Source organism: Rosa chinensis, chromosome 3 (assembly GCF_002994745.2).
Source record: "Rosa chinensis cultivar Old Blush chromosome 3, RchiOBHm-V2, whole genome shotgun sequence".
NCBI classification, from domain to species: Eukaryota; Viridiplantae; Streptophyta; class Magnoliopsida; order Rosales; family Rosaceae; genus Rosa; species Rosa chinensis.
Genome location: NC_037090.1, coordinates 1,292,719 through 1,432,537, shown reverse-complemented (window position 1 = coordinate 1,432,537; position 139,819 = coordinate 1,292,719). Strand labels below are relative to the sequence as shown.

General features: G+C 38.5%; 14 protein-coding genes across 29 annotated transcripts in view; 10 read left to right on the top strand and 4 right to left on the bottom strand.

The window, feature by feature from the left end:
• The first annotated feature begins 48,554 nt into the window (after positions 1-48,554).
• On the top strand, positions 48,555-56,136 carry LOC121048787 (anamorsin homolog). Its single transcript, XM_024332198.2, has 8 exons — positions 48,555-48,705; positions 48,990-49,141; positions 49,215-49,304; positions 49,463-49,622; positions 49,716-49,827; positions 55,550-55,571; positions 55,657-55,731; positions 55,824-56,136. Exons 1-8 carry the CDS (start codon positions 48,570-48,572, stop codon positions 55,860-55,862), a joined length of 786 nt encoding a protein of 261 aa, XP_024187966.2. The 5' UTR covers positions 48,555-48,569; the 3' UTR covers positions 55,863-56,136.
• On the top strand, positions 50,761-55,411 carry LOC112192448 (retrovirus-related Pol polyprotein from transposon RE1). 2 transcript variants are annotated; one of them, XM_040516448.1, is made up of 3 exons: positions 50,761-51,125; positions 51,349-51,894; positions 52,245-55,411. In XM_040516448.1, the coding sequence occupies exons 2-3, from the start codon at positions 51,739-51,741 to the stop codon at positions 55,344-55,346; spliced, it is 3,258 nt and encodes a 1,085-aa protein (XP_040372382.1). In that variant the 5' UTR covers positions 50,761-51,125; positions 51,349-51,738; the 3' UTR covers positions 55,347-55,411. The 2 variants fall into 2 exon arrangements, with proteins under 2 accessions (XP_040372382.1, XP_024187552.2); XM_024331784.2 differs by lacking the exon at positions 50,761-51,125 and having other exon boundaries at positions 51,752-51,924.
• Positions 56,137-56,310: 174 nt separating the features above from the next.
• Positions 56,311-56,622, bottom strand: LOC112192447 (protein COFACTOR ASSEMBLY OF COMPLEX C SUBUNIT B CCB3, chloroplastic). The gene has a single exon (XM_024332197.1). The coding sequence runs from the start codon at positions 56,620-56,622 to the stop codon at positions 56,311-56,313; it is 312 nt and encodes a 103-aa protein (XP_024187965.1).
• Positions 56,623-65,153: 8,531 nt separating this feature from the next.
• LOC112192189 (serine/threonine protein phosphatase 2A regulatory subunit B''beta) lies at positions 65,154-70,070 on the bottom strand. The gene is made up of 13 exons (XM_024331782.2): positions 69,637-70,070; positions 69,036-69,278; positions 68,772-68,877; positions 68,599-68,698; positions 67,863-67,968; positions 67,627-67,717; positions 67,311-67,452; positions 67,065-67,212; positions 66,847-66,956; positions 66,379-66,535; positions 65,875-66,000; positions 65,605-65,756; positions 65,154-65,214 (listed from the first exon to the last, which is right to left on the bottom strand). Exons 1-12 carry the CDS (start codon positions 69,784-69,786, stop codon positions 65,616-65,618), a joined length of 1,620 nt encoding a protein of 539 aa, XP_024187550.1. The 5' UTR covers positions 69,787-70,070; the 3' UTR covers positions 65,154-65,214; positions 65,605-65,615.
• A 907-nt stretch (positions 70,071-70,977) lies between these two features.
• LOC112193057 (protein prenyltransferase alpha subunit repeat-containing protein 1-A) lies at positions 70,978-74,764 on the top strand. Of its 2 annotated transcripts, none has more exons than XM_024333077.2 (10): positions 70,978-71,144; positions 71,441-71,803; positions 71,912-72,022; positions 72,349-72,439; positions 72,877-72,945; positions 73,069-73,146; positions 73,258-73,344; positions 73,871-73,921; positions 74,031-74,267; positions 74,357-74,764. In XM_024333077.2, exons 1-10 carry the CDS (start codon positions 70,993-70,995, stop codon positions 74,510-74,512), a joined length of 1,395 nt encoding a protein of 464 aa, XP_024188845.2. In that variant the 5' UTR covers positions 70,978-70,992; the 3' UTR covers positions 74,513-74,764. The 2 variants fall into 2 exon arrangements, with proteins under 2 accessions (XP_024188845.2, XP_024188844.2); XM_024333076.2 differs by having other exon boundaries at positions 73,255-73,344.
• Positions 74,765-75,099: 335 nt separating this feature from the next.
• On the top strand, positions 75,100-77,233 carry LOC112192929 (pentatricopeptide repeat-containing protein At3g04760, chloroplastic). The gene has a single exon (XM_024332872.2). It carries the CDS (start codon positions 75,214-75,216, stop codon positions 76,981-76,983), a length of 1,770 nt encoding a protein of 589 aa, XP_024188640.1. The 5' UTR covers positions 75,100-75,213; the 3' UTR covers positions 76,984-77,233.
• Positions 77,234-77,540: 307 nt separating this feature from the next.
• LOC112191424 (pentatricopeptide repeat-containing protein At1g08610) lies at positions 77,541-80,270 on the bottom strand. The gene is made up of 2 exons (XM_024330769.2): positions 80,114-80,270; positions 77,541-79,717 (listed from the first exon to the last, which is right to left on the bottom strand). The coding sequence occupies exon 2, from the start codon at positions 79,498-79,500 to the stop codon at positions 77,746-77,748; it is 1,755 nt and encodes a 584-aa protein (XP_024186537.1). The 5' UTR covers positions 79,501-79,717; positions 80,114-80,270; the 3' UTR covers positions 77,541-77,745.
• Positions 80,271-81,453: 1,183 nt separating this feature from the next.
• On the top strand, positions 81,454-92,866 carry LOC112193905 (exportin-4). 5 transcript variants are annotated; one of them, XM_024334168.2, is made up of 33 exons: positions 81,454-81,592; positions 81,712-81,820; positions 82,659-82,746; positions 82,937-83,045; positions 83,328-83,426; positions 84,107-84,149; positions 84,358-84,429; positions 84,544-84,639; positions 84,801-85,010; positions 85,309-85,492; positions 85,607-85,712; positions 85,805-85,891; positions 86,024-86,162; positions 86,473-86,569; positions 86,669-86,728; positions 86,854-86,963; positions 87,270-87,374; positions 87,744-87,817; positions 88,003-88,078; positions 88,638-88,823; positions 89,222-89,293; positions 89,498-89,569; positions 89,652-89,716; positions 89,820-89,922; positions 90,005-90,136; positions 90,207-90,350; positions 90,856-90,963; positions 91,048-91,098; positions 91,166-91,243; positions 91,324-91,437; positions 91,708-91,904; positions 91,990-92,059; positions 92,506-92,866. In XM_024334168.2, exons 2-33 carry the CDS (start codon positions 81,728-81,730, stop codon positions 92,692-92,694), a joined length of 3,429 nt encoding a protein of 1,142 aa, XP_024189936.1. In that variant the 5' UTR covers positions 81,454-81,592; positions 81,712-81,727; the 3' UTR covers positions 92,695-92,866. The 5 variants fall into 5 exon arrangements, 1 of the variants encoding a protein (XP_024189936.1); XR_002934072.2 differs by lacking the exons at positions 91,708-91,904; positions 91,990-92,059; positions 92,506-92,866 and having other exon boundaries at positions 91,064-91,098; XR_002934073.2 differs by lacking the exons at positions 91,048-91,098; positions 91,166-91,243; positions 91,324-91,437; ... (1 more) ...; positions 91,990-92,059; positions 92,506-92,866 and having other exon boundaries at positions 90,214-90,350.
• Positions 92,867-93,602: 736 nt separating this feature from the next.
• Positions 93,603-97,633, top strand: LOC112193159 (RNA-binding protein 42). Of its 5 annotated transcripts, none has more exons than XR_002933792.2 (6): positions 93,603-93,907; positions 94,042-94,219; positions 94,655-94,752; positions 94,854-94,900; positions 95,131-95,203; positions 96,403-96,471. XR_002933792.2 is itself a non-coding variant. In XM_024333220.2 (6 exons), exons 1-6 carry the CDS (start codon positions 93,689-93,691, stop codon positions 97,207-97,209), a joined length of 732 nt encoding a protein of 243 aa, XP_024188988.1. In that variant the 5' UTR covers positions 93,604-93,688; the 3' UTR covers positions 97,210-97,633. The 5 variants fall into 5 exon arrangements, 3 of the variants coding, with proteins under 3 accessions (XP_040372518.1, XP_024188989.1, XP_024188988.1); XM_024333220.2 differs by lacking the exons at positions 94,854-94,900; positions 95,131-95,203 and adding exons at positions 96,980-97,065; positions 97,156-97,633 and having other exon boundaries at positions 93,604-93,907; positions 96,403-96,499; XR_002933793.2 differs by lacking the exon at positions 96,403-96,471 and having other exon boundaries at positions 94,854-95,050; positions 95,131-95,179.
• Positions 97,634-98,492: 859 nt separating this feature from the next.
• Positions 98,493-107,681, top strand: LOC112194965 (putative lysine-specific demethylase JMJ16). Of its 3 annotated transcripts, XM_024335234.2 has the most exons (14): positions 98,493-98,757; positions 99,304-99,355; positions 99,787-99,965; positions 100,079-100,595; positions 100,704-100,775; positions 100,939-101,016; positions 101,156-101,674; positions 101,946-102,170; positions 102,537-102,698; positions 103,547-103,915; positions 104,544-105,843; positions 105,937-106,040; positions 106,483-106,680; positions 106,987-107,681. In XM_024335234.2, exons 4-14 carry the CDS (start codon positions 100,287-100,289, stop codon positions 107,320-107,322), a joined length of 3,672 nt encoding a protein of 1,223 aa, XP_024191002.1. In that variant the 5' UTR covers positions 98,493-98,757; positions 99,304-99,355; positions 99,787-99,965; positions 100,079-100,286; the 3' UTR covers positions 107,323-107,681. The 3 variants fall into 3 exon arrangements, with proteins under 3 accessions (XP_024191002.1, XP_024191000.1, XP_040372517.1); XM_024335232.2 differs by lacking the exon at positions 99,787-99,965; XM_040516583.1 differs by lacking the exon at positions 98,493-98,757 and having other exon boundaries at positions 98,775-99,355; positions 99,817-99,965.
• Positions 107,682-108,974: 1,293 nt separating this feature from the next.
• On the bottom strand, positions 108,975-110,506 carry LOC112192446 (F-box/FBD/LRR-repeat protein At5g22700). The gene is made up of 3 exons (XM_024332195.1): positions 109,634-110,506; positions 109,403-109,546; positions 108,975-109,295 (listed from the first exon to the last, which is right to left on the bottom strand). Exons 1-3 carry the CDS (start codon positions 110,504-110,506, stop codon positions 108,975-108,977), a joined length of 1,338 nt encoding a protein of 445 aa, XP_024187963.1.
• A 9,337-nt stretch (positions 110,507-119,843) lies between these two features.
• Positions 119,844-122,576, top strand: LOC112193834 (F-box/FBD/LRR-repeat protein At5g22700). Of its 3 annotated transcripts, none has more exons than XM_040515854.1 (5): positions 119,886-119,930; positions 120,563-120,657; positions 120,776-121,669; positions 121,757-121,900; positions 122,055-122,576. In XM_040515854.1, exons 3-5 carry the CDS (start codon positions 120,824-120,826, stop codon positions 122,373-122,375), a joined length of 1,311 nt encoding a protein of 436 aa, XP_040371788.1. In that variant the 5' UTR covers positions 119,886-119,930; positions 120,563-120,657; positions 120,776-120,823; the 3' UTR covers positions 122,376-122,576. The 3 variants fall into 3 exon arrangements, with proteins under 3 accessions (XP_024189847.1, XP_040371788.1, XP_040371789.1); XM_040515855.1 differs by lacking the exon at positions 119,886-119,930 and adding an exon at positions 120,036-120,069; XM_024334079.2 differs by lacking the exon at positions 120,563-120,657 and having other exon boundaries at positions 119,844-119,930.
• Positions 122,577-130,905: 8,329 nt separating this feature from the next.
• On the top strand, positions 130,906-132,026 carry LOC112193476 (putative lysine-specific demethylase JMJ16). The gene is made up of 2 exons (XM_024333642.2): positions 130,906-131,055; positions 131,637-132,026. Exons 1-2 carry the CDS (start codon positions 130,921-130,923, stop codon positions 131,970-131,972), a joined length of 471 nt encoding a protein of 156 aa, XP_024189410.1. The 5' UTR covers positions 130,906-130,920; the 3' UTR covers positions 131,973-132,026.
• Positions 132,027-138,114: 6,088 nt separating this feature from the next.
• LOC112193042 (putative F-box/FBD/LRR-repeat protein At5g62970) overlaps positions 138,115-139,819 on the top strand; it is a 2,985-nt gene continuing 1,280 nt past the window's right edge. Inside the window, exons 1-3 of one of the 2 annotated variants that reach the window (XM_024333054.2) lie at positions 138,115-138,203; positions 139,138-139,234; positions 139,353-139,819. The exon at positions 139,353-139,819 is cut by the window's right edge and continues 463 nt beyond it. In XM_024333054.2, the coding sequence (XP_024188822.1) occupies positions 139,401-139,819 (419 nt within the window). In that variant the 5' untranslated portion in view covers positions 138,115-138,203; positions 139,138-139,234; positions 139,353-139,400. The remainder of the gene's footprint in view (positions 138,204-139,137; positions 139,235-139,352) is intronic. The other variant, XM_024333053.2, reaches the window with a different exon arrangement.

Genomic DNA, 139,819 nt, shown 5'->3' with positions numbered 1-139,819 from the left:
TGCGTACCCTGCCGAAACTTTCAGATGATGTTACAGGATGAGGCGTGAAGTGTTCCTCCGTATGTTAGAGCATGTCCAGACGGCGGATCCATACTTTAGGCAGTCACAAGATTGTGATGGGCGTCCGGGATTCTCACCTCACTAGAAATTGACTTGCACACTTCGGATGCTAGCCACTGCATGCTCGACTGATTCCTTAGATGAATCCTTCCGTATGCCTGAATCAACAACCATTGAGAATCTTAGTCAATTTTGTGGTACCATTGTCACCATTTATCAAGAACGCTACCTTTGGGCTCCTACAACAGAGGATCTAGATATGCTCCTACAAAAAGTCGAGCGACGAGTGTTTCCTGGAATGATAGGTTCGCTTGACTGCATGCATTGGCAGTGGAAGAATTGTCCAGTGGGATGGCAAGGTAGCTTTAGCGACAAATAAAAAAAGCCAACCATTGTTTTCGAAGCTGTGGTAGGTCCCGACACCTGGATCTGGCATGCTTTCTTTTGAATCCCGGGAGCTCAAAATGACCTCACTAATCTTTGACGCTCCCCTTTGTTTGATGCTGTCACAGCAGGTCAGTCACCAAATCTTAATTACTATATGAACGGGACTCCTTATGAGTATGGGTACTACCTTGCTGATAGTATTTACCCTTAATGGGCGACGCTGGTGCAATCTATTAGACAACCTGAGAATGAACAAGAGGAGTATTTTTTTCACAAAATAGGAGGCGTACCGCAAGGATGTTGAAAGGGCATTTGGAATTCTACAAGCACGATTTGCAATAGTTAGGCAACCTTAAGAGGTTGGGATAATGATTCATTTTCAACAATCATGTTGGCTTGCATAATACTTCATAACATGATTGTGGAGGACGAGTAAGATGACTACTATAATGATGAGTCTGATGATGATGAACCCAAATAGGTCAAGGAGAGCTCAAGCGCGCAAGAATATATGATGACCCAAACTTACCTCTTAATCCAAGAACCGGGCAAATTACAATGGCCAAATACATGTCTCGTTACCGAAGGGTACGCTCTCATATTGGAAATAATAATCTGCAAAAAGATCTTGTCAAACATGTTTAGTCAAGAAGAGGACAAGGAAGACAAGGCTAGAGGTATGACAATTACATTGTCATCCTAATAATAATTGACAATTCATTGTCGGGTCTTAGTTTTTTTTTTTTTTTAATATTAATGGGTGACTTGTTTTTATTTGCTTTAACTTTTATTGTGTGGCTTGTTTGGTTTCAATTGTAATGAATAAAAGTGTACTTTAATTCTACTTTACTTTCACCATTTATTTCATAAATAAAATATTACATAAACTTCATTAACATGATACAAAATGAATAAATTCAAAAACAATGCACTAGAAAGAAACTAGTTTTTTTTTTTTTTTGAATGAAGGGCTGGTGGAGCTGCCCTCAAGCCTTGATTAATGAAACTGTCGAATACAAGGGGGGACATTGAGCCTAAACCCCTGATTACCATAAGCATCTAGAAAATTTTCCGAAATAATATCAGAAATCTCTACAGGAGACTTGTATTCTAACAAGCACCAACTAGCAAAGAGTGCAATAGCTACTCCATTTGCTTTAACATAGCAGTGACATAGCGGAAAGATAACTCTATATGTACCCCGCGTACAACCTAGCATAAATACCTGCTTTAGCACAACTTCCCTACTATGTTGCCGCCAGATGATAAATCCGACGACACTTAGCTTCATCCTCCCACTAGGCGGTAACGACCATTTGACGAGGCCAAAAACTCGCTGCCAACCTAGAGTAGATAAGGCACATTGAGTGCATACACTGGCACAAGGCCTTACTAGTTCTACACAACAAGTGTAGACTCTTATTTCACGCCAAAGACGCGACCTAGAAACATAACAACAATAAAATAAAACAGAAATAAAATAACTAGCCAAGCCCAAGCCCAAAAACAGGGCCCAAGCCCTAGCAACAATCCAAGAAATGAGAACCCCACAATCTGCCGGCCGGGCCAGGCCCAAATCCCCTATAGCCACCGCCGCCAGACCCTGCAGAGGGCCGCCCAGCCGCCTTCGCCAAACCTCCATCAGCGATCTGCCATCCCAGATCAAAACCAAAACCTGCAGAGAAACAAGCTTCGTCGCACCATGGAGAAGACCCAGATCGGGACCAGAGGATCCTGACCAGATCGGACCGCTCCGAGTAGCCCCCGGCCACGCTGAGCCGAACGTCTCGCCGCCTGATCGCCTCCAAATCTGAGATCGAATCCGTCGAGTTGACCATCGAGGAGAGACCCAGAAGCTAGCAGCTATAGTTTTCCCCTCCCTCACTGACATCCACCGTGATCCCACAGATCGGACCGAGAACACTGATCGATAGACCCGGCCTCACACCCAACTCGCGCGGAGTCGGTATTGGCCCGTCCGACGACGGCGTAGAGGCACGCCGCCGGACAGGGGGGAAGACCTCGTTTCTTTCTCTCTAGCGCGTACAGCGCGTTCGTTTTTATGAAAAAAAATTTATTCTGAAAGAAACTAGTTTATATTAACTAAAATTCGTCTTCATCGAATGACATTTGTGGATGATAGTCATTCAATGTTAAGCCGGTATTCGGAAACAATTCCCGTGCGCTTAGCTTTTTAAGTGCTTCTCTCTTTTTCCCATCAAAATAAGTCTTGCTCTTTGGAGTAAAATTAACGGTTTGAATAATTAAAATAGCTTTTTCTATGTATCATCTCTCTCGTCGATCTTCCTTCATTTTCTCCCTTATTGCTTTTGCCTCTTCCGCCAATCGATCCATTCGAGCTAATAACTTATCTTCAAAGACTTTCTTCTCATTTTCTTGGTCCTTAATTTGCTTTCTTCTTGCAGCATTTCTTCCCGTCGGCCTAGGAATCGAATCCCTAGATGAAGTTGGTGTTGAATTACTATCGACAGGATCATCATCATCTTCTAAGGACACCGGGAGGTTTCTTTGCATTGGGGGTGGACCAAAATGTTCTTGTGAGGGTGTGTCAAATGTCACCCAATCTTTGCACAAATCGTACGTAGCAGCTATGAAAATTGAACGATTTTCCTTTCATGTCTTCCCTAAACATATCCTCGGTGAGGTGTTGCTATAACAATATTTTCAACAACAATAAATAAGAATAATAATTCATGAAATGATATTAAAGTACAATACATAAAAAATATATATGATAGGAATCTTACTTGATCTAGGTGATTTGCTCCACTATGAAGCCTTCTTTCGGAACGTGTGATGCAAGAATGCCACTTATTCATGTATGGAAAGAGAAATTTTTGCCATTGAGACTTACAACTTTCATCCCATCTTGCATTTGGAGGATTGTCATTGAAGCCATCAATTAATTTTCGCTCCACTTGTTTCCAAATGACGTCTCCCTTTTGGCATTACCTTTCGTAGAATTTTCGGATACTTTCATATATGCAACACAAAGAACTTCATCTTCTTTTCTTGTCTAATTCACACATTTGAGAGAAGGAGTGGACATGCTTCAAATAAGTAGAAGTGGTGTTGGAGAGGGTAGAAAGTGTGAGAAATTATGAAAATAGAATATATGTATATATAGGTAAAGTGGGAAAAAAGTTACCTTTTTTTTTTTGGTAACACAAATGTTACCTTTTTTTTCTTGGTAACACAAATGTTATCGTTTTTTTTAGGAATACATATATATTAAAAAAAAAAATATTATGAAGCCAATGGCTAGTTGCTCATGTGTATAATTATACTCCTTAATCATGAGCCATTGGATTCAATTGTTTGCATGATTATGAGCCATTGGATTAATGTATTACATCACAAAGAGCAAGATTGGGCTTATTTGCTGTGGGTCCCATCAAGGGCTAGCCATAGGGCTAAATTTAGCTCTCTCCACCCACCTCTAGCCCTTCCCTTGTTGGAGTCCATTTTTGAGCAAAAAGGGCTTAAAGTCACATGTAACCCTCCTTATTAGAGATGACCTTAGCTAGTTTCACTTGCAGCATTGAGAACCAGAAACAGAGGCAGCATTGAATTCACTGGCCGCCAAAGCCCTTTTTCAGGGTCTTTTCCATGGCCGCCAATGCACTATCAATCTCTCATTTCTTCCTCTTATACTTTTTTGAATGGCCAAGCAAATAGTGATTCTCAATTTCGTTCCGGCTCTTGAAGTGATGCTCGCCCTCACAGCTGAAACATGCAAACTTGCCTTCATGAGACAGGCCCCTATGCCTCGTCATAGCCTCCACGTCTTTAAACACAAGTGGACTGCTCATGCACGAACTCATCCTATAAAGATCAATCAACAACCCAAGCGTACATTTTCAGGAAAACCCAGTATACTATAACCCAGACAAGATCCAATGCTATGAAACGAAATCAAATTATGACAAGCAACAAGTATATCACTGAACCAAATCAATCAATTTCATGACCTAAAATCGACTAAGCAAATCAAGAGCAAGCAATTTCAATGTGCGTGAAATTTTCAAGTGATAACTTACAAACTTTAGTAAAAATACATAGCAAAAAATAGAAAAATAAATAGAGGCCGGGGTGTTCCTGATTTCGAGCAGACATCTACTTAACTGGTGCTTTCCCATTGTGACCATGACTTGTTCTATTGCATATGCAAGCCACATTTGAAATTTCCTAGTCTATTCCTGCAAAGACAAATAAATACTATTTAAAATATCCAAAGGTACTTTGGGACATGAAAACTTATGAAACAACAATTCATAAAAAAATTTGCACTTAAAAGGAAGCCTCAAATGATTTGTCCCAAACTTCTACACTTAAATTGGAAGCATCTTCAACATCTTCTTCCATTGAACGCCTAATATATTCTCTATATGCAAACCGATGCCATTATGTCCAAGTCTCACGTTTCTGTACACATTAATACCAACAAAGCTGTCACGAATTACGAATTGTTAAACAGTGACAAGCGTGGCCCGTGACTTACCATTGTAGCAAATATATGCCACTCTGTCCAAGTCTCACGTTTCTGTACACATTAATATTGATGCCACTCTGTCCAAGTCTTACATTTTTGTACACATTAGCTGTCACGAATTGTTAAACAACGACAAGCGTGGCCCGTGACCTACCATTGTACCAATACTGTCCCAACTTAACTACCCGTTAGGTGTTGGGTTTTAATCACAAAAGGCCTCGGTACAATTGGGTAAGAGCCACCCACTTATAAGTCATATTTTCTTTTGTCACTTTTCCAATGTGGGATATTTCCTCTCCAATACGCCCCCCCTTATAAGTCATATTTTCTTTTGTCACTTTTTCAATGTTGGTATGTTTCCTCTCCAACACGTTTCTATACACATTAATACCGATGCCACTTTGTCCAAGTCTCACGTTTCTTACACATTAATACCAACAAAGCTATCACTCTGTCCAAGTCTCACGTTTCTGTACACATTAATACCAACAAAGCTGTCACGAATTACGAATTGTTAAACAGCGACAAGCGTGGCCCGTGACTTACCATTGTACCGATATTGTCCCAACTTAACCATTCGTTAGGTGTTGGGTTTTAATCACAAAAGGTCTCGGTACAATTGGGTAAGAGTCACCCACTTATAAGTCATATTTTCTTTTGTCACTTTTTCAATGTGAGATCTTTCCTCTCCAACACGCCCCCTCAAGTGCAACCTAGCTCTAGGTCTGCACGTGAAAATTAATTAACAATCTAATTCCGACGTTGAAAATTGGGACACAACTCTCATATCGGAGACTTGGCCAATATAACAATTCAAGCCCCACATCGAACACTTGGTAACAATCCAATTCCCACATTGGAAATTGGGACACAAGTCTTAGGAGACTTGGCCAATATAACAATTTAAGGCCCATATCGAACACTTGTGGGATCTTTCCTCTCCAACACGCCCCCCTTATAAGTTATATTTTCGGGCCCATGACAATTGGAGAGGCAATTGGAGAGAGACCCGCTCTGATATCATGTTAAACAGCGACAAACGTGGCCCGTGACCCACCATTGTACCGATACTGTCCTAACTTAAACACCCGTGAAGTGTTGGGTTTTAATACAAAAGGCCTTGGTATAATTGGGTAAGAGCCACCCACTTACAAGTCCTTTTGTCATTTTTCCAATGTGAGATGTTTCCTCTCCAACACGAATAATAGCAATGCAGTCCACTTCTATAACATGCACCAAATAGAAATCTAGAAATTTTAAATCATAAAATACTTCACTTGCTTTACATGCCTGACGAATGAGAAATGGATCACGAGTTTCAAAGGCCATTGCTGAACTTGTTAAGGTTGAAAAGAATATTGAAAACGCTTCCTGAAAGCTTACAACCTTTCAGGTCACGAAGTGTAATATAATTCTCATTCTGCAAGAACAAACTGAAGTCAACCCCCATTGACCATATCTAACTAGTGTCAGGAGAAAAATACATGAGAGATTAACCACGTGCATTTTCCTATGCAACTTTCATGAAGCAGAAATTCCCTATAGAACTTTCATAAAGCAGAAAACCTCAGAGGACTCTTGTTTCCTTGATGTTGTGTGGCAGCAATGCACCAACACAATCACCAACTAAGAAGGAAAGGAGTCGCTACTATAGAAAACAGGAAGTGAACAGGCACAAATGAAGAACATATTGGTGCTCGGGCGAGAACCAAGAAGTAACTTGTACATCTACACATCAAATACAGAAGGAAAAAGACCAACTTTTAGAAAAGCAGAACAGAGGAAAAGTCAAACCTCTGGGCAAATCATGTCAATAATCTGGCACAATATATCTTCAAAGAGAACAAGTTCTTGGGCCATGCACTCCATTCTATCATTCTATGCAATTGTTCTTCATGAAAGAATTGCAATTCATTCCGCGTCACTTGAACCTAACCAGGAAAATAGTGTCAGAGACTCTCAGTTACTGCACTGCCAATAACATTAACTCCATAAAGAAATCAAGATACTTCTAAGTGAATTCATAAAGAAGAGATGAAAACAATGATTAGTTGACTACAGAACACCCCAACCCCACGGAAGAAAAAAAAAAAAAACTCAGCACCCATGATACACTTGGATATAAATTGCTGCATCGCCCATGAATTAGGTTAACTGCAACGCCCGTTGTAAACAGGCTCTATGGCTTCATCAACGCTTCCTATCCTTATTTTGGATAAAAACAAGTTTTAACTGGTCATTCCAGTCTGCCTGGGATTGGAAGCACAAAACCAGCATGAATAATGACTTTGGTATCTTTGTGGATAATGAGTTACATCTCTTGCAGTCCTGCTCCGTCATTCCAGATGATAATTTTGATGATTACCAAGAACAGGCTACATGCTCTACTACTTGCATTTTTTTTTTTTGATACGAAAAGACCAACAAAACAAGCTAAAGGGAGGCTCCTCTACATGTTCCACTACTTGCATGTTATGGTTAATTAAGGTAGTAATTTTTCAATATATAATAACTTCGAACCAATTCTCGTTGTCGTTGATTGATCATCTCTAATAATGTCATCACATGCTTGAAGTAAGACTAGCTTTGAAATGCTCTTCTTTTCCATGTCCTACACACCAAAATCATTTAGCATATCGTGGGGGTACGATTTTATGTAATCATGGTTGTAGGATATGCAGTTCTGTTTACATCCCGGAAAATTTGAAGCCACCAAGCATATTAAGAGATGGAAATTAATCTCTCGAGAATAGAGATTCTCTCCTATAAAATTAAAAGAGCAACATTATCGTCCCCTCAGATTTCCTTCTCAATCCCCAAGCACTTATCGAAATTAAATTTGTAAACTTTGAACCCCGTTCCAAAACGTGGGCCATCTAGACCCGTCGGATATTCAGATGTGCTGCGTTGACTGCTCCGTACGAGTCAATAACGAGTCGTGGAGATTTGAGAAGAGTAAGAGTTTAGTCTTTACCATATTTGGATGTGAACTTCGGTTTCCTACCCGATCATGCCTAGTTATGGAACTCTTTCTCACGTGATTCACCTGTGGGGACCAATTTCTTCTTCCTCTACTTCTTTTTCCTCCTTCTGCGCTTGATCATCCAATCGGGTTCTGCAACTTTAGTCGTGTGGAGGAATGGGAATGGTTGTCTTAGAACTTTGAGATGTGGCAATATAAAAATGGTTGCTCCGTTGCTTGTGTCGTCTCCATGAGACTTTGAGCTTTTGGGTGTACGAGGACAAAGCTTTAGGCCTTTAATTATCATTTTCAAATTCTCTTGCTTAAAGATTATCTTTTGCCATTCACCAAATCTAGCTAGATACACACTCGCTCGTAAGTCCTAAACCTAGACGTACTACTTGAATTGATAGCAGGAAAGTATTATGTTCGGCTATAGGGAATTAGGGATATAATTAAAAGTCTGAAGTTCTACTAGCTAGGGTTTCTAGTAGAAAGCATGTGGTGGCAAATCCATTGGGATTTTTCTGTTGATGGAGCATCAAGGCTTGTCGGGTTAGCTGCCATCGTTCCTACGCAGAGCCTAGCTAGCTCCCAACCTGTCTGTGGCTGTTATTTCTTTTTCATGTGGTGGTGACCAGTTAGGAGATGTATGCGCTGTTCTCTAACGAGGTTGGAGAAGGATCATGAGTATTGATGGTTAGCCGGGTGAAGGTCGGAAGGATAGCACCCGCCATCAAAATTGAGCCAAGTCTTTGCAGTCGCCTGGAACGTTGCATGCCAAGACCTTCATGCAAGCGATTGCCAAAAAAAGGTGCCGTTTTTTTAACGCTTAATATGTTGCATTTGCAAAAATAAACGTTAAGTTCACTTTTCAATTGTAACTATTCTTAAAAAAGTCGAAACGTCAACCATCAATTTGGACTCACATTGCAAGGGTTTGAAGAGTAAGTAGAGTACGCTTATTTCTTATCTTACTGTAAGCGATTTATAGAGAAGAATCTGGCTTGGATGCGTTCTTTTTATTGTGTTTTAAATGATTACTCGCAAGCGCACGAATCGATTGTAGTATAGTTAGTGCAAGCACGAGGTCGTTCCAACAAGGATTGAAACTCAAATTGATTCTAACTCAAATAACCAATTGAACACAAAAATAAACAAACATTTGGGAGATTGTGATGATTGAAATTATAACTAAACAACTAAGAATAGAAACAAAAGAATTGAGAGAAGGGTGGGGTTTTTTAGAAGGTTGAAAAATATGAGAGTTGAATGCTAAGACTTTGAATCCACCACCTAGTACTTCTACTCTATTGCTTGTTGACAACCATTGAATTCCCTAGATTTTATGCTAATGATTCCCATACATAAGCCTTATTGATCCCAGACATATGCCAAAGTTCTTCTAACTTATGAATTCTAACTTATTGATCCTGCATAGAACTCAAGTAGCCAAACTATAATTAACTCCACTTAATGATCAGGTTCAAGCAAACATGTTCAACTCCATTAAGCACAAAAGAACTAGGAAATCATGCAAACAAGAATATCGACTATGATCAAGCACTTGTATTCTCAATTCACAACTCTTTAATCACAAGATTGAATTATCTTTTGGCACCCTAGAAAATATCTACTCTTTGATCAAGTCTCATGTTCTCCAACCAAATAACTAATAAACAAAACCTAGGTCTTATTGATCCCGAGCAAAGATTTTGAATAAAGTTCTATTGAAACGGTGATTAAGAGTTTAATATAGAAATCAGAAATTCAATAGCAAACCAACTAAACAAATAGAATAGTTATACTAGGGGCTTCATCTCAGCCATAGCTTAGGAATTTAGCAAAAAGAAACGATAAAGATAACTAAGAAAAATATAGTGAAGGAGGAATAAAGATGGAGGTGACTCCTCTTGCTCTTGTTGCCTCTCAATCTGCTCTCCAGGCCGCCTCTCGTCTCTAGACGTCCCCTTTTTCTGCCTTGTATGTCTCTTTTTAATTCCTACGTACTTTACTTGGGCTTCTTAAGTCTTCTAGTTCAACTTGGAATAGATTTCTTCTCTCCAAAGAAACCCAAGGTTATTATAGTCAACGCAAGAAATTACTCCAAATATGTCAGATACGTTCAGTCTTGTTCCATTTGAGTGCTAAGAACAATGAACTTAGGCCTCACAAGTTTGATTCCGAAAAGATATATATGCAGGATCCGTCAGAATCTGCTTTCCCGAACTAGGTTCACTTAAATCATCATAACTTTCTCCAAAAGAATGCGAATCCACTTCCATAAAATTCCTCAGAAAGCTAACATCCGTATCTTTCCAATGGTATATAGCTCGCCTATTAATTCCTTGTGAGAAGGTACAGTTTAATCCTCAAAATTGACGCACAGCAGAGACAATTCTGGACACTTAGGATAATAAGCACCATTTCAATCCTGCGTTTGACTTTAAGCTCCAAACCATTCTTTTCTCCAATTCAACCTACAAAATACAAAGACAAAGTAAATAACTCAAATATGACAAGTTCTAAGTCTAGAATCCTACATTTAAGGGTATAAAAATGTATGAAATTATGAACTTATCACTTTTCTCCTCACTAAAGGTGAAACTACATTAATTGGGGCTAGCCAAGTTGTGGCTACTACATTAATCACAGAGTTGCTTAATGGTTGTTTAGGGCTTTTTAACGTCGCATAGCTTCATAAACATTTGTAAATTAAAGTACATTAAGATTTACTAGATCTAAATACTTACGTGACCGTCCTACCTCTTTCTACATCGTTAAACAAAAGAAGTTGATTATGAGACCATGGTTGTGTTTGGGACTGCAAGAAAACAAAGTCGTGTCTCCTTATGGCTAGGAGAGGCCAGAGAGCCGGTACATATAGGCAACACAAAAATAAGATTTGTGGGATGGTACCTTGCAAAATGCCTTCTCCTCATATGTTTTATTTTTTCTTCTTCTCTCATTTTCTCGTGCACGTACATATTTGCATCTGCTTCATGAAGCAAATGGTGGAGCAAAATGTCTAGTCCATATTGGCTAAGATATACATGTCTTGGCTTGGCATAATCCGTTTATAGCACATCTTGGTTATTTGTCCATTAGAGCTATATAAAGTGTCGTTGCTTCTAAATAGACGAAAAGGGATCTTGAGATGATCGATCGATTTTAGAAACTAATTTGAACCATAAGACTTATAGAACAATGCAATGAGTCGTCTAAAGCAAAGTAATTGAGTAGACTATATTAATTGACCTGATTTATAAATTTTTTCATTCTAAATAAACGTGCTATAAATTACAAATCAAGAAACAAAGTAGTGTTGTAAATATTAATGTGGCTATTCATGTAATAGCAATTTGTGTTGCATGATATACGCCAATTAAGATTGATTGGTGATTAACATAATATAATTAGCGATTGATTGATTGTAATCAGACGAGTGATTGATGTAATCGTTAAATAGTTACCTTTTGTAAACCTGAAGTACTCCTATATAAACCTCATTGTGAGATGAATAGAATCACTCCATTTCTCATACTTCATTCTTGGTGTCTAAACTCTCCCTCTCTCAAATTCTTTTACTATTGTTTTACAACAAGTAGTTCATTATACAAAAGAGACATCAATTACCACACGAGGGGGTTGTAAGTTTAACAAAAAAAAAAACTACAAAGAGATGTCGGAAACATCAAATTGACATAAAAAAAAACTAGAAAAAAAAAAATTACAACCAAATAGAAGAAGTCGTTCACAACTGAAAAGTTGGCGTAAACCAGATTGGACGTTGATTGATATATCATCTCTAATAAAGTCAGCACATGCTTGAAGTAAAATCACCAGGAGCAAAATCTTCTTTTCTAAGATTTCTACAAAGTACAAATAAAAATCACATGAACACTTGGGCCAAATAAAGATAAAAATCATTTTAAAACTGAAATCCAAATCTAAAACTTCACATCAACACATTAGGGCGAATTTGTAGGTAAAGAGAAAAATTAATTTAGAACCACAGAAATTAGATGGTATTCATACCCATTTTTGTTAAATCACTTGGGCCAAATAAAGATAAAAGTCATTTTAAAATTGAAATCCACCAAACTGAAATCATTTTAAAGGTTTTACTATCATGTGTGCATCAAATCCACCAAACAATCCTAAAATTTAGAGAAAACGGAATTCTTGTGATACGATACTTAATTACTTCTCTTGCACACCGTCTTTAAGAAAATTAGGATTCGCCTCCTTGGCACCAGACATGGCATCTCCATACCTGCAATTCCACTTACTTGATCATTGATCTTGGCACAAATAGAAATTACATAAAAATAACAATTGATTTCTAGAAAACATTATATGGTTCTATCTTAACCATAAGTCAATGACAACAATGAATATGTAATTGGTCCTTTTATTTGTTCATTATCTAAACTATTATAATTTATATGCTTCCAAGATCCATTCTCAATAAAAAGAAAAATATCCGAAATCAACCAATTGAAGCAACTTAATAAAAAAAGTTATGAACGAAAAAGATGCTTGAGTTTAAGAGTGACAGGACTTTTGGAACTTGGAAACCCAGTACAATCGGAGCCGAGTCAGCCAACCATTCAAGATTTACTTATCTCTCTCCACCAAGTTCCAGTGTCTGATATGTTTATTCATTCCGCCGCCCTACTTCTGCTATTACCTGGCTGCTCATGTGATACGACATGTGAACAAGATGTTACTGTACATTCCCATGTTGGGGAAGGTACATTCCCCTGTCTCTAGTTACAATGTCGATCTTTTGGAATGCTAACAAGTGCGGGTACCAGAAATTCTTTAACTTATATTAATGCTTAATGTAGGACTTCATGAATGGAGGATAAATTAAACATGATCATAACCTAAGAACATGCACAAATTAAAGTTCACGTTTCAACTAGCTACTTTAAGTTCTAGTTCAATCCTATGAATAAAAACATCAATCAGGAGGTAAGGCTGGCCTTCGATGAATGTCTTATAGAACTATAGAAGTAAAAAGAAGAATTAAAATGCTATGCGGGGAATAAATCTGGTCAAAGGTTTACCCCTTTGCTGAGACGATGGACAATTTACCCTAACTCCAGACCTTAGACCTTACTGACAATACTCCTAAGTGTTGAGAATATATACATCCCACATGAGAAAAATGAGACTTTGCTTATGAGTTTATAAGGGTTTGGGCCACTCCATCCATTGCGAATTGGTTTTGAATGTTACTTTATCATGGTATCAGAGCCAGGTTATCCCACGTGTGCATGCCTCACGGCTACACGGGCTCCACGTCACCCAAGGTTGTCCACGTGTATGGCTTGAAAATTTGCCACACGTGCGGGGGCATGGTGAAAATATATACGTCCCACATGGGAAAAATAGGACCTTGCTTATGAATTTATAAGGGTTTGGGCCACTCCATCTAATGCCAATTGGTTTTGGATGTGAACCCCAAATTACTTTATCACTAAGATTGTGAAATACTGAAATTATTGAGGCAAGTGCAACAGGAGACTTCTCAGAAAGAACTCTCTCAGTCTATGACACTAAGCTTGGCCTCAAAATCCCTGGTAAACCTCCCATTCAGCAAGTGGAACCATCTGAACAGTTAGCATAGAAGAATCTCTTTGCAAATGTGTTTAACAGGAGACTTCTCAGAAAGGACTCTCTCAGTCTATGACACTAAGCTTGGCCTCAAAATCCCTGGTAAACCTCCCATTCAGCAAGTGGAACCATCTGAACAGTTAGCATAGAAGAATCTCTTTGCAAATGTGTTTAATGTCGGATCTTATTCTGATACTATTGTGCTCAATAACTCAAAGAAACATAAACAATGATCTAAAACACAAGACTAATTTTTTTGAACCTAAGGTTAAGTTTTCTAAGAACAAGACTCTGTCAAGTTACACTTCAATGAACATATTATAGAGGAAGCTAACAAAGAATACGTAAAATTTAAGGCTTACTGCTTAGAATCGAACTCTTTTTTTGCAAACTCTTCACGATTTTTGTCCCTATGAAACACAAAAGTGAATTAGTAATGAGTTTGTTTAAATTAGGAGCCAAAACAAAAATGAATTTCCACCAATTCTAACAAAGGATGAAGGCAAGATGATGCATCCGGCAACAAACGGTCCAAAATGTATTAAAAAAAAAAGAAAAAGAAAAAGGAAAATAAATTAGAACGAGTTAAAATTCTTTTATAAAAAAAAAATAATCCTAAACCGAAGCTTCTAACAGATCCGGAAACAGTTAGAATAGAAGAATCTCTTTGCAAATGTGTTTAATGTCGGATCTTATTCTGATACTATTGTGCTCAATAACTCAAAGACACATAAACAGTGATCTAAAACACAAGACTAATTTTTCTAAGAACAAGACTTTGTTAAGTTACACTTCAATGAACATATTATAGAGGAAGCTAACAAAGAATACATAAAATTTAAGGCTTACTGCTTAGCATCGAACTCTTTTTTGGCAGACTCTTCACGATTTTTGTCCCTGTAAAACACAAAAGTGAATTAGTAATGAGTTTGTTTAAATTAGGAGCCAAAACAAAAATGAATTTCTACCAATTCGAACAAAGGATGAAGGCAAGATGATGCATCCGGCAACAAACGGTCCAAAATGTAGTAAAAAAAAGAAAAAGAAAAAGGAAAACAAACTAGAACGAGTTAAAATTCTTTCATCCAAAAAAAAAATCCTAAACCGAAGCTTCTAACAGATCCGGAAACAGTTAGCATAGAAGAATCTCTTTGCAAATGTGTTCAATGTCGGATCTTATTCTGATACTGTTGTGCTCAATAACTCAAAGAAATATAAACAGTGATCTAAAACACAAGACTAATTTTTCTAAACCAAAGGTTAAGTTTTCTAAGAATAAGACTTTGTCAAGTTACACTTCAATGAACATATTATAGAGGAAGCTAACAAAGAATACGTAAAATTTAAGGCTTACTGCTTAGCATCAAACTATTCACAATTTTTGTCCCTGGAAAACACAGAAGTGAATTAGTTATGAGTTTGTTTAAATTAGGAGAAAAAACAAAAATGAATTCCCACCGATTTGAACAAAGGAGGAAGGGAAGATGATGCATCCAACAACAAACAGTCCAAAATGTAGTTAAAAAAAAAACAACAAACAAACTGTGAAATAGACATATGTTGTTTAATTCTGAATAGAAAAATCACATCGAAACTTGTTTATTACTAAAAAAATGAGTTTATTGACTAATCCCTATCATTCCGCACTTATTAATTTAACTAAACGAAAACCGTTTCAACAAACACAATCCTAAACTGAAGCTTCTAACATATTTGAAACATAATCCTAAACCGAATCTTCTAACATATCCGGAACATACAAGTCAAACATAGTTCGGAAAATCTGAACCTAGGTTAAAGCCTCAAATTCGACACAAACAACATATTTGGTGTGAAGCTTACCCAGTGATCAAGAACAGCGGACCGAGATCAGCGTCTGGTTCGAAACTGAAAAAAAAGATAAAGATGAGAAGAAATTTGATATGAGAGAGAGAGAGAGAGAGAGTGAGAGAGAGAGAGAGAGAGAGAGTCTGACGAGTGAAGTTTACACCGTCACCGGAGGTCCATGGAAGTACCGGAAGCCGCGTAGGGGATCTCCTCGTCGGACATTGCAGAAAGTGCTTGGGTTTTGTGAGAGTAACAGTGAAATAAGTTTATATAGTGTTTCCGAAATGAGCTTGGGCTCATCACCAACTAACAACAATCTATTTGGTTTTGAGGGTATGTATACTCTTCCGAAGTTGCCTTTTTTGTTTTACATAATTTAAATAAATCAACAGTAATTTATAAAGGGTGGTTCTATTCACACACTCATTTACTTTATTTTCACACCTTCTCTATTTTTCTAATATTTTAATTCAAATCTTTTTTACAAATTAGCCTAACTATAGCTCCCTTATACTTCTATTTCTTTTTCTTTTTTCTTTTGTGTTTTATCTGTTTGGCAAGTCAATCATGAATCAAACATCATTATGCAATAAATCAATTTTCTTTTACCTCTAAATGAAGTAAAAAATAATACGTTCATTAAGTGGAATGACCTGTATTATTAGACGAGGAATACGTTTCGCAGGTAATTACGTTCATCCAACTAAATCTAAATTGCAAAGTTTGTCCTCATACAAGTAGGACGGGTAAGACGCATGCTTTATTCCCTTGTAGTCTCGGGTTCCAATATTGCACCTAGCTTACTAGAGTTTCTCGTCTCTTATAGATTGGCAATAAGCCATTTTCAAATGCAGTTTGAAATTTGAGAAATTTGTAGGTACAAAAAAGAAAAATAGAGGGGTGTGTGAATAGCACCACCTTTTATAAATACTAAACTTAACTAAATGAAATTCCATTTCCAATATATAAAAAAAATCAGAAATGGAATAAAGCAAAATACTATAACAAGATGCAAAGCCTCATTGAAATTAAAAGGTAACAAGAACCAGACCATATGTGAAAAGATATCGAAGAATGCACTACGAAGGTTATTTGAGCGGTGGACATTGTAAATATAACCGTAACAGGAAAAATGACTATGTAGGAGAGATGAGTCACCTACCAAGAGATCGAAAGCGACCGAAGGTGTTAAAAACTCGAATAACAGCAATTGGACTCGTAAGAACAAATCCCATGAATATGGGTCACAACCAGAACGGAATTGGATAGTCCAATCTTTTTAAAAAATTTGGAGTCGAGTCCGACTAGGAAGGCCTGTTGGGCGTAAGGCAGGAATGAGGAGAAAGTGGCGTAATCACATTAATTTCTTAATGAACATTCCAAATTTTGTTTATTGTATTTTTTCCTTTTCTTTCTTTTTTCATAAAGAAAATTAACACAATTAAATACTAAAACTTCAATTACATAACCGATCCATTTTGGTCGATAACAATTGCACTGCTAACTGCAGGAGGATGTTCACCGTCCGGTTTTGAACGTCCATCAGTAAAAAAAGTATTTTCTTCAAAAAAAATCAACAATCATTTCAAAATTTTATCTTAATGTTATGCATTTTCCATTTTGTTAGAAATTTTAAACATCATAGTTTACACTACTTTGCACTCGAACTCATCCTACAGATCAATCATAGTTTAAACTACAGAGTATTTTACATATCATAGTTTAAACTATCAAAGGTATCTGGCAAATAGAGTAAATGAAAAGTATCAAATGAAGTTCAATTAATATCCAATAAAACATTGTTTCATGAAGAACGTCTTTTTTGATTAAGATTGAAGATAGAAGAGCAACAATGCTCTCCACCTCCCCTTTATTTCAAAAGAAAGAAAAAGAATTACATAAGGGGGGGGGGGGGGATGTAAAGCCTTACCCCACAAAAATAAACGGAAATCGAAGCTAACTCTAACCCCAACTAATGAAAACGAAAATTGAGAAGACCCAAATAATCTCTATTACATAAATATGAAACAAAATCTGGAGGAAAATCCCACCAAACCAAACCTGCCGAAGAAAGGCCAAAATTTGCAAAAGCATCTGCAACTTGGTTTCCTTCCCAAAAATGTGTGAGGAGCGAAAATGCATTTGAGAGATACGGTGCAAACAATTACCCCACTGAACTCGCAATTGCCAAGACACCAGTTGAGGAGATTTGAGTAAATTAAGAATCAAAGAAGAATCTACTTCTAACCACACATGTTTCCAATCACGAACCCAAGCTAACTCAATTGCTTTAATCACCGCCATTACTTCTGCTGCCACAGAACTTGGAATATCAAAACTAGAGGAAAAAGCACCAAGAAAAGTACCTTGATAATCCCGAAATACGCCACCAAACCCAGCTTGACAGGATGCACTTCTCCAAGCTCCATCAGTGTTAATTTTAACCCAGCCAATTAAAGGAGGAAACCAATTTACCTCAACAATTCGTGGAGCACGTCTAGGCTTGCAAGAGACCCGTAAACTCTTCAAAATAGTAAGCTCATGCACACTATTATACATAGTGCCAAAGGCCAACATGCTAGAGTATATAATTTGCCCATTAATCCACTTATGAGCCTTCGCCACATCAATAGCTTCCCCTTAAATTTGACCCTGTTTCTCAAATTCCAAATACACCAAAGGCTTGCAACGAAAGCAGCAACCCAAAGTTCATGCAATTGAGCACTACGACCTTGTGCCAATCCTTGCTGAAACCTACCCAATAAAGAGTCCTGGAGTGCACCCAACTGAAACAACCCCTCCAAACGCTACCATAATAGTGTTGAAAATGAACAACGAAGAAAAATATGGTCAATAGACTCCCTATGAAGACAACAAAGCCCACACCTTGAAGCAAGAGAGATACCACATTTTTTAAGGAAGTCATCAGATATAACACGACCTTTCAAAACTTTCCAATCCAAGAGAGACATGCGTGGAGGAAGAAAGTTAGACCAAATTAGTTTACCCTAATCGACTTTAGGAACTGCAGGTCGCAAAAATAAATAGGCATCTCGAGCAGTAAGAATCTCCAAAGAAGAATGAGTCCAAACCAACTTATCTTTTTCTTGAGAATGAATAGATATTGGAACATTTTCTTGAAGGAAAGCACATAACGCTCGAAAGTGAAGAAGAAACAGATGTGGAAAAACCCAACCACCATCCTCTATGAAATCATAAACAAAACCATCCATATGCACAGCCCTTGGTCCAAAAAGCTCCAATAATGGCTGCCTAGCAAAGTTATCCTGCCAAAAAGAGATTGATGCACCATTCCCAATTAACCACTTGTTGTCCTCTATAATTTGAGGCCAAAAACGCTTAACTCCAGGCCAAATTGATGATATAGCATAGGATCTTCGAACCACTCCATTCCTCCAAAAACGATCTCGGAGAAAGGAACAACCCTCATAACCTAATGAAAAAATATCCCAGGCCTTTTTAAGAAGTAAAGAGCGATTAAGAACCACTAATTGTTTAAGACCCAAACCTCCTTCGTCCATTGGCAAACAACAATTCTTCCAAGCTACTAAAGGAACCCCACGTGAATCTATGGAACCCGACCATAAAAAATTCCTACACCAAACCTCCAATCGCCGAAGTAAAGAAATAGGCCACACATATACCTGAAAGTTGTAGACCAACATGTTGTAAATTACTGCCTTTATTAATTGTAGCCGACCGGCCATTGAAAGAAGAGAACCCATCCAACTAGAGAACCGAACCCGAATCTTGTCCACAATAGACTGAAAGTGAGAAGCTCTAGGTTGACCACAAAAGATTGGAACTCCCAAGTAAGTAAAAGGCGTTGTGCCCATTGGAATACCCAAGAAAGAAACAATGTCATGGTGCTTACGTTGAATGTGCTTGCTGATAAAGACACTAGACTTGACCTTATTAATAACCTGACCCCAATTAGCTCCTAAAAACATCCATAATCCATAATCACCTTTAAGTTCCTCCTATCCCCCCTGCAAAACACAATTACATCATCTGCAAAAAGAACATGAGAGGGAGCCCTAGTACCTCTCGGAGAAGAAATAGGAGATAACTGACCCGCATGCATGAGAGCCGCAATACCCCTACTTAAAACCTCCTCAGCTATGCAAAAAAGAAGAGGGGATAACGGATCACCCTATCGTACTCCTCTACTACTAGAAAAATAACCCGTTGATCTCCCATTCACCAAAATAGATAGCTTTGCTGAATGAAGGAGAGCACGAATCCATTTAACAAAAATATGATTAAAGCCAAAAGCCTGAAGAACTTGGAGCAAAAAGTCCCAAGAAAGAGTGTCAAATGCCTTTGTAATATCAACCTTGATCGCCACATTACCACCATAACACTTATTATCCAATAAATTGAAACATTCAGAAGTTTCTAGGATGCAATCCGTAATATTACGGCCCGGCACAAAAGCATGTTGTTGGGGAGAGATTATTCTTGAAGCAATAGAAGCTAAACGAATAGATAGAATTTTTGGAATAATCTTGAAGACAAAATTAGCAAGAGCAATAGGTCGATACTGTGTAACATAATCAGCATGCTCCACCTTAGGAATTAAAATTATCAAGCTTGAATTAAAAGATGAAGGAAGGTGACCAAACAGAAAAAAGTGACGCACTGCTCCACAAACATCCTCACCCACAATGTCCCAACAAGAGACAAAAAAATAATCATTACAGCCATCTAGACCTGGGGCACTAGCATGATCTATAGCCTTAACTGCCATGTAAATCTCGTCTGAGGAAGGAATAGCAGTAAGGCTAGCATTCTCTTCTTCCGTAACCATGGAAGGAATCACTCTGGAAATAAGGTCTGTAGAGTAACCATCACCTTGAGAAGTAAAGAGATTCATATAATAATCCAGAATGTGAGTTTGAATTGCAATAGGATCCTCCAATACCCATGAACCATCCTTAATAAGATTGATCGATGATTGAGTTTTACGTATACGACACATTGCATGAAAGAATGAAGAGTTTTACGTATCCACTAAACAATTTTACAAATGAAGCATCAAACTTCTGAAAAAATGAAACCACTAAAACAAGTGATAACTTACAAATTTTAGTAAATTACATAGCAAAAAATTGAAAAATAAATAGAGGCCGAGGCGTTCTTGATTCCGAGCAGACAACTATTTAACTGGTGCCTTCCCATTGTGACCGCTACTTGTTGTATTGCATATGCAAGCCACAAAATTTCCTACTTAAAAGATTCGCTTAATGCAAGAGCTCGACCAATGTGCTGATTCCCTTCTATAATGTTGGTAATGCTCTTAGTATGTAGTCACTTTTTTTGGGATTGCTAATGAATTTGAAATTTCCTAGCTAGTCTATTCCTGCAAAGACAAACAAATACTATGTAAAATATCCCAAGGCACTTTGGGACAAGAAGACTTATAAAACAACAATTCATTTGCACAGGGAAGCAGAACTTGCTCTCCATGATCATCAAGTTCACTGTGTATGTCTTGGTAGCACAGGTTAATCAGATGTTTGACAACATTCAAACCACATCTGACAATTTCATCATATGTAATTGTTAGGAAAGTAATCAGTTCGTATCTTCTATAATTGGAATGTTGTAATCTATTTATATTTGTAATCTCGTGTATATTCTGTACTCCTTGATTGTAGCTGACTTGTAGGAACAGTTGCCTTGTAAAGTAGGTCTCTCCTTGTATAACTATTCCAGCCAAACTGTCCTCTTTTCATGGTATCAGAGCAGGACTAAAATCATGTCTCTCTCTCTCTCTCACAGCTGTGCTCTATCCTCTCGTACAGTAGCGCCCTTCTTCAATCTCTGGAAGACAACCACTCATCATGGCAGACGAACAAAAACTCTCTAACCCCTACTTCCTCCACCATTCAGATCATCCAGGTTTGGTTTTAATTTCCAAACCACTGAATGGAGATAATTATCCAACTTGGTTGCGAGCAATGACTATCGCTCTAAATGCCAAGAATAAGTTAGGCTTTGTTAATGGCACTATCAAGCCTCCTTCGGCAGAAACTCATCCAGATAATTATGATACATGGTCTCGATGCAATGACATGGTCCACTCATGGATTATTGATGCGCCTGAAAGCACGCGCACAATTTAACCCTGAAAATATCGTTAGTAGTATAAGCAAATAGGGATCGTTCTATCCGGGGATTGAGGGTACACCTGTAATTGTGTAACAAATAAAGAAAAGTATTATTTATAGAAATAAAATAAAGAATATAAATATATACAATTGTATAAACAAATAAAGAATTAAAATAATAAAGTATTATTTACAAAAATAAAATAAAGAATAAATATATACAAGTGAACAAAAATAAGGGGGGATTTTGTTTTTGGATTTTCGAAAATAAAACTAAGTTAATAAAATAATTAAAATGCAAAAACATAAAAATAAAATAGAGTGAGAGAACAAAGATCAAAAACCGAAACATATGATTAAAATTGATTCAAACCCTAATATTGTTCATCTAAGTCATGAGAGAGGAGTTGATCATGTGAAACATTCGAAAGCAAATGATTTCCCATATTTTACTTTTCAATGCTAATTAACCTAAGCGAAAGCACCTAGATTAATCCTATCAAACATGCAATCAAGCCCTAGAAAGCTAGTCAATCATGACATGTTTAATGCATTAGACATAGAGAAAGGCTATCAACTCAAGTGTACAACTTAGTTATGGAAAAGTCCACCTAATTGCAATCCTCTTCAATTAAATTCGATTCTTGTCCAGAACCTTTACTACTTTTGATTCAAGTTACACAAAACGAAAAGTCGATTTCATGTTCTTAAACCTAGCACCAATTACATGCAAATCCTATAAGTGTCGACCCAAATAAGATAAACATATAAAAGTTTTCTGTAAAGCAAATTTAATCGAACAAACTCACATAAGCAACTTAGAATCACAATTATATGAATCTAAAAATTCTCAATTAATCATAAAATTCCAGAAATTAATATTCATTCAAACACATATGTCAACTAGAACAAAACCAACGAAATCAAAGCAAAGGTTACAAAGGAGAATCGGATTACACCGTGAGATGGAGATGAGATGAACGAATTGAGGATGTGGTCTCTTGAATCTCGAAAGCAAGCTTCAAGGATGGTGATGGAGGATGATGCTCACGGCAATTCTTCTTCTCCCTTGGCCTTGCTTGAAATGTTGAATGCACTAGAGGATGGAGAGAAAATGGAAAGGAAATGGAGAGACAAAGAAGATGGAATGGATGAAGGAATTGGTGTGGGAAAATGGTGACTAAGGAAAATGGAGAGGAAATGGTGAGACAAGGAGATGAAATGGATGAAGGAATATGTTTTAGAATGAGAGGAGAATGTGTTTATATAGGGAAGAGAAAGAAGAGTGAAATTGGAAAAGATGGAGTAAATTAGTGTGAGTAATGATGGAGAAAACATGATGATTACACCCTAAAACATGGAATGTTTTTGGGTGATGATGTTGGTGGATTAGTGTGAGAAATGATGGAGAAAACATGATGATTACACCCTAAAACATGGAATGTTTTTGGGTGATGATGATGATGGATTTCCTACTCATTTACTTCAATTTTATCTCCACCATTTGTAGGTAAGTGTGGACATAATGCTCATTTCACCATCATTTACTCCAATGTACCTAAGAAAATAGAAATTGAGTTAAAAATCGATTCGTTAAGGAATTAACTAAGCAAAATGTGAGGAATTAACTATTAAAATACCGCATTAAAATGCTTCTATCAAATTACCCCACACTTAGCTTTTGCTAGTCCCTTAGCAAAACAAAACAAAAAAAATCCAAAACAGAACAAAGACTTGACAAAAAGCAAGTAAATGACTCTATTGCTCCTAACTGTTGTCTCAGAGACTCCAAACTCATGGCTTTCAAGTTAAACACTTAATCAAAATCACAAAGATAATTCCATGGTTAATAAACCTGTGACATTCATATGACTAAGCAAGATATGGAGAACTTAAGTTATACAGTGAATGATAGCATGTTTCGAACAAGTCCAATCCAAACTTACAGGGCATACACTCGATTTTTCTCTCAGAAATGGCTATGCTTAAAAGCTTCACACTCAAGTATATGCAAGAGAACAAATTGTAAGGCAACAAACAGCTTGCATATTTCATCAATAAAAGCATTTTGTGAAGAATTTTTAAAGACCTCATGAAATGACTAAGTGCACAAATGGACCTAAACCATAAGCTCGACTGCGTAACTGACTCTACTAACCAAAGACTGCCCATCTCAAGGATCAAGTCAGCACTTAAAACAGGTTGTAATGGGGCTAAGCTAGGGTTTTTGAAATGAAGACTAAGGATACAAAATATCCTAAGGACCTAGCAGAGCATATAAGGACCACCTTATGTCATCATTTTTGTAGACCAAATATCATTGTTTTGGGCCAAACCTTCACTCTAACAACATGGGAATGGACAAAGGCATAATTTTCAACTTTGAGCCTTCTACAAATTTGCAAGTCCAAAACCACACTTCAACATTTTCCCAAGAGTTTTCTTTTCAATTTTTCTTCTCTTTTGCCGCTTTTCTTTCTTTTTTTTTTTTTTTTCAAGGCAAAATTTTTTCTTCTTTTTTTTCTTGGATTTTCCCCACCCCACACTTGTCTTTCATCGTCACCCCTACATACTATGTCATGCTCTACTAAGTCCTTAAGACAAGGGTAGAGATATCCTGTACTAAGCTCATGGTAGGGTAGTGAGGGTGATGAAACAAAGGTTTTCAACGTAGGCTCAAAGGGGTTCATTCTAAGGAGTCCCACGACGGGCACAATTGGGGACACATGCTTGTTTGGCTTTGGTGGTTACCCTAATGCCTTCTATCCTATCCAGGATCAGTGCATATTATGGCATACAAGTTTTGACAGTCACAACAGCCGAGTTCTAGTACTCTCTAGTCCATTAAAATCTATGGCACATGATCATTGGATTTTCAAAGAAAGATGAGGTTTTGCAAATACAGCAATGAAATTCTGAAATTATCAATAAGCACTCAAAAAGAAAGTATTTTAGCTCAACAGCTCACTTCGGTCAAATGAATCAGACTTAATCCTAGCATGCTTAATGAACCAAGTTACAATCCTATCTCAAATCTTCATACAAGCATCACAATGTCGATTAACCACAGAATTCAATTAAGTCCTATTTTGATTGTGAAAACCTTCAGCCATGAATTCAGAGACATGTTCATCCTAGACGTTAGGAGCATCCTAAGACTCAAACAAACAAAAACACTCTAAAACCAACATTTTTTTTTTTTTTTTTTACAATTTAATTTAATTTCAACACTTAGGTACGGGAACAGGGAGTCTCGATGTGCAATGGGACTGAAACAGCTACCCTTTTTCAAGACTATGTTTAATCCAATATACCTTAGTGTATCACAACATTTTCTTTTGTTAAACACATTTTTTTTTCTTTTTTTTTTTTCTTTATATACTAACTACTAAAAACACAACAAAGCAATAATCCGTCCCCCATACTTAATTCATGCATTGTCCTCAATGTATAAACAAATATAAATCATGCAAAGCATAAATCAAGCATAGAAGAGAAAATGAACACAACGAAACCTAAAACAACTTAAAATTCATGAAAATAAAATAGAAGGAAGAGTTCAAGAAAGCAAATTTGCGTTTGATGGCTCCTCCACAGATACGGTTGAAATGGGTTGCCTCCCATGCAGCGCTTAATGTTTAAAGTCTTTCAGCCTAGACTTGTACCTCCATTTACTCCTTTGGAGGAGCGGTATGCGGGCGAGTGGCAGCCCTCTTGCTGGTTTCAGCCTTCGGAGGCGGGTCCTCATGTTGTGATGCAGTAGCGTCCTTGCGAGGAAACCCAGGAGGATAACTCTGCAAGTTATTGACTTCCTGAGCAAGCTTGTTTATTGCAGTGTGACAGCGGATCAAAGAGCAGTTCATCTCAGAGATGTAATCGATCATGCAATTGACTCTCCAATCTGTCACCATAATACCATCGCGGAGAGAGGAACGCAAATCATCAATCAAATCCGACAAGCTTTCCAGGGTGGCCATAGGCCGAGGAGCACGAGCAGCTGGTGAGGAAGAAGACTCTCCGGGATGCAGTCTGGGAGAGCGACGAGGCAGAGGAGGGGGACTGCGGGTACGTTCACGGATAGGACGATGGTCCCATGGACGAGTAAGCCCAGCTCTAGTGGCCGCTTGACGACCTTCTTCTTCCAAAGAGAGAACACGGCGTTGATTGACGCCCCTGCGAGGGGTAACCTTGGTTCGAGCCATGAGGAAGTAGAAGGAATTTGAAACTGCACGCTTAGACAAACCTTAGTAAAATCTGGAGGAGACAAAAAAGGATGTATATGTAAAGCACAAAATAGGGTAGAAATCTCAACAGGCACACGGTTTTAACAAAGCTTCTCCGGGAAGGAGAAGAGTTATGACAGTTCACGGCCCAAGAAACACGTATGCACATGAAAAACTCCCCCACGCGTAAATATTCCTTTCTTTTCCTGGATTTATGGCAATTAGACCTGCTTTCGGCTGTAGCTTGTCTGTCACAGCTCCTCGAGATTCGTTTGGTTCCCCCACGTGTCCTTTCTTTTCCTGGATTTATGGCATGCTTTCGGCTATAGTTTGTCTGTCACAGCTCCTCGTGTCCTCCACGCGTCAACAGCTTTTCCGTGTTTTCGGGTGACTTTAATCCAACGCGTAGATTTAATTTCAGAGATCGTCCATCCAACGGTGGAGATATGCTTACTCGTTCTATAAATAGGTGCATTCTGAGGGACTGTTCACTCCAAAAGAAAATTCTTCCGAGTTCCAGTCTTTCTCTCTCAACCCTTCAGCCTTTCTTTCGAAACTCAAATCCTTTCTTCATCAACATGGAACCACAAACTCTGCAACTAATGGAGCAACAGACCCAGCAACAAATCGAGGATGGAGGAAACAACCAAGCAGCCGGGACTAATAACCGGTGGGCTCCCACACCACCTCAACTAAGAATCCTCAAGGGCCTTTACTATGATAAGGGTTTTAAGTACCCAACTCCAGAGCAGATTCAAGAGATCTGCCTCCATCTGAAACAGTATGGGCAGATCGAGGACAAAAACGTCTTCTTTTGGTTCCAGAACCTCAAGGCTCGTGAGAGGCAGAAGTTGAAGGAATTTCGGAACGTTCCGGTTGGTGGATCTCTAGATCTCAATTTTGGATCCACTAGTTCTACTGATGATGGTAGATCCATTGATCTAAACTTTGGGTCACGTGTCGGCTATGGTGTTGACCCATATTCCTCCTCACCCTTCAACACTAATACCAGTACTACCTCCTTTGGCACAACAGGAGGACAATCTTTCATGGAACAACGAGGAGGAGATCACCAGGAGATTGAAACCCTTCCACTATTCCCCATGCATGGTGAGGACATCTTTGGCAACATGAAGACTACTTCCGAGGGAGGTAGCGGCTATGGCGGTGACTCTCGCATTTCCCTTGAGCTCAGCCTCAACTCCTACGGAGATGCAGACATGGTTTAGTATAGAGTATTTTTATTATTATTATTTTTTTTTAATTTTTTTTAATTTTTTTTTTGTAAATAGCTGAATTTAATAAGACTGAATGAATGCAGTTTTTTTTTTTTATATATATATATAAAGGACTCAAAAATTAAAAGACAAATATAAATATATATTGGACTCAAAATGAAAGACAAAAATATAAATCTCTTCCCCCACACTTAAATATTGCATTATCCTCAATGTAATTAATTAAAAGCATGCAATGAAATAAGTAAGCATAGATAGAAGACATTTACGAAAACAAATCCTAAAATAAAAACTAAAGAGAAAAATTGAAAAATAAAAAGAAATAGGGAAAGAGAAAACAAATCTGATTTGCATGGGTTGCCTCCCAAGTAGCGCTTGTATTTTACGTCTTGCAGCCAGACGGTACCTACATTAAATAAAGTTAGTAACTATAATTAACAAAGAAATACAAAATAAAAACAAGTATAACTATTAATTACAAACTACAAGTATAATTAACAAGTATATTGTACATAAGACACAAGTTAAGTATACAAGTGAGTATAAAACGTGAAAAGTATTTTTACAAGTTTAAAGTGTGAAACAACAAAATAATTTACACGTATAGAGTATTCACAAGTATTTCTTTTATTATAAACATTATTGATATCGAATCAAATTCCAAGCGGTAAATCAAGTGGACGTGCGGCCCAAGTATAGTCGCCTAGACACAAACTCCCTTTCAAATCGTTTGGGCAACCTTACTGAAATGGCCAGGTGGGGGAGGACGAACACGAGAGGAAAAATCCATTTTGGCATGAGCTACTCCCACATAGTGGTTTAGGCCCATTTGCAAGCACTTCTGGATTCAAAAACCCGTCATGAACGTTGTCCCCTTCCTAGACACCATTCCACATAGGCTATACTTACTAAGATGAAAAAGTTCATAAGTGTGAAGACAGTTCAACAAGTGTTAATAAAGGCCGCCCTCAACCTTAAGGGACCTGAGCTAGGTACCAATAAGGGGTTTAGGCCAATATTAACAAAAGAGACTTCACCTATTCCTCTCAATTTACAACCTACAATTAAAATTCGTGTTCAATAATATAAATAACATCCTAGTTAATTTAAACTAAGTTTCAAACTATTTTTAAACAACAAATATATACAATAAATGACACAATTTAACAAGTGATTTTTCAATCCCCGGCAACGGCGCCAAAAATTGATGCGCCTGAAAGCACGCGCACAATTTAACCCTGAAAATATCGTTAGTAGTATAAGCAAATAGGGATCGTTCTATCCGGGGATTGAGGGTACACCTGTAATTGTGTAACAAATAAAGAAAAGTATTATTTATAGAAATAAAATAAAGAATATAAATATATACAATTGTATAAACAAATAAAGAATTAAAATAATAAAGTATTATTTACAAAATAAAATAAAGAATAAATATATACAAGTGAACAAAAATAAGGGGGATTTTGTTTTTGGATTTTCGAAAATAAAACTAAGTTAATAAAATAATTAAAATGCAAAAACATAAAAATAAAATAGAGTGAGAGAACAAAGATCAAAAACCGAAACATATGATTAAAATTGATTCAAACCCTAATATTGTTCATCTAAGTCATGAGAGAGGAGTTGATCATGTGAAACATTCGAAAGCAAATGATTTCCCATATTTTACTTTTCAATGCTAATTAACCTAAGCGAAAGCACCTAGATTAATCCTATCAAACATGCAATCAAGCCCTAGAAAGCTAGTCAATCATGACATGTTTAATGCATTAGACATAGAGAAAGGCTATCAACTCAAGTGTACAACTTAGTTATGGAAAAGTCCACCTAATTGCAATCCTCTTCAATTAAATTCGATTCTTGTCCAGAACCTTTACTACTTTTGATTCAAGTTACACAAAACGAAAAGTCGATTTCATGTTCTTAAACCTAGCACCAATTACATGCAAATCCTATAAGTGTCGACCCAAATAAGATAAACATATAAAAGTTTTCTGTAAAGCAAATTTAATCGAACAAACTCACATAAGCAACTTAGAATCACAATTATATGAATCTAAAAATTCTCAATTAATCATAAAATTCCAGAAATTAATATTCATTCAAACACATATGTCAACTAGAACAAAACCAACGAAATCAAAGCAAAGGTTACAAAGGAGAATCGGATTACACCGTGAGATGGAGATGAGATGAACGAATTGAGGATGTGGTCTCTTGAATCTCGAAAGCAAGCTTCAAGGATGGTGATGGAGGATGATGCTCACGGCAATTCTTCTTCTCCCTTGGCCTTGCTTGAAATGTTGAATGCACTAGAGGATGGAGAGAAAATGGAAAGGAAATGGAGAGACAAAGAAGATGGAATGGATGAAGGAATTGGTGTGGGAAAATGGTGACTAAGGAAAATGGAGAGGAAATGGTGAGACAAGGAGATGAAATGGATGAAGGAATATGTTTTAGAATGAGAGGAGAATGTGTTTATATAGGGAAGAGAAAGAAGAGTGAAATTGGAAAAGATGGAGTAAATTAGTGTGAGTAATGATGGAGAAAACATGATGATTACACCCTAAAACATGGAATGTTTTTGGGTGATGATGTTGGTGGATTAGTGTGAGAAATGATGGAGAAAACATGATGATTACACCCTAAAACATGGAATGTTTTTGGGTGATGATGATGATGGATTTCCTACTCATTTACTTCAATTTTATCTCCACCATTTGTAGGTAAGTGTGGACATAATGCTCATTTCACCATCATTTACTCCAATGTACCTAAGAAAATAGAAATTGAGTTAAAAATCGATTCGTTAAGGAATTAACTAAGCAAAATGTGAGGAATTAACTATTAAAATACCGCATTAAAATGCTTCTATCAATTATTAATTCCATTGCTCCAGAGATCTCAGACAGCGTGATTTACTACACCATTGCACGTGAAGTTTGGGAAGATCTTCGTGAGCGGTTTTCTCAAAGTAATGCGCCTCGTATCTTTGAAATTCAACGAGAAATCGCCTATCATCGCCAAGAACAACCTTCAGTTTCTGCTTACTACACCAAGTTGAAGACTTTATGGGATGAATTATCCTCCTACACAGATGCGTCTTCTTGTACCTGTGGAGCATAGCATGACCGACAAAAGCTTATGCAATTTCTAATGGGTTTGAATGAGTCCTACAGTACTGCACGAGGACAGATCCTTCTCATGAATCCTCTTCCTTCAGTTAGACAAGCTTATGGATCTATTTGCCAAGTTGAAAAACAAAGGCATCTCAGTGCGGCACATGCCACAGACTCAAGCACAAGTGCTGCCATGGCTGTCAGGAACAATCGATCAAATCAGTCTGCTCGACCAACACGCTCCTCTACCAATGATGGACGACATATTGATCCAGACCAGCGTCGTTTGGGCTCTTCAAAAGGCCGACCTAAATGCTCTTACTGTGGGGACATGGGACACTTTGTTGAAACTTGCTACAAATTAATTGGATATCCACCTGGTCACCCAAAAGAGAGAACAAATCGTTCTATGACTGATGGGAACCGAGGAAGAAATTCAGCAGCCAATCATGTCTCTGAGGGATTAACTAAAGATGACATCAAGTCTGTGATATCAGGTGTTTCAGAGGCGCAACTTCAACAACTCTTGTCCATCCTCAGTGTCAAAGATAGCGGTGAAAATTCCCAAGCACATGCAGCAGTGGCTAAGCCAAAAACCCCACCAGGTTTGTCTAAAATTTCCTCTTGTCGCTGGATCATTGATAGCGGCGCGACGGACCATATGTCTTCATCCTCAAAATTATTTTTACATGGGGGTAAAAGTTGTTCATTGCCTCCAGTATTGTTACCTAGTGGGGAGAAAGCCCATATTGCTGCCAAAGGATCATTGCCTCTAAATTCTACATATTATTTGCATGATGTGCTATGTGTGCCTACATTCAAAGTCAATTTAATGTCCGTTAGTCGACTAACAAGAGGCTTGAGCTGTTCAGTGACATTTTTCCCTTATTGGTGTGTTTTGCAGGATCTGGTTACGAAGAGGATGATTGGTTTGGGTAGGCAGCGTAATGGCCTATATTACTTGGTGGCACTAGCGACGAAGAAAACCTTGACCAACCCTCATTCTACCTCAAACAACCAGCCCGCTTGTAACCTCACCACCTCATGTACCGATCTCTGGCATAGTCGCTTAGGACATGTTTCTCCTTCTCGTTTAGGTTTCATTGCCAAGAACTTTTTGAATTTTTCTGTTAGTTCTAATAATGCTTGCCCTATATGTCCTTTGGCTAAGCAAAGTCGTTTACCTTTTGGGACTAGTTCAATTTCATCTAATAAACCGTTTGATCTTATTCATTGTAATATTTGGGGTCGTTATAAACACCCTTCCCTTTCTGGTGCCCATTATTTTCTCACCATCGTTGATGATTACACGCGCTTTACTTGGATATTTTTGATGAGACACAAAGATGAAACGCAATCACTTTTGAAACATTTTTTTACTTTTGTGTCTACTCAATTCTCATCTCGCATTAGAACTTTTCGAAGTGATAATGGAGGAGAATTTCTTTCACTCCAATCTTTCTTCAAAGATCATGGTGTAATTTTTCAACATTCCTGTGTTTACACGCCTCAACAGAATGGGGTTGTGGAACGCAAACATCGTCACATTTTACAAGTTGCACGTGCCTTGAAATTTCATGCTCAACTCCCTACTCATTTTTGGGGTGAGTGTGTACTCTCTGCAGTTCATATCATTAATCGTCTCCCAACTCCTCTTCTCTCTTTTCAAACTCCTTTTGAACGTCTTTATAATAAACCTCCTTCTTTTTCTCATCTTCGCACCATCTGTTGCTTAGCTTATGCTACTAATCCTCGTATCACACATAAATTCTCTCCTCACGCCATTAAATGTGTTTTTATTGGTTATCCTGCTGGCCAAAAGGCTTATAAATTGTTTGATCTATCTACCCGCAGAATTTTCACCAGTAGAGATGTCATTTTTCATGAAACATGCTTTCCTTATGCTTCTATCACGTCCAATACCAATTCTTATTCTTTGGGCCCAAATTCTAGCCCCATTCCTTTCCCCCTCACTGACCCATCTCCCTTAGATGACCCTACCCATCAGTCTGACCACATATCTCCCATTGACCCTGAAATTGACTCTCATCTTCCTACTTCTTCGACCGACACAGTCCCCCCACCGTCACCAACTGCGATCCCATCCTCTGACGCCACCGAAAGCCCACCCCTATCTCCCGCATCGCCGGTGCCACCCCCCGCATCGCCTGGCCCCTTCCCAGACCCGCCTCTGCCTGAGCCTGAACCACCCTCACCTGCGCCCATTCGTCACTCCAGCCGTGCCACGGCGCCGCTGGTAAAATTCCGAGATTATGTCTGCTCCCAGGTCATGCTGCCTTCCTCCGACCAGTCATCTTCTTTGTTTCCCGGTCCAACTAAAGGAACTCGTTATCCCCTCTCCAACTATGTCTCCTACCACCGCTACAAGCTCGCCCACCGGTCTTTCATTGCCCAAATCAGTCAAGCAATCGAGCCCAGTTCCTATTCCGAAGCGGTTGTTCATCCTGAGTGGCAGAAGGCGATGAGAGCTGAATTGCAGGCTCTCCAAGCAAATGGTACATGGACCCTCACTTCTCTCCCGGCCAGTAAGAAGCCAATTGATTGTCGTTGGGTTTATAAAATCAAACACCGGTCTGATGGTACCATTGAGCGGTACAAAGCCCGATTAGTGGCCAAAGGATTCACACAAATGGAGGGGGTTGATTATCAGGAAACCTTCTCTCCCACTGCCAAAATTATTTCTGTACGATGTTTACTTGCCTTGGCAGCAGCCTGGGGATGGTCACTTCACCAACTGGATGTCAATAACGCTTTCTTACATGGCGACCTCCATAAGGAAATCTATATGTCTCCTCCACCAGGGCTTCGAAAACAGGGGGAGGAAAGATTGGTCTGCCGACTTCACAATTCATTATATGGTCTGAAGCAGGCATCTCGTCAGTGGTTCGCAAAGTTCTCAGAGGCTATTCGATCTGCTGGTTACATACAATCCAGGGCTGACTACTCTTTATTCACCAAGAGACAAGGCAAGTCTTTTACTGTCCTCTTGATATATGTTGATGATATTTTGATTACGGGAAATGATTCTGCAAGTATTGATGCACTCAAGCAATTTCTTCATCGTAATTTCCGTATTAAAGACCTTGGAGACTTAAAATATTTCCTTGGCATTGAGGTTTCTGCTTCGAAAAATGGGATTTTTATTTCTCAACGAAAATATGCGTTAGAGATTATTAAGGATGCAGGGTTGATGGGCGCTGCTCCTGTTGACACACCTATGGAACGAGGACTGAAGTTATCTGACATGAGTGACTTGCTCAAAGATCCGGCTCGTTACAGAAGATTGGTTGGCAGATTAATATACCTTACCGTTTCGAGACCGGACATCACTTATTCAGTCCATGTATTAAGCAGATTCATGCATCAACCTCGAAAACTTCATATGGAGGCAGCTTTGCGTCTTGTGCGTTATCTCAAAGGTGCACCTGGTCAAGGTTTATTTTTCTCTTCACAGAGTGATCTCAGATTGCGTGCTTATTGTGATTCAGATTGGGCAGGGTGCCCCATTACTAGAAGATCAACCATAGGTTATTGTCTTTTTCTTGGTTCTTCGTTGGTTTCATGGAGATCAAAAAGACAGAAAACAGTCTCGCTTTCTTCAGCTGAAGCGGAGTATCGTGCAATGACAGGTGTCTGCTGTGAATTAACGTGGCTTCGATACCTACTCAGAGACTTAGGAATATTACATCAAGAACCCGCCTTGCTATTTTGTGATAACAAGGCAGCGCTACACATTGCAGCGAATCCAGTTTTTCATGAGCGAAATCGTCATATTGAAATGGACTGCCACTACATCAGGGATAAAATCCAAGATGGTTCTGTTGTTACCAAGTTTGTCATTTCTGCTCATCAATTGGCGGATGTCCTCACTAAGGCCTTGGGAAAGGAAATATTCCTTCCTATGATTCGCAAGTTGGGAGTTCGAGATATCCACTCTCCAACTTGAGGGGGCGTGTTAGGAAAGTAATCAGTTCGTATCTTCTATAATTGGAATGTTGTAATCTGTTTATATTTGTAATCTCGTGTATATTCTGTACTCCTTGATTGTAGCTGACTTGTAGGAACAGTTGCCTTGTAGAGTAGGTCTCTCCTTGTATAACTATTCAATCGTGATTGAATGAAAGATCATTCCAGCCAAACTATCCTCTTTTCGGTAATTATGTTATGGGACCTCATATTTGGTGGTACTTTCGACCAGGCCCGGCCTTGCCCAAGGGCAGTCTTGGCGACAGCCCAGGGCCCAAGGGAAGGTGGGGCACCATTTGGCGTTTAAGTTGTTGCGGGTACCATAGCCATATATAAAGCTCTGTTCAATGTTTACTTCTCTCTTCCTTTTTCTATTCTACCACTTTATACATGTCCCTTTTCACTTTTTAGTTTTTAATATATATATATATATATATATATAAAATTTGCAATAAGATGCTACAGAATGTAAATAAATATATATATATATATATATATTATTTCAAAATTCTAGACGCACTAGTTGGATGTTTTCTTCTTCGACGACTCTGATCTATCCATCGCAAACTGCAAAAAGTCAAGCACCATTATAGTAAAGTCTCTCACTCTCCCAAAAATGTTGATATCAAACAAATTTCTCTTTAAATTTGGGGTTTCAATGTGTACCTACATGTGCCAGAACAAGCATAATTAGCTATAATGAGCCACGCTCATTGTACCGTCAGAGGTACCGACTCTCACCAAAGGAGTGACCTGCAAAGGCACAGCTAGGCGGGCTACCACCCGAGCCCTGGATCGCCCCCAGATCACCGCTGACGCGCCGTGCTAAGATAGCCTCAGAAGCTCCAGACGCTGGGAATCAAAGCACATCAGTCCCACATCGAAAACAAGAAGAAGATCAACCTTCTCCTCACCTACAAAAGGTTTTCTCCTCTCTCCTCATTAATTATGCTATCTATACGCGTTGACTGACTTAGGCATCGGAAAAGTGAAGACCGCCCAACACGGTCTCCCTCTGACGCCCTGTCTCTCGTGTGACAGCTAGCGGAGGCCATCAAATCCTCAGAGTAGCGGTCCGCCCACCGGACCCGTGTTAAACGAAAGATCGGCTACTGCCGGACCTTGAGCATTAACACAATGTTTGTTCATCCCTCAATTCATTTTCATCATATGTCCCTTGAATTTTTCTCCTATCTGTTTTTCATCTACCAATCTTTCTCCTCTCTAATTTTTTGTTCTTCTACGGTGATTAGACAAATTTTTTGACATTCCATGGTGCAAGTTGAGGATTAGGCGTTCTTTAATTTTGAAATTATGAATATTAGAAGTTTTGTTGCTTGTTTGCTGTGGTTCTGTTGATTATTCTAAAAACTTGTTAATTCTTAACTTTTTAAAGCCAAATTAATCTCAGAATCGTCATCGAAAAAATCTTCGAACTAGCCCTGGGCATCAAAAAAAATTTTCGCCCTGGGCATCAAGAACCTCAGGACCGGCCCTGCTTTCGACTGTTAGAAGTCTCAGATCCTTTACTGAGGTAGGATAATATAACCTAGTCAACAGCTAACTTGCACCAGGAATAAAAAGGTAAACGGAAAAAAAAAATGACATCGACGTCATTGACTTTAATGTAAACAAGTAGCTAGGCTACCTTAGCAGAACTTAAAAGGCAGCCTCAAGTGATTCATCCCAAACTTCTGCACTGCCATTGGAAGCATCTTCAACATCTTCTTCCCTTGAAAGCCTGATATCTTCTCTATGTGCAAACCGATCCCACTCTGTCAAGGTTGGATTCTCACGTTCCTGTACACATTGATACCATGGCAGCAAAGCTGTCACGAATAATAGCAATGCAATCCACTTCTATAACACCAAATAGAGATCTGGAAATTTCAAATCATAAAATGCTTCACTAGCTTTACATACCTGACGAATGAGAAACGGATCACGAGTTTCAAAGGCCATGAACTTGTTAAGGTTGCAAAGAATATTGAAAACGCTTCCTGAAAGCTTACAAACTTTCAGGTCACGGAGTGTAATATAGCTCTCATTCTGCAGGAACAAACTGCCACCGAAAGACCATATTTAACTAGTGTTTCAGGAGAAAAGTACATGAGATTGCCCACAAGTGCATTTTCCTATGCAAGTTTCATGAAGCAGAAATTCCCTATACAACCTTCATGAAGCAGAAAACCTCAGAGGACTCTTGTTTCCTTGATGTTGTGTGGCAGCAATGCACCAACAGAATCACCAACTAAGAAGGAAAGGAGCCGCTACTAGAAAACAGGAAGTGAACAGGCACAAATGAAGAACATATTGGTGCTCGGGCGACAACCATGAAGCAACTTGTACATCTACACATCAAATACAGAAGGAAAAAGACCAACTTTTAGTAAAGCAGAACAGAGGAAAAGTCAAACCTCTGGGAAAATCGTGTCAATAATCTGGTACAATATATCTTCAAAGAGAACAGGTTCTTGGGCCATGCGGTCCATTCTATCATTCTATGCAATTGTTCTTCATGAAAGAATTGCAATTCATTCCGCGTCACTTGAACCTAACCAGGAAAATAGTGTCAGAGACTCTCAGTCACTACACTGCCAATAACATTAACTTCATAAAGAGATCTAAGTGAATTCATAAAGAAGAGATGAAAACAATATATGATTAGTTGAATACAGAACACCCCAACCCTACGGAAGAAAAAAAGAAAGAAAAGAACTCAGCACCCATGTTACACTTTGATGTATATTGCGGCATCGCCCATGAATTAGGGTAAACCGCAAAGCCCGTTGTAAACAGGCTCTCTGGCTTCTTCGACGCTTCCTATCCTTATTTTGGATAAAACAAGTTTTAACTGGTCACACCAGTGCGTGGGTTGGAAGCACAAAACCAGCATGAATAATGACTTTGGTATCTTTGTGGATGATGAGTTACAACTCTTGCAGTCCTGCTCCGTCATTCCAGATGATAATTTTGATGATTACCAAGCACAGACTACATGTTCTACTACTTACATGTTATGGTTAATTAAGGTAGTAATTTTGCAATATATAATAACTTCGAACCAATTCTCGTTGATTGATCATCTCTAATAAAGTCATATCACATGCTTGAAGTAAGGCTAGCTTTGAAATGCTCTTCTTTTCCATGTCGTACACACCAAAATCATTTAGCATATCGTGAAAGTACATAAAATCGTAATCATGGTTGTAGTATATGCAGTTCTGTTTACATCTAGGAAAATTTGAAGCCACGAAGCATATTAAGAGATTCTTTCCTATAAAAAGTGCAACATGATGGGCAGTCCTTATGCTAGACTAATTGGCAGCTTGATGTATGCACAAGTGAGCATTAGGCCAGATTTAGCATACGCAATGGGTATATTATCGAGATTTCAGTCAAACCCTGGACATGAGCATTGGATTGCAGCAAAGAAGGTGCATTGCAATATGAGTCCATTACTTTGGACTCATATTGCAAGTATTTAAAGAGTAAGTAGAGTACGTTTATTTCTTATCTAACTGTAAGCGATTTATAGAGAAGAATTTGGCTTGGATGCGTGCTTTTCTCCTCACAAAAAGGTGAAGCTATATTAATTGGGGCTAGCCAAGTTGTGGCTACTACATCACAGAGTTGCTTAATGGTAGTTTAGGGCTTTTTAATGTCGCATAGCTTCATAAACATTTGTAAACTAAAAGTACATTACGATTTACGAGATCTAAATAATGACATGATCGTCCTACCTCTTTCTACATCGTTAAACAAAAAAAGTAGATTATGAGACCATGGTTGTGTTTGAGACTGCAAGAAAACAAAGTCGTGCCTCCTTATGGTTAGGGGAGGCCATAGAGCCGGTACATATAGGCGAGACCAAAATAAAATTTGTGGGATGGTAACTTGCAAAACGCCTTCTCCTCATATGTTTTATTTTTTCTTCCTCTCTCATTTTCTCATGCACGTACGTATGTGCATCTACTTCATGAAGCAAATGTTGGAGCAAAATGTCTTGTTGATATTGGCTAAGATATACAAGTCTAGGCTTGGCATAATGCGTTTATAGCACATCTTGGGTGTTTGTCCATTAGAGCTATATAAAGTGTCGTTGCTTCTAAATAGACGAAACGGGATCTTGAGTTGATCGATCGATTTCAAAAACTAATATGAACTATAAGACTTCTATAACAATGCAATGAGTCGTCTAAAACAAAGTATTGAGTAGACTATATTAATTCATCTTCTTTATCATTCAGGTTCTAAATAAACGTGCTATAAATTACAAATCAAGAAACAAAGTATTTCATTATACAAAAGAGACATCAATTACAAAACGAGAAATTTTAAATACACACCCCTAATCACTTAATACACATCCCTATTATTTTATATTTTAAATTAAATTTTGTAGGTAGGTTAAATGACCAAAACATACATCTATGCATTAGAAGAAGAAAAAAAAATAGTCATATTTTCCTTTTATGTTATTCTATTTATGTATAAATAGTTAGATAAACACAACAAATTTCTATACATGGCCTCCCAATTTAATACAAGAATAAAGTTAGAAACTATCTAATTTAATTTTTCCTTAAATAAATTGTAATTAGATAAGCTTAGAGACCATAATATTTAGAATTTCAAAATCAATGGCATTAAATATTTTTAAAACATATTGCTTTACTCACATTTTTTAGTTAATTTCCTGTTTTGTTCTAAGAGTTATGATTAATCAATTTATTTTCTAATATAAAACATCACAGGTGCAAAAACTTTGTAATTATTAATTTGTTTGGCCCCTCTAATGACAACTATTTAGTTCCGCCACTATGGAGAAACTACTAGTATAGTTTTGGTTGAATGTTCAACTCATAATTTTATACTTGATTAACATGGTGTTTGGTGGATGAGAGCTCAAATAACACAAAGCCCATTTATATGCATGTATTTAAAGGGAACAATAATAAATCTTTATGGATTTCTCAATAACTAACACAAGTAATAAATGTCAATATACTAGAATATACTAATCATATTAAATAGTAACCTTAATATAGTCAAAAAGTAGGATATTTCATTATTTTTGAGATTAAGGGTATTTTAGATACTTTGGGTTGTGTATTTAGTAAATTATTAGAATGAGAAATTAAATGAGTGGTGTATTAAGTAATTAGGGATGTGTATTTAAAACTTATCCGTATTACCAAACGAGGGGATTGTAAGTTTAACAAAATAAAAAAATAAAAACTACAAAGAGATGTCGGAAACATCCAATTGACATAAAAAAAAAAAAAAAAAAAAAAAAAAAAAAAAAACTAGAAATAAATTACAACCAAATAGAAGAAGTCGTTCACAACTGAAAAGTTGGCGTAAACCAGATTGGACGTTGATTGATCATCTCTAATAAAGTCAGTACATGCTTGGAGTAAGGTTTTGAAATGCTCTTCGTTTCCATGTCGTACACACCAAAATTATTTAGCATATCGTTGATTGAGATGATATCAAAGTGATGATTGTAGTATATGCAGTTTTGCTTACATCCAGGAAAATTTGAAGCTACCACGCATATTGATAGATTCTCTCCAAGAAAAATAGCAACATCATCCCCTAGGGTTTCCTTCTCAATCCACAAGCACTTATCAAAATTAAATTCGTAAACTTTGAACACTGTTGCAAACGTGTCTTTACCTTGTCGGGATCTTCCCAATAACAATCCCTATCAACCATCAACAAATCTTTCCCATTTGAGTCCACAAGATATTTCCTGATAAAGGCGTTTGGAGGGATAACCACATTCCAAAGATGTAAAATCCACTCGGACGTAATACTGAACGTTCGAAGAGCTCGTGCCCAAATGGCATAAAACTTATCATCTTCCCGTTGAATAACATCTACAATTCTATCCATTTTTGTAGGTAGATAAGTCCATGTTGTGTCATTACCCGGTCTAATGAACGCCATTTGAGATCGTTCCAAGTATATTAGAACAACAATGCACTCATTTGCATTTAATATCGGGTCCGCCGTAATTATAGCCTTTACGACATAATAGTTACAATCTTTAACCCATTTATCTCTTTTGAGATGTTCTATAGATAGCTCTGGAGGGTTTAGTTGGGGAAGACGAATGACTAAATTTTCTCTTCCTGCCCTATCCTTTGACTTGGGGAATGGATTTATTAATGTTACCGCACTGAATCGTAGATAATCGGATGATGATAATAATCTTTCCGAAATTGAATCCAATAGTTGCTCGGGCAAATTTGCCCAATCTGAGAAGGCAAAAGCATCCATTATGACCGTGATGAAAGAAAAGAACCAGAAGTAATCTCACACTAAACTCTTGCACAGTAACCAAATTGGTCACCTGTATAATTGGCTGCAGTCCTAGCAATCCCTTTGATAAGTTCAAATACAACCTGCTTCCCTCAGCTTCACATTACTGTTTAGGACAAGAATGTGGGATGGCTGGTATCACTTCATCACCAGCAAACATATTGTGATGCACACTTGTTCCCACTGTGGTAAGAAACTTAGTGGTTGTAATATCTAGATGATCAAGCTCGATCCATGAGAGACATAAGTTCTGATCGAGCCTCATGAGAAGTGTATAAATTAGCAGAAGAGTATGACTGTAAACTATTACCATTTAGTTTTAGTGGTAGAACTAGGGTCAGCATGATCAGATCCCCGGCCTGCTTAGAAATTTCTGTTTATATTGCAGGAAGCAAGAGAATCAGGCTGTTGTAGCTGTGGATGGACAAAGTCTAAATGTTCAAGAGTAAGTGGTTGTAATATCTAGATGATTAGGCTCGATGCTTGAGAGACATAAGTTCTAAAACCTCATGAAAAGTGTATAAATTAGCAGAAGAGGATGACTGTAAACTATTATCATTAGCTTTAGTGCATGGTAGAACCTGGTCAGCTTGATCAGATCCCTTGCTTAGTTTTTTTTCTGTTTTATTTTGCAGGAAGCAAGAGATCAATCAGGCTGTTGTAGCTGTGGATGGACAAACTTTCAATGTTCAAGAGTAAGTGTGGAACATTTAGTAGATACTTGTGCAGTAAATTTAGATTGTCTCTAAGGTTGAAAGCTGATAGTATCATTCTAATTCGCCTCTGGGTTATTTGTTTTATTTTGCAGGAAGTAAGAGAATCAGGCTGTTGTAGCTGTTGATGGACAAACTTCCAATGTTCAAGAGTAAGTGTGGAATATTTAGTAGACTTGCAGTAAATTTAGACTGTGTACGTTTAATGTTGAAAGCTGATACTATCCTTCTAATTCGCCGCTCGGTTCTTTGTTTTATTTTGCAGGAAGCAAGAGTATCAGGCCGTTGTAGCTGTGGATGGACAAACTTTGAGTGTTCAAGAGTAAGTATTGGAACCATTAGTAGACTTGCAGTAAATTCAGATTGTCTTTAAGGTACGTTGAAAGTTGATATATCCCTCGCTTAGAAAATTTCTGTTTTATTTTGCAGGAAACAAGAGAATCAGGCCGTTGTAGCTGTGGATGGACAAACTTTCAACGTTCAAGAGTAAGTGTGAAAAATTTAGTAGACTTGCAGTAAATTTTTTTTTTTGGTTAAACCAAGGTATCCCCCACCCGTAGGTAAGGACTAATCCCTCTCGAGCCGGGTCGGACCCCATTTAGGGGGGAAGCTCTCCCAATACTGGCTACTCCATTCACAAGGCTCGAACTCGAGACCTTGCTTAAGGGGAACAAGCTCCTTACCACTTGAACCACCAAGCATTGGTGACTTGCAGTAAATTTAGATTGTCTTTTAAGGTTGAAAGCTAATATTGGGGCCATGACCACTTACCCAATTTCAGCTAAAAAATTGCCCACTTGCTCCACTAAGAGTTTTCTAACCCCATTTACCCAATTCAACATCTACTGACAGTTTTGCCCCTATTAATCAAATTGAAACTCACAGAGTCACAGATCTCTCTCCTCCCGGACTCTCTCTCTCTCTCTCTCTCTCTCTCTCTCTCCAGTCGGCAGTGGCGACCACACCTTCAACACCTTCTTCTTCAACCTCGAGCCCGACGCCGACTAGCACATCCCAAGCCCCATCTTCGTCGACCTCAAGCCCACCATCAATCGCCGAACACCCTCAATCACCTATCTGAAGCTCCCATCTCACTGTGGTGCCGGAACCTTACCAAACCGAGACCGGTCGGAGATGGGCTGCAGGTGAGGACCTGGAGATGGGCTGCGTCGGGGCTGGGATCGGTCGGAGATGGGCTGCAGGTGAGCGACTGGAGAAGACGAAGGTGTCTGGTCGGAATCGGGCTGGAGGAGCATGGGTGTCCACATGGGAAGCGTGGTTGGCCGGAGAAGAATTCTGATGGTTTTTTTTTCTTCTGATTTCGATGGTTTTTTTTTTTTTTTTTTCCTGATTTTGATGGGAAGAGCTCCGAGAATGGGGAAGGAAAAAAAAAGTGAACGTTTAAAATTGAACATATAAATTGATCAATTGTGTCTGTAGTGTATTCATTTTGGTTCACTTGAGGGAAATAATATGATTATTGGAGGGCAGTAATATGATTATTGGAGGGCAGTAATATGATTATTGGAGGGTACTAATATGATTATTGGGGCAATAATATGATTATTAGGAGGTAATAATATGATTATTGGGTGGCAATAATATGATTATTGGGGGACAATAATATGATAATAAATTGATCAATTGTGCCTATAGTGTGTTTATTTTGGTTTTGGGAGTTCATACAATTCACTAGGAGGCAATAATATGATTACTGGGGGGCAATAATATGATTACTGGCCTACTGGGTATTATTGGGGGGTAATAAAATCAGACGTAGGAATCCGGTCACCGGTCCGGTAGCCGGATTCGGGATTCCCGTAACCGATTGCCGAATTCCGGTAATCGATCGCCGGATTTCGATCACCGGTTAGGATTCTGGTCACCGGTCACAGGTCGCCGGAGTCCGCTACCGGCCACTAATCACCGGAGCACAGCATGGTGGAGGATGACTTTTCTCTCTAAGGGAGAAAGAAGGAGAGGACAAAAAAGTCCTAAAAATAAATAAAAAGAATAAAAAAGAATTAATTGGGTAGTAGGGAAATAATCCCTTAGAGTGTTTTGGATAAATGAGGTTAAAAAACTGTTAGTGGAGCAAGTGGGCAATTTTATTGTTAAAATTGAGTAAATGATCATTTCCCTTATTTCCGGAGCAAGGATGCAATGGAGATTAATTATAGCTCAGCGCATAGCAACATTGACAATGACAGCGGATCCAACTAGCCTTCATATAATGCCAACTATATGCTTTCTACTAGAAATACAAGTCAAGTAGCACAGTGTGTATCTGCCTAGTTCTAACTCGTCAAAGCTAATTCTGAGGATCGAACTCGCAATTGAGATTGCCTAACTTGTCATCTTGTATGTAGTGTTAGAATCATATCTGTTTACGTGGGATATTTTGCTTAAATTGCTATAAGGAATCATCTGAACAGTATTGAAGTTTTATTTGCATACTTTCTCTGTTTTTTTTTTTTTAACTCCCTCCCTTTTTAACAAATTATACTATATACGAAAGGCCGGTTGGGTGGGTACTGTTACTACTGTTCATAATGTCTTGAAAAGTCGCTTTTGCCCTTCCTTTTAGATTCATACCCATCTGTCAGTTTCCAAACCGTGTTTCCAGATTCTTTGAAAAAGATCTGGTTTTTGTCTTCTTTATCAAGTTCTAGATTGATCTGAACTTTACCCCAATTTTCAGTTATGCGATTGGCCCTTTCTGGAAGCATCCTTCTACACCGACATCAACTCTTCCAGACTATAAATTGAAATCAACTCTTCTAGATCGATCTGAACTTTACCCCAATTTTCAGTTCTGCTTCTGCCCTTTCTATTCGGTTTACTTACGGTTTTGTGGTTGGAGTCCTGACCTTGATATATCACCTCCACTTGACTTCTTTTTTCTTCTACAGTCCTGTAAACCATCTTTATCAATTATCAAGAACGATCGAGGAGAGAAAGAGAGAGAAATCGGTTGGGTTTCTTTGCTTTGCACGAAGAGATAGAGAGATAGAGAAACGGTGTGTTTCTTTGGTTTGCATGAAGAGAGAGAGAGAGAGAGATCGGAGGCAAATTCTCACGTCATCATCATCTGATATCGGAGGTTAGTTTCTCTTCTTGAAGTATCAACCTTTATTGCTTTGGATCGTTCGTCATATCGTCATTTAATTTCACCATATAATGAACAAATATGTTGGTGAAACTTTTTCTGATGATCGATGTGATATTTGAGACTTACTGACCAATTCGTATAATCCAGGCTGAATGTTGGAGATGGCAAGGAAACAAATCTTGAGCTATGCTCGAGGACAGTTCTACAGAGCCAATGCATCAAGTACCTTGGACCGGTTAGTTCCAAACCTTCTCCTAACTCCATTTACCTTCATCATATTCGCTGCATAATCAAATTTATACATATATCTGATTGTGTTATCTTTGTGTTTGAATGTTTCAGAAAGAAAGAAAAGCCTATGAAGTAGTAGTCAAAGATGGCAACTTAAGTTCATACTAATTGATTTATGAAATTCTGCAATCTATAAAAAAAAAATAAAAAAAATAAAAAAACCTCTTTTCTTTCTTCCTTTTGTTAATTAAACATCATAAGAGTAAAATTCTGGATATTACTCTGGGCTCAGTTTCTCCAGAGTTTGGCAATTAGCACAACTTTTTTGTTTTCTGGAATAGAGGCTGTATCAGTTTTACCTACATTGTTTGTTTTCTTTGTTTTGTGTGTTTTACTGGTTGTTTGTTAAAAATTTGTTGGGCTACTGTCATGTATGCTAGGGACACTTAACCACAGCTTTGTACTGTTATAAGTTCCTTAACCGAATCAAATGAGAGACAGATGGTGGGGCACTTTAAAGCACCCAAAAAATTGATCCGATTAAGGACAGCCTCTATAAGATCTTAAGGCACAGCCTCTATAAAATGAGAGGCAGATTGTAAGGCTGCTATAAGTTCCTTAATTGAATCAATTTTTTTGTACTTTAAACACTCATTCCATGGTTGTGGTTTTTGTTTAGAAGTCATTGACTGGAAAAGTCAAAGGACAAGCCATTTCTATGGAGAGCTCTAAGAGGAGTTTCCACAGTAATATACCCAAATGTATGCAATTTCTACACCTGGAACTTACTGACTTAATTTTTGTCTTCCTATATTATCACGTAAAACATGCTCCATACATTATACATAGATCCCAATTCACCAACTTTATATTGCTCTTACTTTTGATATTCTTATATTATAATTTTGCTGTGAGCATGATATTGTAATCTATATCTACTGTTGCAAAGCCATTTAGTTTCTTAGTTGTCGCACTTTTCTTGACATCATACTTATTTTGAAACTGAAACTTTAAAAATGTCTTTTGAATGTTATTTCTTTTGTCAGGATGGTTTCTCATCTAATGTTGGGACCTTGAAATGGGTAAACCATGTCATTCTCTTATCTCAGGTGCCTCTCTCTCTTCCTCTCAGTGTTAGAAACATCACCACTGTAAGAAAGGAATCGTTTTTTTTACTGTGATTAATAAGACTAGCAGTTAAATGTTTACAAAGTTGCTGGTGGCATTCAAGCTCTCATGAAAAGCAATGAAAAAAAATTAGCCTAAGAAGATGGGTCAATACTGATGGCCTCTGAAATCCCTTACACCATCAGGGCTGGTTTGTTACAAAACTCTCCACGTGAAATTCAAGGCTTTTAACTTTAAAAAGATTAGTTGATACCAAAGTTTTCTCCTTTTTTTTTTTTCCCTTGCAGCCATTAGAGAACTAACCGAATATATGTGGATCAATTATGCATAGTTTCTTCATGTCCTTTGTGAAATTCAAATCAGTTTGCTCTCTTTACATTGCTGTAATCTAATATACATGGGGAAAAAATATGTACTGTTCACATTTTGTAAAGGAGGCCTGAATTTTTTAGCAATTGTAAGCAATCCTAGACGATGTCTGAATAGATCATTATGTAAAGTTCACTCATATGATACAAAAGTGCATTGGTCGTAGGAGATTCTAGGTCTGTTGCAATGGCTCTTTTTTCAAATGAAAGAGAAACAGTCCACAAACAAGTAGCTGCTGAAACATCCCATGCAGAATGCATACTTGGTCATATTCCCAAATTTTTGGATTCTTTATGATATGTTTGATAGATTTGCTTATATTTTCGATGTGATCATTGGTTTCTTATGAATTACTACAGTTTTTTTTTTTTCTATTGGTTTAGGTTGATCTTTATTTCAGCAAGAGTTTATATGTAACTAAGTGAATCACTCTCTTCTGATGCTAGGCATGAATTTCAAATATTTAAATCATGGTGGTTTTGTGGCAGGTTGAAACTGAATTTGAACAACAATGGGAGATGGTAAGGCGGGAGAATGGAAAAATGTGATTTACAATGGTGAAAATGTTTGGGGTTAGCAGACTGTTGTTCATGTTCACTATGTTAGCACAGTAGAAGATAAAAAGCTAAAAGAGGTAATGGTGATATTGGAAACTTAAAGTAAGTTAATAACTACTTTTAAAAGCTTAAAATCAGTAACAGGTCTGAAGGTGATGAGATAATTGATTCCCTTGAACCAGAGATAGCTCATTCTTCACCAATATGTTGGTCCAAATTTGCTTATGGAATTCAAAAGTCTACAGTTTGTTACCAAATCTTTTAATTTTTACAGCTTACTCTTTTTGATGCAAATGTTCCAAACTGATAGCATCCCGCTTATCACAACCTAAAAACTTGCAGCAGTTTTCTTTTCTATTTGATCTTCAGCTTAGAAAAAAAAATTTGTTTACAGGGAACTACAATCAATAAACTTCTAGCAGAAAATGCAACTTCAGAATTCTACAGAGGGATGCTTTTATTCATTCTAAACTCCTTATCTGATGTTTATACTTCTTTACTGCTTTAAACTCACAACAGCATTGTTTTTTCTTTCATGTTCATCTTAAAAAAAAAAAATTGTTGACAGTTCAAAATTTCTTCCATGTGCTAACTTACAATAATTTGATGTGCATTTATGCTTTCTATTTTGTATTTTGTGAATGAGTTAATAGCAATAACGTGTTGTAATTGAAATCATGCTCTGTTTTAACGTGATATGTCATCATGTGTGCTCAAGCTGTTCTAACCATAATGACCTTAAGAGATTGATTGTAGTATCTTGATATCAGGGTTGAGTGAGAAATTGCTTTTAGATAAAGAGAACAGAAGCCAATGCGACAGGAATAACTGGGGGAACCCATTCAAAGTAAGCTTTGTGGTTCGAGTTTTGGTTGCTCTGTATTTTCTTGCTTCTTATATTAAGCTAGCGTTTAATTTGAGTACATGTAGGAAAATCTTTGAATTCTATTGTGATTCATATACCAACCGAGAGCTCAACTTCTATCTTAGCAGTTTTTCTAACCACTTCTTGATGTGCATTGTTATATCAGGCATCTGAAGCATGGATAGAGTGCCTATTGAAAAAATGAAAAGCTTTTCATCAGCAAAGGTGATATGGCAATAACAGCTTGGACTGAGGACCAGCAGCATGAGATGAATATCCATGTAGATCGTGTATCATTATGCAACATCCATCAAACACTTCTCATTATTGTATTTTGTTTATTCCTTCATTAAACTATGCATACCAAGTTTGATTTCTCCATCAGAATCAGTAATAAGTTCAAACCAAACAAAATCTGTAAATTTCAACAAAGATAATTGGTATTTCTATTATGTAATGTAACAAGATCAATCATAATCTCCACCATGTAACAATAAGTCCCGCAGCAAAGCGCGGACACCTTTTCTAGTGACACTCATTTTCAACTTTTGTGAGCTAAACCTCCCGAACTGCCCCTATTTGTTTTGCATCCTTTTGCTGCTCTTTTCTCACGCTGATCATCTTCCTTCCCTCTTCATCTTTTCCGCTCTCTTCTCCTCAATTTCTTTACCTCAACTTCACCTGAATTTTTTTAAATCTTGCAATCTCAATCTCTACTTTGATCCTGCTAAAATGATTCAAGCTAGCAAAGTTCAATTGCTTAAGAATATTCACCTATATGCTAGCGGGGTCTAATACCTATTGCAGCCTTAATGTTGATCCTACTGGACCCAGACCCTGGATGTGATTATTCATACTTTGGGTTTCACAATGATCCCGGCCCCTTTCTAACATTCCAACGTAGTGTAGCAATAGTCCATTAAGCCCATAAGTCCAAACAGAGTCTGCACGCGTCTCTGGCACGTCACGACCGCTTTTGCTCCACCTAGATAATTTAAATTTGTTCCCACGCAGCAGCCTAAACACTTGTCAAAATACCGAACAGAGTCGGCGTCGGCGTCGGCGAGAAGCCATTTACTTGTTTGGCTTGTTTGGCTTTGGAGATGAAAATTTATAATTTTATTGTCTCTCTTCTGCAGTCTAGCAAGTGTAGGGTAGCTTGACTCTGAATGTTTTTATTTCGTTTATGCAGGGATCGGTGCTGGCATTTACGGATGATGTGGTTCTACCCACCAGTCTTGCTTTTGATGCATTAAGGGAGCTTGGGAATGGAGCTTCGGATAAGTGTGAACCTCAAATTATCACTCAAGTGTCTTCCTTGAGTAGGTTCCTTCCTCCTGCTTGTTTTTTGTTTATATTATGTTGCGGCGTCTGTATCAGTTTGGATTTACTGAGACCATTGTTGTGTGGTATCAAAGGCCAATTATTGGATAAGTTGTGCCGGTTTTTATTGTCTATCGACCTGTCTACTATTACATTTATTTTATTTTATTTAACTTCTCACTGGAACCTGTATGATGCATAGGACAGACTACTTTTTTGCATTCTAAATTTGATCAAATTAGCAGTTGTTCACCTGATTTGAATTTGGATTTGGTTATGACAGGTCAGCTGCCACAGGGGACTTCCTCTATCGACATTGTGGTTGCCCTTTGCAGATCAATTGAATTCCTGAGTGAGCAGTTGTTGAAGGAGACCTCAAGAGTCTTGAAGCCTGGTGGAACCATCCTAGTTTACAAGACTTATGAAACAGATAAGGTAATTCATGTTCATATTGTGAGAGACTAAGAACTAATTTGCATTTACAAGTCTCACTTGGGTTTCCTTGCAGACCACCTCTGTTCTTGAGTGCAAGTTACTTTTGTCTGGTTTCCTAGAAGCACAAGCTCTTCAAACAAAATCATCTGAGTTGTGCTCTGGACTCTGGAGTAAGTTTCTATGTTACTAGTTCCGATTGACATGATTTTTCCCTTGTGTTTGGGAATTAGCTACATGGATGCCTATAAGTGGGATCCTGCATGTAAATTTTATTATTCAGATTATATGAGGTACTCTTAATTGTGCTCTTTCCTGTCTTAGGTCAAGGCCAAAAAGCCTTCTTGGAAAATTGGCTCATCCTTTGCCTTAAAAAAGCCTTCAAAAACTCTACCGAAGTTGCAGATCGATGATCATTCAGATCTGATTGATGAGGATAGTCTATTAACGGAAGAGGACTTGAAGAAACCCCAGCCGGTCGTAGGTATGACATTGTTATTCAAAAATAATTGTTTGTTGATCACCTAAAGTGTTTGTCTCCTTCAGTTAAATTCCTTTGGCTCATGTGCTTGTGCAGCTGATGATTGTGAAGTTGGAAGCACAAGGAAAGCTTGTAAAAATTGCACTTGTGGGAGGGCTGAAGCGGAGCAAAAAGTAGAGAAGTTACAATCCACTGTGGATTTGAGCAGTTTCTGTTGGACAGACAAAGGTGGCAGACAACCCCGAAAGGCTGGCAGACAACCCCGAAAGGCTGGCTTAAATCATGCCTTATATTAGGAATATTGCTTTTTGTAATAATAGAGTTTTTTGTAGATATGTATATATATGCTCTGTTAGTAGAGATCTAAATACACAACATTCCCAAAACATTCTCGTTCATTCTGAATATGGTATCAAAGCAGAGATCCAATTTGGAATCTGTTCCGCTGTGTTTTTTTTCTTTTGTTTCTCGGGTTCTTTTGAGTTCTTTTGGGTTCTTTTGTTTAATACAGATTGGTTAATACTGACACTCTAGCCAATTCTTTTCTTCTGATCAAACACACAATCTGAAACCCATAAACCCATAACCTGTTTTTTTCTCAAGAAAAGCACAAAGCATACCTGTTGATCTCCGAGCCTCCAGTCCTGGGCTCGTATCCCAGCAGCCATCCTGGGCTCGTTTTGCACCAGCTAACTCCAGTCCTTGAGTCCTTGGTATCTCATCTGATCACCTCTGATCGCATGATCACCTCTGATCACCTCTGATCGCATCCATCCCAGATCGGCGTCATCCATCAGAGCGGCCCCTGCAAGCCAGCAAAGCACGCCAGCTCCACCGCAGCCTCCAACGCAAGCCAGCAACGCACGCCAGCTCCACCGCAGCCTCCAGCTCCACCACACTCTAGCCTCCAGCTCCACCGCACGCCAGCTCCACCGCAGCCTCCAGTCTCCACCCACTGCCGCTGTTACAACACCCAAGTCGGCAAAACTGCTCCTGCACTCCTGCCCACGAGCGCAGTCCACTCGGCCCCGCCTGCGCAGATCCCGGCCCCGCGCGGCTCCAAGCCTTCTGTCACCCTCCGCCTCACGCCTAGCACCTGCAAGAGAAAAAGGAGGGAGACAGAACGAAAGGGAGATATTTATCACTGGTCTAGTGATTCTGCTTGAATTTATTTATTAAAAAAAAAAAAAAAAAAAAAAGTAAGTAAGTAAGATGGTGGATTTGATCGTAAGTGATCCTCAGGCTACAGGAGCTACATCTACATCTGTGGCTCGTGAAGTTGTGATTGTTCAAAATGTAACAGATAACTCAAGCTTTGGCGTCAAGCTTGATGGCACAAATTATCAGTTATGGCACAGGCTTATGAAGATCCATATTCAAGGGATTGGAAAGTGGAGTTATGTTATTGGTAGCACTGCAAGACCTGCTGCAGGACCAAAAGCTGATGAATGGGACACAGCAAATACTAACGTGATGGGAATTCTTCTAAAAGCAATGACTCCAGAGGTAATGCAGTTATTTGCTAATTTTGATTCTCCCAGAGCAATTTGGGACTCTGTTGCTGCTACTTATTATGATGGAAGTGACTTTGCCCGTGTTCATGAATTAAATGTCAAAGCTTTCAAAATAACTCAAAGTGGACAGCCTGTTGCAACATTTTATGCAAATTTGAAGACAATCTGGCAGGAGCTTGATCAGAGAAATCCTAATCCTATGACTTGTGAAGCAGACATCACTACCTACAGGAGTGAGCAAGATAAGATGCGTGTTCATGTCTTTCTTGCTGGTCTCGATCCTCATTTCGAAGGGGCAAAGAATGAGTTATTGCGTCTTGCAACTCCTCCAACGTTGGAGCAAGCCTTTGCTTATATTCGAAAAGATGAAGCCAACAAAGTTGCTGCCAAGGGACTTCATACTGACATTTCAGTTTTAGCAGTCCAGGCTAGATCACCTCAATCTTCGTCTCCTCAGTATGGGAGTTCATCTCATATCCCATCTCTAAATCACTATCGACCTCGGAGCCAGGTGTACCAACAGAATCAGAATTATAGCCGAGGGCTGGTTCCGGTTAATAACCAAATGACTTGCAACTATTGTAAGGAAGTTGGTCATTTCAAGAATGAATGCCCTAAGCTGCGAAGGTTTAATTCGAACAATTCCGGTTGGAGAGGAGGAAGTAATACTGGAGGAAGTAGAGGTCAGAGAGGCAAAGCAGCAATCCAAATGGTGCCAGAACCTGATTTCTATGGTGTCGAAGGGCGAGACCTCTCTAAGGGTAATGTTTCCTTGACTAAGGAAACTCGAGGTAAAATTGGTATTGCTTTACATATTTCTGACTTTACTGGTAGTGATACATGGATAATTGATTCTGGTGCGTCCGATCATATGACCTACGACAAGTCTTTCTTTGTGTCTATGTCATCTCCTTCTATATCTCATGTCTCTAATGCAAATGGTGTGTCTTTTCCGGTCTTAGGTATTGGGTCTGTTCAAGTTACACCATCCATTATTTTACATGATGTCCTTTATGTGCCCTCGTTGTCTCATCATCTGTTATCTGTATCTCAATTGAATTCACAGAATAAGTGCTCAGTAACCTTTTATCCAATGTATGTTGTTTTTCAGAATCTATGCAATCGGGTGATCATGGGCAAGGGAGACCTGAGGGGGAGACTGTTTCATTTGGATTGCATGTACGCAGGACAAACACAAGAACCAGAACAACCTTTAGCCCTGACATCGAGTTCTGATCGACTGAGTGAGTTATGGTTGTGGCACAGGCGTTTGGGTCACCCATCGTTTGGAGTTATGAAGAAGTCCATGCCTTCGTTATTTTTGGGAATAAGTGATTCTAGCTTGCATTGTGAAACTTGTGCTTTGGCTAAGAGTCATAGGTCTAGTTATCCTTCGAGCTTTCATTCTAGTACTATGCCTTTTGAGTTAATTCATTCAGACTTGTGGGGTCCTTCTAAACATTCTACCCTTTCTGGAATGCGATATTTTGTGTTATTCATCGATGACTTTACCCGATTATCTTGGGTGGTTCTACTTAAGTCCAAAGATTCTGTCTTCTCTGCCTTTACAGCATTTCATAGTCTTGTTCGTACTCAATATGATGCTCATGTTAAGGTTTTTCGTTCCGATAATGGGGGTGTGTTTATTAATCATTCTTTTCATGAATATTTCCAACACCATGGCATAATCCATCAAACTTCCTGTCCACAGACACCAGAGCAAAATGGGGTGTCTGAACGGAAAAATCGTCACCTTTTGGATATGGCTCGATCTCTTTTGCTTAGTGCTAACATGCCTAAGTACCTCTGGGGAGAAGCTGTTTTGTGTGCTTCTCATCTTATCAATCGCCTTCCATCTGCTCCTCTTCAAGGTTGTGTCCCACTTGAGGTCTTGTCTAACTATGTTTCTATCCCATCATCTAATACCCTTCCTGCTCGTGTCTTTGGTTGTGTTGCCTATGTTCATTTGTATAAAAATCAAAGGACAAAATTGGATGCTAGAGCCCTTAAGTGTGTGTTTGTTGGGTATGGGTCTCATCAGAAAGGTTACAAATGTTATCACCCTCAATCCCAGAAGTTTTATGTCACCATGGATGTTACTTTCAGTGAAGATGTTTGTTATTTCTTGCCTCCTGTGACTCCTAGTAAGGGGGAGAAGTCTTGTTATTATGAAGATTTGTCTAATAGGCAAAATGAGTGTCTGGCATATGAGTTCTCAGAGTTGGAGGACCCATCGTCTAATATTGAGAAGGAAAATAGGGAAAACAGGGGTTCATCCAGAGAAGAAGCTTTGAGCAATGTATTACCAACTGGTCAACCGGATCAGTCTGACCAGTCGGCTGGGGAGACAATTTTTGATCAAGTGGAGGATGAGGTTCTACCGTCTTCAGATGGTGTTTTAGACAATGCTTCAGTCTCTCCCTCCTCTTCAACGGTCTCACCTGCTCAATCATCACCCGAGGTATGTCCCAATCCTTCCTTGTCTAAAAGTCCTTTTGTGTCAGGTAGTGTTCCTACCAAAACCTTACCCAGTCGTTCAACCCGTGGTCAACCTCCGAAACACTATGAACCTACTCTAAGTGCTAAGACTAAATACCCTGTTGCTAATTATGTGTCGACCCATAGGTTATCTAAACCATATGTAGCCTTTGTGAATCAATTATCTTCTGTGTCTCTTCCTAGTAAAGTGCAGGATGCCATGAAGGATGAGAAGTGGATGAAAGCAATGACAGTCGAGATGGATGCTCTTGAGAAGAATTGTACGTGGGAGTTGGTGTCATTACCACCAGGGAAGAAGACAGTTGGTTGTCGGTGGGTGTATACAGTGAAACATAATTCGGATGGTTCAGTGGATCGGTACAAGGCGAGATTAGTGGCTAAAGGGTATACTCAGAAGTATGGAGTGGATTATGATGAGACATTTGCACCAGTGGCCAAAATTAACACAATTCGGGTACTTCTCTCATTAGCTGCTAATCTTGATTGGCCTTTGCAACAGTTTGATGTTAAGAATGCATTCTTGCATGGTGATCTGCATGAAGAAGTTTATATGGATTTGCCTCCTGGATATGGTACTTCCACTGGAGAGCAGGTGGTGTGCAAATTGAAGAAGTCGCTTTATGGCTTGAAGCAGTCTCCCAGAGCTTGGTTTGGCCGGTTCACCAAGTTCATGAAGAAAATTGGGTATCGACAGAGCAATTCAGATCATACCTTGTTTCTTAAACATCGGTGTGGTAAAGTGACTGCCTTGATTATCTATGTTGATGACATGGTTGTGACAGGTGATGACATTGAGGAAATTCAAAGGTTACAAGGTCAGTTGTCCTCTGAATTTGAGATGAAAGATTTGGGTAATTTGAAATATTTCTTAGGAATTGAAGTTGCTCGTGGCAAGGATTGTATTGTGTTGAGTCAGAGAAAGTATGTCCTAGACTTGCTGGCAGAAACAGGTATGCTTGATTGTAAACCGGCTGCTACTCCTATCGAGCAGAACCATCGGTTAGCAGAGTATATAGATCAAGTACCTACAAATAAAGGGAGATACCAGAGGTTAGTTGGACGGTTGATTTATTTATCCCACACTAGACCAGATTTAGCTTATGCAGTTAGTGTGGTGAGTCAGTTTATGCATAATCCCAGTGAAGCCCATATGGATGCTGTATTTCGTATTTTGCAGTATTTAAAGTCTGCTCCAGGGAAGGGATTAATTTTTTCAAAATTCAGTCACTTGGATGTTTCCGGATATACAGATGCAGACTGGGCAGGTAATATTACAGATCGCAGGTCTACTTCGGGCTACTTCACATTTGTGGGTGGTAATTTGGTTACTTGGAAGAGCAAGAAACAAAAGGTGGTGGCTCGCTCCAGTGCAGAAGCAGAATATAGAGGAATGGCCCGAGGACTTTGTGAGATGTTGTGGTTGAGAAATTTGTTGAGAGATTTGGGGTTCATGCAAAAAAAGGCTATGCCGCTTTATTGTGATAATAAGGCTGCAATTGAAATTGCTCATAATCCAGTTCAACATGATCGTACGAAACATGTAGAGGTAGATCGACACTTCATTAAAGAGAAGCTGGATGCACAGGTCATTTTGTTTCCCTTCGTTCCTACTGAAGAGCAATTGGCGGATATTCTTACAAAGGCTCTATCGAGTAAAGCTTTTTATGACTCACTTGACAAGTTGGGCATCCGTGATCTGTATGCACCAACTTGAGGGGGAGTGTTGGACAGACAAAGGTGGCAGACAACCCCGAAAGGCTGGCAGACAACCCCGAAAGGCTGGCTTAAATCATGCCTTATATTAGGAATATTACTTTTTGTAATAATAGAGTTTTTTGTAGATATGTATATATATGCTCTGTTAGTAGAGATCTAAATACACAACATTCCCAAAACATTCTCGTTCATTCTGAATAGTTTCCAGTCAGCATGTGGAAGTGTATGTCCTCGTAGTGTTTTATGCAGCTCTGCTTTTTCAATTTTATTTCTCTTTTACTGTCCTCTGAAAGTTGTACTATCTGCAGTGTGGACTAGGGGATGCTTTCCGATGCGCTACATGTCCTTATAAAGGTCTTCCTCCATTCAGACCGGGCGAGAAGGTATTTGTTGGAATGAAATCGGCCTCTATCTATATACCAAAAAGTGATTTTTTTTTTCAAAAGTCATGTGTAACTGGACATCTCTTTTTCAGGTAGCGTTCTCTTCAAACTTCCTTGCAGCAGACATATAAAACTATTGGCGAGGCAGCGGTGCATGGTTGCATGGGGATCTTGGATGTTGGAATACGCGGTGATGGTTGCTCCACATGTTGCCTCCAGACATATGAACTTTTGGGTTGTACTCTGAATTGATACATAACCTGGTTCCAAGTTTGCTATTAACTTTCAAAACCTTTCTGGGTTGTAGTTCAAGGTTCGACAGTATTTTGCTGTACTTGTATGGGTCATTGGAAACAATGTCATACTGTTAAGAATAAAATCGTAGCTTAGATTTAACGGTTCTCAGATTGTGTTCATTTGTTTTCAGCGAAATTGTAATTGCCATATTTCAATCATATTCAGAAAGCATTATACAAAAACGGAACAGCAATGTCATTATGAAGTTTATTATTCACTCTCCCCATAAAAGTATCTCTCAGATATAGCACAGAAAAGAAAATTATTGACTACCATCCTACATCAGTTTACTCTTTGAGATAGAAGCACAAGTAGCCCTTGTGGACCTATTAATATCTCATTCAGGAAACTAATCAATCCAAACCAGACCACAGGGGTTACGTCCACACCCCCTAAAGTTGGGATCAACTTTCTGGTTGGGATGAGAATTGGCTCTGCGGGAGCGTAAGCCAAAACATATGGGAACTTCCCCACAGGAATCTTTGGGTACCAGGACATCACTATTCTTACAACGAAGAGAAACGAAAATAGAGCCAGAAAGGGTCCTAGAAACGCAATGGCCAGCTTTGCTGTAGCAGGGTCCAAATCACCCATGGAAGGAGCGGTGTGAGGAGGCCAACAATGAGAAAACATCGACCATCTGGGCGAGAGTAGTGACCAACGTTGCCTCCATGCTCGGCGGCTCCTAACGCAATAGGGTTCCCCAAGGAAAAGAGTTGAAAGCGAGAGCCATTAGCATTCCTCCCAATAGTTATAACATCATGGTTTAATTATCATACTTTAAATATCATGGTTTAATCTATCAGAGTATCTGGCAAATAGAGTAAAACGATAAGGGGGGTGTATTGTATATGGAATTAGTGGAAGTTTTAAAGAAATCTATGGAATTTAAAAATCTAGGTGTATTCAATATAGACTTTTAACAATCCATGAAAGTCTTGAGGTATTCAATTAGGATTTTTAAAGACTTCATGAATTCCACAAAAATCTAGGCGTATTTAATTAGGACTTTTAAAAATGAATAAAAATACATTTTGAATATCATTCATACTTATGGAATTAGAAAATCATGGATAATCATGGACTTTGTAGTGTTAACTATACATAACAAACTCCAATAATTTTCCAGCCTTCAAACCAAAGATTTCAAAAAGTCTATCAAAGTTTCCTCTTCAAAAAAAAAAAAAGGTCTATCAAAGTTATTCTCTCTACGCACGAAGAAGTTTGTCATTCATCATCTCTCTTTCTTAATTTTTTGTCTTTTCTCTAATTTTTTATGATATCAACTTTTTTTGATACCCAACATGTTCATTGTAGTTGTTGAATGTGATTTTTGTTTTTTTGTTTTCAATTGTGATACTTCGAACCCTAATAGCAATAAAAATGATTTATGAAACCCTAAAAGTCAAATATTGTGGTCTAACCCTAAGACCTTGAACCATACTAAATTTTATCTTATTAATTAATTATTCTAATTAATTTGAATTTATATTATGGTTCAAAAAAAGGTTGAACAATTGAATTTCAATTGATTGATTATAGATCAAGACATTGATCAATATTGCCACAATATATGTTAATCGGCGAAAACAAAATTGATGAGAATAATTAACCATAAACATCAAGTGATCTATATTGTATATTTATGTTGTTGGGAGATTAGGAATGAGAACAAACTTGCTAGACAGATTAACAATCATTTATTTGAGTCAATTTCTATTAGAAGATACTGGAGCATTGAAGAGAATATATTTTGTTTTGTGTTTGGGCTGCATTTGTTTTTTTTTTTTTATATTTTGTACATCCTAGGAAATATGTAGAAGTCATTCATAATAAAGTATATAGATTTTCATGAATCAATAAAAGTCTGTTGCTAAAATCAATGGTTTTAAGAAATCTGTAACAGTCTATCAACTTTTTAAAGAGTCTGTGGACTTTTCAAAAAGTCTGTCATTTAAAAAAAGTCTGCACAAATCCAAATACAATACACCCCCCTAAGTATCAATTGAAGCTTAATCAATATCCAATAAAACAGGAGCCATTAGCTCTCCCCTTTCTTTACACTAGATCTCTCAAATTGATAAACAGGAGCCATGGCAATTTTATGACTATTCCACATAAACATCATCACATAATCTCGACCTTTATAAGTCACATCCACGTCATATTGCCAAGGTCGCCCAAATAAAATATGACGTGGATAGTATATCACACAGAACTTCATCTTTATACTATCACACAGAACTTCAAGATGAAGTTCAAGGTTCGATAGTATATCACACAGAACTTCATCTTTATAATGCTTACCAATGGATACTGGTACTTTGCAGGACTCAGCAACTCGAACTTGTGGACCTTTCTTGACCCAACCCAGAGAATAGGGTGTCTCATGAGGCTGTGTAGGTAACTGCAAATACTCCACCAATTTACTGGCTACAAAATTTTCGCAGGTCCCATTATCCACAATTAGATTGCACACTTTGTTATTAATGGAACAAAGTGATCTGAAAATATTGCGCCACTGCCCCTCTTCCTTAGGAGCTAATAAGATCCTCTGCAACACAATATTAACCTTCTCAGGAGATTCCTCCACCTCAAACTCAACCCCTTCATATTCATCACCTCTTCTAGCTTCTTCATCATCTTCATCATAATCATCTATAAGGGCAGATTGTCTCCTCTTAGGACACACATTAAACCTATGTCTCGGCTTGTTGCATCTATAGCAGAGTTCTGTTGTAGGCCTCGCATAAGGGTTATTTGGCTTCTGATTTGGGACCCTATTTTGAGCACCACTGGAACTGCTAGCCCCTTTAAAAGGAGAATTGGAAACCCTAGGAGCACCCTCTGTATTTTGCTGTATGGCTTTTCTCTTGCCCGCTGATGAGTTCACCAACTCTGTGCTCCTTTGATAGGTATACCTCTGGAAGGAAGAAGTTCGTGAAGGCTTTTCTAATAATTATGCTTTCAATGCTAGGCTTGAAGCTTCTGTCACAGTCCACACAGTTTGCAACCCAATTTTCTCCTGAATGGATTTGTTCAGCCCATTAATATAGCGAGCCACCTTCTGACTTTCAGTTTCTCCTAGTTCATTACACTCTGAATAACGTAAGAACTCAGCAGTATACTCAGCCATGGACCTAGTGCCTTGGACACAATCAATATACAACTTGTACAGAATCTGCTCATAATCATCAGGCAAGAATCTCTCCATCATAAGCTGTTTCATTCTTTGCCATGTTTTAACCCCCTGCTTCCTTTGCTTCTTTCGAGTATTCTGCAATTTATCCCACCAAACTACAGCTGTACTCTTCAACCGCCAGGTAACATGCTTAAGCTGCTTGCCTTCAGGCATCTCCATAATTTCAAAGAATCTATCCACCCGAAGATGCCAATCCAGATAATCTTCCACACCCAAGTTGCCCGAAAAGAAAGGAATTTCAGCCTTGACTTTGTAATCCTGGTAAGCTTGTCCTTGTTGTTCAGGTTGCACAATTTCCTCTTCAGAATCGGATTCTGAATTGGTATCAACAACTTCACCACGTGGAGCCCTAACTCGTTGGCCTCCTTCCCCGCCTCTATTCCGATTATTGTTGTTGTTGCTATCCCTCTCTCCCAACATTCCACGAATTTCTCCAATCTGAGTATTCACGGAGTTGAAGGCAGCAGTAAACACTGCTGTAAGAGCTTCAATATCTGCTTTTGTAACTTCACCCATAGCTGCTAAGGTAAATAAGAGAGACAGGGAAGACCTGCTCTGATACCACCTGATGCAGTCGGAAAGATCACCTAAGGTTTACAAGCAATAAATCTAGAACAAAGGTTCTGGAGTCCACCGAGAGGTAAAAGAGATAAATCTTAATTTGATTGATAATATGATAAAAGATAGGTTCTGCAGTCATTTAAGGTTGCTTATATATAAGAAAAGAAACCCTAGGGCGACTAACAATGAAACCCTAAAGCCCACGGGTAAAAATAAAACAAACCCAAAACAAACTAGGAAACCAAAAATTCTGAAAAATAGTAAATTGTAGTTTTGAGGCTCTAAACGACCCCGAAAGCCCGAAAAAGTCCACACTTCATAGCAAAGCTATGAGTTTTGTTCCTGGCATGATTCCCTTTCCGGAAAGCTATGGCACGATCGAATTGGACACCGAATGCGAAAGTTGCAATAGTAACTTGAGTTTTCCTCCTTTTGCACGATCGAACTGTTCTTCAATTTGGACTGTCATTCGTTCTACATCAATTCTTAAAAAAGTCGAAACGTCAACCATCAATTTGGGCTCATATTGCAAGCATTATTTGAAGAGTAAGTAGAATACGTTTATTTCTTATCTAATTGTAAGCGATTTATAGAGAAGAATTTGGCTTGGATGCATGTTTTTCTCCTCACTAAAGGTGAAGCTAAATTAATTGGGGGTAGCCAAGTTGTGGCTACTCCATCACAGAGTTGCTTGATGGTAGTTTAGGGCTTTTTAACGCCGCATAGCTTCATAAACATTTGTAAACTAAAAGTACATTACGATTTACGAGATCTAAATAATGACGCGATCGTCCTACCTCTTTCTACATCGTTAAAGTAAAAAAGTAGATTATGAGACCATGGTTGTGTTTGGGACTTATGGTTAGGGGCCGGAGGCCAGAGAGCCAGTACATATAGGCGAGACCAAAATAAAATTTGTGGGATGGTAACTTGCAAAACGCCTTCTCCTCATATGTTTTATTTTTTTCTTCCTCTCTCATTTTCTCATGCACGTACGTACGTGCATCTACTTCGGGACGTGTATAGTAAGTGAAAAATACGTACGTGTATTATTTGGACATTTTATCAAATAGTTAGTTGAAAAGTTTGGCAAAATATTTTTAATTAATTAAATAATTAAATAATTAAAAATTTTAATTAAAAATATTAATTTATATCCATTTTTGTTCAATAATATGTGTAAAATACAGAAAAAAACGTAAAAATTGTGTATAGTACGTGTATAATACTTTTGGCTTCAAAAGTACAAGAAATTTAACGAGTTCCTTTAAAAAATATGAAGTACGGAAGTATTTTTGAAAAAAAAAAAACGTAAGTACGTGTTTTATTCGCTTATAATACAAAAAATTACTAACTAGGATATTTATTATCGATTATCACATGAGACCCAAACCAAGAGGTTTAGCTAGTTTCACTTGCAGCATTGAGAACCAGAAACAGAGGCAATGCTAGCATTGAATTCACCAGCAGGCGGCAGCCAGCTGAACCATTTTTTAGGGCCTTTTCCATGGCTGCCAGTGCACTACCAATCTCACCTTTCTTCTTCTTATACTCTTTTGAATGGGCAAGCGAATAGTGACTCTCAATTCCGTTCCGGCTCTGAACGCTCCTTACAGCTGAGACATGCGAACTTGGCTTCTTGAGATAGGCCCCTGTGGATCCTCATTTCCTTCACGTCTTCGAACACAAGTGGACACCTCGTGCACGAACTCATCCTATAAAGATCAATCAACAACCCAAACGTACATTATTTTTAGGAAAACCTAGTAAACCTAGAAAAAGGCAGGCAGTAAACTATATATAAACCCAGACAAAATCCAATACTACGAAATCAAATTATGACGAGCAACAAGTATTTCACTGAACCGAATCAAACAATTTCATGACCTAAAATCGATTAAGCAAATCAGGAGTAAGCAATTTCAACGTCAAATCCAAACAATTTCATACTGCATTACTGCATGCCCAAACAACACAAGCAACAAGCATATCAAAGAAATCCTATCAATGGCATGGGATCGATGAACCAAATAAAACACTTTCATGACCTAAAATCAAGAGCGAGCAAGCAATTTCAACGTGAAACCCATGCCAGCAATTTCGTACGTAGTGCCCAAATGCAAAATTGATAATGGAGGAGGACAAAGACAAACCAAAGCCAGAGAATTTCGTTTGAAGCACAAAGAAAACGGACCTGAGAAATTAGAAAAACCTCTCCTTTTCGGAGCGAGAGCAAGATCTTCAAGAATTCCAGAGAGAGAGAGAGAGAAAGAGTATGAACAACCTAGTTAGTAATTTTTTGTATTATACGCGAATAAAACACGTACTTACGTTGTTTTTAAAAATACTTCCGTACTTCGTATTTTTGAAAGGGACTCGTTAAATTTCCCGTACTTTTGAAGCAAAAAGTATTATACACGTACTGCACACGATTTTTACCTTCTTTTTTTTTTTCATATTTTACACATATTATTGAACAAAAATGGATATAAATTAATATTTTTCATTAAAAATTTTAATTATTTAATTAATTAAAAATATTTTTCCTAACTTTTCAACGAACTATTTGATACAATGTCCAAATAATACACGTACGTATTTTTCGCGTACTATACACGTCCCATTTTTTACTAACTATGATGAACAGTCGTTCTAATTGGAAGATGAAATGACCAGTTTACCCTTGTTTCCAACTACTCTTTCTTGAGGAACAATTTCTATTATTTTGTAATTTTTTCTTATAAAAAAGAAATTAACACCCCCATAAAAAAGAGAAAAGAAAATTTACCCTTAAAATATTCATTAAAAAATTGTCTTTTTTATATTATACAAAAATAGAAAAATCAATAATCATTTTCTATTATGATTTATGTATGAAATTTTAATTTTTAAAGTTTTTTTTTTTTTGAAAGAAGGGCTGGTGCAGCTGCCCTCAAGCCTTGATTAATGAAACTGTTGAATACAAGGGGGGACGTTGAACCTAAACCCCTTATTACAATAAGCAACTAGAGTATGTCTCGAAATAATATCATGAATCTCTACAAAATACTTGTATTCTAACAAGCACCAACTAGCAAAGAGTGCGCTACTGACTACTCCATTTGCTTTGACATAGCAGTGACATAACGGAAAGATATATGTAACCCGATTACAACGTAGCATAAGTACCCACTTTAGCACAGCTTTCCTACTAGGTTGCCGCCAGATGATAAATCCGACGACACTTAGCTTCATCCTGCCACTAGGCAGTAACGACCATTTGACGAAGCAAAATGCTCGCTGCCAACCTAGAGCAGATAAGGCACATTGAGTGCATACACTGGCACAAGGCCCTACTAGTACTACACAACAAGTGTAGACTCTTATTTAACTCCAAAGACGCGACCTAAATGCATACCTGCAGTAAAATAAAACATTAGTAACATAACTAGCTAAGACCGGACCCAAAAAGAGGGCCTAAGCCCTAGCAGCAATCTAGGAAAAGAGAAACCCACAATCTACCAGCCTGGCCAGGCCCAAATCCCCTACAGCCACTACTGGCAGACCATGTAGAGGGCCGCCCCGCAGCCTTCGCCAAACCGCCATCAGCGATCTGTCATCCCAGATTGGAACTAGAACCTACAGAGAAACAAACTTCGTCGCACCACGGAGAAGACGTGTGGAAACACGCCCACCCAGATCGGGATCAGAGGATCCTAACCAGATCGGGCTGCTCCGAGTAGTCCCCGGCCATGCCGGGCAGAACGCCTCACCTCCTGATTGCCTCCCAATCTGAGAACTAAGCCGTCGAGTTGGCCATCGAAAAGAGAACCAGAAGCCAGTAGCTGCAATTTTCCCCTCCCTCACTGACATCCACCGTAATCTCACCGATCAGAATGAGAACGTTGATCGAGAGACCCGGACGTACACCCAACTTAAGCGGAGTCGGTAATTGCCCGTCCGACGACGGCGTAGGGGCACGCTGCCGGACAGGGGGGGGAGCCTAGTTTCTTTCTCTCAGGCGCGTACAATGCGTTCCTCTCCTCTCAAATTAATTTTGCTTCTATATTTTCTTATTATGGACAAAGTATTATTTAAAAGGAAGTGGATGTCAATCCATTAATAGTAAATGTACCCTCGCGGTTTCTGTCAATATTGAGCCATGTTTAAGCAACCTAAATGATGTCACCATGCACACAACCGTCGTTACCCACAACCATATCCATGCTCCGATGGCTTCCATCACAACAGTGGATTGAAATTGACGACCACTACCATCCCAACAAGCAGCAACCTCCTTATCGCTAGCAACAACTCCCTAATCAAGGGCATTCCCCACTCACTAGTCATTACACCCAAGAGGGCAACACCACTGCATTGGTAGCCAATGCTCCCACAAGATCCGAATTGCAAAGCAAGGCAAGAGAGAAATCGATCACAATTGATGACACAAGCTGTACAATCACCCATGGAATGGAAGGAGCGGTGTGAGAAGGCCAACAATGAGAAGGCATCGACCATCTGAGCGAGAGCCTCCATGCTCGGCGGCTCCTAATGGAGACAACGCACTAGGGTTCCCCAAGGAAAAGAGTTGAAAGTAAGAGCCATTAGCATTCCTCCCAATAGTTACTAGCCTCTTGGCAGGCACTCCGTGCTTGCCAATTTGCTTTTATAAAATAAATTTAAAAATTAAAAATGTTAAGGAAATTAAACAAAAAGAAAAAAAATTTGAAGGCAGCAAAATACCACTGACGGTTACAAATTTTTCCCTTATTTTTTGTTTGTAATTTCTTGAAAAGAAAATATTGATTTTGTTTATTTACTATTTTAGCCTTGTAATATAATATTTATTTTTTAAACAATTCAATCAATAAAGGGCATAATAGGAGTTTCAAAAACTTAACCATCATTCCCAACAATTTGCTTTATATAATAGATAACTTCATGGTTTAATTATCATATTTTAAATATCATAGTTTAATCTATCAGATTATCTGGCAAATAGAGTAAAACGATAAGTATCAATTGAAGCTTAATCAATATCCAATAAAACATTGTTTGATGGAAGAAAGTCTAACACCACTAAACAATTTTACAAATGAAGCATCAAACTTCTGTAAAAATGAAACCACTAAAACAAGTGATAACTTACAAACTTTAGTAAAAATACATAGCAAAAAATAGAAAAATAAATAGAGGCCAGGGTGTTCCTGATTCTGAGCAGACAACTATTTAACTGGTGCTTTCCCATTGTGACTGCGACTTGTTGTATTGCAATGCAAGCCACAAAATCTCCTACTTAAAAGGTTCGCTCAATGCAAGAGCTCGCTCAATGTGCTGATTCCCTTCTATAAAGTTGGTAATGCTCTGAGTAGTCTATTCCTTTTTTTTTTTTTTTTTTTTTTTTGGGATTGCTAATGAATTTGAAATGTCCTAGTCTATTCCTGCAAAGACAAACAAATACTATGTAAAATATCCAAAGGTACTTTGGGACAAGAAAACTTATAAAACAACAATTCATGAAAACATTTGCACAGGGAAGCAGAACTTGCTCTCCATAGTCATCAAGTTCAGTCTACGTCATGGTAGCGCAGGTTAATCAGATGTTTGACATCATTCAAACTGCATCTCACAATTTCATAATATGTAATTATGTTATGGAACCTCATATTTGGTGGTACTTTCAACTTTAGAAGTCTCAGATCCTTTACTGAGGTATGTTAATATAATCTAGTCAACAGCTAACTTGCACCATGAAAGAAAAAGGTAAACGGAAAAGGAAAAAAAAAAAAATGACATCAACGACATTAACTTCAATGTAAACAAGTAGCTACCTGAGCAGAACTTAAAAGGGAGCCTCAAGTGATTCGTCCCAAACTTCTGCACTTCCATTGGAAGCATCTTCAACATCTTCTTCCATTGAAAGCCTGATATATTCTCTATGTGCAAACCGATCCCATTCTGTCAAGGTTGGATTCTCACGTTCCTGTACACAATGATACCAGCAAAGCTGTCACGAATAATAGCAATGCAATCCACTTCTATAACACCAAATAGAAACCTAGAAATTTCAAATCATAAAATGCTTCATTTGCTTTACATACCTGACGAATGAGAAATGGATCACGAGTTTCAAAAGCCATGAACTTGTTAAGGTTGAAAAGAATATTGAAAACGCTTCCTGAAAGCTTACAACCTTTCAGGTCACGAAGCGTGATATAGCTCTCATTCTGCAAGAACAAACTGCAAGTCAACCACCGAAAGACCATATCTAACTAGTGTGTCAGGAGAAAAATAAATGAGAGATTGCCCACAAGTGCATTTTCCTATGCAACTTTCATTAAGCAGAAATTCCCTATACAGCTTTCATGAAGCAGAAAACCTCAGAGGACTCTTGTTTCCTTGATGTTGTGTGGCAGCAATGCACCAACACAATCACCAACTAAGAAGGAAGGGAGTCGCTACTATAAAACAGGAAGTGAACAGGCACAAATGAAAAACATATTGGTGCTTGGGCAAGAACCATGAAGCAACTTGTTCACGTACACATCAAATACAGAAGGAAAAAGACCAATTTTCAGATAAGCAGAACAGAGGAAAAGTCAAACCTCTGGGCAAATCATGTCAATAATCTGGCACAATATATCTTCAAAGAGAACAGGTTCTTGGGCCATGCACTCCATTCTATGCAATTGCTCTTCATAAAAGAATTGCAATTCATTCCGCGTCAAAACTCCATTTCCATCCAGGTCTATGCACTTGAACCTAACCAGGAAAATATAGTGTCAAAGACTCTCAGTTACTGCACTGCCAATAACATAGACTCTCAGTTACTGCACTGCCAATAACATTTACTCCATAAAGAGATCAAAAGACTTGTAAATGAATTCATAAAGATCAGATGAAAACAGTGATTACAGAACACCCCCACCCCACAGAAGAAGAAAAAAAAAAAGAACTCAGCACCCATGTTACACTTGAATGTATATTGCAGCATCGCCCATGAATTAGGGTTAACTGCAAAGGCATAGTGAAGCAAACAAACTGATGACCAAAGATAAAAGGTACAAGCTTACCAGAACTCAAGACTAGGTTCAGAAGATTTGTCTTCCTCAGACAGAATGAAGTAGACAAAATCTTGATACCCCATCTTCCCCTCAACCTTACTAGTGAACTTCCTTGCCACCTGAGGAATTAAATCATTAAATAAATAACCTAGACTTGCAGAGCTAGATTAATAAAGAAATTTTAGTCAAAGAGAAATTGTTCTTGTCTAAAACTTTACGACACAAACCTGAGAAAATATTCTATCGACTATCCGATAGGTAAGGGCATGGTTACCATATCTGATCAGGTTCTCTTTGTCGATCAAGAAGTCATGATCTGTATCCAGCTCCCAAAACTTGCAGTATATGACATAAAAATGCTCATAAGAGAAGTACCTGTAACAGTACATACAAGAAAGAAAAGGAGTTTACAGATATTATTATATATAGCCACAAGAAACAGTACATATTATGTCTCTATCTGGAATCTCTACCTCAAAACCTTGTTGATGTCCTCTTCTTCATCTGCATGTTGCATTGCATCAATTAAGTTTCCACGTTTCAGCTCCCTGAGCGTAAGATGACCATTCCCAGATCTATTTATGTAGTAAAAGATTCTGTATATTACAGTTTCAGCTGGTCCACGCAATAATATCTCAAGTTAAAGTGTCTATCATACTGAAGGAATTGAATCAATGACCAGAGTAAAAATGTGTGCATGAGAGAGAGAGAGAGAGAGAGAGAGAGTAGATCCTTTTAAACTGATATGATGCTATGAAATAGAAGTTGGTCAATTGGTTGAGAACAAACCATATCTTTCCTGAAACTCGGGTGTGCTCTGTAAGAACTCCAGTCCTGGATGAGTTGCCAAAAGTTCTCGAAGGACGGGTTTAAAGTCCTCCTGTTACCAAAAAAGAGTACGAATTAGACAGTAGTTCATGCAATGTCAACAACAATAATGATATCATATGAATATAGGTGGCAGACTGCACACAGATTTGTAATGAAAAGATGAAAGGAGAAGAAATATAAAACAAAGAAAATACCTGAGTTAGGTATTTGAGATCTGGTTGTTTTAAGATGGAATATATTTGAGAAGCTACATCCATCATCAACATGTTGCCATTCACCCAATAATCAACAAATAAATCCCTGAAAGCAAATTATTTGAAAGTAAGAGAATGATTTGCAAAGGATACAATACCCAAACTTCAACACCAAGAAAAACCTAAAGTAGATTATGGTCCCACTTTGAATCTTGGGTTAAAATCTTGTCCTCAGTAAAGAATGAATTGCAAAATTGAGAAAATAAATAAATGAGGCACTCTCTTTTATAAATCATCATTGAAAGAAAATAGATGACTAGAGAATGGTCCACAGCCACACAGTTCATTCCCCGACCTAATCATATTAGTTAGAGGTAAAAGAACCAAATGACACTACAATCATCTCAAACAAAATACTAGCTTTAATCATTTTTACAACAACATGGATAAAGCTACTTGAGTCGTTTCTCCCCAATCAACTTTACTGAGGAGACTGTCTATACACTTGAGATATAAAGAAAAATGGGGTTGGTTATCAAGACTTGAGACCTCTCAAGTCTTTCCTAAGTTGAAAAGGTAGTCTATTGAAACAGAGCACTCAAAGTGGCAATCAATAGAGAAATTGGGAAAATGGTTATGGCACGGATGATAAAACCCAGTAAGAACAGATGTTGGGGATGGAGGAGGCACGCATTGAAACTACTGTTCACCTAAAATGAGGAAAAGTGAATAATACCTTGTTACGAATCCAGTGCTATTAACATCAATCTTTCGGAATAATGATGTAGAGAAGAATGAAGGGAGCTTGCAGATGTCCTTAGCAACTGACTTGAAATCTGATATACCAGATAGGCAGTTAAAGTTCAGTTCTAGTAATACTACGCAAAGCATATTGTAAGTATATCTCACCATGCATCTGGAGCCCAGCCGCATGGCCATAGAAAAACTGATCGATTCTCAGTAAACATTGTTCTTTTATTTCACTTGGAGGTGGACGACCATTTAGAAAATAAAACTGCAAGTGGTACAAGAACCATGTCAAAACTAATTACCTACATTCTCCTTTAAAAAAATCTTTTAATCAGGTAAAGCTCAAACGAAGTCCACAATGCTCAGAAAATAAATAGCAAAAAAGGGCCATCACATTGCAGAAAGTTTCAAGACCTGTCATACCTGAGGTATCAACTCTTTAACCGGCTCACTAACTACTTTCAGGGGAGAACCTAAATGAGAAGGGCCAACCCTCTGTTTCATTATGCGTGGGGAGCCAGATGAACTTCTTGGTGACAGTGGAGGTGCACTGCCTGCTGGAAACATGGAAGGTAAAGCATTGTTGGCAGTGCCATGCGGACTAGAAGAGTTTCCTTGGACATTCAAGGGTCCCCCCGCCTTTGCTTCATTGATCAATTGTGTCACCTGGACCCATACAGTCACAAAACATGAAATCAATCAGCAATTCACCATACACCACACGTTATAAGCAAATAAATTATATCGAAAATAAATTATAACTCGACAACTAATTATAAGCATTCTAACTAACAAAATTCCATCTTTTTTTCAGGTAGACACAGTTTCTGAACAAATCCAATACAAGCTAATAATGAATTTCACCAGCATTATTTATTATCCGTCACACTAATCAAAATTGCATGCATTCAAAGCCCGAAATTGCCTAATTCCAATCGCAAAACTCAGCTATCAAACCAATGCTCCCACGGATTAGATGCACAATATTATCCAATACATTAAACATTTTTTGAAATATTACTACCAGGCGATTAGTATCGGGAAGCGAGAGCCACTGCTCGAAGAGCGACTCGACGAAGCTGGGATTGGCTTTCAAGGCGAGCGGGGAGACCTCATTGAGCTGCAGCAACTCGGCGTCGAAAGCCGCCGCATCGGCCACGATTTCCATACTCATCGGAAAAACACATATACAGATCCAAACCGAACCCTAGATTCGCAATTCAACCCCTCCGAAAACAGCTTCGATTTCTCTACGGCAATTATGTAAATTTCAATGCGGTTTGCGCTGGATTTGAAGTGGAAGACGAAACCAGATCTTCGAGGAATTGCAGTGAGAAAAAATGGGATATAGAAAAGAGAAAGAGAGAGAATTTTCTCCAGCGATCGATGCACTTTTAGCTCAAGAAGAAAGAGAGAGAGAGAGAGAAGGTTTGTATTTCAGCTCAATTTTTTTTTTGTTGAAATTATGAAAGTCGGAGAAGAAAGAAAGAAAAAAAAAAAACCGGGTACGTGTTCGTAATTTTAAGGCTGAAAGACGTATTCAGGTGAGGTAGGTCTCATTATATTTCCTTGCAATCTATCTTAGTAATTTACCGTATTATACATGAACAAAAATACGTACTGATTTTTTTTTTCCCCCAAACTTCTGTATTTTATATTTTTAAAAGGGACTTGTTTGATTTTCTGTATTTTTAAAGTAAAAATTATTATACAATTTTTTATATTTCACACATATTATTGTTCAAAGTAAAGGTATTAATAATTTTATTGATTGACAATATTTTACCAAATTTTTTAACTAACTATTTAATGAAATATCAAAGTAATACAAGTACTATATATGTCATTTATTTTACTAACTACGATCTTAGCAGCAAATGAAAGTACACAATCCACTAATGCAAGTTCAGTATGTCTATACTTATAAGATAAGTTGGTTTTATTGTGATATGAAAATAAGTAGCTGTTAAGTAAAACAGTTGTGTTTGGTGATCTAGATTTCTAAAAATGCTTATAGTACTAAAAATAGTGGTAGAGTAGTTTACGCTAATTTGAAACTAAAAGTACCACAATAAAAGATAAGCTGCTTCAATAAATTAGGTTAAGTGAGCTTTAGCTTTTGACTTTAAAATTTTTTTTGGCTTAAAAGAAATGCTGCCTGTTTTCAATTTTGCCAAAATGAAATTATGGAAAGGCTCTAAAGTCAAAGAAGGAAAAAAATAATAATAATAAAGGGATACGTATACGTGTTCGTATTTTTCAGGCTGAAGAAGCTATCAAACGAGGTCGGTATCATTATATTTCCTTGCAACCTATCTTAACACCAAATGATACTGTTCCATTCTAGTTCTATTCACTCAAAATTACTATTTTGTCCCCGATGAGATGGTATAATAAGCCAATTGATTCGCATTCTCTGATTGACTGTGCCTCTTCTACTCCGACGATTTTCCGGCGAAAGATGAACGAAGAAGAAAAGGCCGGCGAGCTTCTGAATCAGTTCGAACAGATTTTGGAGTCCGATCCTGCAATGTATGTGACCCATCTTTTTGTATATCGAAAATAGAATCAAAGATTGAAGCTTTTTGCTTCTCTGTTTTTAGATTAGGGTTTGTTGATTTTGGGTTGATATAGTAAAAAAAGGTTCAAGCTTTGAGCTCATTGTGTACTTAATTACTGTGGGCTACAATGGGTCTATACCAATTGTGCCTCATTGTGGAGGCATTATGATTCTGTGTAGAGTCTAGTTTGGAGGGTTTAGGGTTTTTGATTGATGCTTTTGGAGAATGTGGTTATACTTATGGATTGTGTTTTGCACTTGAACTCAGTGATGAGATTGGATTTGTTCATCCATCCCTGTTTGTCAACTTGAATGAAGAGGCATCCTCATCATCTGATGGTATTAGTAATGTGGTGTGCTCAGCAGATGGGAGTGCAGTGTTTTGGAATAGGGATCATAAGTTGGGAATTTCGACGGATGTTCTTATTCCATTATATAAGGAAGCTAAGCGCGCGCTGATGGCAGCAAATCGACAATATAAGGGAGTTTGTAGCACAGCTGATATAACTGGGGTTGAGAGTTCTGTATGTGACTCATTATCGTTGGGTAACGGTGTTGAAAGTGAAGTCATGAAGCATAGCAGGGCTGTTTTGTTAGTGAGTTCTGATTTTGGCACTGCCTGGAATTCCAGGTATTTCCCCTTTACATTTTTGGTCATAAGTCTTTTTTCTCTGCTATACTTCCCTGCAGATTATGTTTGGACTGTTTGCAAGGGAGTGATGTTGTATATGTGACACAGGAAGATGGTGTTGTTAAAGAAGCAAGAGCTCTCAATATTATTGGATGAACTTCTATTCTCAGCTCTTGTTCTTTCATATGCACCTAAATCTGAGCATGCTTGGAGCCACAGGTAACATGTTTGACAAGGTTTATTTTATATGCTATCAAAACATTCACCAATATAGGTGGTTATGCATTATGGTTACCGGCAATACAATCACATAATTGACTTGACGAAGACATGTAGGACAGATCTTTTGTTCTCAACTAGCTGCATTACTTCGCACATACACATCAACGCACATGTTTACCAGTATGATATTCATAGTTTCTTATTTAAGAGTGTTCAGAATTGGTGTTAAGCAAGTCCCTTATTAGTTATTATGGTTATGCATTTTTTTTTCTTCCATGTGGATATGCTATGGTCAAATTTATGACCATATTAATCATTGGCAGGCGATGGGTCATCAAGTTAATTGCTGGAAAGTGTTCAACTCTGCAAGAGATTGTCACCAAAGAGTCTGAGCTGGTGGAGAAAATAGCTGAGGTTTATATTCAGTTCAGGAATTGCGTACTTTTAATTTGCAAAGGTTTATTTAAACTTCGAAGTCAAATTTCATTTATCATATGTGTTGTTTTTTTTTTGTTGCTTTCTGTGTTGCCCACCTAGAGAAAACAACAGATTTCACACTGATTACTGTAGCAAGTAGCTAATAATAGCTGTGGTTCACTCCTTTGTCTAACATAATGCTCAATTTTTATGATTTTGATGTTTTCAGTTTAAAGTATCAATGAGATCCTTTACATAGAAATATATGTTAAATCTGATACTTCAAATTTTGAACCTTTTAGGATTATTGTATTTAAAGATTCCATATGGCACTCTATGCATATACCATATTTTCCTTAGTTATTTTGGGGGGACAAATGAGAAATTTCCTTGTTGCGGTTGTCTTTGTTATAACTCAGATTTTATCTTTACAGAGGTCAAAAATGAATTACCGCGCATGGTATCATCGTTGCTGGTTGGTGACCTACATGACAACAGAGCTGGTTAGACTTATTTCCTCAATTCTCTTGTATTTAATGGGGAGTTCTCGGGTTACCTTCTAGGACTTTGGATATCCATTTTGAATTCTCTTGTAGTCATTATGCTCCTTGTTGAAATCCTTGCAGTCTCTACATGAATTAAAGAGATCTAAAAACTGGGCGGGCTTGCATGTTGCTGACCATAGTTGCTTCCATTATCGCAGAGTGGGTCTTTGTATCCTCACACCTTGGCAATCGTCCAAAAATAAAGGGTAATCATGGCTCACATGTTTTTCTTTTTCCCTCACAATCTGTGTTTCCATGATTTTGCAGCAGCTAATGCTTAGGATTTTAGAGGACAGATGCTGTAAACAAGAAAATGAATCTTCTAGTTGTAGTGTTAAAATAAATCAATTATGGAAGGTATAGATTTTATTCCATCTGCAATAATAATACTTTCTGACATTGTCACTTTCTGCATGCAAAGCATTTTTTTAATTCCTTGCAAGTGCTCAAGCCAGTATGCATATGTTCTATTGCTACCAAGTACTAGTGACACCATTGGACCTTCAACTTGTCATTACCTGTAAAAGAAATTATGTAACTTTTAAATGTTTCATACTCATTGTCATGAGAACTTCAGTTTTGTTGAACTACCTGTGCAACATTCTATCATCTTTTTATATTGTGGCTCAAATTCAACAATTTTAGCTCTAGCTATTCATTGGCATGTTGGGTTCTATATGACTATATCTACAGCCCTTCACCTTCTTTCTAACAATTTTGAGAAAGATAGGAGATTACATTTTGAGCAGTACTCGGAAATGACATTACAATGAAACCCCTAGTGTAGCATAAAGTAGAAAAGTAGTTTCAGCCAATCTATGTCATTACCTTTTGTCTGAGTTTACTTTGACATTCCTTGCTTAACATGTGGGCATCATGACAGGAGGAGATTGATTGGAATGAAATGTTGATAAAGCGCTACATAGGAAGAGAGGTAAATGCCCTTTATAACTGAGCTCTGTTATTTTTTAAATGAGATCAATGTTTCATTTTCTGTAAGTTGAGCTCGAGTAACTGGCTCTACTGGTTTCTGTTGTAAACAGGCTCTATGGCTTCATCGGCGCTTCCTATCCTTATTTTGGATAAAACATTTTTTAACTGGTCAGACCAGTCTGCCTGGGGATTGGAAGCACAAAACCAGCATGAATAATGACTTTGGTATCTTTGTGGATAATGAGTTACATCTCCTGCAGTCCTGCTCCATCATTCCAGATGATAGTTTTGATGATTACCAAGCACAGGCTACATATTCTGCTACTTACATGTTATGGTTGATTAAGGTAGTAATTTTGCAATATATAATAACTCGTAACCAATTCTCTTTGATCAGATTGTCCTGATGCTTATTTTACTCTTACTGAATCATCAGCAAATCCCTGATTCTGGTGGCGTTGAATTTTTTGAGAAGCTAAGAACCGAACACCTGAATGCCCTGCTGAACAAGGCCTGCCCTGAAAGGTCCTCAACTTGGGATTCTATAATGGCCTATGTCGAAACATCCGACCATTATGTGAAAGAGAGTTAGACCCCCCACCACCCGGCAAATATGAGTTAACGACATTATCTGCAATGTTCTTGTAACATGATTACAGGATTCGTATCTAGCAGGATGTATACTCTGACCAAAATTTGATGTATTATAATGTGATTGATGAAATTTAAGTACCTTAGCAAAAGACTATAAATTTATTTGTTGCTGCTTTTGCATTGCATATCGATGTATCACATTTTCAGCGGACTGAAAAAAGTGTTATATCGATGTATCAACTTTCTTAACATTTATATCTTGCCAAGATTGAAGAATAAATTAGGGTTGAGGTTTGAATTGCTTGGCGCTAACCCTAGTAGTGTCGGATTACTTATTTCGAATCTTGCTATTTTAAATAGACCTACTTAGGTAGCTTTAGGATTACCTAAATCTGTTGTGTGCTTCAAGGGTCGTTATTGTGGTACTAGTACTACTTTTACGTTTAAATGTTTAATGCATTAACTCCAAGTTTCCATTGAAAATAAATAAAAAAATAATATTTTGCCGGGTCAGTGTGTTTAGTTTAAGTGGTCCGACCCGAAACCCGACCTTATCCCCTATCCTAAATACATGTCCTGAAATCCAACTAAAGAACCAATCCAATACTTTCAACTACCAACTTCCACATTTGGTCACTTTCTCCATGCAAATTCACACCCACTCTCTCAATCCTTCTGCACTACAATTGCCATTCACCAATGGCAATACTCTCCACTGAGTTATTGCCTCATAGCTTCCACACTACCTCCCAACTCAAACCCACTTCCCATTCCCACCACCCCACTGCTTTGAGTTGTAGACCTTCTTCTTCTTCCTCCTCTTCAATCTCAAATGGCAGAAACTACACCTCCAGAAACCTAACAAGGGTGTCTGTCTCTGCTGAACCAAAACCAACACACTTGCAAAGCCATGATTACAAAGAGACCCACTTGATCAAAGTCCTCAACAGGTCTTGCAAAGCAGGCCAGTACAATGAAGCCGTCTACTTTCTTGAGCTCATGGTCAACAAGGGCTACAAGCCTGATGTGATTCTCTGCACCAAGCTCATCAAAGGCTTCTTCAACTCGAGAAACATCGAAAAGGCCGTTCGGGTTATGCAAATATTGGAACAGTATGGGGAGCCTGATTTGTTTTCATACAATGCTTTGATCAGTGGGTTCTATAAGGCCAATAGGATTGAATCAGCAAACAAAGTTCTTGATAGAATGAAGAGTCAGGGGTTCAAGCCTGATGTTGTTACATATAATATAATGATTGGGAGTCTCTGTAGTAGAGGGAAGCTTGGGTTAGCTAGGAAGGTCATGGATCGTTTAGTGAAAGACAATTGCAACCCTACTGTGATTACATATACAATATTGATAGAAGCTACTATTCTTGATGGTGGGATTGATGAAGCTATGAAGCTTTTGGATGAGATGTTGTCAAGAGGGCTTAGACCTGATATGTATACTTACAATGCCATTGTTAGGGGAATGTGCAGGGAAGGAATGCTGGATAGAGCTTTCGAGTTTGTTCGGAGCTTCGATGCTAAAGGCTGTGCGCCGAATGTGATCTCATACAACATATTGTTGCGTGCGCTTTTGAACCGTGGGAAATGGGAGGAAGGTGAGAATCTAGTGAGCAATATGTGTGCAAGAGGTTGTGAGCCTAATGTGGTGACTTATAGCATCTTGATTAGCACGCTGTGCCGCGATGGGAAAGTTGAGGATGCAGTGAATGTGTTGAAGATTATGAAGGAAAAGGGGTTAACTCCGGATGCATATAGTTATGATCCATTGATTTCAACTTTCTGCAAAGAAGGGAGGTTAGATTTAGCAATAGAGTTTTTGGATTGTATGATATCTGATGGTTGCTTGCCAGATATTGTGAACTACAATACAATCTTGGCTGCTTTGTGCAAGAATGGGAGTGCTGATCAGGCTTTGCAAATCTTCGAGAACTTGGGTGAAGTCGGTTGTCCTCCAAATGTGAGTTCCTACAACACAATGTTCAGTGCATTGTGGAATTGTGGAGATAGAGTAAGAGCTTTGGGAATGGTATCAGACATGGTAAGCAAAGGAATTGAGCCTGATGAGATCACATACAATTCGCTTATATCGTGTCTGTGCAGAGATGGGATGGTAAATGAGGCAATTGGGTTGTTGGTAGACATGGAAACTGGTGGTTTTCAGCCTACAGTTATCACTTACAATATTGTTCTTCTTGGGTTGAGCAAGGCTCGGAGGATTATCGATGCCATTGAAGTGTTCACAGCAATGGTTGAAAAGGGTTGCCGGCCTAACGAAACTACTTACATTTTGCTGATTGAAGGAATTGGATTTGCAGGATGGCGAGCTGAAGCTATGGAGCTTGCAAAATCTGTTTATAGTTTAAGGGCTATTTCCGAAGATTCTTTCAAACGCTTGAACAGGACCTTTCCCATGCTTGATGTTTACAAAGAGCTTACTCTGTCTGAGATTAAGAACTAGAGTTTGTTGACAAAGCTTCAATGCATTGCAAGTCTTCTTGCCGAGTTTCAGAGATGGACTGCAACTTACATATCCAGCTTGAGAAGAATTTTGGTGGCTGTAAATCATGAGCAAATTGCCTTTGCAGGGGTTTGGCAATACCCAGAGAGAACATTGCAAACTTTGTTTTTCAAGTTCTGTATTTACTGATATGAACATTTGCATATCCTTTCTTAACATCGACTAGAATATGTTCTGTCCTTTCGCTTTTCATGGTACCATTTTCATTCCTTGACAAATACTAGTTACAAGACCAAAAGAACAGCTGGCCTCTAGGTTCAACCGTTCAACAAGTCTCTGAGATTCAGTAACAGTCACTAATGATTATGATAACACCAAAGCAAATAACTAACCAATATCTGAAAGAAAAATACACAAAAGCTCATTACCATCAATATAGTGTTCCGCAGGGCCGAAAGTTATAATCAACTGGAAGAAATAAACTGGAACTGTGCAATAGCTACCATATAAAGTAGCAAATGAACAAAGATGTGATCAAACGATCAGATTGTGGAAGTAGACATAATAATCGCTGCTACTACTGACATCACTTGGATTAACAAGACAAAATAATTGCGATAACGGAAGATGGAAGATAAAGAAATTATCAAGCAGAAATACTTCTCACAATAACATTGCATGTCTATACAACTTCTACCAAGAAATGGCTATCATGTCCAGTAAGAAGTACCAAAGAAAGTCAAAATTTTGCAAAAGCCTCATCTAGATTAACATGGTCTCTTCTCGTACAACATTCCATTCAATCAGCTTCTGACGCAACTGATCAGCCTCTTTTGTCATACCAGCAGCAGTTACACCTTTGAGTATAGTTGAATAAATTCCCTCATCTGGCATGCACCGATTTGATATCATCAATTCTAGAACTTGTATTGCAATATCCACCTTATTGTTTCTACATAATCCATGGATCACATACTTGAAAGAGCTAGTTCGGACCTGGTGGCCTCGTTTATGCATCTCCTTCAGTATAGCAGCAGCTTCCTCAACTAGATTTGCCCGGCAAAAGCCACCAACCAAAGAACGATGGGTAATTTCATCAGGAATGATACCATTTTCTACCATTTGACCATACAATCCCATGGCTTTCTCCATAGACCCCGATTTAGCCAATCCATCAATCACAGTATTGTAAGTGATCAGACCCGGTGAACAACTGGTACCACTTAAAAGTTCAAGTAACTGGATGGCCTGATCAATCATTCCCTCCCTGCAAAGAGCTCCCAGCAGTGTGTTATAGGTTACGATATCCGGCGAACAATTTTGAGAAATCATTTGAGTAAAGAAGTTGATTGCGCGATCTAAAATCCCATATTTACACAAACCATTGATCAAAATATTGTAAGTAACAACTGTAGGGGATACAGACGTCTCATTCATGATTGTGAAGATTTCATCTGCTTCATCCCAAAACCCACGGCCACAAAGCGAATGGAGAATAGTGTTGTAAGTAACAACATTGGGATCAAACCCATGAGAGAGAAGATTATGAATGACCAGAGTAGTATCTTCAAGTTTATTCCGTCTACTAGTAAAATTAACCAGAGAGTTGTAGGTAATAATATCAGGATAACATCCCTCTACTACCATATCATCCAAAACTTCCACAGCCCGCATGATTCCACAGTGTCTGCAGATTAGGTCGATGAGAACAGTATAGGTAACTATATAAGGAGGGCACCCCCTTCTCAGTTCCTCCTTCCAAAATGCAATAGCCTGCTCAAAATTCCCAACAGCAAACATGCCACGGATTATTGTATTGTAAGTAATCACATCTGGAGGGCAACCACTCAAGCTCATGTCTTCCACAAGATCAATTGCAGATCTTAACTGTCCTCTCTTACAGAAAGCACTCACCATCATGTTATATGTGATAATATCTGGAACCCCACCAGACATGACCATGATCTTTAGAATCTTCGCAGCTTTATCTACTTGATCTATTTTAACGAGCCCTCGGATTAAGTTTTTGCAACAATGGAAATCCGGAATTTGGTTTCGACGTGCCATGATATCAATCAGTCTTGATGCAAGAAGTAACTTCCCACGGCTGCAGAAGTTCCGAAGAACATCATTATTTTTATCCTCACCATTTCCAACAAAACGCCCATCTAAATCCACTGTTGAAGACCTATGAGGCCTCTTCTCATACAATTCTTCTCCAGATTTTTTCTCAATACCCATCTTATCAGTATCAATGCTCCATTCATCCAGGTCCACTTCATGGACTCTATCAATACAAACACTTCTCCGCAAACCCCTATGCTGTAAATACTGCACATCACTTTTGGAACCAACACCTCCCCATCGTAAACAACACTGAGATTCACGACTATACTTGCTTAAAAACCTTGATATTGGTAAATGACCAATGCCAGAACAGGGGCTAACTTCTTTTGCACACACATGCAAACATCGGAAATCAACTGTACTATTCTGTTGAGCAATGGTATGAGCCATTTATCTCCTTCCGGTTGAACAAATGAAGTAAAGCTAGACAGAAACACCTGTAGTAAGTAAACTGGTGATCCAACTATCTCAGCTCTTCACTACAATCCATGCGTGAGACCAAGTTCCAGATTCTCAAAAAAACTTCTCGATTTTCAATAAACCCGAAACCAGTAAAACAATCTCTCTACTTTCCCTACTCTCCTACTTCAGACTGAGAACCACAGCTCTGAAAAAGTTCAAACCATAACATCAATACAAATCATCAAATAAAAAGCGGCAAATGAATTAAACCTACAGAATCACTGAAAAAAAAGCAAAAAGATTGAATCTTTCACAGTCCCAACAGAGCACATGACCCGGTGAGAAATGGGTTGTCAATTTCCTGGGTGATTCTACATAAAGTTTTAATCTTTTACCAAAATTCAAACACCCAACTTCCTCTTCTCTTGTTTTCAATTCAATAACCCATTTTGGGCCATTTCACGTAACTCACAAAACAAACCATTTCAGCTTCAACTTTTACTGTTTCATCACCACAACACATACATATATACATACACAAACACTTCTTCAACTTAAAACATAGCCATTTATATATGCATATACAGAGAGAGAAGCTTACTGTGGAGTTGAGTGTTGTTCTGTGTAGCAGTGGAAGACGGAAGAAGGGTTCTGTTTGGTTTTCTGTGTTTTGTAGAGTGAAGAAAGAGAGGTGTGTCGAGCTGCTGATAATGTCGAAGTGTTAAAAAGAGTGTCGAGGGTTCTTATTTTAGTCCAAAAGCGGACGTTTGTAACTAGGAGAAACTCAAACTAGGGTTGTCAAATTGCAATCAGAGGTCAAATTAACATTTGTAACAAATTACATCAACCTCCCCTGAAGTTTATAGCTTTAGACATTCTACCCCACAATGAATTACTTAGGGATTAACGTACCCATAGACAATATTTACTCTCTTAAATCTTGTAAAGTACTGTATAGTGGGTTCTATTTCTCATCTCATTTTTTGATTGCCCGAACTTGATGTCATATTTAATCCAAAGTCAACATCTCAATATTTTTTAAAGCTATTAGATGTTTTCGATCGTCTATTCTTTATTTACTTTTTTAGTAGATAAATACATGATATTAATATATCTATCTAAAACTTTACATGTAGTTACAAATTTTTAATCCATTTCTTTTTTTTAAGGAAACAGTACTGGGTTATATTAATAAGATCATGAAGGGTTACAATCTTGCTGCATAATGTCAAGAATGCAGCTTAGCATATGGTCAAACCACCTCTCTCTTTGTTCAGACTCATAGGCAATATTAGCCAATCTATGTGCTACTCTATTACAAGAACGTGGGGCAAAACTGATTTGGACTCCTTGAATGCCCCACATTGCAAACTGAATGTCATTAAGTATACTGCCCAGCGATGACAAAATGGGAGCTGAGCTTGTAATGTTAGTTACTGCTTGTAGGCAATCTGTTTCAATTATGATATTCTGTAGCTGCACATGTTGGACCAAGTCTAGCCCTGCTTTGATGGCTAGCAACTCAGTATGCTGTGCAAAGCTAACATGGCATACCGGCTGACTAAAGGCAGCCCTGAACTGACCATTTGAGTCACGCAGGACACCACCTCGGCACCTCGTGTTCCCTGTGGCAAGTAAGCACTAAGCACCATCAACATTTAATTTCAATGTATCAACAACATTCAATTTTTAATCGATTGTAAACATGCAAATTTTACTAAAAAGAAATACGCTTTCTCTAATCTCCTTCTCGCCTTTATCATTGCAGTCTATACTTTTTATTCAACCAAAGATGGATAATTATATGTGCGCTCAAAACGAATATATCAACATTCTAAAGAAAAAATCAGACAAAAGAAAAATTTGTGATGAGCATGAGGGTCATAAATCATAAATTTGAAAGTATAGCACCAATTTTGATAAAGTTGAGAACTTGCTAGTATAAAACAAAAACCCCTGTAAAATAAATCACCACATTTGTTTAATCCCTCTCACGGTTACTCTCTGAAACACCTTCCTCTCTTGTAAACCCAAAGCCTCACTCTTTTCCTCCCCATATGATCTAATCTCTGCTTCTCAGGTACTTCCAATCCCCACTATATCAACCCCATCACCTCATTCCCAATCTCATCTCTTTCTGATTGAATTGAAAAACCAATGTTGGAGTGACCCTTTTTCCGTTGTTGTTGATTTTTGCAGAGGTCTGAGGAAAACCATGCAAGGGTTTGCGGAGAGAGGTAATTCAGGGGACTTGGCCCAGCTCCAGTCCACCATGCACGCCATTGAGCTTGCCTGCACTTCTATTCAGGTTAAAGCCTTGTTCTTTTAAGAGTTTCTGTTTTCGAAATTGATGATGGTGAAGAACCCACATTGGTAGTTGATTGGAGAGTTGAAGTGAACTTGTTTGGGATTGGTATTTGTGGGTTTGATGTGGAAATGGGGAAGAAAGATGGGTTTGGTTAAAGTTTTGTTCTTTTAAATGTTTGTGTTTTCAAAATTGGTGATGGTGAAGAACCCACATTTACAGTTGATTGGAGAGTTGAGGTGAACTTGTTTGGGATTAGTATTTGTGGGTTTGATGTGGAAATGGGAAAGAAAGATGGGTTTTGGTTAAAGTTTTGTGCTTCCGGAGTTTCTGTTTTCGAAATTGATGATGTTAAAGAACCCACATGGCTGGAGAGTTGAAGTGAATTTGTTTGGGATTAGTATTCATGGGTTTGATGTGGAAATGGAAAAGAAAGATGGGTTTGGAGGGAATTAGAGGAAATAGTGTAGAAGTTGAAGAACCACAGTCTCTGGTTTGGAGAGTTGACGGTGAAAAGGAGGAGAGTTGAGCTACATTTTCAGTTTTTGGATTTGGGTTTGAGGAATTGGAGTTATAGTGAGACTCCAGAAGTGAGAGTGCTGTTCTTGTTTATGTCTTGGTTTTGCTAGTGACCTTAGGAATGTAGTTTACTTAGAATCAAAATTTGGTTTTTCGGGATGACTCTAGTTATGTGATTATCGGATTCTTGAACTTAACATCTGTGAAATTCTGCTAATAGTGTTTGCAATTCCAATTTAAGCGACTGGAAGTGGAAGTGCATATATCTGTATGATCTTGTAATCATAGAACATCCTCTTACATATGGTTTTCCCTGGAGCAGATGCAGATGAATTTAGGTGCTGCCGAAGCAACTATTTTGTCACTTTCCCAGACTCCTCAACCGTACCAGACATGTAAATTCATTCTTGGTAAGTCAAAAATGTTTTCTGCTTGCCGGACATAAAATTTGATTTTGATTTTCTATCATATATGCTTTCTCCTCATGCCATAGATAATATATTTAGTTAACTAATACATGAGGCAATGGTTTTCTAGGAATCCATGATTATGTGGCTGTCCTATCTAATTGTCATGCTGACAGCGATTTCATAATTTCAGAGAACTCTCAGGTTGCAAATGCAAGGTTTCAGGCAGCTGCTGCAATTCGTGATGCAGCTATTAGAGAATGGAGTTTTCTTAGCTCAGATGAAAAGAGAAGCATGATTAGGTTATCTCACAGTACTCAAACTTATTTCTTGTTGTTTCTAACAGCAATACTAGTAATACCAGTCCATAACTATCATAGTCTGCTTACCTTAAATAAAGACAAGAAAATAAGATTAGTAGTTCACAGCCGCAGATCTTTCTTAAATACTTAAGTTGTTCCTCTATGATCAAATATATCTATTAATGCTTATAATTAGGCATAGTTCTTATCATCAGTAATGATATAATATTCATGATTAGTGATCAATCCTTGTACTTGGAACATTTTTTTTTTTTTTTGCAGTTTTTGTCTTTGTTTTGTTATGCAACATGCTAATTCACCTGAGGGCTATGTCCAAGCAAAGGTGTCCTCTGTGGCTGCTCAATTGTTGAAAAGGGGTTGGTGAGTGGCACTTGATTTAATATGTAAATACCGAACATTTTACATGTATATGTAACAACTCTCTTTCATATGTTGCTACATTGTGTTATAGACATGGGCTTCACATAATCTTTAACAGGAATTTCCAAGCATAATAGATCCATGTTTTTGTGGGAACTAGAGCATTCCAGTTTGAAGGACATGATAATTGCCCTGGCAGAGGAATATTATGTGGCTAGAGAGGCAAAAGTAGAAACTAAGGAATTATTAAAGCTCTGCGATCAATGAGATACTGAATTGTGTTATTTCTGGTCCTCTGTTTCAATTTTGGTTATTGTCAAAATAAAAAAGAAAATAATAATATGATACTGAGCTGTTTAATTGTATTGTAGTTGATCATCAGTTCATTTTGGGATTTAGGACAGTAGTTTGCGCTTTGGGGGACAATGAGCTTATTTCAATTCGTGAGGCTAAAACCAAACTGAGTTAAGAAATTGCAAAGTTCTTATTAGAAAATGCATGTCTTTACCTTTTTTGAGTTGAGCATTTTAAGTTATTATAGGTCCCTTTTGTTAAATTCTACAAGCTCTGGTTGCCCTTTTGTATTTTATTAGATCTTTTTTGGTACCTGAAGTCATGATAGGAGAGAATCTATGAAAAAGATGGGACTGGAAATTTATTTGGCCAATTATTTTTTGTAGGCTTGATTTCTCAGCTGCTGAGAAGGAGGAATTTTTCTATCAGGTGCGGGATTACAATATATAAGAAACCTGACTTCCTTAGTTAAGAATTTACTGTGAAACCCCATTCTTGAGTCTATAATTCTATGAACAAGAAACCATTGGTGTGTTCATTCTTTCATATAATCAAGTTGCTACCCCACTGTTTGATGCATTATCAAAAACCATTGTCGTGATCTTTTTTAATATTCAGGCAATGTCATGTATAACAGGTAAACCAGGCTGTTTATGGCATTCATGGTGTAGATGTGCAGTTTGCTGGAATTAATTTCCTGGAATCTCTGGTATATCTCTTTTTAAACTTACTATATCTTTTATATCTTTTGGTCTCTGACTGGTTTTTGCTCCAGCATTTAGGATGTTATCAGATGTAAGACTAAGCATTTCATTTGTTTTAGGTGTCTGAATTTTCTCCATCTACATCTAGTGCGATGGGTCTACCTAGAGAGTTTCATGAGCATTGCAAAAAGTCGTTGGAGCTAGACCACTTGAAGGTTTAACTACTGCCATTTTCATCCTGCCTACAAATACATTTGATTTTCTTTTTGTTTGAGGGGAGTTTTCCTTTGAGATTATGAAGGTGGCTTTCTTTTTGGTCTTGCCTAATTTATTCTCGTTGCTCTGACATTCATGTCTTGTTAATTTCAATGGATAGACTTTCTATTGCTGGGCACGAGATGCTGCATTAAGTGTTACAAATAGAATAGTTGAGTCAGACTCTGCGGTACCAGAGGTTAAAGTCTGTACTGCTGCATTGCGTCTCATGCTTCAAATCCTGAACTGGGAATTCAGTCCAATTGCAGTCTCTCTTGGAGGCAGAATGGGTACTGATTCACCTAAGAGATCCGAGTGTAACCAAGTCCAGGTAATTGCTTCTTTAAAGGTTTTAAGTTCATAGCATGAACTTGTCTTGTTATGAAGAAATGTTCTGTACATAACATACTGACTGGAAGCAGTCATGAGAATGTGTTGCCATTCTTGTGTTGGTCCATGGTTTCTGAAATAAAACATCAGCTGTCCAAAAGTCCACAATTAATAAAATTTGTGTTGTTAACAACAGTGTTTTTATACGGAAATATAGAATAATGATGATGATGAGGATAATAATAGTCAGATTAATTTAAGTCACTGACAAGATTTCTGGATTTGCTGTGTGCTTGTAGCCTGGACCTGCTTGGCGTGAAGTTTTGGTTACTAGTGGTCATATAGGCTGGCTCCTGGGCTTATATGCGGCACTGAGACAGAAGTTTTCTTGTGAAGGTTATTGGCTCGATTGCCCTATTGCTGTCTGTGCTAGAAAGTTAATAGTACAGTTCTGCTCCTTAACAGGAACCATATTTTCATCTGGTAAAATTCTTTCCTTGCTCCACTAAAATCATTGCTTGCACACACACATATAAGTATTCAAGATTCATCAACTATGGGAAAAATATGTAATGTGGAGAACTTGTTTGATGGTAGTACAAATGCATGAACACCATCTCCACCAACTTCTTTCTGGAATACTACAGTGGATTGATCCTCCTGATGCTGTTTCTAGAGCGATTGAATGTGGAAAAAGTGAAAGGTTATCCCTGAGAAATACTATTTTCTCCTGCCATTGTTTATTATTTCTTTTTTGCATGTACAATTTCTCACTCTTATTTTGGTTTTCTTTAGCGAGATGCTTGATGGTTGTCGTGCTTTGTTGTCAATTGCAACTGTTGCAACTCCCTCAACATTTGACCAGCTCTTAAAATCAACAAGGTAACTGGTGACCATCTTATTGTTAATTATTTACTATATCATCATATGAAGGTGATATTATGTTGGATTGCTTTTATGCACTGAATATGTTATTTATTTTGAATTCGGCGAACTTTTTGCCCGGGAATGCAGGTCCTTTGGTACTCTTACCTTGTTATGCATATTGATGTCTGAAGTTGTCAAGAACCTAATGACTAACAACTCTGAAGAAGAGACTTGGAGCTGGGAGGCACGCGATATCTTACTAGACACTTGGACTGCACTCCTTGTGGTATATCTTTCATTGCACAATGATATGCTTTAGTTACTCTGTGGATATATTGTTGTTTTGGTATTTTTCATATATGTTGAGACACTCTAAACTTATGTTTAATTTGATCAGTTTATTAATAGCAATTTCCAAAGATCATGGTTGTATTCTATTCAAGACTTGTTTAACCCTTATGTAATTATGATTGTGAATGAAAAACTCCATTTTTGTTTCTCTGTAATGGATTTTGATCAGAATGGTATATTACTGGATGGGCAGTCACTCAGATTTCCTCATTTTCCATTATTTTTCTTCTTTCAATTCCATTCAGCCAGTAAATAGGAATGGTGGAAATGCATCTCTTCCACCTGAAGGGAAAAATGCTACAGCCACTTTATTTGCCTTGATTGTACAGGCTGAACTGAAAGGTAATTCCAACATGTTACTTTCTTGTTTCTTTGGTTCCAGAACCATCTGTTTTTCCTTTTTAATTATCAGTACATAATGGTGAACACTTTGTCATATAGCTGCTTCTGCATCAGCATTTAAAGATGATGACTCCGACTACCTTCAGGCTTCTATCTCGGGTATGAAAGAAAGCTGTCAGAATGTCTATACAAGAGTTCCTTCTATAGATTGATAACTGGTTAAATAAGAAAAGTGGTAAGTGACATCTTAATCATGATATTTTGTTAACATTTGGTTATTGCAGCCTTGGATGAGAGGTTAAGCTCCTATGCTCTTATTGGTAGAACAGCAATTGAGGTCACAGTACCTTTTCTCACAGGACTGTTTTCTGAGCGCTTTGAACGGCTTAATCAGGTGAAAACCTACGTTTTTTTGTGTGTGTGTGATAATAAGCTACCGATTTTTCTTGTTTGGAAAAAAAAAAAAAAAACTACCAGTTTGCCTATTAAAACATAAGATTACCAGATTAATTTTCTTCTCTTTAGTCTTCATTCATTTTCTCTACATAACAAAGCACAAGGAATTGGTACAACTTTATTTTATTTTTATGTTCCATTTTCTTTTCCTTTTTGATTTATTTGTTGAAATTAAAACTGATAGTGCTAAAAGTCTTGTTTCTCATTCAATTGCTTATACCCTAAGTTATGTTCTCTTTTATAGGGCAGGGGCATTATCGATCCAACTGAAACTTTAGAGGAACTTTACTCATTGCTACTTATCACTGGGCACTTAATCGCTGATGAAGGGGAGGGAGAAACACCTCTGGTAATTAAGCTGTGCAGTAAATACTGCTTGTGTGATTTCTCTTTCATGTTGATCCATCCAGTGTTCATTTATGGAAGAATCTTTTATCAACAAATGCACACACACAGACAAGAACAACAAAACATCTGATGGAAAGATATTGTATTGCAAAAGCTTTTCATATATAAGATAATCTCTTAATTCATTAGTGGTTTATTGTTTTTCTTTAGAGGTCTAAAGAGTCTGCTAATTGTCATAACTTCAGGATATCTCTAGGGTGCCTTTAAACTTTTACCTTTAATTGTCATACTTAGGTTTTTACTTGCTTTGAACATGATAACATTCATTGTCTGCCTTTGAGGTATGATTCTCAGTTACTGTGTTGTTCAGATTCCAAATGCTATACGATTTCATCTTCCGCACAATCTGGAAGCAGAGATGCACCCTGTTGTCATCCTTTGTGGGTAAGTTCCTCTAAATAAGGTGCCCTATGCTTTTTCTTCTGTAGATGGAAAATACAAAAGTACATTTCTCAACTTTCAGAGTATGAATGAGAGAATCAGGCATACTGACTGAAGTTGGGTACTGCTATTTAAGACATCTTGTTTATATACTGGTTAATGTCTTTTCTTTTATCATTTGAGCGCAGCTCAATCATAAGGTTTGCCGAGGAAAGTTTAAAACCAGAAATGAGAGCGTCGGTTTTCAGTCCCCGACTCATGGAGGTAGCATTCAGTTAATTTCTGCTGTCCCATATTACCCAACTGTTTGCCTTTTATACCTTTGCATAATTTTATCATGGGTGTCAAATGCATAGCTACTGTGCAACTATACCTCTGAGAGAGCACATAGATGCCCACATGTCCTCAGCATCCTACCGACCTGTAGGGTTCTGGTGTCTACAAAACTTAAATTCCTTTATAAACTGGTTTTTCTCAAATCTTGTTTCATTGTATATTGAATCAATTATACTATTGTGGCTAACCAATAGGAAGCTGCAACTGTGATAAGTTCTGTTTGTTTTGATTCAAGATTGAGAATTGGAGTAAGTTACATTTTAAGATGTTGAAGATGGTTTGCATTCATTGGTAGGGAGTTTTCAGTTATTTAAGGTTCAACACTTCGGTTGAGCTCTATGAGGGAACTGAGGCATTGTAATTTCTTGAAAGATAGTTGGCCTCCTTAACTACCATCTCTGATGACCTTCTAGACAAATGCTTTGGATTGAGTATTGCTGTTTTCAAACAATTCAGTTCAATTATTTCAAGCTTATGCTTTGTGCAGGCTGTCATATGGTTCCTTGCTAGATGGTCTTGTACGTACCTAATGTCTCCTGAAGAAAGTCGAGACTCCACAACTGTCTTGCTCAAATTTTTTGGACAACACGGTCAAGGAAAATTGGTTCTGGACATAATTGTTCGCATATCCTTGACAGCACTGGTGTCATATCCTGGAGAAAAGTACCTGCAGGTGTGTGCTACAAAATCTATTTGATTGTGGGTGTATGTAGTTTTTCAAAAATTACTGCTATTCTTGTGTTCCTTTATTCCAATTATGTATTGCACACATATTGAGAGAGGTTAACAAGGTAATATTCCAAGTGTATCCTGGATTATAGTCTTACATTACATATAGGGTTTAGGGAGTAGGAACATACTGAGAAAGGTTAACAAGGTAATTGTTCAAGTATATTCTGGCTTATAGTCTTACATTGCATATAGGGTTTAGGGACATACTGGCAGGTATTGTCCAAGACTATTCTGGATTCTAGTCTTGGCATGTCTTCATAATGATTGGGCTGCTAGTTATATAATTTCTTGTTGAGATTAAAATTTACTGATTTGATGCTTTTTGGTTTTTGTTTGCAGGCTCTTACTTGTTTCCAGCTACTTCATGCACTTGTTCAGCAAAAACATATTTGCATTCATCTTGTTGCTTTGGTGGGTGAGATCATTTCATGCCCATTTTTTTAATGCATAAAATATGTTATTATGTTATTCCATATATTACCTTATCCGACATTTTTTCGTGAATCCTATCCAAGTTTCCCCAAATATCAGTTGTCTGCCTTCAAATATCTCTTATATTAGTTTGTCCTTTTTGGTCAACTTTACTGGATAAATGATCCCAAATTTGTTGAGCAGGATTCATGGCGTGACCTTGCAAATGCTTTTGCTAATGAAAAAACTTTGTTCTTGTTAAATACAGCTCACCAGGTGAGAATTTAATATGCTTCAATTGAGAGTTACTCAACAGTTTTATCTTTGTTAGTTATGTGTGTCTTTTCTTGTGTTCTAGCGTTCACTTGCTCAAACACTTGTTCAGTCAGCTTCTGGTATGAGAAATTCAGAGGCATCAAACCAGTAGGTCTTCTATTTAAATTCTCTTTCAGAGAAACCTTTATCTTCTGGTAGTTTTAATGTTACATGTCAGAGAGACTAATTTTTGTGTACCATTTCAATAAAGGTATGTAAGGGATCTCATGGGTCATATGGCAACATATCTTGTTGAAATCACAAGCAAGAATGACTTTAAAAACGTTGCTCAACAACCAGATATCATCCTGCCGGTAAGGACACAGACTCATAAAAGAAACCAAATTCTATTTTTCTTTTTTCAATAAGAACAATTAACATTATAGCATCTTGTAGGTCAGTTGCTTGTTGGAGAGACTTCGTGGGGCTGCCAGTGCCTCTGAACCTCGTTTACAGAAAGCAATTTATGAGCTCGGATTCTCTGCAATGAATCCTGTTTTGATTCTTCTTGAGATTTACAAACATGAGGTATTATTCATATGCTTCTTAAAATTTAACATTCATCTATAATTTATACTGATATTTAATTATTGCTTAGTCTGCAGTTGTATATCTGCTACTTAAGTTTGTAGTTGATTGGGTGGATGGACAAATAAGCTATCTAGAGGCTCAGGAAACTGCTGTTGTTGTCAATTTCTGCATGAGTTTGCTTCGTCTTTATTCATCAAACAATATTGGCAAGGTATTTCTCTGGCATTATGCTTCGTGCGATACTGTTTTTATTTTTTATTTTATTTTATTTTTTTATGTATGGGATGTCTTGGATGTATTGGATATATTGTAATGAAATGTTTACTGCAACATCTTAATTTTTTTTATGACTTGCAAATCAAGATGCAAATTGCAAGGTAACTATGGGCCTCTCTTATAAGGAAACTGTCAGTCTCTTAGCCAAAACTTGACATCTAGTTATTTGGTGCAGTCCCTGACTCCCTGTACAATAGTTTATTTCAGAAATCAAGTTTTAAAACAAGGGAGTTTTGGGTGATATATAGATGTAATGTTAGTAATATTTTCTCAGTGTTCTGCCTTTTTTGTTGAGCAAGGTACCTTACCTAGTGATTCTAGCTGTTGGTTTTGCTTTCATAAGTAAATTACTTCTATTGTAATTGCTGTAGCCATGACCCACTAAACTTTTTCAACTAGTTCTCTTCCAAGTTAATTTTTACTTCTTCATTGCCTTCCAGATATCAATAACTCTTTCAAGCAGCTTAAGCACTGAAGCAAAGACTGAGAAGTACAAGGATTTGCGTGCTCTACTCCAGCTCCTTTCAAGCCTTTGTTCCAAAGATTTGGTATGGCTTCTTAGTGCATCAGATTGATCACTGTTGATTAACATTGAGCATTGGATGAACCTATTGTGAAATACCTAATTGCAGGTTGATTTTTCATCAGATTCCACTGAGACAGAGAGCACAAACATATCTCAGGTAATTTTGAATTTTATAAATTTATTTTCATGCCAAAATTATAGTGTCTGACGCATCACTTTTGCAGGTCGTTTACTTCGGTCTTCATATAGTTACTCCTCTAATATCGTTGGAGCTGCTGAAATACCCCAAGTTTTGTTTTGATGTGAGATCTTCTACCCTTTATGAAGGAAAAGCCCTTGGTGTTATTTCTTTGAAGCTAATATATGGCATATTATTGTGCAGTACTTCTCATTGCTCTCCCATTTGTTGGAGGTCTATCCTGAAACAGTTGCACAACTAAGCAACGAAGCCTTTTCTCATGTACTAGGAACTCTTGATTTTGGTCTTCACCATCAGGTAGTTAAATACCTAAATGTTTAAATTGTAGGCTTCAATTCCAATTTAGGTTGCAAATATATTCATGTACTGCTCTATATTTTTATGTTCATATACCTGTAACCTGATCGACTAACAAGAGAGGGATAATTTAGCAGAAAAAGAAAAGGAAAAAAAGACGCATTATATGTTCTCTGCTTTTCTCATTTGAGGATTCTTTGATTTTATATTATTATATTCCTTCGTCACAATTTCTGGCATGTGACTTGTATGCTTTGGGTTTGTTGTTAGGATGCCGAAGTTGTTGATATGTGTCTCAGAGCTTTAAGAGCTCTTGCTTCTTATCACTATTTGGAAACTAGTGCCGGTAAAGTAGGCTTGGGCTCACATGCTGCAGGCCTCAAGGACCCTGGTGGAAATTTTCAGGAAGGCATTTTGAGCCGGTTCCTTCGTTCGGTACTGCAATTACTCCTTTTTGGGGATTATAGGTAAGGTCCAGTTATATTTACACGCTTGGTTCCCACCATTGCTTTTGTTGCATGTTATTTAACACTTCTCTGTGTATGATTTCAGTCCTGACCTGGTCAGCGGTGCTGCAGACGCTCTTCTTCCGTTGATACTTTGTGAACAAAGCCTATACCAGGTATGTTCTTTGCCTGTTAATTTATTTATAACCCCCTGTTAGAGTTCGAGCACTTGTTCGGTAATGAAGTGTCTATTACTTCAGCCTAATCTTGCAATGCTTCAAGATTACTTTTTCTATTTTGTTCCAATAAAAATGAGTTACTATATAGGCTATCGCGCACTCAGATTTTCGAAAGTTTTATGATCACATCATGTATGGCCGTATTACTGTGGTCAAAGCTGCATCACTTTACAGTCTTTACCCAAACCTTTCTCCTAGGCTTTCTTCGACATTGCTAGATGAATTAGGCGCAGGTAGTTTGAAAAGTTCAATAGGTTTCAATCATGGATGTCTGCAGAAATTAGGTAATGACTGCTGGACGAAGATTACCTGCATGCATCACTTTACCTAAACCTTTCTCCTAGGTTTGATTAACCTCCTCTCTTTTTCCTTTGTTTGTACAGAAATTAGGCAATGAGTTGATAGAGAGGCAGGCAAATGAAACATTGAAATCAAGACTATCAAATGCTTTGCGGTCTCTCACAAGTGCGAACCAGCTTTCATCTACCATTGATCGTAAAAATTGTCAAATATTCAGGAAAAATCTTAGTAACTTCTTGGTTGATGTTCGAGGTTTTTTGCGAACAATGTGATATGTCATGTATTATTTAGTTATATACGCATTTGTAAAATATGAGGGAGAATAGACTCTGTTTCATTCTTTTCTACGATTTGTGAGAACAATTTTGAAAGATGTCCCAGATTGTGAATATTTTGCCTGGGAAGTATCATTTCCATTCAATAAAATCCATACCTAAATCAATATATGTTTTGACTCAATTAGTTTAAACTTTAAAAGCCAGTACATAAGAATACAACTATACAAGTACAAACAATCTATGACGAAGATCGGAACATAAAGGTAACGATGCATCAAGTAGACTAGTTTAATATAAAGGTGACCAACTCCTCTATTTCTGTATTGAATTAGTTCGGTTCTATATTGAACCAAGTTTATTTGATGTATTATAAAACTTTCTGAGAAAAAAATTGCCTTGGCTACTTTACAAATTTTTATTTTTTATGTGGGATGAGATAGCAAACCACTTTTGTTACGTTAGTGAGTTAGTAACACATTCACCTTATCAGTTTTTATTTATTTATTTATTTTTTTTTTAATGAGAGTAAGGTGGCAAACCACCTTGGTTGCATTAACGAGTTAGTAACACACCCACCATTCAGTGGTCCACGAAGGGTATCTTAGCAAAGCCATATTAGTCTTCCGTCGCAAGCACACTACGCACGAACCTGAATGCCTCTCAAACAGTCACAAACTGGTGAGGAGTTGGGACTCGAAACGGTGGGAGTTGAGAGTTCTATACCAGGCCGCTCGACCAACATTACCACACCAAATGATTCGCTAATTTGTGATGTAAAAAACATAAAGTCTCAAAATAAAAATAAAAATAAAAATTATTTTCTAAATTTTAATTTAAATACGTGTCACAGAGTTATTGGCCAAGAATGATTTTGCTGGCGGTGAAATACCGTTAATACAAAAGGAAACGAACTTTCTCAAATCCCCGACGCCCAAAATCTCTTCTTCCTCTTCAAAACCCTAGATTTAGCTTTTCTCCTCAATCGGCCATGGCGACTCCACCGTCTTCTACAGCTCCGCCGTCCGCCTCCTCCCAATTCACCTACTCCAACGCCTCATCCTCCTCCTCCTACTTCCCAATGCCCTTTCACCTCCAGCAACCCCAATACCCCGCGCCTTACACCGCCGCCGCCCCACCAGCCCCCGCCGTCGTCTACCCCGCTCCCGCTCCCGCTCCCGTCTACTCTCTCCCCCAGCAGTATCAACAGGTCTGTCTCGCTCCTTCGTTAATCGTAACTTCCATATCTCCGTGATTAGGGTTTTGAAATCGTTGAAGTTTTTTTTTTGGTTTGAGATTGCGGGGGCTTCATGTTGTTGATTTGGTGTAGTGCCATATGAACAGGCTCAGCAGCTATTTCAAAGGGACGCGCAGACGATCACGCCTGAAGCTCTTGAGAGTGTGAAGGCTGCTCTTGCAAATAGTGAGATTGAGCACAAAGCTGAAGCTAAGAAGAAGGCGATTCCTCGAAAAGCTGCCGGGCAGGCTTGGGAGGACCCAACCCTCGCAGAGTGGCCTGAAAGTAAGAATCTTTTCGTCTGAGCTTTTGGTTATCATTTGTTTACCGGGCACACACTTACGTTGCATTGAATCAGTACCATAATTGTGCGAATTTGGCGTCAGACCTATCTATATAAATTGTTGTGGCAGCTTTCTTGTGGAATTTTTATCTACACGATTAGTTTTCAGTGTTGCTTCACTAGTCCAAGGTTTAATGATAGAATAGATGTGGGAGCTTGTTTGAAATTCACTCATAGGTTTTGGTTTCCCGCTACTTTCTTAGCTTTGAGCACTAGTTGGTTCACATGAATAGCATAGGTTTGGTTTTTATACTAGGTTTTTATTTTTTGAGCATTATGTTCATTCACAGGATTAGCATGTTGATTCTATCTAATTTTCTCTAAAGTTAATGTGCATTGTTTTGACTGGATATTCTGTTGACTTTTGGCTTTGGCAGATGATTATCGCCTATTTTGTGGTGATCTTGGTAATGAGGTGAACGATGATGTTCTTTCAAAAGCATTTTCTCGATTTCCTTCCTTTAACATGGCCAGAGTAAGTACCCGCCTCATCTGCTGTTTTCGCTTTTCCCTTTGAAATTCTTTCATTACTAGCTATTGTTTGCTTGGCATGAACTTTTTACATTTCTTCTTCAGATCTTTATTTGAAGAGCACAGAGAACTTAATGTTTGTGTATTCTAAGGTAGGACTTATCTACAGTTTGCATTTTGGTTAGATGTCCGACCTTATGGATAGATTCCAAGTTAAAATTATATGGAATAGACAATGTTTTCTTTTTGCGTTTTCCTGAAATCATGCACCTCAAACAGTTGGCCGCAAGGAGTTGAGTTATGTAATTTTCAAGCACCTTTTGATTTTGAGATCTCAAAGTTAGTTAAAATCAGGTTTGATAATTTGATATATGTCGAACAGCTGAATCAGCACGTGGAGCTTGAGCTGATTGAATTTGACCTGACTCATGCTAGTGCATGAGTCATGTTGTCAGGTTAGTAAACTGCCTGTGTTCAAGCAGGTCATAATTTCTACTTTTATGAACATTAGGTCTGGGTCTTTAGTTTGTGTTATAGCCATGGGGAAAATGGTTCTCTTCTATTCTCTTCCATTTTTTGTTGATCATGGTTGTTTTCAAGTGGATCATAATTTTACTTTTATGAACGCTAGGTCTGGGTCTTTAGTGTGTTATAGCCTTGGGGAAATTTTCTTTCCTTTTTTTTTTTGTTGGTCATGGTAGATTTGAAAATTGCTTCTGGACACGAGCACAACAAGGATTATAGCGTTACTAAATCGAGTTCAGAACTATTTGGCTTAGACTTCCTTGCCATCCTTGACTTCCAAAGTCATATAACACTTGTGCATCCAGAGTAGCATTCAGCCCCTAGAAAATTAAATTTGAAATTGAAATTTGATACATGGTCAAAGTCTTTCCCTGGTTGCATCAAAGCTTGTTACAGTCATTTAGTAAAGGGAACCAGTGTCATGGACCATCTAATTTTGTGAGACGAAGGAATCAAGGGGATGGAGAGAATCTAGCAGTTTGCAAGCAACGAGTGTCATGCGTTGTGATCGGTAAATCAGACATGATAGAGAGGGATGAGGTTTATATGATAATATGGTCAAGTTACATAGTGAAATCAGCTATACTCTAAAATGCTACAAGTAATGGTGTTTTTAGGACCGTTTTCTTTCATTGTTCAGAGTCAATGAGGGCAAACCATTACTTTCCTCTTAGGACTGTTTTCTTTCATTGTTCAGAGTCAATGGTGTTTTTAGGACTGTTTTCTTTCATTGTTCAGAGTCAATGAGGGCAAACCATTACTTTCCTCTTATTTTGGCTACTACTGCATGCATGTCCTTTGTATTGATGGGTGCTTTAAAATCTGATCTCTGGCTTGGGTTAGTGACATTTAGTTTCATTGTGGAGTTCAGTTCTTTCTCTCCCCACATATTTTTAGTTTAATGTACCTTATATAGTGTTCTGTTTGTGGAACTGGTCAGAAATCCAATTATTTTCTTTAGCGGTCAATGCTAATAGATTTCTGACTCCTGCATTCAATTCTTGTAATTCTTGTGTGCTGTTCCTAGCTTCTACATTGTGCCTAATCTACTTATTCTCATGGAATTGAATTTTTCTTGTATGGTTTGAAACTAAGAACTCTTATGTGCCTTTGTTATTTCTATATGTAGGTTGTCAGAGACAAGAGGACCGGCAAAACTAAGGGATTTGGATTTGTTAGCTTTGCTAACCCTTCAGACCTGGCTGGAGCACTCAAGGAAATGAATGGTAACAAACATTTTTCTTTAAGTAGTTTTTTGCTTGTGTTTTTGTTGGATTGTATGCTTTTACTGCTCTATGCATGGCATGTAGATAAATGAACCTAACAGTGTAGGATCTTTGCAAATATGTGTCCATTAAACTTGCTAAAACCCCAACAATTGGATGTAAATGTGATATTTGAACTTGAAAATGCAACCTACAATAGACTATTAGGAACCAAAAGTAGAGAGAGCCTTCAGAATGAAATTGTATCGCTCTGGGGTCCATGTGCATGACTGCTTCACATTTGCATGGTACTGACTACTAAGAGAGTAAATGTAATAGGGTATATGATTTCCCTACACTTTATGGTGTTTGATGTATTATTCTGGGAACATATTGAATGTTTCTTATTTAGTTTGGGCTTGTATATAGTTAGTGCATATATATCCTTTTTTGGTTTTTAGGTTGAAATTGTATATAATTTCAATGTTACAATAATTGCAGGCAAGTATGTGGGGAATCGGCCTATTAAACTTCGCAAAAGTAACTGGAGGGAGAGGATAGATTATGATGCATTAGAGAAACAAAAGGTATCATTTCCACTTATTTTTTGTGGTTTCCAATTACTGTTTTGCCTTGCTTTTGTTCTTAATTCCCGAGTATGTATTACACAAATGCAGAACTTCTCGCATAAGAAGCCGAAGCTTTCAAAGAAGAGTATATTACACAAATGAGCCCAGAGAATTTGAAAACATGATGGTGAATATGGAGATCTATGAAGTGAAAGTACCTATGCCTCTTATTCTTCATTCCTCAACTCCAACTTGCCCCTCCTGATAATCAAGTTGCTGTAGGGAGATGTGAAACTTAATGATGTTAATTTCAAAGAATGGCTAGAATGCGCTACAATATTGAATTGTGAGGGTGTCTAGTCGTTCTGTGTTCTTAAGTCTATTGCTGTCTCAGCTGTTGTCCGAATGAGAGAGAGAGGACTTGGATCCCTTACTCGGAATGTACCCGACTAATTGTTCAGTGTACACTACAAACTTTAGCTTCTTTATAATAGTTTCGTGAAACAATAAAAATAAAACCATGGTCTTACATACAAAAAATAATAATAGTTTTTGGTTGCCTTGTGGGCGGTATTGACAAGAGTGATGTCCTGTGTATGACTTTTAAGGGGGCAAATTATTAGTAGTGTGTTCTTCGTGTGTGGTTGTCTGGTGTATGGTTAGACGGCGAGCGTGAACCAACTATTAATGATTTAATGTCCTTAGAAAGGATGCTATTGGACTAGCTGCATATGTAATTAATTACAATGTCCAATCCATGAGATTTAGGACGATTTTAGTACGCAAATATTTAAACAAAAGGACCCACTAGGTACAACTTCCGCACAATAATCATGTTCGTTTCTAGTCGATTCTAATTCCCTAATTACAGGTTGTGAAAGTAATCACAGTCTCATGTTTTACATCTGCGTGATTTTCATTTACTTCTCTTTATGACAGTGATCTTGATAAATGGCTGATGATCCTCTATATACAGAGTTTATAGCGTCAATTTGCTGAGGAGAATTATGTGTAGCGTCAATTTGTTGAGGAGAATTTTAGGAAGGGCGGACATGCTTTGGGTGTTTTATTTTAATAAAACAAGGCTAGTTACAGAAATACAATTCAGAGTCAAAAAAACATGATTTGCTGAGTGTACTAGTCACGTGACACGTCTGCCCTATCTAAGAATTTCTTCAATTTGTTAGTCACGAATTTCCTAGGCAATGTCATTATTCTAACACGGGACACCCGGTATACCAAGATTGCTAATTTGCACCCAAAAAAAAAAAAAAAAACCCAATATCCCTAGAGTTGTATTATTTAGGTCATATATACCCATAGTTTGCTTCCACGAAATGACAAGGTAAATATCCAAAGGGGAAAGCGCCCATGGTTATATACCGCAGCGCTGGTGGTCCTCATTATGTACACGCAATTCCCAAAGCAACCCAACTACCCAAACACTGCCCAAACCCAAATTCTCGTCAATTTATCGTTCTTTATTATTTATTAATTACTGCAAATCCCCCAACCCCTATATCCCAATTTCATCACCAACATCTCCAAAAATTCTCTCTCACATCTCAAAATTTCAATTCCCACTCCAAAAAAAAAGAAAAAAAAAAATCTTAAATTTAGAGAACCAGGGACCAGGCTTTATACTCCAAAAGCGGAAACAGAAGAAAGACATTACTATCTTTTATGGTTAGGCAGCTTTGTAATAAAAAGGTACCCCAAAATTAAACATATTAATTCAATTTTGTGAAAACCTCCTTATTAGGGTTAGGGTTTCCTATGCTTCTTCTGGGATTTTAGCCCCAAATTTCCTCTTCCAAATCCACACACATTCAAGAGCTTTGGGAATTTTTTTTTCTTTTTCCGGATTTGCCCTTGCACAGCTTTGAAATTTTGTTATATAGTAATCCCAGATCGTTTTCCAGACGCTTTGAAAGTCTGGTCTTGTTTGTCATTTTCGATTTTTCTGTGGGGCACCCCATCCCTGACCTGCCCAATTCTTCTGTAGCCAAAAAGGCAGAGCTTCCTCCCTTTTTCTTTGCCCCTGGCCTGGTCTTCTGGGTTAGAGACAGCTAGGGTTAGGGTTGAGATCTCTCTCATCCAATCAGATTTACCAATTTAGCCTTCTAGGGATTTTGAAACTTTGGGCCTTCAGTTCCTGTTATCTCGGATCAATTTTTTTTTTTTTTTGGTTGAATTGAATTGATTTGGTTTTTTTTGTTTTTTGTTTTTTCCTTCTGTTTGAAATTCTGGGCGTAGTGTACGGAGTTGAGCTGGATTGAGCTGGGTGGGTGGCAATTCCAGGCAACACGTAAGCATTAATTATTGTTTTGATTAATCTCATCTATTTAATTTTGATCAATCTTTACGGTTCTCTGTAATTTTGATCCGTAAGTTTGAAATGTTTCTGAGCTTGTTGTGATGTTATTGATCATGTAATGCTATGTTTGTGTGTTGGGATTGGATGAGTGAATTGTGATGAGAGATCTTGTGGGTTTAGGATCAAGTATGTGATCAGTAGAATAAGAATGATTGGAAAGGAAAATATAGCGTGGCTGAAACGGAAATCGATAAGGAAGCAATGTACCTGATAAATCTTGATTGTAGCTGCAGGATCATTAGACTTTTCTGAGTTATGATCCGGGGCCTTTTTACTTGATTTTGGATTTGTTTTCCTTTTGCGGGTTTGAGTAAAAACAATTTCAAAAGATATTTGTCATTGTGTATGTTCTTGTTCCGCAGTTGATGTAAAAGCCTATTGATGCAAACCAGGCCAAAGAGATATATGTTAATGCTAATGAAGCCCCATTAAGTTTTCCAAAGCATGCTTTTTCAATCCCTGAGATATCCAGAGTATGGGACTATATGCCTTAACAGAAAATAAAGGAGTTTCTGGTCATCAAAGGGTTATTCTAACAAATGTATGTTCATATCATGCTTATGTTAAATGAAGTAGATTAAGATGAGTATGTGATCTAATCATTTTACTGTACTTTGTATGCTGACCTTTTATTTATTTTAACTTTTTCCGCAGAACCTTGTTTGCCTGGAGCTTTGTAATAGCGTCTCCAAGTTGAGCTTCTAGCAGTAAGGTTCTTTGAAAGGTTGAATCCAGTGCTTGTGAATCCGTTACTCAAAGTTTTATAATATTGAAGATTATAAGCCTGAAGATGAGCTATTAGCTTACTGTCTTTCTACAACATTTTGGAGGCTTCTATTTGTTATTGGTAGCTCAAGATACTATGGGGACAGAACTCATGAGAGTTTGCATAAAGGAAGACAATGATGAATTTCCATCGGTGCCACCGGGATTTGAGTCATTCACATCTTTCAGCTTAAAAAGGGTGAATGAAAGTGAGAAACAAGATAGTGAAAACCTAATCAGTTGCTGTGCCACTACCAGTACTTCTGAATCACAGTCTGTTCAGATGGAAACTGGTAATACTGTTGCTGAAGTTGCAAAGAGGTCTCAACGGCGGAGGCCATGGATAAACAATAGACGGTATTATAACAATGCTGAGGATGAGTTTGATTATGAGAGCCTTGATCAAGTTAGTTGCAGTGCTCCTCTGTTCTTTGGTTTTTATTATATAGTACGCATTTCTCCAATAAAATCATATACTCCTTGATGGTGTCTCATATACCACCTGTTATTGCAGAATTTTCTTCTAAGGTCGCTTCTTCCTAAAGGGGTTATACGGGGATGTCCAGAGTGCAGTACCTGCCAAAAGGTGAATTTTCAACAGTCATGCTTTTTAATCTTATTCTATGTGGTTTGACCATGTCGCATGGTTCCGATGCAATCCTTTATCTTGATTATGTCTCCCTGCCCACCTCCCTCTCCCCTCTCTTGTCGCCAATGTCATAAAACTAATGATTGAAATCTTGGAACAGGTATCTGCAAGATGGCATCCAGAGGATGGTCAAAGGCCTGACATCCAGGATGCTCCAATATTCAGACCAACTGAAGAGGTGGTCATACTGATCTTACTTGTTCACCTGTTCATACTCATCTTTCTTCCAATATAGAGTTCTTTACTTCGTGCCGTTCAAAGAGGCTCTTCATTTTTGGACATTCAGATTTCTGAATTAATTTGGTACCTAATTTCAGGAGTTCAAAGATACTTTGAAATACATAGCGAGTATACGCCCAAAAGCTGAACCATATGGTATTTGTCGCATTGTTCCTCCCTCTTCATGGAGACCCCCCTGTCCTCTCAAGGAAAAGAATGTTTGGGAGACTTCGAAGTTTGCTACTCGCGTCCAAAGAGTCGACAAACTTCAGAATCGAGATTCAATGAGAAAGATGCCAAAGGGTCATAATCATACGAGGAAGAAAAGGAGAAGATGCACACGAATGGGGGCTGATTGTCCTGTTGGTGGTAGAGGATCTGGGGATGATGGAATTTGTGAGGCAGAAAGGTTTGGGTTTGAACCTGGTCCAGAGTTTACTTTAGGAGCCTTTGAAAAATATGCTGATGACTTCAAGACCCAATACTTTAGCAAGAATGAACACTTTACTGATATAGGAGGTCACTTGAGTGAAGTCAGAGATTGCTGGGAGCCATCTGTGGAAAATATTGAGGGTGAATATTGGCGGATGGTGGAGAAACCTACGGAAGAAATTGAGGTATGTCTTGAGAGATTCCTACAAATACCAGCTTTATCTTGCTAAAAATAATATGTTCTCTTTCTCATCCCCTTCCCCCTCCCCCATTCTCTGGCTAGCTCATTTGTACTGTGCACATTTGCTTTGCACAAGTACAAATCATCATTTGGTGTTAAAGCTCTTTGTACTCTTAGATATCTTCTTGAAGATGTTTCTCCTCAAAAGAAATTAGTAAGACATTTTCCAACTGAAGTTAAATTACCCTAACCGATGTGCTTATAATCTTTTCTAGGTTCTATATGGGGCTGATTTGGAAACAGGAGTTTTCGGAAGTGGTTTTCCCAAGATATACGGTCAGGATGGTTTTACTTCAGAGGAGCAGTATATAACATCTGGCTGGAACTTGAACAACTTTCCTAGACTGCCTGGATCTGTCCTTTCTTACGAAAGCAGTGATATATCTGGTGTTCTGGTGCCATGGTTATATATAGGGATGTGCTTTTCTTCCTTTTGCTGGGTAAGACAATTTCTTCATCTTCTTTTTTTCGCTAGCAGTCTGCCATGCATGCATATATGCGGTGTGAAATTCAGATTTTGAGAATCTCATTTTAAAATAATTAGAAAAATATATGTTGGGCATGAAGAATCACAAAGTAGCTGCTGTTCTGGTATTCTGGCTCTGTGTTTTCTGTTAATTGAATTTATCAAGACTTGTGGTAACTAATGAACATTGGAGGGAGTTTAGGTGTTGGAATTATCGGTTCTATTCATTGATTCCCAAGTGTCCAAAAAATTATTGGTTCTTATAAATGCTATCATTTGTTATGACTCCTGTATAGATGTCATTGGTTGCTCTGACTCTTTTCTTTTCTTCTGAGAACAGCATGTTGAAGATCACCACTTGTACTCTTTAAATTACATGCATTGGGGTGCTCCGAAGTTGTGGTATGGTATCCCTGGTAGTGATGCCTGTAAATTTGAAGAGGTTATGAGAAAGCACCTCCCTGACCTATTTGAAGAACAACCTGACTTGCTTCATAAGCTGGTGAGTTACTATGTACTTTGGTGGTTATGAATTTTTGGCTTGGGATTCACATATGTGCATCCTGCCAAAACTCTGAAGCCAAATATATTCTTGATTCAGAAATATCTTGTTAGATAATTACCCCACAGCTCAGCTCTAAGTCCTGCCCGATGAGCAAAACTTTTTTCCTCTATTTGCTCCTACTAATTTTCAATGCTCCTATATGGTGATGAATGTTAGTTTTCATTATTCTTGCTCACCTCAACTTACAATTATTTTTCTTCAATATTAATGTATTCTCACTGTTAGTAAAAATGAATCTTACTATATTTGAGTTGAACTTTGTTATTTGTTTCTTTTTACACATATTTGTCGTACTTTTCAGACTTGTTGTAGGCTTGTTTGTATTCATATCATTTTGTTTCAACCACAAGTAATTTTGCTAACCAATGGGCACTATTTCAATAAAAATTTTCCCCATGTTTGCTGGGGACTCGAAAGAACAGCCGTTGTATGACAAATATTATCCCTAGAACCCTACCTAATCAAGACATACAGTTTTTTGTTCTTTCATTTCTTCCTCTTGTTCTGTTTTTTTTGTTTTTGTTTTTTCCTCTATGTATCTAGTTGTTCTCAGCTTTCTGTAAATTTTTTTTTTTTTTGGATATATGGAGAGCAAAAGGCCCAACAAAAGCAAAGAACAAATTACATCTCAGAATTTATAATCCTAATTCTAGGACTTTCACACAAGTCATCAAGCAAGCTAGGAATAACTTGTGGAGGGGGTTGAGCTTTCTGTATATTTATTCCTCATAATGTCCATTTTTTCAGATTGGTTTTATCATTAAAGGTTTTTTTTATTGATGCAGGTAACACAGCTCTCCCCCTCTATACTGAAATCTGATGGGGTACCAGTGTACAGATGTTGTCAGAATCCTGGAGAGTTTGTCCTGACCTTTCCTCGAGCTTACCATTCAGGGTTCAACTGTGGTTTCAATTGTGCAGAGGCAGTTAACGTTGCTCCTGTTGATTGGTTGCCACATGGACAGGTTGCTATAGAGCTATACCAAGAGCAGGGACGAAAGACATCCATTTCCCATGATAAATTGTTGCTTGGCGCTGCAAGGGAGGCAGTAAGGGCACATTGGGAGCTCAATTTACTGAAGAAGAACACTTCTGATAACTTAAGATGGAAAAATGTCTGTGGAAAGGATGGGATCTTAGCCAAAGTTCTCAAGGTAAGATCTGCTTTCAAATTGTTAATTTGGATAAGTTTCACTGCTGAGTATAATTAAACTAGTAGTCCAGTGCTAGATATAATGGAAAACTCCCAACTGTTTGACTCTAAAAGTTGGATGTAGAAAATAAAATTTAGAAATATGATAAATTAATTGCAAAACCAAATTGTGCCGCTCGATTTTTGGTTGGGTGGGTGTTGTTGGGGGGGGAGAAGGATATGAGCCTCCTGCTTAACTTTTTTATATTAATTCTTTATAAGAGTTCATTTGGGTCTGAAAATCCATTGCTAGATGTTTTCTTGGAATATTTAAGGGTGGGATATCTTTTTTTCATTTGAAAAGGGATCAAAAATTAAGTTCCTGGGTCCAGTATTTTAATGAAATGAGGAGAGATACGAGCTATTGGAAAAAGGATTTTTAATATTTTTAATTCTTATCATTCAACTCTAATAATGACTAGTGTTTTGGTTTGATGATAGTTTTGGAATTATTGTTATTGTGCTGACAATTTAACCAATAAACTTTCATATACATGTGTGTGTGTGTGTGTGTGGGTGTGTGTGTGTGTTTCTGTGTGTGATATACAATTGTCAAGATCTTTACTCGACACTATAATTTTTCTTGTTAGGCACGTGTTGAGATGGAGCGTGTGAGGAGGGAATTTCTTTGCAATTCTTCCCAGGCATTGAAGATGGAGAGCAATTTTGATGCCACGAGTGAGAGGGAATGCAGTATATGCTTTTTTGATTTGCATCTGTCAGCAGCTGGCTGTCATCAATGTTCCCCAGATAGATATGCATGCTTGAATCATGCAAAGCAATTCTGTTCGTGTGCTTGGAGCACTAAGTTTTTCCTCTTCCGTTATGACATTGATGAATTAAACATCCTTCTCGAAGCACTGGAAGGAAAGTTGAGTGCAGTATACAGATGGGCTAGACTAGATCTTGGATTGGCCTTGAGTTCTTATATTGGCAAAGACAACATAAAAGTTGGTAAATTATCGTATGCCTCCAAGAGTACTATACTTGAAGAAGTGAGCTCACAGCCACAAAGCAATTGCTTTAAAGATCCACCAGGGAAAGAAATCTCTAAAGATGGTCCTGAAAGGTCAACTGGGAGAGAAGAATCATTTCTTAGCACTGCCAACTCTCTGCAGGTTTGCCAGTTGTCTCAAGAAGACACATCATATGCTTTGAACTCGGCTGAAAGGGAATCTGGGATGAAGATGACTTCAGTTGACAATATTATACTTCTTAGTGATGATGAAAGTGATGAGCCAAAGAAGCTACATTCAGACAGCCCTACAGCAATATCTTCTGCTAACCAGTTAGAACTTCCCAATAGATTGGTGGCTTCTGATGGAAAAGTGAGCCCTTGTAATGTTGAGAAAGCTGCAGTCTTAAATATGCCCGTGACTGATGCAGCTGTGATGGTTGAAAAAGTTATTAGTCCGTTGGCTAGTGAAGAAAAAAAGGATTTTTCATCCCATTCTTATTCTCATATTATGAATGTGAAAGATGAACAGGAGAATGATGGACAATCACGATCCAATTCACCTAACCTTTCTTCCAAATTAGCTTCTGCTGGGGCAGAACATGGACCAGACACTTGCCATATTAGTGAACCCAAGGTTGCTATTTCCAGGAGTGACCCGAAAGATTCACAGCCATGTCACAGTATAAAACCTGAGAACGAGGATAGACATGAAAGGATGGGAAGAAATGCTGATGCAAATATAGTGGATAATGTAAGAACTGCAATGGGAAACCCATCATCCAGCCAGAACAATTTGGACAGATATTATCGCCAGAAGGGTCCCCGTATAGCAAAGGTAGTGCGGAGGATCACCTGCATTGTTGAGCCTCTAGAATTTGGAGTCGTGCTCTCTGGAAAGTCATGGTGTAACAGCCAAGCCATTTTTCCGAAAGGTATGCGGCAATTGAATACTCCAGTGAGTTGTGACACTATACATTTGTTCCTTGTCCCCACATTCTGATTAATGTTTATTCTGCTTGATGCAGGATTTAGGAGCCGGGTTAAGTACATTAGTGTTCTCGATCCTACTGTGAGGTGTTATTATGTCTCAGAAGTACTTGATGCAAGACAGGCCGGACCTCTTTTCATGGTATTCAGATTTTCATTTTTTCACAGAAGTACTTTTATTCTTGTTGGTCTATGTCGTAATCTTGAAATTGCATGTTGTCGACAGTTGGAATTGGGCATAATACAGGAATTAATAGAAAGACATGAAATAAAATAGCTCCGAAAATATACATGGGAATTAGGAAAAAATTGAGTTCCTCTTTGGTGGTTTTGCAACAATTTCCTTTAAGCTCCTGTGAAACAGTTGTCTCATATATGGAGTTTGATGATACAAGAAAAAACTATGTGTACTCCTTGGGTACTCTTATTGTAATAAAAAAAAAATCATTGAAAACTATTTTTGGCCAGAAATAGTGAAACAATATCTGTGTATAGAGCTGTTTAAAGTTGAATTTGAATTTTGATTGGGTGTCAGAAGTTCATTGTCATCCGTGATATCTGATCAAGTTATCCTTTTCCTCTAGGTTTCTTTGGATCAGTGTCCAGGTGAGGTTTTCATCCATAATTCAGTTGGTAGATGCTGGGAAATGGTGAGAGAGAGAGTCAATCAAGAAATCTCAAGGCACCATAAGTTGGGAAGACCAAACCTTCCTCCTTTGCAGCCACCTGGGAGTCTTGATGGCTTTGAAATGTTTGGTTTTACTTCACCAGTTATTGTACAGGTAATTTTACCAGAGCAACTGAAAATTACAAAGTATTGCCAAAAACCCCGTTGCAATGATGTGACTCCTGTGGAACGTGGCTTGTTTTGCATCTGTACCTTGCACTTGCTTTAATTTACATACTCATTTCATTGCCTCTGGGTAGCCCGACTGCCAATGAGGGATGCATAGTATTCGAACCTTCAATGCTTGAGCCTTAAATTGGCTTTCTTGTCACTTTAGGCATTAGTAATTCTAAACTCCTTTTCAAACTAGTTAATATTCATGGCTAATCTTTAGTCTTCATTTTTGTTCTTATTCGTACAGGCCATAGAGGCAATGGATAGGAATCGCGTTTGCTCCGAGTACTGGGACTCTCGTCCCTACTCCCGACCTCAAGTGCAGATACCACAAAAAGCTCAATCTGAAGAAAGTGGTGAAAACTTGAATAAGATAACGACGGGAAGGAATGCTCATGAGGCCGCCGGCATTAATCTCTTGACTAGTGGGGTCGATACAATACTCGGAGGCCTGTTCAAGAAGGCTAACCTAGAAGAATTAAACTCACTGTACAGCATCATAAGTGACAATCAGCAGACTGTCGGTCGAGGCCTAGTGACACGACTTCTTAATGAAGAGATTCAAACTCGTCGTCCAACGTGATTACGAGCTATTGATTGGTTTTATTAGGATTAGACACCAAACTTGCTCAATCTGCCAGTTTTGGACTTGTGTAAATTCCCCTGATCTCAGGTTGCATGTACATCTTACTCAACCTGCTCATTCATTATACTAGAGAAAGGGGGCGGGGGAACCGGGAGAGAAGAAAAAGCTCTTCTTCTGTAGACTAGAATGTTGTTTTCTGTGTAGCAGTAGGAAAGAATCTTGAGATACTTGAGTGGATAACACCATTTTAGTGATTTGGTGTCGACACAATTTATTGACTCCCGCCTCAGATTTCGGTTCATTGTTCTCAACTTTGTTGCAGCTCTTAGCCTACAAGCTCGTATTGGACGTTAGAACACAGCTTCCTTTTCGTCTTCACGTAAACATACTAGATTTTGTAGTATTGGATTAAATATATCCGCAATCAGAGTATTGCAACCTTATTTTTCCAACTTGTATCCCCCATTATGTAGATTTTTCTTCTTTTTTTCCTTTTTTTTACTGGACTTTTAAGCACCCCCACCCCATTAGGATCCCTAGTTCCTTGATTAGCAAATAAAAGATTTTTTTTAAATTAATTAAAATGTGTTTTAGGATACGTAGAATATGTGTCTAGTTCAAACTCTACTAACTTGTTTCAATTGTAATAGGGTTTATTCTTTTATATATCTACGAGATGTTTCATTCAATGTAAGATTACATTTTCTTCTGATCTTACATTGAACATGTTTCATGAGTGTATTCCAATTGCAATGAATTTTTTCTAACATCTAATTTTTTTAAATGCATATTTATTTAAGTAAGCAAAAAGTAACTAAACGAATAATATTTGGTTTTCATCTGATCAAGCCAGCAACAGTTGAAAACCAAATATTACTCGTTTAATTACTTTTCCCTTAAATAATATTTATTTAAAAAAAATCAGATATTAAAAAGGGTAAGAGGATGAGAACAAGGGTAAGAGGAGAAGTAAAAGTAGGGTTGAATACAAGATGGTGGACAGGGTCAGCGCATTGTCCGATGACATTCTTGTTTTTTTTTTTTTAGAGGAAAGACGACATACTATATTAAAAGAAGCAGTAGCTACCAGTGTCCTTTCTAGGCGATGGCAGAATGTGGGACTGTCTACTATGACCCTTAGGTTTGATGCTGTTGACTTCTCAATTGACAATAATTTCCACCACTACTTTCGCCTACCAAAAGAATTTAAAGAGCAGGAGAGCTGGAATTACATCAATTGGGTGAATCATGTGGTGCAACAGCACAGAGGCGAACATATAGAAGAATTCAGGATTAGCTTCTGCTTAGATAGTCGCTTTTCAAGTTCCATTAATGAATGGATTCAATTTGCAATGGAAAACAGTGTTGAAATGCTTGAATTGGAATTTTATCCAGAAGTTTTTATTAGATTTGAAGATTATACATTTCCCCACAAACTTTTGGGGATCTGCACTCCAAGTCTGGGCTCTTGTGGATACAATATTGGCTTCAAGTCCCTCAAAGTTCTTCAGATCCGACATGTTGGTGTGACCGGAGAATGAAACAGAGAATAGCAATAAATTTTCTTGGCTGATTATTAAAGTACGTGACATGTCTGATTATTCATCATACTTACAATTTACAAAGCCAATTCTAGATCACACGGCATACTACAGGCACACAAATTCTACAGTTGAAGGGATTTTTGGTTCAAGGTATTGCTTAGCATGATCTCTTGCCTCGACTTCTTTATCGAGTACTGTATGTGGCCTATAAACTCCATGAGGGTATCTCCATGTCCGTGCAGGATCAATCACAATTTTCTTCAGTGCAAGAGCATTCTTTATTAAGTGCATGACAAGTTCAACTCCAGATGTATGAGCTCGATAGCCAACTATTTCTACTACCTTGAGGTGATTATGGGGGCAATCAGCTGCTTTCTCAATTTCTCCAATTTCCATGCATGCTGGACTCTCCCGATACAGCTGCAACTGCACGAGGACGTACATCAGTTCTATTAACACAGTTTAATCATCGATACCACAGAAAATTACAACTACCAAGTTTTACTGCGTAATCTACCAAGTATCATACATACCTGTAATACTAGTCTCTGCAAGTAAGGAGATGCCTTCAGGAAGCTATTTATATGATGAAGTGCCTTATAATAATTTGCTGCAACTAGTAATTCCAAATGCTTCAGCTTTGCTAATAGAGGCAATGCAGGATTCTCATTGTAGGCCTGAAAGCCAAACAAAGAAAAACTAAGAAACTACGTAAACCAAAGAGGATAAATGAAAATTGACACATAATATCCACAAATACTAACCGCTCCCTGGATATGCAGCTTCAGAATCTCTAAGTTAGAAAGACAGCAGGAAAGTTGGGCAAAGACAACACTTATAAAATCCTTTTGCCAACACTCCTTAGAAACGGTTACCCTAGAAAGCAATGGTACATTACTGATAAGCAGGTTTGTCGACCTAAATCCACAGTAAATAAATGAAACGATGTTTACGTCTCTGATTTCAATGGTTTCCAGGTTAGAACAATTTAGTATCACCAAATACTTCAACGCAATCGACGAACCAACAACTCTTAAATTAAACAAATCTTTTGCGGAAGTCACTGATAATCTCTCGAGTAATGGACAGTTGGACAGGAAATACTCGAGAACTTCTCCAGTCACACCAACATGTCGGAGCCGAAGTACTTTGAGGGACTTGAAACCGATACAAGAGCCCAGACTTGGAATGCAGAGCCCCAAAAGTCTGTGGGGAATTGTATAATCTTTATGTTTATCAAAAACTTCTGGATAAAAATCCAATTCAAGCCTTTCAACACTCTTTTCCATTGCAAATTGAATCCATTCATTAATGGAACTTGAAAAGCGACTATCTAAGCAGAAGCTAATCCTGAATTCTTCTATATGTTTCCCTCTATGATGTTGCACCACATGATTCACCCAATTGATATATTTCCAGCTCTCCTGCTCTATAAATTCATCTGGTTCACAAGAGTAGAGGCGTTTATTACTGTCAATTGAGAAGTCAACAGCATCAAACCTAAGGGTCATGGTAGACAGTCCCACATTCTGCCATCGCCTAGAAAGGACACTGGTAGCTACTGCTTCCTTTGGCGGCAAGCGGGACACTAAACTAACAAGAATGTCATCGGGCAATGCACTGACCCTGTCCACCATCTTGTATTTCTAAACCCTAGTTTTCCTTCTCCTCTTACCCTTGTTCTCAACCTAATAAATAAAAACATCAAAATATAAGAAGCTTTTGCAGGAAATCTAGTATCTAGGTCCAAACCAAGGTTACTTAGCCTAATTGTAATATGGTTAGTATATTCTTGTAGATATCCTATTTATGAATAGGATTCATTCTTTGCTTGTACTCCAAGAATATTATAATTACAATCCTTTACATACAGAGGTCCTTATTATCAATGAAGTGCATCTCTATATTCTTTCCAAACTCTTATTCTCTACAACAAGGAGTTTGAAGGGCTAATCCCCCTTATTTAATTTCCAATGTTCCATTAATTTATTTAGGATTTCTTCCCTATGGTTAACCTTACTTTAAAAAATACACTCATCCTCATTTCAACAACCACACAATAGATTCAGTAACTGCAATCGTTCATCTTTTAGATCCCCTCTTTGATGGAGGGAGGTGGCGACGGTGACACACCTGCCGACGGTTCTACCGGCAGTGGGGGACTTCCGTCCCGCGGTACTTCTATATATGGAGTTTGATTCCATCACATAACAATCAATATCTATTCTCTCTTTATTTTTTTGATGAGAAAAATGAATAATCATATATTCGCACGGCTTCACTAAGCCATCACCAGGAAAATGTAGACATTGTTCACTTTCAATGCTCAATTAACTACCTAGTGAGGTTAGTCTAACTTAGCTAACAAAATCCCAAACTTTTATATATACGAGGGACATAAATATATCCAATTTCCAACAAAGGTTTCAAATAAAAACAAAGAAGGACGCAAAAACTTCAAATTGAAAGGTTGGCCGTGGGTTAAGAAGTTCAAAAGGGGTTATTGAAACAGAGATGCCACAAGACGAAGTATAGGTCTGGCAAATTTCTTCTGATTAGGAGGTTTCCTATTTGTGATAGGAAACCAATTCCTTCTACCATTTTACCAGTAAACTGGTAAAACAATCTTATGCTAAAGGGACTCGGATCATGTTGTGTAAAAACAACAGGTGTTATAATGAATAACAACAGAAGGGCAGGACAAGATTAGCAATAAATTTTCTTGGCTGAAACAACTCATCTCATTAAAGTACGTGACATGTCTGATTATTCATCATACATACAAAGCCAATTCTAGACCACGTGGACATACTACAGGCACACAAACTCTACAGTTGAAGGGATTTTTGCTTCAAGGTATTGCTTAGCATGATCTCTTGCCTTGACTTCTTCATCGAGTTCTGTATGTGGCTTATCAGCTCCATGAGGGTATCTCCATGTCCGTACAGGATCAATCACAATTTTCTCCAGTCCAAGACCATTCTTTATTAAGTGCATGACAAGTTCAACACCAGATTTATGAGCTCGATAGCCAACTGTTTCTACTACCTTGAGGTTATTATGGGGGCAATCAGCTGCTTTCTCAATTTCTCCCATTCCCATGCATGCTCTCTCCGAATACAGCTGCAACTGCATAAGGACATACATTAATTCTATCAGCATAGTTTATCAATACCACAGAAAATTTAACTTCTGTTTTCTGTTTATAATTTTGTTTCTTCAAATCCGGCAAGGATGAGCATAAAATTACAACTACCAAGTTTTACTGTGTAATCTACCTAGTATCATACATACCATCAATGAGAGTCTCTGCAAGTAAGGAGATGCCTTCAGGAAGCTATTTAAATGATGAAGTGCCTTATAATAATTTGCTGCAACTAGTAATTCCAAATGCGTCAGATTTGCTAATAGAGGCAATACAGGATTCTCATTGTGGCCCTGAAAACCAAACAAACAGAGTAAGAAACTACGTAACCCAAAGAGGATAAAAGAAAACTGGCACATTATAACAACATATACTAACCGCTCCCAGCTGGATATGCAGCTTCAGAATCTCTATGTTGGAAAGACAGCAGGAAAGTTGGGTCAAGACAACCCTTATAAAATCCTTTGGACAACACCGGTTAGAAAGGGTTACCTTAGAAAGCAATGGTACATTACTGATAAGCAGGTTTCTCGAATTAAATCCACAATAAGTAAATGAAACGATGTTTACGTCTCTGATTTCAATGCTTTCCAGGATATAACAATTTTGTATCACCAAATACTTCAATGCAATCGACCAACCAACAACTCTTAAATTAATTAAATGTGTTGTGGAAGTCACTGATAATCTCTCGAGTACTGGACAGTTGGACAGGAAATACTCGAGAACTTCTCCAGTAGTCACACCAACATGTCGGAGCCGAAGTACTTTGAGTGACTTGAAACCGATATTGTATCCACTGTTGTAAATGATAATGACTATTCATGCAATAGGTATTGCTTAATGTATGTGATTGACAGACTCGTAATTAATGTATGCGATTGACATACTTGTAATGTACGATTGATTAGTATAGCTATTATGTATTGTCTTTTGTATACATGATGTAACCCTATATAAACCTCATGGTGAGATGAATACAATACAATTATCCAATTCTCTACAACAGAAAACTATTTTTGGCCAGAAATAGTGAAGCGATATCTGTGTATAGTGGTAGCTTTTGCTGTTTAAAGTTGAATTTGATTTTTGAATGGGTGTCAAAAGTTCATAGTCATCCGTGATATCTGATCAATTAAGTTATCCTTTTCCTTTAGGTTTCTTTGGATCAGTGTCCAGGTGAGGTTTTCATCCATAATTCAGTTGGTAGATGCTGGGAAATGGTGAGAGAGAGAGAGAGAGAAAGAGTCAATCAACAAATCTCGAGGCACCATAAGTTGGGAAGACCAAACCTTCCTCCTTTGCAGCCACCTGGGAGTCTTGATGGCTTTGAAATGTTTGGTTTTACTTCACCAGTTATTGTACATGTAATTTTACCAGAGCAACTGATAATTACAAAGTATTGCCAAAAACCCGGTTGCAATGATGTGACTCCTGTGGAACTACCTTGCACTTGCTTTAATTTACATACTCATTTCATTGCCTCTGGGTAGCCCGACTGCCAATGAGGGATGTGTAGTATTCGAACCTTCAATGTTTGAGCCTTGAACTGGCTTTCTTGTCACTTTAGGCATTAGTAATTCTAAACTCCTTTTCAAACTAGTTAATATTCATGGCTAATCTTTAGTCTTCATTTTTGTTCTTATTCGTACAGGCCATAGAGGCAATGGATAGGAATTGCGTTTGCTCCGAGTACTGGGACACTCGTCCCTACTCCCGACCTTAAGTGCAGATACCACAAAAAGCTCAATCTGAAGAAAGTGGTGAAAACTTGAATAAGATAACAACGGGAAGGAATGCTCATGAGGTCGCCGGCATTAATCTCTTGACTAGTGTGGTTGATACTAAACAGAATTGTGGTGTTGAATACTTCTGTGTATTTCTCAAACGAGATTACAATGCATATATATACAACTACTGTTATTTTGATATCCTCACATCTAGGAGCTATTCTAGGTAAGCAAAACAAAGATAATAACTACAGAAGATTACAAAAGAATATCTACTTAATACAAGATAATTACAGAATTAGTTGAGATCCTTTCCTTCAATACTCCCCCTCAAGTTAGGAGTGTAGATGTTGATCACTCCTAACTTGCGCAGCAACACAGTGAACTGATTCGAACTGAGGGGCTTGGTGAAGATATCTGCTGGTTGCTCCTTCGTCTTGACATGCATTGTTCAATCCAATCCCCTTTGCAGCTTCTCTCATACAACATGGCAATCGATCTCAATGTGTTTGGTCCTTTCATGAAACACGGGATTAGATGCTATGTGTATGGCTGCCTTGTTGTCACAAAACAACTTGACCGGTTGCACCTGTTTAACATTCAGATCATTTAAGAGATATAACAACCAAGTAATCTCACAACAAGTGGTGGCCATAGACCAATACTCGGCTTCCACACTCGAACGCGAAACCGTTGTTTGCTTCTTAGTCTTCCATGAAATTGGAGCATCTCCAAGAAAGATGCAATAGCTTGTTGTCGACCTCCTTGTGTCCTTGCAACGCGCCCAATCCGCATCGCAATATGCCTTTAATTTCAGTGATCTTGTAGAAGGTAGAAAAACCTCTGACCCGGGGTTTGCTTGAGATATCGCAGCACTTTGTATGCTGCGTCCAAATGAGGCTGTCTGGGTTTGTCCATGATCTAACTGAGAATATGGAGTGCGTACACAAGGTCTGGCCGTGTGATGGTTATATAAATGAGGCGTCCAACAAGCCTCCTATACTAAGATGCATCTTCTATCAATTTCCCTTCATGGTTTCGGACGAACAAAGAATAGTCAGACCATGATTGGCGAAAACCAGCGGACTTGAGGGCTGAGGAGAGCTTCAAGAACCATTGTCTGGAGGCTTGCTTCAAGTCGTATAACGACTTGTGTAATTTACAGACTCTGTACTCCCCCTTTCGTTTGAAACCAGGTGGAAGTTGCATGTACACATCTTCATGAAGGTCCCCATTAAGAAAGGCATTGTTCACGTCTAATTGGTGGAGATGCCAATTCTGTTGAGCTGCAAAACTGAGTAATAACCGGACTGTGGTAAGTTTGGCAACCGGCGCAAATGTTTCCCGATAATCAAGACCTTCGACTTGGTTGTATCCTTTTGCAACTAACTGCGCTTTATACCGTTCAATGGTGTCATCAGGATTATACTTTATCTTGTACACCCATTTACAACCAATTGGTTGTTTGTGGACTGGAGGAGGAACTAGACTCCACGTATGATTGGCTTGTAGTGCTTGAATCTCAAGTTGCATAGCTTCTCTCCATTTAGGATCTTTAACTGCTTGAGAAAACGAAGTTGGTTCTCTTTGCAGAGAAAGATTAGTAGCAAAGGTTCTGTGAGAAGAAGAAAGGTTGGCATAAGAAAGAACCTGAGAGATACTATGAGCCGTACTAGGAGAGCGAACCTCATCTGAAGAAGATGATTGAGCGGGTCGTGAGGGAAGGGTCGCTTCAATGTGGAAGTCCTGCAATGCAGTGGGGATTTTGGTGGTACGAGTGGACTTGCGGAGATGTTGTGGAGCTAAAGTTGGAGGAGAAGGTGAGGAATGTTGTTCCGAGAGAATGGGAGAAGCATAATTTGTGGCGGTGGTAGAAGGAGAAGAGAGGAGATCAGTGGCAGTGGAAGTTTGGGAATTTGGAGGAAGAGAATTATGTTCGGCAAAACTGGGAGAAATTGGAGGAGAAACTGACGTCAGAGACTCTTGTGTGGGATTCGAAGGAGAGATTGTAGGAGTGGGAGAGATTGTAGGAGGTGGAGTGTGAAAAACATCATAATGAGGGGAATAAGCCAAAGAAAGAAACAAATTATTTTGAGGTGAAGAAGAAACAGAATTTGTTTGGAAAGGAAACTCTTGTTCAACGAAGACCACATCCCTTGAAACTAGGGATTGCTTGGTTGTCAAATCATACACCTTGTATCCCTTTTTCCCATTTGGATAGCCAACAAAAACACATTCAGTTGACCTTGGATCAAATTTGGAAGGACGTGTAGGATGGGTGGACACAAAACATTTACAGCCAAAAACTTTTAAATGAGAATAATTAGGCTCCTTGTTAAAAAGCTTTTCAAATGGTGTCTTACCTTGAAGATTTGGAGTTGGTGTCCTATTGATCAAGTAAGTCGCAGTGAGGATTGGATCCCCCCAAAAAGATTTTGGCAAATGTGCTTGGAAAAGAAGAGCCCTAGCAACGTTTAACATATGTCGATGTTTATGCTCAGCCACACCATTTTGTTGAGGTGTGTTGACGCAACTAGTTTGGTGAATGATGCCCTTAGAAGAATAAAAGTAAGGGATGTTGAATTCGGGACCATTATCACTTCTAACGACCTTAACAATTTTACCAAACTGAGTTTCAGCTAAATGGATGAAATGGGTGAGCAAAGTGCGTGCTTCCGATTTTTGTGCCAACAAATACACCCAAGTGCTACGTGAATGATCATCAACAATTTTCAAAAAATAGTTTGCACCCGCATAAGTTGGAACACGATAACCACCCCAAATATCAACATGAATTAAATCAAAACAAGATGCACTACGATTGACACTCAAAGGAAAGGGTTGCCTAGTAAGTTTGGCTAAAGGACAAATAGAACAAGAGTTTGATTCACAAGCATTATTTGTAAGAAAAGAAAATAATGATGAAACTTTATTCGAAGGATGGCCAAGACGTTGGTGCCACAAGGCATCCGAGCTCGCATGAACCACATTGCATGTTCCTTCCCGTTGCAGATTGAGTCGGTGGAGTCCCTCCTTCTCAGTTCCCATCCCAATCATCCTCCCCGATCGTAGGTCCTGTATGAAACAGAGGTGTCTGAGAAAAATGGTAATATAGAAAGAGTCAAATGCTAGCTTGCTCACTGAAATCAGATTAAGATAAAATAGCGGAACACAAAGAACGTTATGAAGAACAAAATGGGGAGAGAAAACAACAGTGCCAATATGAGTGACATGCGTTGTGGTTCCATCAGAGAGTTTAAATTTTCGATTAGGTACTGATTGAAATGAGGTAAGCAAACTAGGACTGCAAACAATATGATTGCTAGCCCCACTATCTAGGATCCAAATTGGCTCTTTACTGTTTTGTGCAAGATGGTAGATTTTACCTGAAAGTTCCTCATAATTTGAGATGTTACCAACCAAATTGGCAGATGCAGGCTTTGTTTGGGTTATGAGTCGGTTGAGGAGACGTTGACACTCCTCTTTTGTGAATGGAAAATTGACAGAAATAGCTTCCTTGTCATCCTTCTGTGCCTCAACATTATTTTCCTTGGATCGAATTTGTCCACCTTCAGCAGCAACATTATCATACTTCCTTCTGTGACAGTATGCATAGGTGTGCCCTTTGCCCTCGCAGTATGTGCACTTCAAATGTGCCCTGCAATACCGCGCAGTGTGATTATCCATCCCACACTTCGCACAAAATCTTGATGTTCCCGCACTAGGATTGAAGTTGCGGTTCTCTCTTTCTTTAGGATTGTAGGCTCTGTTCACTCGCTTGACTGCAAAGGCAGAAGATTCTGATGGAAGTGTGGATTTTTTAGCAACAGTTTTAGCTTGCTTCTCTTGGCGTAACACCATTGCATAAGCTTTGTTGAGATTGGGAAGAGGATCCATTCATATTATGGTTCTTCGGGTTTGTGCGAAACTCTCATTTAGCCCCATAAGAAATTTCATGGTCTTTTGAGTTTCAATGAAAGTCTTGACCTCCGTTGCAGCCTCACAGGTACAAGGAGGAAAGGAACAAAGAGCGTCATTTTCATCCCAAAGACCTTTGAGTTTTGTGTAAAAGGAATTGACTGAGCTTGATCCTTGTTCACATCCATGTATAACATTCTCTATATTGAACAACAAAACTGTATTAGTCTGAGAGAATCTTTCTTGCAATTCTAACCACATACCTCGAGCATCCTTGCGGTGAACAACGCTACTTTGATTCTCCTTTGACATGGCTGCCAGAAGCCAAATTTTGACAAGAGTGTTACATCGATCCCATTGGTTTTGTTCATCGGCGTTGTGTGCCGGTCGTTTCAGGGTTCCATCAATAAAACCCTTCTTGTTCTTGATAGTGAACGCCATGTTCATTGATTGTGCCCATGTTGTGTAGTTATCTTCCATCAACGGTTGTGAGACAAGAACTGCCCCTAGTTGATCCGAATGATGGAGAAAGAGCAAGTGATTGGAATTCTCCCATGGTTCTGCGGTCCTGGAAGTGTTCGAACCCTTGTCTTGTTTGATGATCGAACGATCTTCGTCACCGGCCATGAGGTAATGGTTGTATTATGTTCTAAGGTCTCAAGAGCGGTGCTCTGATACCATAAACAGAATTGTGGTGTTGAATACTTCTGTGTATTTCTCAAACGAGATTACAATGCATATATATAAACAACTACTGTTATTTTGATATCCTCACATCTAGGAGCTATTCTAGGTAAGCAAAACAAAGATAATAACTACAGAAGATTACAAAAGAATATCTACTCAATACAAGATAATTACAGAATCAGTTGGGATCCTTTCCTTCAATAGATACAATACTCGGAGGCCTGTTCAAGAAGGCTAACCTAGAAGAATTAAACTCACTGTACAACATCTTAAGTGACAATCAGCAGACTGTTGGGCGAGGCCTAGTGACACGACTTCTTAATGAAGAGATTCAAACTCGTCGTCCAACATGATTACGAGCTATTGATTGGTTTTATTAGGATTAGACACCAAACTTGTTCAATCTGCCAGTTTTGGACTTGTGTAAATTCCCCTGATTTCAGGTTGCATGTACATCTCACTCAACCTGCTCATTCATTATACTAGAGAAAGGGTGGGGGAACCGGGAGAGAAGAAAAGCTCTTCTTCTGTAGACTAGAATGTTGTTTTCTGTGTAGCAGTAGGAAAGAATCTTGAGATACTTGAGTGGAAAACACCATTTTAGTGATTTGGTGTCGACACAATTTATTGACTCCTGCCTCAGATTTCGGTTCATTGTTCTCAACTTTGTTGCAGCTCTTAGCCTACATTGGACATTAGAACACAGCTTCCTTTTCGTCTTCACGTTAACATGTTAGATTTTGTAGTATTGGATTAAATATATCCGCAATCAGAGTATTGCACCCTTATTTTTCCAACTTGTATCCCCCATTATGTAGATTTTTCTTATTTTGTTTCCTGGACTTTTAAGCAGCCCCACCCCATTAGGATCCCTAGTTCCTTGATTAGCAAATAAAAGATTTTTTTTTATAAATTAATTAAAATGTGTTTTAGGATACGTAGAATATGTGTTTAGTCCAAACTTTACTAATTTGTTCCAATTGCATGTAATAGGGTTTATTCTTTTATATATCTACGAGATGTTTCATTCAATGTAAGATTACGTTTTCTTGTAATCTTACATTGAATGAAACATATGTGACAATGAGTGTATTCCAATTGCAATGAATTTTTTCTAACATCTGATTTTTTTAAATGGATATTTATTTAAGTAAGCAAAAAATAACTAAACGAATAATATTTGGTTTTCATCTTATCAAAGCCAGCAACAGTTGAAAACCAAATATTACTCGTTTAGTTACTTTTCCCTTACTTAAATAAATATTTATTTTAAAAAATCAGATATTAAAAAAAATTCAATCCAATTAGGAATTGGAAAAAGTGTTGATTTTATATTACAATTAGGAATTTAATTCTTTTAATTTTCTCTCAGAAAAAAAAATCTTCTAATTTTCAATAATAAAAAGAAATCCCAATCAAAAAATAATACTAATAATAATAATTAAAAAAGAAAAATTGGCTATAAATAAAGACAAACCTCTCTGTTTGCCCTTTAGCTCGGACAAGTGTAACGGGGAAACCCAAGCCCAGATATAATCAATTAAGAAGAGAAGAGCAACCTTGCAATCTGTGGAGAACGAAGTAAACACTCTTACACTAGAATTTGAATTTTTTGAATACGTTTTTATTTCCAGAGCCTTTAATGGTCTAAAGTTTGCATCTTTCTTATTGCCCAGATTGAAATTGCATGCATACAACATTTCATGTATGTATTTCCCAGGTATCTAAGAGCAGAGAATTCAATTGACTGATAAGTAATTGGTTGGGAATTTGTACCTTTTCTATTTCCCATTTATCTAATTGGTTGCATTTTTTTTTTTCCCTTTCCCCTGATGTTAGATTACTGTTTGGTTTGGTTTGGTTTGCTCATTGTTTTAGGTTGAGGGAAGCAACCATTAAATTTTATTTTTCTTCTCATTGCTGGTGTTTTTTTTTTTTTTTGGGTACAATTTGTTTTTCGATTAAGGTTAACCATATTTAGAAAAAATGCAATCACCCTCACTAGAAAACAGAATTTAGTGATCAAAACCACCCATCTCATAGTCATAGATCCCCCTTCAAAGATTATTGTGCAAAAAACTAGTCAAAGAGGAACCATTTAGCCTTTTAATTAAAATCTTTATCGTTTCAGCACACAGATGTGTGTATCTGTCTGTAATGTTTCACCATTTTGGATGATGAGGATGTTTTTCAACATGACTGAATTTTTGCAGAGGTAATCATCAAAGAGGGATCTAAAAGATGAATGGTTCCGGTTATTGAATCTATTGTGTGGTTATTGGAGTGAGGATGAGTGTACTTTTTTAAGGTAAGGTTAACTTTAGGGAAGACACCCTGAATAAATTAATGGAATGTTGGAAATTAAATAGTGGGGATTAGCCATTAAAGCTCCTTGTTCTTAAATTTTGATGTTTTTTATTTATTAGGTTGAGAACAAGGGCAAGAGGAGAAGGAAAAGTAGGGTTGAATACAACATGGTGGACAGGGTCAGTGCATTGCCCGATGACATTCTTGTTAGTTTAGTGTCCCGCTTGCCGCTAAAGGAAGCTGTAGCTACCAGTGTCCTTTCTAGGCGATGGCAGAATGTGGGACTGTCTACTATGACCCTTAGGTTTGATGCTATTGACTTCTCAATTTACAATAATTTACGCCACTACTTTCGCCAACCAAAAGAATTTAAAGAGCAGGAGAGCTGGAATTACATCAATTGGGTGAATCATGTGGTGCAACAGCATAGAGGCGAACATATAGAAGAATTCAGGATTAGCTTCTGTTTAGATAGTCGCTTTTCAAGTTCCATTAATGAATGGATTCAATTTGCAATGGAAAACAGTGTTGAAATGCTTGAATTGGATTTTTATCCACAAGTTTTTGCTAGTTATGAAGACTATACATTTTCCCACAAACTTTTGGGTATCGGTTTCAAATACCTCAAAGTTCTTCAGCTCCGACATGTTGGTGTGACTGGAAAAGTTCTCGAGTGTTTCCTGTCCAACTGTCCGGTACTTGAGAGATTATCAGTGACTTCCGCAAAAGATTTGGTAAATTTAAGAGTTGTTGGTTCGTTGATTGCGTTGAAGTATTTGGTGATACAAACTTGTCTTAACCTGGAAAGCATTGAGATCAGAGACGTAAACATCGTTTCACTTATTTATTGTGGATTTAGATCGACAAACCTGCTTATCAGTAATGTACCATTGCTTTCTGAGGTAACAGTTTCTAAGCAGTGTTGGCAAAAGGATTTTATAAGGGTTGTCTTTACCCAACTTTCCTGCTGTCTTTCCAGCATAGAGATTCTGAAGCTGCATATCGAGGGAGCGGTTAGTATAAGTTGTTATAATGTGCTAGTTTTCTTTTATCCTCTATGGGTTTCATAGTTTCTTACTCTTTGTTTGTTTGGCTTTCAGGCCTACAATGAGAATCCTGTATTGCCTCTATTAGCAAATCTGAAGCATTTGGAATTACTAGTTGCAGCAAATTATTATAGGGCGCTTCATCATTTAAATAACTTCCTGAAGGCATCTCCTTACTTGCAGAGACTCGTATTGAAGGTTTGTATAATACTTGGTAGATTACACCGTAAAACTTGGGTAGTTGAAATTTTATTCTCATCCTTGCTGAATTTGAAGAAACAAAATTCAGAAGTTAAATTTTATGCGGTATTGATAAACTATGGTAATAGAATTTATGTATGTCCTTGTGCAGTTGCAGCTGTATCAGGAGGGTCCATCATGCATGGAAATTGGAGAAATTGAGAAAGCAGCTGATTGCCCCCATAATCACCTCAAGGTAGTAGAAATAGTTGGTTATCGAGCTCATACATCTGGTGTTGAACATGTCATGCACTTAATAAAGAATGTTGTTGCACTGGAGAAAATTGTGATTGATCCTGTACGGACATGGAGATATCCTCAAGGAGTTGATAGGCCAGATACAGAACTCGTTAAAGAAGTCAAGGCCAGAGATCATGCTAAGCAATACCTTGAAGCAAAAATCCCTTCAGCTGTGGAATTTGTGTGCCTGTAGTACGTCCATGTGATCTAGAATTGGTTTCGTATTAGAAGTGTTGTGTATTTTTTTTTTTTTTTTTGGAATAAGGTGTTTTCAACCTGGTCCAAGGGGAGACCCATCTTCACATGCCTATGTTATTACTAGATAAGCCTCCGAGATGTTGCGGGTTTAGTTTTTTTTTTTGCTTGAATTATACTATCAATCGGATAAATTGAAAAAAACGCAAAAGGTTTTTTCCTCTCTCGCTTTATATATATATATATATATATATATATATATATATATATATATATTGTTTCTATTGAGGAATACGGAGAGAGACAATACCGCATGTATAGTGGTTCACCTTGCCCTTGAGGTAAGGCTACGTCCATTTAGATATTTTACTATGAGTGAGCTCAAGTGACCTTTGTAGTAATACAAGTGTGGGGATCATGAATCCATCCTCTCTAAGAAAGGGAGCACTTTCCTTTATAGCTAAAGGAAGTCTCACTCTATTCTATATTTCCAATGTGGGATACAATACACATATTGCTTCTCTTGAAGCCTCTTGGAGAGCATGGGAGGGTGGCCTCCCTACTAGGTACCGGTCGGCCTCCACCATAGCGAGGTAGCTCAGGTGTCGGACTACCGGATGCATGTCGTGGGGCCCACCTAAAAGGTCGTTGCTTATGCTTGGCGGTATGTGATATAGGTGGTATGTACAAGTCCCCCAAGTCCCTGAGTAAGAGGCGCTTCTTGGTTGGGGAGTTTAAATGTGATGCCGCCAAGTATGAGTGATGACCTCGTTGAATGCCATACCCATACTAGTCCCCCAACTCCATAAGTAAGAAGGGACTCTACGGGTATGTTGGTGCTCCGGGGCCCTCATCAAGCTAGTACCTGCAAAGAAGATGAGAGTGCACAAAAGCATATTGATTACGCTATGGCAATCGAAGTGACATTTGAGTTGAATGCATCAGGGTGCATGAACGTGTATGATATGCATGATGCAAAGATGTGTGATGAACACGGTAAGACATAATGATATGTAAATGTTGTATGCACATGATGCACATGTGTTAGGATCGGGAGTGTTGTTACTCGCCGAGTCCCCCAAGTCACGTAGTTAGTAAAATGAGAATTCGGACTTAGATATCGTTCGACGATGTCGGTAAGGCTAAGAATGAAGCTCCGGTATCGAAGTTACGTGTCATACTAGCGAGACTATGGCAAGACCATGATAGTCCCCGAGTAAGAGTGTGTAAGAATTGCGCTCGCTCAAATTGAGCGAGCAGTGGGTTGTGTGAGTTTTGTCCTAATGTTTTATTAATGGGATGTAAAAGAAATTTAATTGTTGCGATCAACAATAGGTGAAAAATTTCAATATTTCCATTAATAGACCATAGTAAGAAAAGTATGAGCGTGAAGCTCAATGATAGTCTCGGTCGGGTACTACCTCCACTTGTGATAAGTGGTATGAATAAGTCCCCCAAGTGTAGACAGCGCTCGGGAGGTGAGATGACTCAAAAGCAAGGGATTGGACCTTGGCTTACCCCTTGGGGGTACCTCACCCGGGGCAAGGATTTGGATGCAAGGGACTGAACCTTAGCTTACTTAAAGGAGCTACCCTTTAGTAATCCTGCGGGATACCTCGCTCGAGTAGAGGATTTATGAGGGCCTGTAGGCCTCGTGTGCAACGACTTTGGTACCCGATGGGGTAACGTGAGGGCTTGCTCCTAGTACCCGATGGGGTAGAGTAAGGGCTTGGTGCCACAGGTACCCAATGGGCTACCGTGAGGGCTTGGTGCCTTTAGTACCTGATGGGGTAACGTGAGGGCTTGCTGGCTCTGGTACCTGATAGGGTAGCGTGAGGGCTTGGTGCCTCGTGTACCCAATGGGGTAGCGTGAGGGCTTGGTGCCTCGGGTACCCAATGGGGTAGCGTGAGGGTTTGGTGGCTCCGGTACCAGATGGGGTGATTGATCCAATGATCCCGGTGGGATGAGAGATTGGTGTCTCGTACTCGATAGAGTATTTCTGGCCTTGAGCCTCCGGTACCCAATAAGTGTTGGGCTGACTCGTATACCTAGTGGAGTAGATAGGCTCGGGGCCTCATGTACCCGATGAGGTGAGTGAGCCCGTGATCCTGGTGGGATTGCTGAGGACTTGAGCCTACTTAACCCAATGGGGTTGAATGAGGGCTGGTAGGCCTCCTTTACCCAGTGGTGTGGCCCCGAGTAGAATGATGATTTGTGCTTCGTAACCCCATAAGGGTATCCGGTAGCTTTGGCCTCCAGTACCAGGTGGCTTGGCCCCAGATAGAATGAGGGATCGTTCCTCGTAACCCCCCGTTGGGATACCTCACATGATTGGAGGGGTTTTATGCAAGGATATGACCTTGGCTTACATAAGGGAGCTACCCTTTGAGGGTACTGCGCTCGGAGTGAAGATTTTAAGTGCCGCATTTTACACTTATGTAGTGTCATGTGTATACATGTAGTAATTTAATTGATTTGCAATTAAATTGAAGCATGACACAAACACGTAGGCATAATAGATATGCTAATAGATATGATATCGAAATTATCAAATATCGTAGGCATGCTTAGATTATAGAAATCGTTATTTGAAGGATATAAAGCATTGCATTAGCTCAAATTTGAAAGTGTAAATGAGACTTATCTGGAGCCGTGAAGTTGTATAAATATTGTAATTGTTGGAAATACCAAATCATGTTAGAGTTGTCCAAGCATGACGCTCCATGTCAGCTAGCGAGTGCCGGTGATCCATTTTGCCTTGTTTGTATTGCCAAGTGGCCTATTGGGCGAGTGCACTTCCTCAAAAATAGATAAGTGATTAGCAACTTACTTATTTAGATGAGTTGACTAATTTAAATACAATTTGCTGGCATTTTGAATGACTATTGCATTTATCATTGAAATGGCATAGTATAGGTTATGATGATGAAATAACGCATGTGTGACCGAGTTAATTGGCTACATGCTGAGCCTAAGCAAAATTATTGTGTGTAGGCCGTAGAGCCTAGCTACCTCTAAGCAAAATCATGCAATAGTTATCATGAGTGGTCATGGTGGTGTGATTATCAACAACCCTTCAAGGAAACGTGAAAAAGTACAAAGCAAATGTGCTTAATTGAACTTCTGTTTATACAATGTGGCTAGATTCCATTGGAACAAAGCAAAAGTGCTTGATTGTTGTGCATGCGTTTCGCGAGTGGATACGTATGTATGATCATGTTTGTATGTGTCTTAAGATCATGGCATGTAGCAAATAAAACTGAGTGCAGTGGAACGTATATATCATGTAGAGGGATAGACTAATAATGTGATGTTTCCTGTCAATCTGTCATCTAGGCTAAATGAATAATCATATACCTGCCGATTCTTGCAAAGTAACAGTTATGTTTGACATAAAAAACGCAACGTGTCGTGAATCACATGCACACATTCACTAATATGTACCACGTAGTGGTGACCGGTGAGGACATGTAGACATGCTGACAGATGTTATATATACGTGAAGCATGCTGTGAGGCTTTGAGCCTTCATAAAGGACAGCGAAAAGAAGAACTTCTCTAAAAATGCTGCAGTGAGTGTAGAGTGCAGACAGTAATATCAGCAAGCCCCCCGAGAGGTGAAGGAGTGATTGTGTTGCCGGTGAGCTGCCATGAGGTGAAATAGGGTATGATCGGGATTCCTGGTGCCCAGAGAAGTTCTCTCGACCTTTTTTTTTTTTTGGGTGAACGGTACTTGGCCGAATTGAATACCGGCTTCATGAGTTTCAAATGCTACAAGACTGGTCAGCGAAACCGAGACAGAGCACCGAGAGAGATAAGGGCAGCTGGTAGTACCGGTGAGGGCAGGTGGTATCGGAGACCAATATAAATAAGGAACAACCCAAGTCTGACACCGAGAGTTGAAGATACTGCCAGCGACCAACTCCAATTGAGTCACCCAGAGCCTAATTACCGGAGCTGCCAGGCTAGGTGGTGCCAGTAGGGTGAAGAAATTACCAAGAGGAATTGCTCGATGAGTCACCGGGAGGGGCCTGCGATACGGTAATTCCCCGAAGGTGAGCGAGGAGAGCATTCCCAGGTGAGGAATCTACAGAAGGTACCGGGAGTGTCACCTAGCAAGGGTACCGGTGGCCTTCAGGAGGTGAGCGAGGGCATTCCCGGGGTGAGAAATCGAAAGAAGGTACCGGGTTGGTATGCATGTGGGCGGGATGCGACTTCTGGAAGTCCTGGATTATGCTGACATGTATTGCAGGTGTGCTCAGAGATAAAAATGATGATGAGTCTCGCTCGGGTATCTGGTATAGGCCACCTCTGGTGAGTTCGCGTCTTCGATCCTAATCTCGGATGCAAACACGACAACTCGCTACATTGCATCAATGCTTCGGGGTACCGGAACGGGTGCTCAAAGTGACCGGCTCGGTGATGGGAGGCATACCGGTCTGCCGAAAGCACCTTTTGAATTTGTGATTGGAAGCAGGAATGTTTGACTGGGTGGAGACTCGTAGCCGAATTGAGAAGAGGTCTCGGGTAGTCGAGTCAAGGTTGAGTGGGATCTTGACTTAGTAGAGGTCCCGGTGGTGAAAACTCATAGGTCCCAACCGGCATGTATTAAGCGAGACGTTGGGACTATCTGGTACTAGTTGAGACGTAGCGCCTTGGCGGTAATTGACGATGACAATCCCGGAGAGTTTGCATGATGGAGTGAGACCAGGGAATCCGCGCACAAGAAGTGGACAGTTGGTGTCTCCGGGATTTGTTAATGCTTGAAGCCACCGGGCGGGAATCTGGGAGTGGGTGATGAGTTGCAGTCTTTTTTGAATCCCGGTAGAGTGAGGTACCAGGAGCGGGGTAGTTATGATGACAATCCCGGTCGGTAATATGACAATCCAGGAGATTTTGCAGGTGTGGCTAGGCTCAAATATGTCCGCAAGTGAGGGTTGTAAGGCCAGGGAGTTCCCAGGGTGGGCGAATAAGTTACCGGATAAGCCCAATAATCTAAGTCGACTCGACCTTGCCATGTGAATCTGGGACTTGTCAACGAGAAATATGGTGAGTTGCTGAACGGGAACTGACTGCCTGGAACTCTGGAAGTGATTGTTGTGCAGGGTAGATCACCCGTGAAGCATAACCGAAGAAGCAGAGCTTCCGGGCATTGATACTTGTGTGGGAGCCATGGTGCCTAGCAAATTACTGGTAAGGTGATGAAGTTACCGGTGATGATCACCGGGAGGTGAGGATGCTGTGGGGAAGGCCTGGTCCCAAGATTAATTTTTGAAGTACCGAGTGGGTTGTGAAATGGTACCCGTACGTGACTCGTTCAAGGATCCAAGAAGGTGAAAGCCATCGAGACCCATGGTGTGCAAGACTTCCTACCCGGGTATGCATAGGTGCAAGTGGACCTTATACCTGCTGACTCGTGAAAGTCCCGGAGAGGTGCGAGGCTTAGAAGTGGGGTTGAGTGTACGGGAATGTACAAGTACCCGATGGCTTTATGTACCTGCTCATGACTCATGCTCAAGGTCAGAGGTTCATACCCAAACTCCTAGGAACCCTCCTTCTAGCGCCAATGTTTCTACTGAAGAATACGGTAACTAAGAAGCATGATGGGGAGAGAGAGAGAGAGAGAGAGAGAGAGAGAGAGAGAGAGAGAGAGAGAGAGAGATAACACCGCATGTATAATGGTTCACCTTGCCCTTGAGGCAAGGCTACGTCCACTTAGATATTTTACTATGAGTGAGGTCAAGTGACCTTTGTAGTGATACAAGTGTGGGGATCATGAATCCATCCTCTCTAAGAAAGGGAGGACTTCCCTTTATAGCTAAAGGAAGTCCCACTCTATTCTATATTTCTAATGTGGGATACAATACACATATTGCTTCTCTTGAAGCCTCTTGGAGAGCATGGGAGGGTGGCCTCCCTACGAGGTACCGGCCGACCTCCACCATAGCGAGGTAGCTCGGGTGTCGGACTACCGGATGCATGTCGTAGGTGGGACTAGCCATGTCGTGGGGCCCACCTAAGAGGTCGTTGCTTGGCGGTATGTGATATAGGTGGTATGTACATATATATATATATATATATATATATATATATTATAGAAGGTCAAGCTAGGGGATCTGAAAATCACCCATAACATGTTGCTCAAGTAATGCACAGATTGACGATGTGGTGTTAGCTCAGTAGTTAGCGCACCCACTACCTATGAACGAAGTCATGGGTTCGAGTCACCGGTTCGAGTCACCATGGGGGTAGGAGTGAAATCATTTGATCCTCTTTTAAATAAAGAAAAAGTAATGCACTGATTGCACATTAAAAATGACTACTAGCCTAGACTACTATGCCTTGATCAATGAGAAGCTACAGCACCAAAATGATGCCTAGACTACTATGCCTTGATCATGGGAAGATACAACACCAAAATGATAACATCAGTATTGACCCTTGGACACATTGTAACATCCTAACGAAATAAAGGTATACAGGGCCAAGGCTCATTGCACCAACCAGTATAAGATGGAGCATTATTAGACAAAATGAAATAACAAACGAATAATAAAATTGGGCCCAAAGCAAAGCCCAGACCTAAGAGCACTCAAACCCTGGCCAAACTCCAAGATGCAACAGCCACCACGCCTCCACCATGTTTACAACACCCTAGCCACTGCCACAAGTAGATGTCGGACAACCATCCACCCGGCCATTATCGCCAGCACGTGGACAAAAAGCACCCTCCCCCCCCCCCCCAATCACCCCTTCCATGTATGATTCTGAAGCACCCATACCAGATCGGACAACTTCGATCTAAAACGAGCCCGTCGAAGCCCCACCTCACGTAGTCCTGCTAGCCACCGATGATCAAGTGGACAGAGCGCTGGTACCACTTGTCTGCCACCGCCAGAGCCTCCAAACGATCAGAAAGCGTAGAACCACTACACGACTTGCAAGCTCGTCAGAGTCCAAGCTATGCCATCGCAACACAGGCTGAGAAACGACCATCAAAATGTCCCCGCCTAGCCACACTCACAACTCACTGACAAGGCAAATAGCCTGGCATGTCACGGGAGCCTCTAAGCTTACCCAAAGAAACCTAGCCACCCTCTTCTTTTAGAGAGAGAGAGAGAGGGTTAAAAAAAATTCATTTTCTGTACGGTCGTATGATCACAGGAATATATCTTCATTTCCCTTAAAAAAACAATCAGATGAATTGAAAAAACAGTATCACAATTAAACTACCTCTAATGCAAATGGTAGCAAATTTAGTCAATGCCTACGATACGCATTAGACATAGTTTAGATTTATTCACCAACACCAAATCAAAAACTTAAGGAACTCTCTTATTACGGAACATTGTTCCATAATGTCATAGCAGCTCTACTACTGTTTGTGATTCTAGATTTCAATCCATTCACAGAAGAATTCCAACTATGACTAAGATAAAGATTGAAATAAACACAAATCTTAGATCAATCTAATGTTTGCATTGATCTGCATCTTCTTCCTTCAATAAATAATGTCTCCATGATCAGTGATCACCCCCCCAATTCTTCTCCTCCTCCACATATCCATAAGACAATTTCGATGACTTTGGAGGCTGATTCTTGATTCTAACTGGTTTCTGCCATCAAAACAACAAAGGTCAAGATCCCAAGCTTGATTTCTATAACCTTTCATAATAAGAAACATATACATAATTTCTTTCAAAACTAACCATCTTCTTCCTCGCTTCTACATGTCTCTACAAATTCTGATCTTTTCTAACCCCATTATTCCCTGTACAATTATTTTCATACGACAGTTTTCCTGAGCCACAAAAATTATCAACTCAACAACTTCAACTCAACTAATACCTTATCCAAATTGTTGAGAATAACAAACCACAACCATGTTATGGGACAGAGAAGCATGTGCAGATTCCTCTGACTTGAGAATGATGTATATATGTATTCACGCTGCAACAGAGAATAAGCTTTCAAATTCAATATGGAGTTCACTTCTCAACTATATAAGAACCTATTTAACTTAGTAAAACCTAATCCCCAACAACCAAGCCATCTAACAATGAAAATTTTATATGAGCCAAAATGGATTAGAACAGAAAGGTTAAACCATACACATTCAATCTAAAACCAGACAATAATCGGAATAAGCGCCTTTGAAAAAAAAATACAACTTTGAAAAGAAATGAAGTGATTGACATCTTCCCTGTCAGCTTTCTGGGAAATATGTATAACCACTGCTACTTTTCTGGGTGCTTTCATCTGCACAAAGATGATCATATGGATAAATCAATCATCAAAACCACAATTATCTTAAGAGTCTGAAAACACAAATATTATTGAAAACTATTTTTGGCCAGAAATAGTGAAACGATATCTGTGTATCGAGCTGTTTAAAGTTGAATTTGAATTTTGAATGGGTGTCAAAAGTTCATAGTCATCCGTGATATCTGATCAATTAAGTTATCATTTTCCTTTATTAGGTTTCTTTGGATCAGTGTCCAGGTGAGGGTTTCATCCATAATTCAGTTGGTAGATGCTGGGAAATGGTGAGAGAGAGAGTCAATCAAGAAATTTCGAGGCACCATAAGTTCGGAAGACCAAACCTTCCTCCTTTGCAGCCACCTGGGAGTCTTGATGGCTTTGAAATGTTTGGTTTTACTTCACCAGTTATTGTACAGGTAATTTTACCAGGGCAACTGATAATTACAAAGTATTGCCAAAAACCCCGTTGCAATGATGGGATCGAGTGGAGGCCGCCACGAAAGATGGAGATTGGACTGAGGCCGGTGAGATGGACTGGCAAGGAGGCTGCGGCAGATTAGGTGTTTAGGGTTTTTTTTTTTTTTCTGCTAGGGTTAGGGCTCGTGCTGATAACATGTTGTAGGAGAATTGTAATAGTGTTTATTATTGATAATAGGAGCCCTTTATATAGGGAGTTACAAGATACACAATATGTAATAGAATACGAATACAATTGAATACCTAAAACACTTTCCTATTACAACTCTAAACCCTAGTTTGTAGAGGCACACAATATGTCGACATCCTTCAACAGCACTTGCTTTAATTTACATACTCATTTCATTGCCTCTGGGTAGCCCGACTGCCAATGAGGGATGCGTAGTATTCGAACCTTCAATGCTTGAGCCTTGAACTGGCTTTCTTGTCACTTGAGGCATTAGTAATTCTAAACTCCTTTTCAAACTAGATAATATTCATGGCTAATCTTTAGTCTTCATTTTTGTTCTTATTCGTACAGGCCATAGAGGCAATGGATAGGAATCGTGTTTGCTCCGAGTACTGGGACTCTAGTCCCTACTCCCGACCTCAAGTGCAGATACCACAAAAAGCTCAATCTGAAGAAAGTGGTGAAAACTTGAATAAGATAACGACGGGAAAGAATGCTCATGAGGCCGCCGGCATTAATCTCTTGACTAGTGGGGTTGATACAATACTCGGAGGCCTGTTCAAGAAGGCTAACCTAGAAGAATTAAACTCATTGTACAGCATCTTAAGTGACAATCAGCAGACTGTCGGGCGAGGCCTAATGACACGACTTCTTAATGAAGAGATTCAAACTCGTCGTCCAACATGATTACGAGCTATTGATTGGTTTTATTAGGATTAGAAACCAAACTTGCTCAATCTCCCAGTTTTGGACTTGTGTTAAATTCCCCTGATTTCAGGTTGCATGTACATCTCACTCAACCTGCTCATTCATTATACTAGAGAAAGTGGGCGGGGGAACTGTTGGGTGTGTGGATCCGATTCCATATAGGATAAGGATTTGTTAATCCTTGATCAAAGAGGAGTTTTGATTGTTTCCTACCTGCTTACATAATCCTCCTTGGTAATGGTTTCTATGTCTATTGGGAATAGGTTTCCAATGTCTTATAGGGTCTAGTTAGATATCTATAAATAAGGGCATAGGTTGTAGTAGTAGATCAAGTCTTTGAAGCATTAAACAGAGAGAGCAAGTTAGGTCTTGAGAGTTGGTGATAACTTCTTGTGAGAGATTCTTGTATTCTTATTCGTGTATTCTTCTTCTTCTATAGTGAAACCCAAGCAACCCGGGGAAGTAGGCAAAGTTCTTTGCTGAACCTCGTTAACAAGTTCGTGTTTGTTTTCTCGATCGTTTATCTATATTGTTTTGCACTTGTCTACTTCCACAAGAGGAATTTTAGGTCAAATTCCTCACAAAGTGGTATCAGAGCTTAGGCTCTAGAGTGGAAACAATAAGCATAGAAGACGTTGAGAAGAGGGTCGATAAGTTCGACGGTAATGACTTTAGCCTATGGAGGTCACAAATTGAGGACTACTTGAATATGAAGAAACTTGCTAAGACTTTAGAGAGCAAGCTCCCAAAAGATATGAAGGAGGAAGAATTTGTCGAGATGGATAGGATGGCCCTTGGAGCCGTTCGACTATCGCTTTCGAATGATGTACGGCGATTTGTTATCAAGGAGACTACGTTGAAGGGGATGATGGATAGTTTGTCCAACATGTATGAGAAGCCAAATGCCGTTCAACAGTTGTACTTGATGAGGCGGCTGTTCACTTTGAAGATGGGTAAGGGTATATCTGTTCGCCAGTAAGTTGGGATAGTTGGTGATATTATCGAGCAATTAGCATCGGTGGATGTTAAATTCGACGAACACATCAAAGCTTTGGTGTTGTTGACTTCCATGCCTTCGGATTGGGATGTGACTTTGAACTTGATTTGTAGTGGAGCTGGGACTACGAAGAAGCTGAAGTTTAATGATGTACGTGACATTCTGCTGAATGAAGAGACGCGAAGACAAAATAACCTTGAAGATCCTTCAAGTTCTATGCTCTCTATAGAAAATAGAGGTAGAACGTTTAACAAGAACTCAAACAACAATTGTGGAAGGTCCAAGTCTAGGGCACCTGGAAAAGGTCGAAGAGTGTCCAAGTCAGGAAAGTGGTCCGATGGGTGTTGGCATTGTGGGAAATCTGGACATGTCAAGAGAGACTGTAACCAGTGGAAGGAGACAATGAAGATGGCAAACACAACCGAGTTTGATTCAGATGCACTTGTACTAAGCGTTACTGAAGCACCATTGGAGTCGTGGATCATAGACTCTGGAGCGTCATTTCACTCAACTTCACAACAAGAGCTCATGGTGAATTACCGACGTGGTAATTTTGGTAAAGTGTTTCTTGCTGATGGTGGCGCCTTGGAGATTGTGGGAAGGGGTGATGTGAATATTTCGCTGACAAATGGTGGAACATGGACCTTGACCAATGTTAGACACATACCGCGGTTGAAGAGGAATTTGATCTCTGTGGGTCAGTTGGATGATGAAGGATGTCGCACTACCTTTGAGAAAGGTACGTGGAAGGTGTGTAAAGGAGCTATGGTGTTAGCTTGTGGAATTAAGACAGAAACACTTTATACGACCTTGAATATTGTTGCTATTGTTGAGAACAATGAAGGCACTACGATCGTTGAGAAAAATGAAAATGCATACTTATGGCATCATAGACTTGGGCACATCAGTGAGAAAGGTATGGGTGTACTTCAGTCGAAGGGTAAACTACATGGTGTGGACTCAGTGAAGATTGGGCTTTGTGAAGACTGCATATTTGGGAAGCAAAAGGTTGTTAGTTTCTCAAAGGGTGGCAAGGCACCAAAAGATACAAAACTAGAGTTGGTTCATACTGACGTGTGGGGACCTGCACCGGAGCTTTCGTTAGGTGACTCAAAGTACTATGTGACTTATATTGATGACTCCACAAGGAAAGTATGGGTTTATTTCTTGAAAAATAAATGGGAAGTATTTGATACTTTCAAGAAGTGGAAGGCGATCGTAGAGAATGAGACCGGGTCGAAGATCAAATGTCTGAGGTCGGATAATGGAGGTGAATACTGTGGTAATGATTTCAAAGAGAATTGTGCAGAGAATGGGATTAGGATGGAGAAGACAATTCCCGGAACTCCACAGCATAATAGAGTGGATGAACGCATGAATAGGACTCTGAATGAGCGCGCAAGGAGTATGAGGATACACGCAGGATTGCCAGACATGTTTTGGGCTGATGCGGTTAATACTGCTGCTTATTTAATTAATCGTGGACCATCCGTACCATTGAATCATCTCCTACCTGAGGAAAAATGGAGTGGAAAAGAGATAGGCCTATCGCATTTAAGAGTGTTTGGTTGCGTGGCATATGTTCACATTGAGTCCAGTGCGAGAAGCAAGTTGGATCCCAAGTCTCAAAAGTGCATATTCATAGGCTATGGCGGTGACGAGCTTGGCTATAGGTTTTGGGATATGCAGAATAAGAAAGTTGTAAGGAGTAGGAATGTCATCTTTAATGAAGAGGTGATGTACAAAAATAGGCAAGCAGCAGAGCCTAAAAGTCCTGCAAGAAAAGATCGACAGTTTGCAAGGTTGGAAGAATTGTCCAATGAAGATGTGTCTAAGGGAAATCATGGGGAGGAACGACAACAACAAGAAGCTCCTGAGGTTGCACAACCTGAAGAACAAGTTCCTAGTGATGAGCCAGTGACACCTCCTTTTGTGCCAAGAGTATTGTCAAGAAGTACTAAAGGAATACCAGCTGATAGATACTCGCCTTGTGCTAACTATTTGCTGTTAACTAACTGTGGTGAACCCGTGAGTTATGATAAGGCAATGCAACATAAAGATTCTGCTAAGTGGAAGGGCGCCATGCAAGATGAGATGGACTCTCTCATGTCCAACAATACTTGGGAGTTAGCTAAGTTACCAACAGGTAAGAAAGCATTGCATAACAAGTGGATTTACAAAATTAAGCAAGAAGTTGATGGGAGCAAACGTTACAAGGCAAGGTTGGTTGTGAAAGGTTTTCAGCAAAAGGAGGGAATTGTTTTTTATGAGATCTTTTCGCCGGTTGTGAAACATACCACAATCCGGGTGGTGCTTGGTTTAGTGGAAGCTGAAGGTCTGTATTTGGAGCAGCTAGACGTCAAGACTGCTTTTCTTCATGGTGATTTGAAGGAGGTCATATACATGAAGCAACCACAAAGTTTTATAGCACCTGGTAAGGAGGACTTGGTATGCAAACTGCAAAAGAGCCTTTATGGCTTGAAACAAGCCCCAAGACAGTAGTATAAGAAGTTTGATGCTTTCATGTGTGGGAGTGGCTACACAAGATGTCAATCCGATCACTGTTGTTACTTCAAGAGGTTTGACAAATCTTATATCATTCTTTTACTGTATGTGGATGATATGTTGATAGTTGGGGAAGACTTCAATGAGATTGAGAAGTTGAAGAGAGAGATGTCAAACCAGTTCGTGATGAAAGATTTAGGTGAGGCGAAGAAAATCTTAGGTATAAAGATTATCCGTGATAAAGTGGCTGGTACTCTGAAGCTTTCACAAGCGGAGTATGTTGAAAAGGTGCTTAAGCGATTCAATATGGATGAATCGAAGGCTGTAGGAACACCGTTGGCGGCTCACTTTAAATTGTCCAAGGAACAATCACCCAACAGCGAAAAAGAGAAAGAATATATGAAGAATGTACCTTATGCATCGGCAGTTGGATGCTTAATGTATGCTATGGTGTGTACTAGACCCGATATTGCTCATGCAGTTGGAGTTGTGAGTAGGTACACGAGTAATCCAGGAAAGCAACATTGGGAGGCTGTGAAGTGGATCATGAGGTATCTTCGGGGTACTACTGATATGTCTCTTTGTTTCAAGAGAGGTAGTGCTGAACTACAAGGATATGTTGATGCAGACTTGGCAGGAGATCATGATACTTGTCGGAGTACTACTAGTTATGTGTATACTGCCGGTGGTGCTGCCGTATCTTGGGTCTCAAATTTGCAAGGGAAAGTGGCCCTATCTACAACAGAGTCCGAGTATGTAGCAGTCTCAGAGGCTGGTAAGGAGATGGTGTGGCTAAAGGGTTTGTTGGAGGAATTGGGTAAAAAACAAGAGAATTGTGCATTGCACATTGATAGTCAAAGTGCAATTCACTTGGCAAAGAACCCTGCTTTTCATTCAAGGACTAAACACATTCCTATGAAGTATCACTACATACGAGAACTTGTGGAAACTGAAGTGCTGCAATTGTTGAAGATTCAAGGAAGTGAGAATCCTGCTGATATGTTGACTAAGTCTGTGTCAATAAGTAAACTGAAGCTATGCTTGGCTTCAGTTGGTCACCAAGTTTGAAGAAGGAGATGTTGGCTGTGATAATGGGTTTTGTGTTGGCTATGATTGAAGAGTATTGAAGAATGTTAGCTACTAGCGTAATCGGCTCCAAGTGGAAGATTGTTGGGTGTGTGGATCCGATTCCACATAGGATAAGGATTTGTTAATCCTTGATCAAAGAGGAGTTTTGATTGTTTCCTACCTGCTTACATAATCCTACTTGGTAATGGTTTCTATGTCTATTGGGAATAGGTTTCCAATGTCTTATAGGGTCTAGTTAGATATCTATAAATAAGGGAATAAGTTGTAGTAGTAGATCAAGTCTTTGAAGCATTAAACAGAGAGAGCAAGTGAGGTCTTGAGAGTTGGTGATAACTTCTTGTGAGAGATTATTGTATTCTTGTTCGTGTATTCTTCTTCTTCTATAGTGAAACCCAAGCAGCTCGGGGAAGTAGGCAAAGTTCTTTGCTGAACCTCGTTAACAAGTTCGTGTTTGTTTTCTCGATCGTTTATCTATATTGTTTTGCACTTGTCTACTTCCGCAAAAGGAATTTTAGGTCAAATTCCTAACAGGAACCGCGAGAGAAGAAAAAGCTCTTCTTGTGAAGACTAGAATGTTGTTTTCTGTGTAGCAGTAGGAAAGAATGTTGAGATACTTGAGTGGATAACACCATTTTAGTGATTTGGTGTCGACACAATTTATTGACTCCCGCCACATATTTCGGTTCATTGTTCTCAACTTTGTTGCAGCTCTTAGCCTACATTGGACATTAGAACACAGCTTCCTTTTCGTCTTCACGTTAACATATTAGATTTTGTAGTATTGGATTAAATATATCCGCAATCAGACTATTGCACCCTTATTTTTCCAACTTGTATCCCCCATTATGTAGATTTTTTTTTTTTCCTAGACTTTTAAGCACCCCCACCCCATTAGGATCCCTAGTTCCTTGATTAGCAAATAAAAGATTTCTTTTTTAAATTAATTAAAATGTGCTTTAGGATACTTAGAATATGTGTCTAGTCCAAACTTTACTAATTTGTTTCAATTGTAATAGGGTTTATTCTTTTATATATCTACGAGATGTTTCATTCAATGTAAGATTACGTTTTCTTGTAATCTTACATTAAATGAAACATATGTGACAATGAGTGTATTCCAATTGGCAATTGCAATGAATTTTTTCTAACATCTGATTTTTTTAAATGGATATTTATTTAAGTAAGCAAAAAGTAACTAAACGAATAATATTTGGTTTTCATCTGATCAAAGCCAGCAACAGTTGAAAACCAAATATTACTCGTTTAGTTACTTTTCCCTTACTTAAATAAATATTTATTTTAAAAAATCAGATATTAAAAAAAATTCAATCCAATTAGGAATTGGAAAAAGTGTTGATTTTATATTACAATTAGGAATTTAATTCTTTTAATTTTCTCTCAGAAAAAAAAATCTTCTAATTTTCAATAATAAAAAGAAATCCCAATCAAAAAATAATACTAATAATAATTATTAAAAAAGAAAAATTGGCTATAAATAAAGACAAACCTCTCTGTTTTCCCTTTAGCTCAGACAAGTGTAACAGGGAAACTGGGAAACCCAAGCCCAGATATAATCAATGAAGAAGAGAAGAGCAACCTTTCAATCTGTGGAGAACGAAGTAAACACTCTTACACCAGAATTTGAATTATTTGAATACGTTTTTATTTCCACATTGAGATTTTTATCTAAAACTATCAAAATTTTAGTTTCCAGAGCCTTTAATGGTCTAAAGTTTGCATCTTTCTGATTACCCAGATTGAAATTGCATGCGTACAACTCTGTTTCCAGACAAAGTTTGCATCTTTCTGATTACCCAGATTGAAATTGCATGCATACAACTCTGTTTCCAGACAAAGTTTGCATCTTTCTTATTGCCCAGATTGAAATTGCATGCATACAACTCTGGTTCCAGACAAAGTAATTTGTTGGAATTTGACATATTTTCATTTGAAAGATTAAAAATTGCATCTTCTTATTTTCACAGCATGTTAGTTGAGTAGAATATAGTTTCCAGATAACTAACTGCTTTAGTTTTAGATTGAGAATTTCATGTATGTATTTCCCAGGTATCTAAGAGCAGAGAATTCAATTGACTGATAAGTAATTGGTTGGGAATTTGTACCTTTTCTATTTCCCATTTATCTAATTGGTTGCATCTTTGTTTTTTTTTTTTTTCCTTTCCCCTGATGTTAGATTACTATTTGGTTTGGTTTGCTCATTGTTTTAGGTTGAGGGAAGCAACCATTAAATTTTATTTTTCTTCTCATTGCTGGTGTTTTTTTTTTTGGGGACAATTTGTTTTTCGATTAAGGTTAACCATATTTAGAAAAAATGCAATCACCCTCACTAGAAAACAAAATTTAGTGATCAAAACCACCCATCTCATAGATCCCCCTTCAAAGATTATTGTGCAAAAAACTAGTCAAAGAGGAACCATTTAGCCTTTTAATTAAAATCTTTATTGTTTCAGTACACAGATGTGTGTATCTGTCTGTAATGTTTCACCGTTTTGGATGATTAGGATGTTTTTCAACATGACTGAATTTTTGCAGAGGTAATCATCAAAGAGGGGATCTAAAAGATGAATGGTTCTGGTTATTGAATCTATTGTGTGGTTGTTGGAGTGAGGATGAGTGTACGTTTTTTAAGGTAAGGTTAACTTTAGGGAAGACACCCTTAGTAAATTAATGGAATGTTGGAAATTAAATAGTGGGGATTAGCCATTAAAGCTCCTTGTTCTTAAATTTTGATGTTTTTTATTTATTAGGTTGAGAACAAGGGCAAGAGGAGAAGGAAAAGTAGGGTTGAATACAACATGATGGACAGCGTCAGTGCATTGCCCGATGACATTCTTGTTAGTTTAGTGTCCCGCTTGCCGCTAAAGGAAGCAGTAGCTACCAGTGTCCTTTCTAGGCGATGGCAGAATGTGGGACTGTCTACTATGACCCTTAGGTTTGATGCTGTTGACTTCTCAATTGACAATAATTTACGCCACTACTTTCGCCAACCAAAAGAATTTAAAGAGCAGGAGAGCTGGAATTACATCAATTGGGTGAATCATGTGGTGCAACAGCATAGAGGCGAACATATAGAAGAATTCAGGATTAGCTTCTGTTTAGATTGTCGCTTTTCAAGTTCCATTAATGAATGGATTCAATTTGCACTGGAAAACAGTGTTGAAATGCTTGAATTGGATTTTTATCCAGAAGTTTTTATTAGATTTGAAGATTATAC

Coding starts and splice junctions, on each gene's coding strand:
- LOC121048787 (XM_024332198.2), top strand. CDS start 48,570: ATGCAGGGATCGGTGCTGGCATTTACGGATGATGTGGTTCTACCCACC. Junction 48,706..48,989: donor CACTCAAGTGTCTTCCTTGA/GTAGGTTCCTTC, acceptor TGGTTATGACAG/GTCAGCTGCCACAGGGGACT. Junction 55,572..55,656: donor TCCAGTCAGCATGTGGAAGT/GTATGTCCTCGT, acceptor TACTATCTGCAG/TGTGGACTAGGGGATGCTTT.
- LOC112192448 (XM_040516448.1), top strand. CDS start 51,739: ATGAATGCCCTAAGCTGCGAAGGTTTAATTCGAACAATTCCGGTTGGA. Junction 51,895..52,244: donor AGGGCGAGACCTCTCTAAGG/GTAATGTTTCCT, acceptor GTTGTTTTTCAG/AATCTATGCAATCGGGTGAT.
- LOC112192447 (XM_024332197.1), bottom strand. CDS start 56,622: ATGGGTGATTTGGACCCTGCTACAGCAAAGCTGGCCATTGCGTTTCTA.
- LOC112192189 (XM_024331782.2), bottom strand. CDS start 69,786: ATGAGTATGGAAATCGTGGCCGATGCGGCGGCTTTCGACGCCGAGTTG. Junction 66,957..67,064: donor TCGATAGAATATTTTCTCAG/GTTTGTGTCGTA, acceptor TTAATTCCTCAG/GTGGCAAGGAAGTTCACTAG. Junction 66,536..66,846: donor GAACCTAGTCTTGAGTTCTG/GTAAGCTTGTAC, acceptor TTTCCTGGTTAG/GTTCAAGTGCATAGACCTGG.
- LOC112193057 (XM_024333076.2), top strand. CDS start 70,993: ATGAGATGGTATAATAAGCCAATTGATTCGCATTCTCTGATTGACTGT. Junction 71,804..71,911: donor GGCACTGCCTGGAATTCCAG/GTATTTCCCCTT, acceptor TATGTGACACAG/GAAGATGGTGTTGTTAAAGA. Junction 73,147..73,254: donor GTTGCTTCCATTATCGCAGA/GTGGGTCTTTGT, acceptor ATGATTTTGCAG/CAGCTAATGCTTAGGATTTT.
- LOC112192929 (XM_024332872.2), top strand. CDS start 75,214: ATGGCAATACTCTCCACTGAGTTATTGCCTCATAGCTTCCACACTACC.
- LOC112191424 (XM_024330769.2), bottom strand. CDS start 79,500: ATGGCTCATACCATTGCTCAACAGAATAGTACAGTTGATTTCCGATGT.
- LOC112193905 (XM_024334168.2), top strand. CDS start 81,728: ATGCAAGGGTTTGCGGAGAGAGGTAATTCAGGGGACTTGGCCCAGCTC. Junction 85,011..85,308: donor CCGAGTGTAACCAAGTCCAG/GTAATTGCTTCT, acceptor GTGTGCTTGTAG/CCTGGACCTGCTTGGCGTGA. Junction 86,729..86,853: donor CCTTCAGGCTTCTATCTCGG/GTATGAAAGAAA, acceptor TGGTTATTGCAG/CCTTGGATGAGAGGTTAAGC.
- LOC112193159 (XM_024333220.2), top strand. CDS start 93,689: ATGGCGACTCCACCGTCTTCTACAGCTCCGCCGTCCGCCTCCTCCCAA. Junction 93,908..94,041: donor TCCCCCAGCAGTATCAACAG/GTCTGTCTCGCT, acceptor CCATATGAACAG/GCTCAGCAGCTATTTCAAAG. Junction 94,220..94,654: donor CCTCGCAGAGTGGCCTGAAA/GTAAGAATCTTT, acceptor TGGCTTTGGCAG/ATGATTATCGCCTATTTTGT.
- LOC112194965 (XM_024335232.2), top strand. CDS start 100,287: ATGGGGACAGAACTCATGAGAGTTTGCATAAAGGAAGACAATGATGAA. Junction 102,171..102,536: donor GCTTTTCTTCCTTTTGCTGG/GTAAGACAATTT, acceptor TTCTGAGAACAG/CATGTTGAAGATCACCACTT. Junction 106,041..106,482: donor AGGCCGGACCTCTTTTCATG/GTATTCAGATTT, acceptor CTTTTCCTCTAG/GTTTCTTTGGATCAGTGTCC.
- LOC112192446 (XM_024332195.1), bottom strand. CDS start 110,506: ATGGTGGACAGGGTCAGTGCATTGCCCGATGACATTCTTGTTAGTTTA. Junction 109,547..109,633: donor AGCTGCATATCCAGGGAGCG/GTTAGTATTTGT, acceptor TTTGGCTTTCAG/GCCTACAATGAGAATCCTGC. Junction 109,296..109,402: donor TGCAGAGACTAGTATTACAG/GTATGTATGATA, acceptor GTCCTCGTGCAG/TTGCAGCTGTATCGGGAGAG.
- LOC112193834 (XM_024334079.2), top strand. CDS start 120,824: ATGGTGGACAGGGTCAGTGCATTGCCCGATGACATTCTTGTTAGTTTA. Junction 121,670..121,756: donor AGCTGCATATCGAGGGAGCG/GTTAGTATAAGT, acceptor TTTGGCTTTCAG/GCCTACAATGAGAATCCTGT. Junction 121,901..122,054: donor TGCAGAGACTCGTATTGAAG/GTTTGTATAATA, acceptor GTCCTTGTGCAG/TTGCAGCTGTATCAGGAGGG.
- LOC112193476 (XM_024333642.2), top strand. CDS start 130,921: ATGGTGAGAGAGAGAGTCAATCAAGAAATTTCGAGGCACCATAAGTTC. Junction 131,056..131,636: donor CTTCACCAGTTATTGTACAG/GTAATTTTACCA, acceptor TTATTCGTACAG/GCCATAGAGGCAATGGATAG.